This window comes from Mustela putorius, unplaced genomic scaffold, assembly GCF_011764305.1.
Source record: "Mustela putorius furo isolate JIRA1106 unplaced genomic scaffold, ASM1176430v1.1 tig00537293_pilon_pilon_pilon, whole genome shotgun sequence".
Lineage (NCBI taxonomy): Eukaryota > Metazoa > Chordata > Mammalia > Carnivora > Mustelidae > Mustela > Mustela putorius.
Genome location: NW_025422431.1, coordinates 2,326,128 through 2,462,627, shown reverse-complemented (window position 1 = coordinate 2,462,627; position 136,500 = coordinate 2,326,128). Strand labels below are relative to the sequence as shown.

The 136,500-nt window shown below is 47.3% G+C and overlaps 10 protein-coding genes across 21 annotated transcripts in view; 4 read left to right on the top strand and 6 right to left on the bottom strand.

The window, feature by feature from the left end:
• Positions 1-15,512, bottom strand: part of GTF3C2 (general transcription factor IIIC subunit 2) — a 23,978-nt gene extending 8,466 nt beyond the window's left edge. Inside the window, exons 1-7 of the mRNA XM_045073912.1 lie at positions 15,211-15,512; positions 5,508-5,778; positions 5,023-5,344; positions 4,157-4,442; positions 1,650-1,744; positions 1,172-1,249; positions 953-1,051 (exon numbers count right to left, since the gene is read on the bottom strand). Of these exons, the coding sequence (XP_044929847.1) occupies positions 953-1,051; positions 1,172-1,249; positions 1,650-1,744; positions 4,157-4,442; positions 5,023-5,344; positions 5,508-5,754 (1,127 nt within the window). The 5' untranslated portion in view covers positions 5,755-5,778; positions 15,211-15,512. The remainder of the gene's footprint in view (positions 1-952; positions 1,052-1,171; positions 1,250-1,649; positions 1,745-4,156; positions 4,443-5,022; positions 5,345-5,507; positions 5,779-15,210) is intronic.
• A 3,609-nt stretch (positions 15,513-19,121) lies between these two features.
• Positions 19,122-23,880, bottom strand: EIF2B4 (eukaryotic translation initiation factor 2B subunit delta). Of its 5 annotated transcripts, none has more exons than XM_004765425.3 (13): positions 23,764-23,880; positions 23,339-23,382; positions 22,878-23,013; positions 22,285-22,491; positions 21,927-22,009; positions 21,671-21,762; positions 21,319-21,433; positions 21,039-21,115; positions 20,766-20,868; positions 20,377-20,504; positions 20,073-20,250; positions 19,491-19,671; positions 19,122-19,369 (listed from the first exon to the last, which is right to left on the bottom strand). In XM_004765425.3, the coding sequence occupies exons 1-13, from the start codon at positions 23,792-23,794 to the stop codon at positions 19,170-19,172; spliced, it is 1,575 nt and encodes a 524-aa protein (XP_004765482.1). In that variant the 5' UTR covers positions 23,795-23,880; the 3' UTR covers positions 19,122-19,169. The 5 variants fall into 5 exon arrangements, with proteins under 5 accessions (XP_004765482.1, XP_004765483.1, XP_044929851.1 ...); XM_004765426.3 differs by having other exon boundaries at positions 22,285-22,488; XM_045073916.1 differs by lacking the exon at positions 23,764-23,880 and having other exon boundaries at positions 23,339-23,733.
• A 180-nt stretch (positions 23,881-24,060) lies between these two features.
• SNX17 (sorting nexin 17) lies at positions 24,061-30,407 on the top strand. The gene is made up of 15 exons (XM_004765420.3): positions 24,061-24,256; positions 24,725-24,799; positions 26,204-26,321; positions 26,846-26,910; positions 27,178-27,288; positions 27,401-27,491; positions 27,667-27,754; positions 27,991-28,060; positions 28,349-28,441; positions 28,534-28,737; positions 28,866-28,991; positions 29,154-29,231; positions 29,601-29,675; positions 29,768-29,809; positions 29,902-30,407. Exons 1-15 carry the CDS (start codon positions 24,194-24,196, stop codon positions 30,013-30,015), a joined length of 1,413 nt encoding a protein of 470 aa, XP_004765477.1. The 5' UTR covers positions 24,061-24,193; the 3' UTR covers positions 30,016-30,407.
• A 100-nt stretch (positions 30,408-30,507) lies between these two features.
• ZNF513 (zinc finger protein 513) lies at positions 30,508-34,003 on the bottom strand. 2 transcript variants are annotated; one of them, XM_004765418.3, is made up of 4 exons: positions 33,767-34,003; positions 33,355-33,516; positions 31,770-32,357; positions 30,508-31,678 (listed from the first exon to the last, which is right to left on the bottom strand). In XM_004765418.3, exons 1-4 carry the CDS (start codon positions 33,819-33,821, stop codon positions 30,852-30,854), a joined length of 1,632 nt encoding a protein of 543 aa, XP_004765475.1. In that variant the 5' UTR covers positions 33,822-34,003; the 3' UTR covers positions 30,508-30,851. The 2 variants fall into 2 exon arrangements, with proteins under 2 accessions (XP_004765475.1, XP_004765474.2); XM_004765417.3 differs by lacking the exon at positions 33,767-34,003 and adding an exon at positions 33,641-33,743.
• A 587-nt stretch (positions 34,004-34,590) lies between these two features.
• On the bottom strand, positions 34,591-54,952 carry PPM1G (protein phosphatase, Mg2+/Mn2+ dependent 1G). 2 transcript variants are annotated; one of them, XM_013062970.2, is made up of 10 exons: positions 54,607-54,952; positions 40,006-40,075; positions 39,423-39,508; positions 38,967-39,099; positions 37,867-38,282; positions 37,023-37,157; positions 36,448-36,682; positions 35,924-36,053; positions 35,517-35,655; positions 34,591-35,200 (listed from the first exon to the last, which is right to left on the bottom strand). In XM_013062970.2, exons 1-10 carry the CDS (start codon positions 54,724-54,726, stop codon positions 34,994-34,996), a joined length of 1,671 nt encoding a protein of 556 aa, XP_012918424.1. In that variant the 5' UTR covers positions 54,727-54,952; the 3' UTR covers positions 34,591-34,993. The 2 variants fall into 2 exon arrangements, with proteins under 2 accessions (XP_012918424.1, XP_004765484.1); XM_004765427.3 differs by having other exon boundaries at positions 35,517-35,619; positions 54,607-54,950.
• A 17,869-nt stretch (positions 54,953-72,821) lies between these two features.
• Positions 72,822-84,316, top strand: NRBP1 (nuclear receptor binding protein 1). 3 transcript variants are annotated; one of them, XM_045073913.1, is made up of 19 exons: positions 72,822-72,962; positions 76,181-76,410; positions 76,808-76,930; positions 77,380-77,481; positions 78,112-78,201; positions 78,354-78,394; positions 78,762-78,856; positions 79,344-79,367; positions 80,372-80,455; positions 80,640-80,698; positions 80,852-80,950; positions 82,159-82,291; positions 82,462-82,567; positions 82,709-82,759; positions 82,857-82,992; positions 83,162-83,215; positions 83,316-83,379; positions 83,635-83,690; positions 83,767-84,316. In XM_045073913.1, exons 2-19 carry the CDS (start codon positions 76,201-76,203, stop codon positions 83,869-83,871), a joined length of 1,632 nt encoding a protein of 543 aa, XP_044929848.1. In that variant the 5' UTR covers positions 72,822-72,962; positions 76,181-76,200; the 3' UTR covers positions 83,872-84,316. The 3 variants fall into 3 exon arrangements, with proteins under 3 accessions (XP_044929848.1, XP_044929850.1, XP_044929849.1); XM_045073914.1 differs by lacking the exon at positions 72,822-72,962 and adding an exon at positions 73,415-73,742; XM_045073915.1 differs by lacking the exon at positions 79,344-79,367.
• A 75-nt stretch (positions 84,317-84,391) lies between these two features.
• On the top strand, positions 84,392-86,079 carry KRTCAP3 (keratinocyte associated protein 3). Of its 2 annotated transcripts, none has more exons than XM_004765431.3 (7): positions 84,392-84,501; positions 84,646-84,830; positions 84,919-84,978; positions 85,179-85,385; positions 85,513-85,647; positions 85,758-85,870; positions 85,996-86,079. In XM_004765431.3, the coding sequence occupies exons 1-7, from the start codon at positions 84,474-84,476 to the stop codon at positions 86,000-86,002; spliced, it is 735 nt and encodes a 244-aa protein (XP_004765488.1). In that variant the 5' UTR covers positions 84,392-84,473; the 3' UTR covers positions 86,003-86,079. The 2 variants fall into 2 exon arrangements, with proteins under 2 accessions (XP_004765488.1, XP_004765487.1); XM_004765430.3 differs by having other exon boundaries at positions 85,975-86,079.
• A 74-nt stretch (positions 86,080-86,153) lies between these two features.
• On the bottom strand, positions 86,154-120,624 carry IFT172 (intraflagellar transport 172). Of its 3 annotated transcripts, XM_045073908.1 has the most exons (48): positions 120,538-120,624; positions 117,575-117,718; positions 117,242-117,354; positions 116,767-116,806; positions 116,404-116,469; positions 116,113-116,192; positions 115,813-115,900; positions 114,556-114,770; positions 113,534-113,657; positions 113,055-113,150; positions 111,550-111,711; positions 111,133-111,186; positions 110,809-110,912; positions 110,549-110,634; positions 106,265-106,377; positions 105,260-105,427; positions 102,083-102,219; positions 101,809-101,916; positions 100,373-100,457; positions 99,974-100,066; positions 99,162-99,239; positions 98,691-98,939; positions 98,432-98,510; positions 98,118-98,238; positions 97,798-97,942; positions 97,183-97,272; positions 96,499-96,596; positions 96,236-96,371; positions 96,036-96,152; positions 95,575-95,717; positions 94,612-94,705; positions 94,435-94,499; positions 94,071-94,251; positions 93,718-93,827; positions 93,475-93,604; positions 90,332-90,430; positions 90,055-90,164; positions 89,867-89,930; positions 89,647-89,733; positions 89,236-89,352; positions 88,550-88,660; positions 88,249-88,368; positions 87,678-87,773; positions 87,401-87,460; positions 87,216-87,314; positions 86,735-86,888; positions 86,515-86,606; positions 86,154-86,306 (listed from the first exon to the last, which is right to left on the bottom strand). In XM_045073908.1, the coding sequence occupies exons 1-48, from the start codon at positions 120,574-120,576 to the stop codon at positions 86,217-86,219; spliced, it is 5,250 nt and encodes a 1,749-aa protein (XP_044929843.1). In that variant the 5' UTR covers positions 120,577-120,624; the 3' UTR covers positions 86,154-86,216. The 3 variants fall into 3 exon arrangements, with proteins under 3 accessions (XP_044929843.1, XP_044929845.1, XP_044929844.1); XM_045073910.1 differs by lacking the exons at positions 114,556-114,770; positions 115,813-115,900; XM_045073909.1 differs by lacking the exons at positions 116,767-116,806; positions 117,242-117,354; positions 117,575-117,718; positions 120,538-120,624 and adding an exon at positions 116,600-116,712.
• Positions 120,625-122,491: 1,867 nt separating this feature from the next.
• FNDC4 (fibronectin type III domain containing 4) lies at positions 122,492-125,558 on the bottom strand. Its single transcript, XM_045073920.1, has 7 exons — positions 125,186-125,558; positions 124,853-124,996; positions 124,657-124,772; positions 124,227-124,431; positions 123,692-123,781; positions 123,277-123,401; positions 122,492-123,103 (listed from the first exon to the last, which is right to left on the bottom strand). The coding sequence occupies exons 1-7, from the start codon at positions 125,247-125,249 to the stop codon at positions 123,068-123,070; spliced, it is 780 nt and encodes a 259-aa protein (XP_044929855.1). The 5' UTR covers positions 125,250-125,558; the 3' UTR covers positions 122,492-123,067.
• Positions 125,559-126,448: 890 nt separating this feature from the next.
• On the top strand, positions 126,449-136,015 carry GCKR (glucokinase regulator). Its single transcript, XM_045073902.1, is given in 10 exon segments — positions 126,449-126,457; positions 127,551-127,706; positions 127,872-127,940; positions 128,513-128,581; positions 128,948-128,985; positions 128,987-129,019; positions 129,372-129,378; positions 129,622-129,681; positions 130,841-130,944; positions 135,877-136,015. Coding segments are annotated over 10 exon segments (684 nt in total).
• Positions 136,016-136,500: the final 485 nt, after the last annotated feature.

The window sequence follows — 136,500 nt, the reverse complement described above, 5'->3', positions numbered from 1 at the left end:
GGGGGGAGCCTGCTTCCTCCTCTCTCTCTGCCTGTCTCTCTGCCTACTTGTGATCTCTCTCTCTGTCAAATAAATAAATAAAATCTTAAAAAAAAAAAAAAAAGATCCATGATAGCGACAGGTCAGAGGGGAGGGCAGGAGGAGTGGTTAGAGCACAGAGGATTTTTAAGGCAGTAAAACTACTCTGTATGACACCATAATGACGGGGACAGGTCATTACAAATCTGTCCAAACCCACAGAAAGTACAACACCGACAGCAACCCCTAATGTAACCCATGGACTCCAAGTGGTGACGGGTCAGTGCAGGCTCATCAGCTGTAACACATGCGCCCTCTAGTGGGGGAGGCTGGTAAGGGAGGGGAGGCGGCTGTGCATGAAGAAGGGGGATGGGGGACAGGGGACATGGGCGATCTCTGCACCATCCTCTCAGTTTTGCTGTGAATCTAAAACTGCTCCGAAAAAATTAAGTCTTTAAAAAAAAGAAAAGGTAATGAGGACAGAATGGGAGCTCCAGCTGGCGCAGGTATGAACTGGCTTAGGAAAGGGCCAGAGTCTCAAGAAAGGTCTACAGGTGAGAACAGTGCTTGGCCACCATCTGTACTTTCCTTTTTTCCTTCCAAAGCCTGTCCAGTTCTAGTTCCCCTTCAAAGATAATGGGCTGTGCGTTCTGGCTTACCACAGCGTTCTCCCCAGGGCCGGTCTGTCTGGGTCTCTCTGCGTAGATGTGACCTGTAAACTGGCCCTCCATCCCCCTCGCTCCCCTCAGTCTGGCCAGCAGTGACGAGCACTGCAGATCAGGGCGGGCTGACCAGATCCAGCCAGATCCAACTCCTCCCTTGGAACCCCCTGGAATAGCATCAGGGGAAAAACAGGGCCAATCTGTCATCCCTCTCCATATTCCTTTTTCCTGCTTCTATCCCCTAGAATCACAGAGAGACACGCAATCTTCACCTGTTTATTCGGTAGAGTGTGCCGTCCTCTGGAAGTCCTTCACGCTGGACAGAAAACAGTGGAGACTTCTCCTCCTGGGGCAGGTAGGGAGCTGCCTCACTGGGGGCAGGGAGGGAACAGCGTGAGTTTGGAAGTTTCACCCACCCCAGGATTCCCTGCTACCCTCCTGTCTCCAGGGATGTCACCCCCTCCCAGCTTCAGAATGTCTCTTTAACTTACAGCTCAGATAATAAGTGCCACTTCCACGCCAGCGGAATCCATTCTGCAAACTCCCAGTATGAATGCTTCTGTTCTCGGCTGGAGGAACAGAAGCAGCATCAATGGAGGAGGAGAGAAATACTAGAGCAGCGCTGTCCAGTAAACCTTTCTACAATGATGGAAGTGATCCAACATCTGTGCTGACAGAGACACCAGCCACTAGCCGCAAGTAGCTACTGGGCACTTGAAAGGTGGCTAGTGCAACTGAGAAACTGGACCTTTAATTTTAATTATGTGTAGATCACATTTAAATAGCCGTGCACAGCTAGTGACTATTACATTGGACAGCACTGCTCTGGAGCTCTTTGCCTTTGGAGCAGTGCCTTTTAGTTACGAATGTCTTCAGTGTCCTGCCCTGTGAGTGCCTTCCCTCTTTCCCTTGGCCCCACTTCTAGACGCCTCCACCACCCTCTCATCCCCAGCCCCCGTCAAGTCTCACAGGTCCTTGGTGAGATGGAAGCACTTCCAAACAGGGGCCATGATGTGATTTGGTAAGCCATTGGGAGCCATTCCCCGGCAGTGTGGCTTCTGCTTCTGAGGAGCATATGGGAAAAAAGAATTTTATAGATTAGAGAAAGTCCCCAGAAGGCAGCTTTTCCCGCTTTTACTTTTCTTGGCACTGCTTCCTCTCTAGCCTGACTAAAAGACTGATGTCTCCGCCATTACAGTGACTTCTCCACCTTCTGCTCCCGCTCCTCCATCAAAACTGCAAAGCCTGTTACGTATTTTCTATTCACCCTCCTCGGTGTTTCCATGGCATGTGGTTCAGAGGACTCCCATTTGCTTCCTGAAACCCCTGCCCCATGGGATAGCGTCTCCTTAGTCTTCCTGCCTCCCCGATATTCCCCCACAGGCACTCCCCTCCTCCAACAGGTTTGTGTGATGAAGGTATTTCCCAGAGTCTGTCTTCTCGACCCTCTATACATATACTTTGGGGACTCTCATCCCATGCCCATGGCTTTGACTACCATCATTAGGCCTGACATCTTAGTAAATGTAAACTTTACCCAGTTCAGCTTTTCTACATTCTAGACTTTTACAGTGTGGTGCCAACCCATGTTATAGAGCCTAAGGCAAAAGGAAAATCAGTAAATACAGTTCCTGTCTTTATTTAAAACTTTGGTATTTTGTTCATCATAAATTTGTTGCATTACTTTTTAAAAGATTTTATTTCTATAAATATACTATAAAAATAAAGTGCATGAGGGGCACCTGGGTGACTCAGTGGGTTAAGCCTCATGCTCAAGTCATGATCCCGGGGTCCTGGGATCAAGCCCCGCATTGGGCTCTCTGCTCGGCAGGGAGCCTGCTTCCCCCCTCTCTCTGCCTGCCTCTCTGCCTAATTGTGATCCCTATCTGTTAAATAAATAAACACAATCTTAAAAAAATATAAAGTGCATGAGACAAAGAACACGAGCGGAGGGAGGGAAAAGGGAAACGGAGAAGCAGATTCCCCACTGAGTAGTAAGCCCAACAAGAGCTCCATCCTAGGACCCAGGATCATGACCCAAGTTCAATGCAGATGCTTAACTGACAGAGCCAACCAGGGGCCCTGCATTACTTTTATTTGTTAAAATGATTTAACAAATTATTTTGTAAAAATTTGTTGCATCAAAATATTTATCTTGATTTCTGAGAGGTTGGTTGCTCCCTTAAATGTTGTACTTGAAACAAGGAAGGCACTGGTCTCATGCACATGAGTGGCAACCAGACATCTCCAGTAGAACGGCTCAGGGCAGCACACACATGCACCTCCAACTCAGTGTGTCAGAAAATGAGCCCATCACCTCCCCTGCTCACCCTCACTCTTCCCCCGCTTCCACCATCCCTCTGTCCCAAAGTCCGGCACTTAAGAGCAACATCTAGACTAGAAACTCCTACTCCTTTCTTTTCAGAAACTGCCAAGTGCCGCTAATACTCTTAAATGTCTCTTGCACCTATCCCCCACCTTTGCTTGCTTTGCAGCCTGATCCAGGCGCTATTTCTACGTGGACAACCGAAGCTGTCTTCTGATGTCCGCTGCAGGCTGACCTACCGTCCTAACTGATCACGTTATTTTTCTACTTAAAAACTTCTGATGCTCAGAGTTTCTATGATAATGAAAACGTTTTGGAAATGGGTAACAGTGATGGCTGCACAACACCAGGAATGGGCTAATGCCACTCAGTTGTACTTTTTTTGGGGTGGGGGGAGCAGTGGGAGAGGGGAGAGAATCTCAAGCAGGCTCCGTGCCTAGCACAGAGCCTGACACGGGGCTCCATCTCACGACCCTGAGCCCAAATCAGGAGTTGGATGCTTAATGGACTGAGCCACCCAGATGCCCCAAAATAATTTACATGTTTAAGTGGCAAATTTTATGTTATGTATATTTTACCACAATTCAACAAACACACACCTGTGTTAGCTCCTGCAAGTCTTTGTCCTTCCATCGTCTCAAGTTCGATCCCCCCACTGCCTCCCCACTGCCCCCAGCCTTCTGCTGGTCCTGCAGGGCACTGCTATACCTTTGGGAACTTGCTAAGAGCTCTCAACAGCTCTGCCTGCTCTGATGCCCTGTCCCAGGAATTCCCGGGGAAACCAATCTCTCCTATTTGCCTTTTAAGACCTAGCCTAGCCCTGTTCACTGCTCTGTGAAGCCCCAGCAGTTCACTGCCTCCTTGACACACCAGAAGCCTCTGGTTCCCTCCCGGTTAAGCCCTCCTCCCACGGTGGACTCCACCAGGCAGGAGGCTGTCTTATTCACATGTGTCCCCTAGTGCTGTGCAGGTGCCCGTATCTGAAGGGGTGACATCATGCGCTTGCCCCCAAGCCCCTGCCTGCTCAACGTTTCCTCCTTTACTTATTCTGGCCATCAGTTACTAGGCCAAAGCTTTCCACTGGGGCACCCTGCAGACCTTCCTAACAATCCCCCTGTCTCCCCATTCACTTCTTGTTCATTCAGCTTACCCCTGACGTGGATCCTCGCGGGGTGCTTTGAGGCACCACAGGCTCAGGTTCAGAGGAGCTCTCGCTTGGGGCCTCGCTCTCCTCTCCATCTTCAGCCTCAACCTGGAGAACAAAGTCTTCGTCCCGCGCAGTGTCATCCTCTTGTTCTCCACCTTGACAGGCTGTCTGTTGCCGGTTTTTCTTCGGTTTGGCGGGGCTGCTCACCTTGGGGCTCTCAGGACAGGACACTGGAGCAGGCAGGGCCGTTGAGAGCTCTTCCGCCAATTCCTGAAGGTACAGAAGTGCCCTGCAGAACAGGGCGGGGTCAGAGCCATACTCACACTTAATTGAGAGCCCACTTTTCCAGACACTTGGCCGATTAGCTCAGTGGACCTGCCCAGTGACCCTGGGAAGCAGCTATTCGTTTCCCCTCCCCCCCTTTGATAAAGAACCAGAAATCTAGGGAAGTTAAGGGACTTGGCCAAGAGAGGACTCAGATCACGTATATGGAATCTGAATCCAGGTCTGGCAACTCCAAGTCCAAGGCACTTGCACTCTACCGCAGTCAGAGATCAGTGAGAGCCCAGAGAAGAATGGAAGGGCACAGAGACTGATAGATACTGGGCAGGGAAAATTACAACGAAGGCCTGGAGGAAACTGGAGAATGTGACAGGATACAAGGCAGGGAAAACCAACTCCTAGACAAACTCAGCAACAGATAAAAAATTGTTATGGTAAGAGCTAGAAGATGGCTCAAGTCCCCAGAACCCAGATGCTACCCCCACTTACCTGACAACTCGTCACAGCCTCTCAGCTCTCCAACACCTGCCCCCACCAACCCTTCACCCCGACCGCCCTCCACCCAAGCTGTGCCCCACAATCCTTACACTTGGGCAGCCCTTCGGCGGGGTCGTTCCCCAGGAGGGGTCTCAAAGTCCTCTGGGGGCCTCTTTGGAGGTGGAGACTCTGGCTGATCTAGGTCTTTGGACAACTTCAGCAGTAGCAGCTCTGCCTTGGACCTTCGACCTCGTTTCTTAGGCATGGGGGTGGATAGAGGGTTGGATTGATCTAAGAGACCAGGAACCAGAGGGGCTGATGGAGGATTAGGCTGTTGAGGCCTTTTGGGGCCTTTCCGTGTGCTACCACCTCTCTTCCGGCCAGGCTTTGAGGCCCTAGGCTTTGAGACCTTTGACATCTCTGAAGAAAGATCTGTAGAGAAGAATATGGGTCTGTGAGATGGGACCAGAGCTCAAACCTCTTTGGAATAGATTACACCATACCCAGGTTGGTAGGATCCTGTGAGCTCACCCTGCTCTCTTTCATCTTAAGCTAAGCACGGGGAGATAAGAAGAGGAGAGGACAAGGTACATACCTTGCTGTTCAAGTCTGGAGAGGCTTTCTTGCTCTGCAGGGAGCCTCCTCTCCCCAAGAGAGTCCTCAAATCCAGGCAAAGGCGCAGGCAAAGACATCTCTCTGGAAGCCTCAGCACTAGTTGTTTCGGAAGAGGCCTTGACATCAAGCTGATTTAGCACCTCTTGTCCAGGAGAGTCTACCACAGTCATGCTCCCCACGGGGCCGGCCTCCCCCAGGGCAACACAGCCGACCCCGCAGGTATCCATCAGCACCCCCTACAATGGCTGCCCCTGCAGAGACATACACATGAGTAGAAGGCAAAAGCTATTTGCACTGGCTCCGATTTTTCCTCCTTTCCTGTCTTTTCTCCTCCTGCCCCACCCACTGTCCACCCCCCCAGCCAGAAACCCAAGCTCCCTGATCACTCATTCATTTAACAATTACTAAGCATCTTCTATCCGTTCTAGGAACTGATCAATATGACAATAAGCAAGATAGACAAGGTCCCTGCCCTCATGGAACTTACACACTAATGGAGCTAGCACTGAACAGACAGTAAGGAAGCTACCATTTGGGGCGCCTTGGTGGCTCAGTGGGTCAAAGCCTCTGCCTTTGGCTCAGGTCATGATCTCAGGGTCCTGGGATTAAGCCCCACATCAGGCTCCCTGCTCGGCAGGGAGCCTGTTCCCCCCCGCCCCCCGCTGTCTACCTCTCTGCCTAACTTGTGATCTTTGTCAAATAAATAAATAAAATCTTAAAAAAAAAAAAGCTACCATTTATTTATTAAATGCTTACTATGTGCCAAGCACTGTATTTTTCAGCCAGTTTATTTATTTATTTTTAAAAGATTTAACTTATTTATTTGACAGAGGGAGAGACAGAGAGAGAGGGAACACAAGCAGGGGGAGTGGGAGAGGGAGAAGTGGGCTTTCTGCTGAGCAGGGAGCCCGATCCGATATGGGGCTCGATCCCAGGACCCTGGGATCATGACCTGAGCCGAAGGCAGACACTTAACCAACTGAGCCACCCAGATGCCCCTTTTTCACCCAGTTTAATTTAAAGCTCTGAAGTTTTTTCATAAGGATAATGCAGTGAATGAATAATTATTCAATTTCTTTCCCTAAAGCCCAATGAAATGAGTCACCTCCTTCCCCTTAAAAAATAAAAACAAAAGAGTGAAAAAAATCTTCCTAAACTCCCTAAACCTCCTAGGAACAGACTACAAAGAATAACTACCAAGGGGTGTCTGGCTGATGGGCACCGGGGAGGGTATGTGTTGAAGTGAGCTCTGTGTGTTGTGTAAGACTGATGAATCACGGACCTGTACCCCTGAAACAAATAATACATTACATGGTAATAATAAGTAAATAAGTAAAAGAATAGCTGCTGATAGATACATAAAATTTAGACCAAACTGAAGGAGGATGCCTAGAGCTAACATCCACCTTTGTGAATACTAGTCAAGAAATAGATTTATATAACAATAAGTAAAAGTTCTTCAGCACTCTGCCATTAATCTTTTACCTGAAGAGGGGCGGCAGATGGCTATGAGATAATTACGGAACATCCTACCACATTAAAAGATCTTTCCCACATTGAAGAATGGATTAAAAAACTGTTAAAAAGAGACAGACAGACAGAGAGAGATGACTCACATATGCACCAGAGCAGGGGAGGAACAGAAGGAGAGGCAGAGTCTCAAGCAGACTCCCGCTGATCGCAGAGCCTGATCCCAGGACCCTGAGCTCATGACCTCAGTCAAAACCATGAGTCAGTCGCTTAACTGACTGAGTCACCCAAGCGCCCCTCTTCATTTTTTCCCCCCAAACCCAGAAAATCACTTGTGCAATCATGGCAAAAGTAAACTGACAAGAGATAAACAAAACACTACACCCCAGACCAAAAAAGCTGAGCAACACAGAACTGCAAGGTTTTTAGCCAGAATAACCTGCCTATGACAGAGAAGGAGAAATAGCTCAAATCACAGAAAGGAAGCCCCATGGGTCTGTATATGCCTTAAAGGATGTTTAACAGAGGGGTGCCTGGGTGGCTCAGTGATTAAACGTCTGCCTTTGGCTCAGGTCATGATCCCAGGGTCCTGGGATTGAGCGCTGCATCAGGCTCCCTGCTCAGCAGGAAGCCTGTTTCTCCTTTTTCCACTCCCCCTGCTTGTGTTCCCTCTCTCGCTGTGTCTCTTCCTGTCAAATAAATAAATAAAATCTTTTTTTTTTTTAAGATTTTATTTATTTATTTGACAGAGAGAAATCACAAGTAGATGGAGAGGCAGGCAGAGAGAGAGAGAGAGGAAAGCAGGCTCCCTGCTGAGCAGAGAGCCCAATGCGGGACTCGATCCCAGGACCCTGAGATCACGACCTGAGCCGAAGGCAGCGGCTTAACCCACTGAGCCACCCAGGCGCCCCTAAATAAATAAAATCTTAAAAAAAAAATGTTTAATAGAACCAAAAGCAGTATACTACATTGATTCTAAAATGCCTAGCAGGCCACTGGAACCATAAGGAGTTGTTTTAAAGGCTACAGAGTAAGAAACTGAAAACAAAAGAAACACAAAAGAAAAAAATGTACAAGATGACTTAAGATATGACTATAACAATAACCAAAGATCGATTCATCCATTAAAAAAAAAAGAATAAAGATTTGGATTTAGATTGATTTAAAAGCCAAACTATATGCTTTGAAAGAGATATCTAAAACAAAGGAACTCAAAGAGCTGGAAGTCAAAAGATATAAAAATATAGGACAGGGGCGCCTGGGTGGCTCAGTGGGTTAAGCCACTGCCTTCAGCTCAGGTCATGATCTCAGAGTCCTGGGATTGAGTCCCGCATCGGGCTCTCTGCTCAGCAGAGAGCCTGCTTCCCTCTCTCTCTCTCTGCCTGCCTCTCCATCTACTTGTGATTTCTCTCTGTCAAATAAATAAATAAAATCTTTAAAAAAAAAATATATATATATATATAGGACAAATGTAGGCACAAAGAAAACAGGAGTTTTGTTGGTAATAGCAAAGTTGAATTCAAGGGAAAAAGTATTAAAAGGGACAAAAAGGGAATACTTTATAATAAATAAAACTTTAACTTGTATAAAAGAGAAGTGTCATGCACTGTTAGACATCAAATGACTATCAAAACAAAGCAAAATCTTCAGGAAATACAAGAACTACTTCTTTTAAGCCCTGACAGATCAAAAGATAAGGACAGAAGAAGACATGAATGAAATGGTTATCTGACCCCTCTACTGGTCAAGGTTCAGCTGCATGGAACAGAATCCTCTCTAGCCAGTTCAGCTGCAAGGGATTTACTGGAGGGTACTACATAGTTCACATCAGTGGTTCCTAAAGCGTGGTCTGGGCAGCATCAGCAGCGCTGTCCCAGACCTCCTGAATCAGAAATTCTGGGATAGGGCCAGCACTTTTATCTTCACAAAGCCCTGCAAACTCTTGTGATGCACATGCAAGCTTGAGAACCACCTGCACAGGATCATTGGTGGTGGTGGTGGGGGGGGGGCGTTGTACAGTTTAGGAACAAGTGCTTGTCAAAATGGGAAGTCGCCTGGCAGCTGCCAGTTCAAGAACCACAGGACCTCCCCAATGCCACGATGAGGAGGCGGCACCTGTGAATCAAGAAGCCCCTGCCACAGCTAATGGCTCCATGAACTGACTCTGCACTGATCAGAAAGTGACCTGACTCCACAGGGAAAACCCTTCTCTGGCTCCCAGGTCCAGAATCATACCCTTGCCACAATCTGAACCAGAAAAATGTATGGCCTCCTGGCCTGCCTCTCCCCTGTCTAAACTTGGGTCCAAATTTGAGTTCTTCAAGAACATATGTGATTGGTGAGACCTAAATCATATTTAAAATCTTGGATGGAAAAAAATTCCAGGAATTGAAATTTCTAGCTTTCCAGGCTCTCCAGTAGAGGCTTCTCCTTCTGTCACATCCCACTGACCCCACAGTAGAAAGCGGGATCAGTGTCTTGTCAGTTCCTCTCCAATGCCACCGGAAGACTAGCAGTCCTCGTTAGCCTCTAAAAACTGTTCCTTTGAAGCTCCCTAACATTCAGCTAAACCACTGCTACTCACTCGCCGTAATATATGGACCTTGTTGTCTCAAAAAAACCTTTAACCTCCTAAATCACAAAGCCATCCCACTATCTGATCGCAACCTTCCATTATTATAGCTAGACTGCTCAATTGCTATCAACGTATCTATTCTTCAACCATATCAAGCTGCCGTCATTGATCGCTCCAAGTTCCCATGTTGGCCACATCCTATCCAGCTTAGATTTCTTTATTTTAATCAGACTTTTGCCGATAGTACAAACTTCCTTTCTCGTCTTTTTGTTCCACAGGACTGGCAAAATTTAAGCTCTGGATGAACCAATCATCCTTATACTCTACGTATATATCTAAGCTGCCAGCAGGCTAGCAATCACACTTTCTCTCGTCAGCCCCCACATTACCTCTCCCCCAACATCTGATCCCCTGGTTCTCAGCAGTTGATTTTACCTCTGATTTCCGAAACAAAACCCAAAGCCATTATGTGGGACATACTTCGATGTCTGATCAAGTAGTCTAACACGACCTGCATCTGAATCACCTCATCTACTTTCTAAGCCAAACTTCCACTTGTGTTCTGACTCTATTCCCCCACTCCCTAAGGACACTGGAATTGGTTAGCCTTTTTTTTTTTTTTTTTTAAACTGGTTGTTTCCCAACTGCATTTAAATGTCTCTAATTCTCGGGCACCTGGGTGGCTCAGTTGGTTGAGCAACTTCGTTCGAACCAGGTCACGATCCTGGAGTCCCAGGATGGAGTCCCGCATCAGGCTCCCAGCTCCACAGGGAGTCTGTGCTTCTCCCTCTGACCTTCTCCCCTTTCATGCTCTCTCACTATCTCTCTCTCAAATAAATAAATGGAATTAAAATAAATAAATAAATAAATAAATGTCTCTAATTCTCATCTTAACATACATACAACAATCCTTTAACCCATACCCACCCCCCACACTCCACAGTCAAACTTTTAAAGAGTTGTCGGCCCTTAGTGTTTTAATTACCCTGCTTCATTTTGACTAGGATATTGCCCTCCAACTCATCACTGAGGCTAAAGTCATCAAGAACTGCCGGGTCAACTTATGCAATGGACACCTCTCAGTCTCATTTAACCTGATCTCTCAGCAACACAGACACTACTGACGGTAACTTTCTTGGAACATTCTCTTGAGAGGCAGTTCAAGTGCAGCAAAGTTTCAAATTTTTACAAATTTTCCTCAATCTTTTACAGCTGTCTCACTCACACCTATTCAGCAACCTCTTTCTTTCTTTGCAAATGTACCTCTTTTTTCTTTCTGAAGCATTTAACTTAGTTTGCTTTCTTTCTCGGAATTGTTTTTATAAAACTTTTAGTTGACACAAAATACCTGTAAATACATGTAAGATGTAAAGAATAACAATGAAGGACCAATTTATCTGCCATGTTTCAACCACTTTTTTTTTTTTTTAGGATTTTATTTATTTATTTGACAGAGAGAGAGAGACAGGGAGAGAGGGAACACAAGCAGGGGGAGTGTGAGAGAGAGGAGCAAGCTTCCCGCTGAGCAGGGAGCCTGATGCGGGGCTCCATCCCAAGAGTCTGGGATCATGACCTGAGCCAAAGGCAGACACCCAACGACTGAGCCACCCAGGTGCCCCTCAACTTAGTTTTAATAGCAGTAATTCTTTCATACTCAAATTTCTTTAAAATTCAAACATATATCACAATTATATAAATATGGTAACAAATTAACTGACATTAAAAAATGTTGAGAACCATCACAATGATTCTTGGCAAGCATTCAACTCAGTCAGTGGGAACAGAATGACCAGGTCTATAGGAAAAAAGCCTATATATAGGCTTCAAGGATACAGTGTGCCATGGGCATCGGTCCCTACACTCTACAGAGGAATGTCAGTTAACACAGAACTAGTTAAACAGGTTATCACTTGAGAATTTCTAGGTATGCCTAAAAGATTTTCCACATCAGTACACACAAACACACATCATTCTTCTGGAGAACACTATCCAGTGTTTCACAGAATTATAGTTGTACTCATTTTACCACACCCGCTTGCCAATCTTCAATTTTTACCAATCTAATGCATGAAAGAATTCTTCCCTATTGTATTTATTTGCATTGTCCTGATAATGATTGAAGTTAGCAACTTCTTTTTATCTGTTGGATACACAGATATCCAACGAGATATACACACACACACACACACATATGTGAATATATGTATAGATATCCATATATACATACACATATATACGCACATATATATACATATATGTATATGCTCCCCCCTGCTTATGCTTGCTCGCTCTAATGAATAAATCTTAAAAAAAATTAAAAAGCTACATTTAAGGTTCAAACTAGATTCAAACTAGATAAAGATTCAAACTAGATAAAGGAAGAAAATAAAATAGGATATATATATTTTTTAAGATTAAAAAAAATTTTTTTTTTATTTGACAGAGATCACAAGCAGGCAGAGAGGCAAGCAGAGAGAGAGGAGGAAGCAGGCTCCCTGCAGAGCAGAGAGCCCGATACAGGGCTCGATCCCAGGACCCTGAGATCATGACCTGAGCCGAAGGCAGAGGCTTTAACCCACTGAGCCACCCAGGTGCCCCAAAATAGGATATGTTTATATTAGCAGGGTAGGAAATGGCCTTTTTAGGACAATAATATGGATACACACACACACACACACACACACACGCACATATTTTAAAGATTTGAGAGAGAGTGCATGCACACACAAGCACGAGGGAGAGACGGAGAGAGAATCTCAAGCAGACTTCTCACCCAGTAAGGAGCCCCACACGGGTTTAATCTCACGACATTCAGATCACGAGCATTCAGATCAGTGCCCAACCGAGCACCTGAAATATCAAAAACAAATCAAATCTTTCATTATTTAACGCCTGACTGTGGGTTAAAGCCTCTGCCACCCCCTCAGGTCATGATCCTCTTGGAATCGATATCACCCGCACAAATGCTCCACAGAGGAGCCTGCTTTCCTTCCTCTCTCTCTGCCTGCCTCTCTGCCTACTTGTGATCTTTGTCTGTCAAATAAATTAAAAAAAAAAAAAAAAAATTTTAAAAAAAGATTTTATTTCTTTGTGTGAGAGAGAGCACAGCACGCGCATAGGTGTAAGCAGGAGGAGCAGCAGGCAGAGAAGCAGACTCCCAGCTGTGCCAGGAACCCAGTGTGGGACTAGATCCCAGGACCCTGGGATCATGACCTGAGCCAAAGGCAGATGTTTAACTGACTGAGCCACCCAGGGACCCACTTTTTTTTTTTTTTTTAATTTTATTTATTTCTTTGTCTCAGAGAGAGAGAGAGGACATCTATATTTTTTTTACAAATTGCCTATACATATAATTTGCCCATATCTCTACAGGATGAATCAATCTTTTATTGATCTGTGGAGTTGTTATTTATGTTGCAAATACTTTGTTTCTGCTTTTTAAAGAAGATTTATTATTGGGGGGGAGGGGCAGAGAAAGAGGGGGAGAGAGAGAATCGCAAGCTGACTCTTCGCTGAGCTTGGAGTCATACCTGGGGCTCCATCCATACCCTGAGACCATTACCTGAGCTGAAATCGAGAGTCAGGTGCTGAACTGACTGAGGCACCCAGGTGCCCCACTTTGTTTCTTCTTTTTAGAAAAAATAACTTTGTTTATAATGTTTCTTGTTAAACTTTAAGTTATATTTTTCTGAGTTAAATTTCTCAGTCTTTTCCTTTATGAGTTGTTTTGCGTCTTAAAAAGGCCATTTCCTACCCTGCCAATATACACATATCCTATTTTATTTTCTTCTAATACTTCCTCTAGTTTGAATCTTAAATGTAGCTTTTTTTTTTTTTTTTTAAGATTTATTCATTAGAGAGAGCGAAGCAAGCACAAGCAGGGGGAGCAGCAAGCAGAGGGAGAAACAGGCTCCCCACTGAACAGGGAGGCCAACATGGGACTTGATTCCAGGATTCTGGGATTATGACCTGAGCCAAAGGCAGACGCTAAACTGACTGAGCCACCCTGCCTTAAATGTAGCTCTTCAGTCCATGTGGAATTCTCTTATGATAAGAAACATGGGTATTTACTTATTTCATATCTATTTCACTTCAAAGTTTCATAAGAATCTTGCCTGATTCACTACTTAATCCAGAACCTGGTACATGGTAAGCGCAATAATTAAACTTTGTTGATTTAATGAATAACTCCTCAAGCTGCAAAAAATTCCTTTAAGGATTCACTCCTGTAGAAGACAGCAGCAGGGTACGGTAGTTAATTTCCATTTATGATTTCACAACACAAATTTTAAACACAAGTAAAGGAAGGGATATTTAATTGGTGCTACAGTTTATAGAAGTTTACATTTGCACCTCAACTTGTTTGGAATACTGCCTCAAGGGTGGCAGGATTTCCCCAGTCAAGGAAAATAACCAGTTAACACGGTTCCTGAAGTATGGAATTACTTTAAACACATTTGTCTAATACACTGTTTCCCAAAATGTTTCGATGGCGCAGCTGGTGGTATGCAAGACGATTTTAGAGATACAAAAATGTACGATTTTAACTGTGTTTATTTTAACTTGTATGAAAAACTAGCCCGTGGGGGCGTCTGGGTAGCCCAGCCTGTAAGCCTCCCACTCTTGATTTCTGTTCAGGTCGTGATCTCAGGGTCGTGAGACCGAGCTCTGGAATCCGGCTCCCCGCTGGGCTTGCTGCCAGCTTAAGATTCCCTTCTCCGGCGCCCCTCCCCCCCGACGCCCCTCCGCGCCCGCGCTCGCTCAAAAAAAAACCAAAAAACTCCACAATCCTTGAAACCCCACGGTTTCATATGTCTTGCTCAGACTGAGACTAAAGCACTTAAACTTGAAAAACAATTTAAAGAAAACTATTAAGAAAATATAGTGTATATTAGGTAAGACGGGATGGCAAAAAGTAACCAAGGAAGGGGAATGGCTGAAGTTTGTTTTAACAATATGCCGCTAGATCGAAGAGGCTTCGCCAAACACACTACATCTCTCTAACAAAGTGAGTTACCACGGGTGGGGCCGAAGTCGCCTCCTCCGCCTTCCCCAGCGGACAGCCTACTTGCCGCGGGATAAAAGCACCAGAAGGGAAACATAACTGGCCCTTGGCTGCGCCAATGGGGTTGGAGCGCGCCGGGCACAACCCCGGGGTTAGAAGAGCCTCATGGAGGAAGAGGCTGGGACACAGCAGGTGAGACTAATCCGCTACCACTCTAGGAGTGATCGCCTGTCCTTCTTCAGTCATGGGTGTGGGGACAGCCTCCACCACTAGCCTGCGCTGAGAGCGAGCCCCGAGTTCCCTGAGGCTCAGAACTACTATAGCTTCGCTGAGTCCGACGGATGCAATGTAAGCAGCGCCGCGGCCGGGACACAGGATGCCGTGCTACCGCACCGCGTCGGGGAAGAAGGCCAGAGCCGTGATTAGCAGGGCTGAGGGATGTCCGGTTGCAATACAAAAAAGGAGGTGGGGTGTGTGTGAGTTTCTGTAGCAGCGCCAGGGCTGGAGGTCGCGATGCTATGCAGAGAAGGAACAGCGGAGTCGGGAGTTGGTTCCCAATATCTTAGTGCTATGGGAAAAGGAGGAGGAGGAGTAATCGTGGGGCCCCCGCACACCCAGTTGCGGTACACTTACCCTCACCAAAGTCCTTCCGGAAGTCCAAGTTCGAAGATGGCGCCGCCTGTCTGGTCGCGGTTTTATGACGAAATCTGGTAGCTACTCTTTATTGATCCCCTCCCCCCACCCCCCGGCCTCCAAAGCACAAGGTAAACACGTGAGCTTGGTGGGGAGTTTATGCCCGAAGACGTTTTCTCAGACTATGTATTCCATAATGCAGTGCGGCGATAATCCCGCGCCCTTTCGGAGCGGGCGAGGCTCCCGGGCTTAAGCCGCGCGGGGGACGCTGCGTGGCCTTCTGGGAATTGCAGTGTCAAGAAAGGAAGATTGACGCCTGCGCGATGAGGGTCGTCGCGCCCCGCGGGTTCCCACGGGCCCTGTACGCGAGCCTCGAGCGTACTGCGCGCCCAGGCCTCGCCGCCGCTCCCGAGCGCTGAAGGCTGCCTAACGGTCAAGACTACCCGCCGTGTGGCAGGCAGGGCCAGGCTGGAGCGAGAGTAACTACCCCGGCGCCGTCCGAGCTGAGGGCACAGACTGAGAGAGGAAGCCTTGGCAGGCTGCTGGAGGATCCTCCGCCCCGGGCAGCCGCTCAGGAAGACAAGGGTGGGAGCTACAAAAACACAAAGCGTGCTAGGGAAAGGACACGGAAGGGAAACCAGTAGAAAAACCTTGGCGTGGGGACGCTACCCTGTAATGAGCCTCAGGCTTGGCCCTTGGCCTTGCTTGGGCATAGGCCCTTCCCCATTCCCTCCTTGGGAGATGGGACGCTGGTGAACAAAGAAAGAACGTAACAAATTTCTGCCCTTTCCGAGAGATTTAAAGCCATATAAACTTTACAGGTCTCAGCATATTAACTAGTAGAGTTCAGCATGTATAAATAGGGACAAGAAGGGGTGGAGTCAACCACTCTTTTGTTCCCAAAGAACTTCACCTATTAAATTCCCTTGGTCACACAAAACATTTGAGAAAAACGTGGGAGGAACTAGCCAAGCTTAAAAGCGGGAGTAAAAGGACTCCCACCCCAACTCTCTTAGTGGCCTAAAGGCAAAAGTAAGTGTGCTGTGACTTAGGACCAACTTTGTGAGAACTCAAAATTTGGTGCAGATAAGGCTGCAGTTCGCCTAATAGTACCATCTTAAATGCTTGTTGGATGGACAGCTCTCAGCTTCAAACACTTCTGTAATGAGGAAATATCTCCACTTCTGCCTCAGATTAGGCTATCTTTGACTTAACTGCAAAATCTTTTATAGTAATTATATTCATTTTTGGGATAAGATATCACATGGCTCAAAACTGAAACAGACGATAAAAAGTGAAGACTCCCTTCCACCTGTCTCCACATCCGCACAATCAGTTCCTTGTTACAGATCCAAGATATTTTATATATTTATACATATAAGCAAATTTTTTATATTTACCCTTTTAATTCAAACCCATACACACACTGTCCTGCATCTGGCTTCTTTTAACCGAGTGTACCTTGGAGGTGGTTCCATTTCGGTACATAAAAACCTTCCATTCTTTTTTATGACTGCTTAATAATGATATAAATGTAATACATAGTTGACCACAGGGCTAGAAGCCCCTACCCCTAGGCAGTGGGAAATCTGCATGTTAACTTTTTCTCCCCCCAAACTTAACTACTAAATAGCCTGTTGACTGCAAGTCTGTAAACTGTCAACACATGATTTGCATGTCAATATGTATTATATACTGTATTCTTACAATAATCTAGAGAAAGGAAAATGTTAAGAAAATCATAAATACATTAACAGTAGTGTAACAACAACAACAAAAAAAACATATGTAAGTGGACCCACACAGTTAAAACCCATGTTGTTCAACAGTCCACTATAATCTGAATTAGTCCCTTGTTCTTAATGGATATTTAGGTGGTTTCCAGTCCTTTGCAGTGATAAACAATGCTACTATAAATAACTTTGTTACCTCAAGCATGTGCAGCTATTTGGGTAGGTAGCATAAATTCCTAGAGGCAGAATTGCTGGACCAAGGTTTTGGTGCATTTGTAATTTTGATTGACAGGCTATCTTTCAAATGGTCTGTTTCCCTACTTCTAATCTCTACCAGTTACCTTTCTAACATATAGAGTTGATCCTGTGGATCCTCTGCTTAATTTTAATGATTGAGTAATATGCTCAATACATAAAAAAACCCATGAACTGATAATCCTTTTTTAAAAAAAAGAGAGAAAGACTACTAATCCACAACTACTTATTGTATGCCACAGGAAGTAAGTAGTGATCAATTCTTGGAAACTAGCAAATAAAAGGAAACATTTATCCTGTCTTTCCAGTATGAACTCTAATTCAGAATAAACAGAAGGAATTATTTTTAGAAGATTACCGGCTAGTAAATATGGAAAGAATCAGAGAATTAGGAGGAAAAATCATTTTGCATCCTCTAATGAAATAATTCAGGCAATAACCACCAGTGGTTATAAAACCACCACATGAAAACTTGGTGAGAAACTTCAAAACGTCAAACTTTAATTGGACCCACTCATCACTGAACATGGGACAAACTGCTATTATTTGCCTCCTGATGTGAGGCGATATGAAACGCAGCACCATTTACTAAGTATTCTTCCCAAAAAGTTGCCTGGAAACAGAGGGGTTAGAGGAATGAGTTAAATGATACCATATGGAAGCCAATAGTCAAATCCAGAGTGGGGAACATTTTATAAGATAACTTGGTATCCGGAACAAGTCAGTGTCCTGAGAACAGGAAAGGCTGAGGAGACTGCTTCTGATAAACTGAACACCTACTTACCAATTGTAATGGACAGATTTGTTTGGGTCCTGATTCAAACCAACTGCAAAAAAGCCAGTTTTTAAGACAAGGGAATTTGATTATGGATTCGACAATACCAAGAATTTAATAGGTGTAACAATAAAACGGTAAACTGCATTTTTTAGAGACACATACTGAGGTTTGTAGGAGTGAAATGATACAATATCTGGGATTTGCTCTAAACTAACTTCAGCAAGGGAAAAAAAAGGAAATAAAAAGCAAATGTGGCCAATCTTGATAATTATTACAGTTAGGATGGGAATTCTTAGCATAGTTCACTCTACTTCTGTTTGAAATTTTTCAATAAAAACACAGAAATGTACACACAAAACCGATGACTCTCCCATTTTTTTAGGCTAACCACAATAGTTAAGACTCACAATCTGTCCCCAGCCCAACCTACCTTTGCGTCTGTATCACTCACTCTCCACATAGGTCTCGGGTGTAGCCTCACCACACCATTCTGACACTGGATTGGCCACTCTGTTTTTGCATTCAAGCTAATCCCACTGCTGATCTGCCTTCTCATTCTTTTCCAACTGGGAAACTCCCGACCCTCATTGATCATATGCTCCTTGTGAAGTCTTCTCTGACCTTATTAGGTTTCCTGGCATCATCTGTGATTGCGTCCTAGGAACTGTTAATATAACTAGTGGAACCTCTCTCACATGCAGATACCGTCTGCTTCCACCAAGATCGGTGTTCCTCAATGGCAGATTGCATAAAAGTTAGGGGTACAGTCTCCCAATCCAGAAAGCATGAGACCAAAACCTGCTTTTGTTACTGTATTGCCCTGGACAAGTAACTCAGCCTCTCTGTGCCTCAGTTTTCTTATTTGCAAAATTTCCTTTGAGAGAGCTATCTTAACCTTCTTAAACAGATCAGAAAGGGATTATAGCAGTTTTGGACACCTAAGAAGTACTCAACACTCAAAAATACCTAAGAAGTACTCAAAACTGAAGATGAGATAATTTAACATATCAATATAAATATTAGATTAATGATCATAAAATACTAAAGATATCTCTTGGATTTGTCCCTATATTCCTCCACATATTTAGCTCAGTGTCTGTAACCTAAGCGATGGCGATACTAAAAGAGATACAAAGGCAGCAGAGTTGCTGAATGCACGGAGTATGTAATTTATTGACCCTGTGTTCCCCCACTCACTGGTCACTACTCTTGACTCGTAGAACAACAGGTACAGAACTGCAAGGAATCATTCCTAGCTCTGTGATCACCAGATCTACCAGTTCTGGGGGTGTCACATCATAGACTAGATTCAACAACCGTAGGGACAGGTGGTTCTGCCAGTTAGCCAGGGCCACATGTTTTCCTCGCTCGCACAGCAGATCATCAGGGTCACCTGCAACAGGAGATGTACCCATTTATGTCCTTTGAGAAAACAAGTTGTAATTTAACCTTTCCTCTCCCTCCAAAATCTCAGATCTTTGGAACCCTCTTTTCTGCCCTCTTGGGCTCCTTACCTAGCTCATTAGAGACAAAGGCATCAGTCTGCACACGCTCACAAAACTTGTATGTTTCACAGCAGACCAGCACTGGCACATTATGCGCTCGTGCCACCAGGGCCAGCTGCGCTGTCCCTACCCGTGACATCACGGACCCGTTGGCCAGGAGTGCATGAGCTCCCAACAGCACCTTAGAAACCTATTGTTTTGAACAGTGGAGAGGCAGAGAAAATGTGGCATGTGATTAATGCACAAAAAGGTTCCCCACTCCTCCCAGGATACCAATATTAAGACAATAACAGAATGTAATGATGGTTCTTCTTGGAAAACACCTGACCGTTGATTGACCCATTCCATCTCCCATAAGAAAATGAAACTCCAAAGTTACTTTTGCCCTGTTTTCTCTTGAGAGCTGCTAGTTTACTGTCCTTACAGTAACGACATTGCTAGACCATGCTGAAGCTGCTTTTCCTATTAAATACAAACAAAGCTATAAAATTCTAGTATATTTAAATAATCATAACCTTGGGAAGATGGGATTATGTCTACACCACTACATCCTTTACCTCCAACTTCAGAGTCCCTTTCCTCTGCTCTCACCTCTGGGAGCACATAGGAGGCTGCAGAAATCAGCAGGTAGGAGGCAGGGACCCCAGCACGGACGAGAAAACGTAGCGTGTGCCTTCCCTCCAGCCGGGGCCGGCTGTCCACCACTACCACCCGAAACCGCTGGTCCTCAGCCCAAGCCTCCTGAAGGATTCGGGATACCAGAGAGGAGCTGGAGTGAATGGAGAGGATGATTCAGGTACAGATGTCACAAACCGACAGCCAGCCAGCTCACTACTAAAAGGCAAAGGGGCAGTCCCTTCTTCCAATTTTCTCAGTCATAGGGTCTGGACCGTACCATCCATATACGAGGATCACATCTCCATTACTGATCTTCTTACAAGCAAAAGAGGAAATTGCCTTAGCTGCGAGCACAATCTTCTCTTGCACATACCGATCAATGGCTGCTCGAAGTTCTGACTTGGCCTAAATGGATTAAAATGCTTAGGGAACAAGAAACGGACACATTTCTTCCTCTGATTATTATGCCAGATGCCAGAGTATGTGCACAAGGATGGATTCAAAGGGGGCCTAGTGGGGGCCCAAGGGTGGCACAAGTCAGACACCCCAACCACTTCCTTCATTCTGGACCAGGGCAGAATGGCCTCACTGTCCCTTCTGGGAGTCCTGAAAGTTTCTCAGCTGTACCCTCAGGTGCATGCCTTGCTCATTCCACATAGTCATCACCTCTTCTTCCCGCTTGGAGCTGCTCACACCCGTGATCTCCTTGTTAAGGAACTTGATGGCGTTGTACATGCTTGCTGACAGAGGACGGCACTGAGCCAGGAAGCTACAAAGACAATACCTCACGTTTGTGCGACTCTACGACTTATGTTTGTAATTAAAAATGTTTTCTCTAAAGACAGAAAATAGAAAAATGAAACGAGATAAGAGCAAGAGAAAGGGTACAAGAAGAGAGCGCGGGGGAGGCGGGAGCGGACTCGAAGTGGTTGTCCTTACCTGAAATAGGGCTTTAGTTTATTCACTAGGTCCCTTGAGAGTTCTTCATTGGGAGGTGTTGTGTAATCCTGAATCACCTACAGGATACACACAGTGATCAACAAAATGTCCCCTAATGAAGGTCTCTGAAAGTGGGCGGTAGGTTATGTTTCACTGAGCAAAGTGCTCTGAGGGTAGAGTCATACCCTCTGTCCCCCAGAGATTACTTCAGGGGAGAGGATGCTGGGGTAGTGTTGGGGAAGGTGGGGTTGGGTCATAGAGGGAACAGGACGGGGCATACCTGCTGCAAGGCACGAAGCAGGGCAATACACCGGGCATTGGAGCCACTGACCAGACCCTGGGAGTACTGCAGGCCGAGTCGCACCATGGCTGGGTGGATCACAGAGGATGGGATGCTGATGGGATGGCGGTGTCACACACTTTGCAAGGGAGCTTGAGCACCTACTGCCCAGCTGCTCCTGATGAAAAGGAACTTCCTTCACTAGCACAGACACCCCCATATCCTCTGTAGAGTTTTGCCTTGTGTGCAGGCTTCTTCCCCCAGACCCCATCTCAAATTTCCAGGCACTTTCAATACTAAGTCACCAAAACTCCTAGAACTTAAAAGTTGTGACAGTTTCATGGGATCCTACCTCATATACTGAGTCAGAGAGTTTTGTCTGCTGTACTGGGGTAGATGGGAAAAAAGACTGACTTTGGATCCATAATCGTTTCGTGTAGGAACCTTGACAAAACAGGGGAACAGGAGCAGTGGAAAGCAAGTAAATAGTAAGGCTACTTTGCCCCAAATACCCATTCTTCTCCAGGGTCTCCCTTTGCCTCGATCACCTCCCCCAACATCCCATCTCCCTTGGGCAATTTCTGGCACACACCAAAACCACTTCCTACCTGTTGTTGCTCTGGTTTTTTAGCAAGCCTTCTCAGAAGTGTGAGGTCATCAACCTGAGTGTGTTCAGGCAGACGCTTCACTCCTAAAAGATAATGACCATGTTTTCAAGACACTGTAGGTAATAAAAAGAAATCTGCTTCTAAGGGAAAAGCGACATCAAGAAAAACTGAATAGGGAGAGGGGAAAAGCAGGGGAGAAAAGAGGAGAAGAAACGGAGACAGGATGAGGTTGAAGGGGGAATTTTAGCTCTTGGTCCCAAGGCAAAGAATGAGAAGGAAGAGCTGTTTACTATAGGGAAGGCTGAGGTAACACAAGAATTAAAATCAAAATAGAGGTCTCGAGATGAAGGGAAGGTACCTGAGGGGGTTTCTCCAGCTGTGCTGGGGCAGGCCCGAGGAGGTGGCCCTCCTTGTTCCCCTTTCCTTGCCTGTTTCAGGGCCCGCTCAGCCTCCTGCTTAGCTCGCCGTTCAGCACGAAGTTCAGCTTTACTTCGACCAGTTGGAACTTTCTCCCCAGCAGTAGCCAGCTGACTGCCTGGTCCTGGCAGTTCTTTGGTTGGGCCTACTAAAGACAGAAAAAATAGGTGCCCAAGCCCCAGGCAGGTAGTATCTACCTGTGCCCCAGCCAAAGCTTCTATGCTTATATAAACTTCCTCGAAGGATGCCTGGGTGGCTCAGTCCCTTAGGCCCCTGCCTTCAGCTCATGTCATGATCCCAGGGTCCTGGGATGGAGTCCTACATCTGCCTCCTTGGTCAGCAGGGAGCCTGCTTCTCCCTCTGCCTGCAGCTCTCCCTGCTTGTGCACGCCCTCTTTCTGGCAAAGAAATAAAATCCTAAATAAACTTCTTTGCTTTTCACTTGCTCAAACCAGCTCTGTTTGTCCTGTTTCCCCCTCTTCTCCCGCACACATCTACCAGTTCCACACCCACCCCTTTAAAAAAGCCCCCGCACCTTGACACTGGGCTGCAGGTACAGCAGAGCCAGTTTCTGGTTCCGCTCCCTTTTCCTCCTTCCGTTTCTTCTTCTGCTGTTTCTTTTCCTTCCGAAGCTGCAGCTTCTCTTCTTGGGTCATCTCCCTCCCCGCTGCCTGAGACACAGACATAGAATACTGCTCTTCCCCAACAATGCCAAAGACGATAAAACACTACTGGTGCCTTCCAAGGTTTCTATAAGGTAAAGCCCCTAATGCTCTCTAACTCTAACCAGCTAGCTATTACAAGCTTACATCCCATACAGATCGAAGGTTCTTCTTCAGGATCAGAGTCCTATACTGTTAGGGCTGAAAGAATTCTGTAAAACCTGGCTTTCCTGAGAAATAAAGTGAAACGAGGATGGAGGCTGGGGCGGAACGAAGCTGACACAGCCTTTTGCGTAGAACCTAACAGGCGTTTTGGGAGGGCACCCTCACTTACCCCAGGCCGAGTAGAAAGCTCCGCCTTCATCCCAGACCCCGAGTCTGCATCAGAAAACAGGTCACAAAGTGAGCCAGAGAGGCTCCGGGAGGGTTTGGAGCGGCTCGTACCCGGCGCGGCTGGCTGCTGGGTCGGCATGACCACAGCTCAGCCGCCAGGCGGGAGACAAGCCAGGGATCCGCGTGGGGACGCAGTGCGCGGCAGGATCAAAAGGAAGGCGGAGGAGGCAGCCGGGAGGGGCCTCCACCCTTCTCGCCCGAGCCAGCCGGTACGCGGCGCGAAGCTGCGCCCCAGGCAGTGCACCCCAGAGTGTGGAGAGGCGCCGGAACCGAACGACGGGACCCAGAGGGACTCAGGGCTCGGCCGCAGCCTCCTGGCGCCCGGCGGCTCGCTTACCTGTTAGCGCGCCCCCGCCCTTCACTCACCCTCACGAACAGCCACAGCCACGGCAGCCATCACCCTTGATCGTAGGCTCCGCCTGCCGCAGTCCTTGGGCCTACAGCGCCACCTGGGCAGACACCCGGGGCGCGCAGCCCTCGGCGGACTACAATCTCCGACGTGCACTGGGGCTCCGCCCCGAGCTACGGGAACCGAGGAGGGCCTTCTCAGCTTTGGCTCCCAGGCGTGGCAGTGGGCTCTTGCACTTTAGACTACAATTCCCAGCATGCCGGGGGAGCTGCGCCCAGAGCGGACGTCCCACCACCCTTCCCATCCCCGATCCCAGGCCCCCGCCTCCCCCCCCCCCCCCAAAATGGCGAGTGAGGCAGCGGAGACTCGCTGAGCGGCGGAGGCAAGCGTGTAAAGCCGCTGCGGCCCTGTCAGTCCGGAGCCCACCTGGGCCCTGCCGCAGGGAACATGCACTTTTCCATTCCTGAAACCGAGTCCCGCAGCGGGGACAGCGGCGGCTCCGCCTACGTGGTGAGGAGCGGCCGGAGCCGGGCCGGGCAGGGGCGGGGATAACGGGCCAGAGCCCTCTCCGAGCGGCCTCCGAGGCCTGGGCCGCCACCCTTGGGGCCTGGTCCCAGGCCGCCGACTCCCGACGGCCTTCTTGGGATCTTATATCCCGTCTCAGATTCGTCCAAAGGTCGCCCAAGCTCCTTCAGGTCCTTTGTTTCCCCGCGTCGTCTCCCTCTATCTGGGCCGCGGCCACTCTGGTGGGCGTCACTGGCCTCTTGGGAGGGAGACTGCGGCATGAGCTCCCGAGTTGACCCCCGGCTGGTCCTTATGCTCTAGGACCCACCCCTGGGGTAAACAGACTAATAAACCCTCGGACGATCTCGGTGTGTTACCTAGACGGAGCTGGTGCCAGACGACTTCTGGCCACGGTTTTCAATGGGGTTGTCCAGGCCGCGACCCTATAATGTTTGCCTGCTTTTGTGTCTTCAGGCCTATAACATTCACGTGAATGGAGTCCTGCATTGCCGGGTGCGCTACAGCCAGCTCCTGGGGCTGCACGAGCAGGTGGGACCAGTACCCCTGCCTTGAGGCAGCTTTCAAGCCCTTTCCTACACTTGGGCATCGTTATCTTCATTTTCCCCCTCTTGGCTCTCTCCTAGGCTGTGTAGTTTTCCTTTAATCACTGCTACTGGGAAGGGTCTGGTGCCTTATCTTACCGATTGACATTTCCGGGGAACTCCCTAAGAAGATTGCTGTCTTGCTGCTTTAACTGCTTCTCTTTATACTCACATCCGCCTTTCTGCTTTCCTGTCCACAGTCTTCCTTCACCCTTTGCCCGTGCATGAAAAAAGCGACCTCCTCCCTCTGCTGCCAGAGTACATTTCTTCTGCCATCTGAACTACAACTTGAAATTCTTTTTCCTTCTCATACAAATCATTCACGGATCCTTCTGTGTTCTTTAGCTCATTTCAGTGGGCCTAACTGTTCAGTTATCTTTATGTATCTCTGATGCAGTGTTTCTATGTTATCCTCAGCAGATTGCAAGCTCTATTCAACTCAGTAGTGTGTCCTGGTTCTACTGATAACTAGAGCAGTTACTTAATTTCTTTGGGCCTTAGTTTCTTTTCTTTTCTTTTTTCTTTTTTTTTTTTTTTAAGATTTTATTTATCTATCTGACAGAGAAATCACAAGTAGGCAAAGAGGCAGGCAGAGAGAGGGGGGAAGCCGACTCCCCGCCGAGCAGAGGACCCTAAGATCACTACCTGAGCCGAAGGCAGAGGCTTAACCCACTGAGCCACCCAGGCACCCTGGGCCTTAGTTTCTAAGACTGAAAAATGTATTTGTTGGTCTGCAAAGTCCCTTTAAGTCTTTTTTTTTTTTCTTTTAAGATTTTATTTGACAGATCACAAGTAGGCATAGAAGCAGGAAGAGAGAGAGGGGTAAGCAGGCTCCCTGCTGAGCACAGACCCAGATATGGGGCTCGATCCCACGACCCTGAGATCATGACCTGAGCTGAAGGCAGAGGCTTAACCCACTGAGCCACCCAGGCGCCCCTCCTTTTTAAGTCTTAACATATTTTGTAAATGTATTAGCTGTACTTAACTGGGAACATAAATTTTTCTTTTAAAGTTCTTCTGGTGAGGGTTCAATAAAGACGGTCTTGCTGAATAAAGAGTTCCCTAGGCCCTGGCCCTATACAAACCCTACCCACACTGTGAAGGGCCTGACTTGTACATAGTAAGATGGGAAAGAACTTAATATTTGGGACAGAAGAATGGCTCCACTGGGATGCTACCTCTGCCAGAGGAATGATTTCCTGGATTACCAGGGTAGATGGGGCCGGGGCAGGGGTGGAGAGATGGCGGCTGAGGGAAGGGAAGGGGAACCCAAAAGAACACACTGAGTGTGGATTGCCTCTTCTCATTTGCTGTGTTTTATGTGAATGGTTGTATCTCTTTCCCCAAATAGCTTCGGAAGGAGTATGGGGCCAATGTTCTTCCTGCATTTCCCCCAAAGAAGCTTTTCTCTCTGACACCTGCTGAGGTAGAACAGAGGAGAGAGCAGTTGGAGAAGTACATGCAAGCTGGTGAGTGGTTGAAAGGAACTTTAGGCTGTTTAGAGAGCTGTGGGAAGAGATTGAAAACTGCTGGTTCTGTAGACGGGCCTGAATTAATTTCTACAGCTGGGGAGCCTCTTGTTTGATCTATTCATTAGGAAAAGTAAATAACACACAAGGATGGTCTAGGTATCAGCAAAGCAATTTGGCCAATAGACTAATACAGTTCAGAAATACCAGTGTAACACTTCATAGTCTTAAAGCAGTTTAGATGGGTGGGGGAGAACTTAATTTGTATCTGACATGCTTTAGATTAACATCATTGTTATTTCCCCAGTGCTATAGACTGGACTCAACTAGATGGCAGCCAAGGGTGGGGCAGGTGAAGGATATTTGCAAACAGTGAGGTGAGGCGAGGCCAGCTGGGGGATGTAACAGGCCATCATCAGCCCAGGAATGGGGTATGGGGGGAACCTACCAAGAAAAGAACTGGGCGGGGGGGGAGTCAAGAGGGAGTCCTAAGTTACTGGAATTGTGTTCTCTTGTCCCCATAGTTCGACAAGACCCGCTGCTTGGGAGCAGTGAGACCTTCAACAGCTTCCTGCGTCGGGCACAACAGGTAAGGCTCTGGGTGGGAACGAGATTTAAGGGAAAGGACTTTCCTATAGGGCCATGGCATTTTTAAGGCAGTGGCTACAGAAGAGTCATCCTGGTACCTTTTTTTATGGGAGGGGGCTTCTGCTGTACCAGTGAAATCAAGGAAACCCAGCCTGTAATTAAGCAACTAAGAATAAAGACACTAGAAGGACCTAGAAATAGAGTTGGGAATGGACGCTGGGCAAGCATTAACAAGGCTTGTTATGTTCCTCATGTGTGTTCACTCCAGGAGACACAGCAGGTCCCCACCGAGGAGGTTTCCTTGGAAGTGCTACTCAGCAATGGGCAGAAAGTTCTGGTCAATGTGCTAACTTCGGATCAGACAGAAGATGTCCTAGAGGTGAGGCACTTGTATTGCACGGCCCCACCTCCTCTGCACCCCCAGGATCCCAGGTTTGGGGGTGATGAGAACGAGCCAGTATGATGAGCTGTACTTGCTTCCCTATCCCCAGGCTGTGGCTGCAAAGCTGGATCTTCCGGATGACTTGATCGGATACTTTAGTCTCTTTCTAGTTCGAGAGAAAGAGGACGGAACCTTTTCTTGTGAGTTTCTATGGACATGACTTCTTCCCTGTGCTTCTAGTAATGAATTTGCCCTGCTAATTCCTACCCAAATCTGACATTTCCTCAGGGCTTCTCTCTTGATTTTTCTCCCCTTGAGTCTTATATTTCCTTTTTTTCTTTCTTTTTTTTTTTTTTTTAACCTTTTAACCCATAGTCGTCCGGAAGTTGCAAGAGTTTGAGCTGCCTTATGTGTCTGTTACCAGTCTTCGGAGTCAAGAGTATAAGATTGTGCTAAGGAAGAGGTCAGGGCTGGGCTTGGAGGAGGGGGAGGGTGCTGCTGGTGATTACTGGGCCGTGTACTGAGACAGAGTAACCTGGACAAGGGGGTAGTGCTGGGTGATACTACCAGGCCTCTCAAGCTTCCTCCCACTATACCACCCTATTTGCCCGGTAGTTCTAGATTGCTATTTTCTATTCTACCTCTCTTGCCTTACCCCAGCTTAGCCCCGTTACCCCTTTCCACCCCTTGGCCTCACAGTTATTGGGACTCTGCCTATGACGACGATGTCATGGAGAACCGGGTTGGCCTGAACCTGCTTTATGCTCAGGTGAGCTTGAAGCTGCCTCAGAACCCTTCCCCTGAAACAGATACTGGTGTCCCACTCCGCTGAGGAAACTCTTCATGTCTTTACACCCAGTTCACGGGAAAGTTCCTAGAATACTATCAGGGCACCTGGCACTCTCCCTACTTTGTAAGCTGATCTAGTCAAGGACTTACTGCAAAGAGCTTACTCAAGCATGGCGCTAAGGGTCAGGCTGGACAGAGGTAACTGGACACTTCTCCTTGGACCTCTGATTGGAAGCCCCAAACCCCCCACCCGTTGTCTCCACTGTAGACGGTATCAGACATCGAGCGTGGGTGGATTCTGGTCACCAAGGAGCAGCACCGGCAGCTCAAATCTCTGCAAGAGAAGGTCTCCAAGAAGGAGGTGAGCCTGCTTTCCTTTCTCCTTCCAAGGGTTGTTTTCTGACTCACCCTACTTCCCCTCCTGACACGTCCCGCGTGGTGACTGGGTTTCAGTTCCTGCGGCTGGCGCAGACACTGCGGCACTATGGCTACTTGCGCTTTGATGCCTGTGTGGCTGACTTCCCAGAGAAGGACTGTCCCGTGGTGGTGAGCGCAGGCAACAGTGAACTCAGCCTCCAGCTCCGCCTGCCTGGCCAGCAACTCCGCGAAGGTTCCTTCCGGGTCACCCGCATGCGGTGCTGGCGCGTCACCTCCTCTGTGAGTTGGGGTAGGCCTTTGGGATGGTGGTCTGGCAAGCCTTGAGCTTCAGGAATGGGCTGCAGTTGATTAAAGAGGGAGACAGATGGGCCGGAACAATCTCAGCCTAACTCTATTCTCTCTCCCAGGTGCCACTGCCCAGTGGAGGCACAAGCAGCCCAGGCCGGGGCCGGGGTGAGGTGCGCCTGGAACTGGCTTTTGAATACCTCATGAGCAAGGACCGGCTACAGTGGGTCACCATCACCAGCCCCCAGGTGTGAGCCCACCCTCAGGCCTCCTCTGGAGCCCATTGCACCGTCTCTTAGATACCCAAGTCTAGGGCTTCCAGGACTCCATGTGAGTGGGAGCCCTTGTCTTAGGGGTGTTGGGCTCAGGATGACCACTCTAGTCAGGCTGAGCTCTCTTCTTGCCCTCAGGCCATCATGATGAGTATCTGCTTACAGTCCATGGTAGATGAATTGATGGTGAAGAAATCTGGTGGCAGCATCAGGAAGGTAAGCAACAGGTGTGGACCAAACAGCTGAGTTTTTATGCTCTCCCTGCCTCTTGTCCTGGGTGTGAGGCTTCTCCCAAGAGGGAGAAGTGATGGAAAATCCAAAAGGATCCTACTTTTTTTTTTTTTTTTTAAGATTTTATTTATTTGACAGAGAGAGATCACAAGTAGGCAGAGAGGCAGGCAGAGAGAGAGAGAGGAGGAAGCAGGTTCCCTGCTGAGCAGAGAGCCTGATGCAGGACTCGATCCCAGGACCCTGAGGATCCCAGGACCCTGAGATCATGACCTGAGCCGAAGGCAGCGGCTTAACCCACTGAGCCACCCAGGCGCCCCCAAAAGGATCCTACTCTTATCAGCACTTCATCCCTAGATGCTGCGCAGACGAGTGGGGGGCACCCTGAGACGCTCAGACAGCCAGCAAGCAGTGAAGTCCCCACCCCTGCTTGTAAGTATCACTTTCTGGTCAGTACCCCACCCGCCAGCCTTGTCTTATTTCCCCTGCTGAGGTCTCTGACACCTCCGCCTCCTCTTCCTCAGGAGTCACCTGATGCCAGCCGGGAGTCCATGGTCAAACTCTCAGTGAGTTTCCCATGTGGGTTGGTGAGGTTGGTGCTGGTAGGGGATCTCAGGGAGGCTCAAGCCCTCTGACCCCAACCCTGCCTTTGTTACAGAGCAAGCTGAGTGCCGTGAGCTTGCGAGGGATTGGCAGTCCCAGCACAGATGCCAGTGCCAGTGATGTCCACGGCAATTTTGCCTTCGAGGGCATTGGAGATGAGGATCTGTGATCTCCAGTGCTCAGATGTCTGCCCTCTACCCCGGAGGAATGTTCAGAAACTTGCCCTGTGCCTGTATCCCCCAAGCCAGGGGGGTCTTTTCCTTCCTTCCTTCCCCTTTCTTCTCTTGGCCAGGGGCTTCCTAACCCACCTTCCCGTCCACCCCCTGGGCTGGCTGCACAAAGGAGTGTTCTCTCTTTTCAGAGCTGGCCCTCAATGCCAAATTAGCATTTAGTATTTTGCACAAAGTCCAAGGGACCATGGCTACCTGCCTTGGGGAGGAACTGCAGCTTCCCCTGGGGCTGCTTCTGGCTTCTCGGGGCCATGGGCCAAGGGGATGGGCAGAGGTCTATGTACGGTCTGGCCCAACTCCCCGTCATTAAACTCAGCCTGACTGCTGCCTACCTCTGGTTCCCTTTCACTGCCCCTGCCCCCCCCATCACAGCACAGACTGCTGCACTAAGGGTAAGGTGCTTGCCACTGCCAATTCAGCATAGACATGGCTTTGTTAGTGTTTCCTTTATTATAAAGCACTGAAATAAGTTAAATAAACAGGTGGGAGGCTGGGCAATCCCCCAGCCAGTTCCTCTCCTGCCCCTGGGAGCAGTGGAGGTGAACACAGGGCCCTTCTCACTGAGCTCATGAAGTGCATCAGTCAAGGCAAGGCCCCCTGGTTCATATGGGCCCCTCGCCCATGGGGTCTGAGCTGGTCCATATAGTGCCTAGGTTAGTCTGTGGAGCCCCTGGCCAGCGGGGGAGGAAGTAGGAGGTGGCTTCTGGTCCATCTGTATAAAACGTACAGGAGAGGCAGGGCTAATCCATAGGGCCCTGAGGGAGAAGGACCTAGTTCAGGGCGAGTCCGTATGGAGAGCCCGGCTACCAGCGGCACTCAAAGCTGTCGGACCCCGAGAGCTCAACACAGAGGAGGGGCTGTGAGCTGGGGCCCAGCCCTCAGAGGCAGAGAGGCCAGGCCCTCCTGCCCCACCATGGCCATGCACCTTCTGGTGGCGTTTGTAGTTGTCCCAGTGGCCTGTGGTATAGGCGCAGGTGGCACAGCGGAAGGGCTTCTCGCCTGTGTGCCGCAGCATGTGGCGCTTGAGGTTCATGCTCTGATTGCAGCTGTAGTTGCAAAGGCTACACCGAAAAGGTTTGTCCCCAGAGTGGATGCGACCATGACGCTTGAGGTTGGCCAGGTTGCCACAGGCATAGGGGCAGAGGGGGCACTTGTAGGGCTTCTCCCCTGTGTGGACGCGCTGGTGCCGTTTCAGGTTATCCAGATGAGCAGAGGCATAGGGACAGCGGGCACAGCGAAAGGGCTTCTCGCCACTGTGCGTCTTCATATGCCGGGCCAGGTGGTTGGGATAATGAGTGGCAAAGGGGCAGAGGCTACAGGCAAAGCCTTTGTCACTGGGGCCTTGGGGCCCCCCACTGGCACCCCCTCCAGCCTCTCCTCGCATGCAGCGCCCACACATGGCAGCTCCCAGCCGACTACCCTCGCCCTCCTCCAGCTCCTGTCCACAGTTCCGGCAGGTCCAAGGGAACAGCAGCTCTGGCAGTGGTTCTGAGCCAGTCCCACAGAGGCCCTCCCCTTCACCCCGCAGCTGCCCACAGTCCGGCAGGAAACTGGCACCACCTGGTGGCACATGGAGGCTCAAATCTGGAAGCAGCAGAGCATCTGTGGGGACAATGAGACCTGAGCTATGAATTCAAGTATCCCTAAGGCCACCCACCCATGTCCCAGGTTCTTTTGGTTTCTGGCTTTTTACCTTCAGGTCGCCGGGGCACTGCCCCCTCCTGCTCTGTGGGACTGGGAGGCCGGGTGGGACGTGGAGCACAGCAGCGGAAGCCACAGGTCGGGCAGGGAGGAGTGGGGGGCCCCGCGTGGGTACGCTGATGCCGCCTCAGGTTGCCCAGGCTGCTGCAGGCAAAGGGGCAGTGGGGACAGCGGTAGGGCTTCTCGCCAGTGTGGGTGCGGGTATGTCGCGTCAGGTTGACGAGCTGGGCTGAGGCGTAGGGGCAGCGGCCACAGCGGAACGGCTTCTCCCCGCTGTGTGTCTGCATGTGCCGCTTCAGGTGGCTCGAGTAGTGGGACACGAAGGCGCAGAGGCGGCATGAGTACAGTAGCCGTGGGGGCAGCGGGGGCCCCCCACCCGGCCCTCCTGCCCCACAACACGGCCCCTCACCTGTCGGCCCCCCACACAGCTGGCAGGCTGGGCCTGGCCTCTCACCCCTGGCCTCCCCTGGACCCCTGGCTGGTTCCTCAACTTCACTCTCAGCACTTAGTGGCCGGCCGCCCCCAGACTCGTCATCACTCAGCCCGTAGGGAAGCCCAGGCCTGGCCCCCAGAGAGTCTCCTGGCAAGACAGACATGAGAAGAGACATCAGTGTGGGGTAGGACCAGGCTCCAAATTCGCTTTCTCAGTGGTGTCTCCCCACCCCTCGCCCTTGCTTGGCCCCACCCTTCACTTCAGTGATCCTGAAAATTCAATATGAATTACCTGCTTCTGAGCCTGTACTAACCTAGTGATGACAGCTGTACCTAATTCCACTGCACAGAAAAAGATCAAAGGCTCACAGTGGACCACAGGTTAAAATGAATCAATACTTAATTAGCTGGTTTTTGAGATAAGAAATTAAAGAGAAAATACACAAGGCAGAGGCCTGAGACCTTATTCTAAGCTCTGTATTAGGAAGGTCTTTTTTAGTATAGAGCTGATTATATAATAAAAACTATGTCAAGAGTGAGGCAAAATCTAGAGAGAAGTGGAAACAAAGTAATGTGCCTAAAAGATTTTCTTTTACATGGATTCCCCCAATGATTTTCAAAAACATCCTTTGTATAGGTGGCATAAGTGGGTAGATGGTGCACCAAATTAGGATGGGGTGATGTTAAGATTGACAGGGAAAAGGAATGTTCAAGAACACTTGGGGGTAGGGACCAAAACCTCAATAGAAAAGGGTTTATGCTGCAGGTGAAAGGCAGATTAGGCACAACTTAATTTCAACAAGAAGTTGTTTCCCTGACCCTCTTAAGCTTCATATAAAGAACGTGCTAGGCAGAAGAACAAGGTTATTTAAAAAGGACATTAACTTTTAGCCAGTTGTTCCATGTGATTCATGCACTGTCCTATTCATACCACCTTTGGACCAGGCCGCAGAACTTCACCTCAACAAAGTGATGGAGCTCACTGGACCATTAGGCAAGTGAAAAAAATCTAGCTCAATTCTGAAATCATCCCTAGGTTGTGGCACTGTTTCATGTTTTGCTTACTGGCACTAAATCCTAACCCGCCTCTTGAAGGGCTGAAGTTCCAGCGGCCACTAATCCTTAACCAAGTCCCTCAAACCCACCTTCAGAGTCTCTCTCGAAGCCCATGAGCTGGTCGCTGTTGCCGTCACCTTCCTCCTCTTCCTCTTCCTCTTCCTCCTCAAACTCCAGATCCTGGCCTAGTAGCAAATCACTCTCCAATACGAGGGCCCCGGGTCCTTCGTCGAGGGAGTCTTCGGTATCCACTGAAGAAGGGAGGGGGCTTGTAGATTCTCCCTCAGGAACCGAGCCCATCATCCGCACCCCGGGAGCTAGCCCTCGAAACCCGTACTTCCCGAACTCGCAAACCCTCTCGGGTTCCCTTAGTACCTCGGTAGGAAGCTAGGAGTCCAGATCGCCCACCCCATCCCTCAGGAGTCCCCCTCCACCCCGACCTGCACCCACTCCACTGACCCCACCCCCGCTCCTCCCCCCTCGCGGCCCCTGACCCCTGACCTTTGACCCCCTCGCATTTCACGGGCTGCGGGTGGCTCTGCTTCCTTCGGGGCATCGTGACCGGCTCCAGCCCGACGCGCCTCCGGCCTGCGGCCGCCCGGCCCCGCCCCTCCCAATCCGGCCTGCCCGCCCGCCCTTCTTCTCAGGGCCCGCGGGCCGCCTCCATGCAGCGGCGCGGGCCCCGGGCAGCCCCCGGCCCTGGCCCCGGCGCCCAGCTCAGGCCGCTCCCGCCGCCGCCGCCGCGTCCATTCATGGAGCCCCCTACCCCCCCCCTACGGAGACCAGCTGGTACCTCCGTCCTCGCTTCCGCTTCCGCTGCCGCAGAGCCACACGGGACGCGTAGTCCGTGGAAAGCATTAGCGGCAAAAACGTCCACAGCATGACCAGGAAGTGATTGTGACGTAAGGAAGCGAGCGAGCCAATCAGAGATGAGATAGAAACCAGCCGGATGAGGAAAGTAGAAGCCATGGCCCTGCTTTCAGTCTTAGTAGCCGCCCAGCAGGTCCTTATCCTTACCTGAAGGAACTAGTAAACTATTCCTGATTCCAGAGGAGGTTGAGGATGAGCCGTGAGGCTAGGCCAGCCTGCCCAGCAGCTCAGGGAACTGCAATACCTGGGTCCCTTCTGTCCCACACAGGTCTGGCGAGCGAGGCAGGCTCGCGCACACATGCGCGCTCACAGACACACAGACGCACGCACACACAGGCACACAAGTGCGCTGAGGGGCTTGGTAGATACCACCAAAGAGGTCGAATGTGGGGCCAGAGAGTTCTGGGTGGGCCGGGCAGGAGAGCATTATTGAAAAAAGGACACCACTGGCACAATTGGGTTTTGGCCTTTAGTCTGAAAAAGTGTTGATTGAAAGTGTACAACAGAGAGCGGGTGCAAGCGGCTGGGGGCCATGGAGCCGCCAATAAAAAAGAATGTCCTTAAATAAAGTTCACAGAGTAAAAACCAGAACCGCCAGTCTTCCCTCCAACACAACAGAGCACAGGCACAGAACCGGTGATGAGCCCCAAGGAGCAAGGAGGAGGCTGGGGAAGACAGCAGAGGCTCCCAGGCTGCTGTGTGGAGGGAGAGCCCTCTTTGGAATGGGCTGAGTAAAGCCACCCAGCTCCCCTGCACACCTCATAACCACTGCTAAGGCTAAAGGAAAAAAGACAAAACTCAGTCTCAGGTCCAGAGGGCTCAAAAAACAGTCTAGGTGGGCAGGGGTCTGGACAACCATTAGTCCCGCTTGGCCTTCTTCTTATTGTCACTGTTGCCATTTTCTTCAGCCCCCTCAGAAGAGAGCACCTCCTCCAGTTTCCGCTTGCCACTCTCTGGCTGAAGCTCTGCTGTGTTTCGGGGCTTGAAGCAAATAATGATGCAGGTCATGTTGTCACACCCTGTACCGTCTCCAGAAGTGTCTGGTGCCAGGCACTGATCCAGCAGCTACAAAAGGGACAATGGAGATAGCTCAGCTTCAGGATTTGAACACCTTCCTAGGAACCTAAACTCCCAGAAGAGGGCTGACTCTGCTGAGACGGTGGCAGGAGGAGGAGAAGAGGCAACAGACGTCACAAAACAGGCCACCTGCTAGTGCATAAGGCATGAGGATAAGTCAGGGAAATGAAGGAAAATGGAACTTTCTAGACCAGCATCTGTCAGTAGTTAGTGATAACTTCCCAGCTCTGGTCTTAGCTCAGGTCACAAGACAAACCTTGGCTATGCAAACCAGATGCCCTTTCTCCTCTGCCCAGGCACTCACCTCTTCCACTATGGAGGACAATAACCGAAGCTCCCCATTTTCATCACGCTGGCTGATTTTTGATTGAATAAAGTCTATAACTTCCTGGCTGCTCATCACATTCCTGGGGTCAAAAACAATATATTCTTCTTTAGTCCCACTAAGGCAAAAGAAAGGAAATGTAGACCGAGGTGATAGCCCCCAGGACCAATGTAAATACCTACGGAGGACAGTCTTTTGCTCTGCCTTAGTCTTGGGGGTTCTGACACCAAGATGTCTGCCTGCCTAGGCTCTAATGCTAGGGCTGTTTGAGAAAAGTGCTGAATGTAGCTGTTAGAGGGATAAAAAAGCCAAACCAGCTCAGAGCCCTACAAGAAAAGTAATGCTGCATAAATAAGGGAATTTTAGGTCATTCTACTGGTACTCACCATATGCCATCACAGGCAATGACCATGAATTCGTGGTCGTCAGTGAGAGTCAAGACCTTGATGTCAGGAAGGGCTGATATCATCTGTTCCTCAGGTGGCAAGTTCTTATTTCTCTTGTAGAAGTGGTCTCCTGAGGTAAAGGAATGGTTGGTTGATGAGCAGTTTAAGCACTCCCCAAAGACTTGTGCTCAAGGCTGGTCAAGGATTACCATTCATTTCCCTTCTTTACAAAGTTCCATAATCTAAGTAAATGGAAAACTGAGTTCCAGTTTTTCTAGTTTCAGCCCTATCTTCAGTTTGCTATATCTTAGGTAGGTCACTAACCTGTTTTTTTTTTTTTTTTAATCATCCAAATATGACAGCTACCATATCTATCTCATGGAGACATTTTACAGACAAAGGTCATAGATACCAAAGGGCTTAGAAAAAGGTACAAGGGCCTATTAAGATTAAAGTTTGCTACCAGGGAGTCTGGAAAGAGAATAAGACCCCCAAAGTCTTCCCCACATTTTCCTGGCCCTTACCAATGGCTCTGGAGAGGTTGAGGCCCCCGTTGACTCGCCCATCCATGGTGACCTTGCCACCAGCATTCTTGATGCGTGCTAGCTCCACTTCATCCTCCGGTTTGTGGTCATAGGACATGTCCAAAGCTTTGCCAGCCTCGGACACCACACAACGAGAGTCTCCTGCATTGGCTACAATCAACTGCTTCCCTCGTATCAGAGCCACCACCGCTGTGGTACCGCTGTCAGAGCCAGGCTTAAGAGGAAGAAAGGGAGCATCAGGGGAGCTTCTGGACACAAACTCCTCATTGGTGCGCCCCTGATCATTTGCTTATGCTCTCTCCTCTCACTGGGACCACCAAGAGAGCACTAACAAACAGGAGAGGGATGGATTTAGTCTTTCCAAAGACTAGAGCATGCTTTCTACTCTGAGCTAACTGTTCCCTAAAGACCTAGTTCCCCTTATAGCATAAATGCCCCCATACCAGGGCTTCAGTACTAAGGCAGCAAGGAGATTCCCTGTCCTGAAATCACTATCAGGGAATCACATCTGCCTCTTGGCTTTTACAGACTTGGTGCTCCCCTTCCCTACACACCTCCTCCTTGCCTTCCATGCCTGGCACCATCATCTCCTCTTCTTCCTCGTCTTCTTCAGCCTCCTCAGTGTCATCCTCATCTTCCTCATTCTCTGCCTCTTCGCTGCTGTAGCCATCCTCTTCCTCACTGCATTCCTGCCAGAGGGATGATCCCAGGCTGCTGAGACTGAGATGACCCCCTGCCCCCCTCCCCCCAACTCATACTCAGAACCAAGAGGCTCTGATTGAACAAAGATTCTGAAAGCACTGAAAGATACAACTGTATGATCATGACAGAAAAATTTAGGGGAGGGGAGAGAGCTAGATGGGTAGAACTAATATCCTGAGCTGCGTTCAATACTCATGAGTAGGAAGTCCTAGGAAAGGCCAGGGCTCTCAGCCAGAAGCACTTTCCAGGCAACGCAGCCAGAAAATAAGTGGCCCAGAGAAGGAAATACCCAAATACCCAAAGTTAACCACCACCACCTTCTTGTTCTCTCTCTGAGACAGACTCTGAAAGGCTAGAACTAGATCTATTTGTTATAGTACCAACAAAGGAAGAGGTCTGAAGGCTGACAGTTCCTATGTTGGTGGAAATAATGAATTTAAGAAAACCTTGGAATGTAGTAGGTCTTGGAGGCTGATCTAAAAATAGAAGGTGGGGTATCTGGCTGGCTTAGTTGAGACAGCATGCAACTCTTGATCTTGGGAGTTGTGAGTTCAAGCCCCAAGTTGGATGTAGAAATTACTTAAAAAATTAAAAGTTAAAAAAAAACAGAGAAGGAAAAGAGCCAACAGATATGCATGGTAACCAAATAGGCCCTCTCTGCAGATTCAGCATCTGTGTGCTCCCACAGGCCCTTACCTCACTGTCTTCCTCTTCCTCCTCTGCCTCATCTGACTCATCCTCACTGTCCTCAAAGAACTTGGACTTAGCAACTCGAGGCAGCTTGTCAGAGGCTGAAGAGCAGGAAGGCCCAGCCTCACCAGTGGGAGTGCCAGGCTCGCCACCTTGTCCTGCCTCAGTCCCACGTTCTGAGTTGGAGGAAAGGCCGGTGTGAGCCTTGGCTGTGGGGCCATTCTCCTCTGAAGAAGTTTCCCTAGATGGGTCCTCAGGTCCTGCCTCCCCGTTGAGGCCCTGGGACCCTGGCTCCTCGCCTGTCCCAGCTCCAGGTCTGCTGTGGGGAGCACCCTTGTGACAGTTCTGCCCGTAGCGTGTCAGTAGCTCTTCAATAGTCATGGTGGCCTCTTCATGCAGCAGCGCAGCCTCCTCATTGTCCACTGCAGAGAAGAGGCTGAATCAGCACGCCCACCCCAGACTCCTCATGGATCAGTCCCCCTTCCCACTTCCACAACCCTTGCAGGCTGAGTTTCAACTTCCCCACCACTGCCCACTCAAGGATCCTATCAAGTTTCCTATCAAGTCTCAGAACACCCCCTTGCTTCCTTCTCAAGTACTATCTGCCTGCACAGACTTCCTTTGGTCGTTGTCTCTCACCCTATTCTTAGTCAAAGGAATACTAGTTACTGTAGTACTAGTTACGGTATTCTCATTTTTGATTGATAAGTTGGAAACCTCATTATGGCTGAGGACCCAAGAAGCCCACAACGCTAGCTTTAGGCCTACAGCCCAGGCTTAGTGACTGGCGCTGAGGCTAATGATAGTTCCAAGTCTTAAAAAAAGGGTCACATAAACATTAACAGGAACCAGAGAGACCCCGTCACAATGGCAAAAGATAATGTACATAAAAATCCTTACAATTATGGACACTAGGTCAAAGGTTAATTCTTCTCCTTCCATAACCTCATGGAGTATAGAACATAGAACATAGGGTTCTTTAATGTGAGGACTCGCCAAGTCCCTAAGAAGTCATCCTCTCTTATAATTGACACATAAATAATACATATTAAAGAAGAGTTCTTTAAAATGTTGATTTCCTCTCAAACAAGGGATGCCAAACTCACCATCATCTTCATCAGCTACTTTTTCTTTTTCATCCTCATCCTCAGTGGGTCGCCCTGCAATCTGTGCCAGCTCCTTAATGACTTCCTCAGTGGTCAGTTTGGCATCAATAGCCAAGAAGGCATCTTCTAATGCCTGTATATAAGTCAAATAGTATGAGGTAAGTGTAGAAAAAAGTACAGTGGGTACAACATGAATTGCCTATATACAGCCTGGGTACAAAGATGGCATGCCAATTACAGCGTGATCTACCATACAAGGAGACACTGACATATCAATAAAAAACAGTTCAGAGACCTGAGAATAATGAAGCAGCTCTAAAAAGGCCCAGTGGGAATAGAATTCTTTAAGAAATGCAATAAGCAGCAGCTTACTGACAGTAAGAAAGGAAAAGCCAAGGACTGGAAAACAAGGGCAAGCCTACAGAAGTAGAGAAGGAGCACTACGAAAAGACAGACCTTTTGTAGCTTGCCTTCTTTGTAGGCCTTCTGATCTTTGATGATCTCAGGAAGGTATTTGGCACAGTACAAGGCAACTTCCTCCCCTAGAAGAAAGGTAAGGTCACCCAGAGCACTGCTTCTCACATACAAAGTCATATAGTATTTACATGCCATACTGGAGTGAACCCCAAGGGTTGAGGAAATGACTATCTCATACAACTGAAACCTATCTGAAAGATAACTGTTTAGGAAGTTCTGAGCCAGAAAATGGATGTCACCATCAACTCTTCAGGACTATGGTAATATACCTTTTGTCTTTTCTCATATATATACTTAGTTCTCAGTGGGAAAAAAAAATAAATAAATTCTAATACAGGAAGAGGCTTTCTGGGTTAAAACAAGGCCTGGTCAGATTATAAACTAATACAATATCCTGTTATGAAAACAGAATGGCAGAATAGAGAAAAACAGCACTGGGAAGGAAATGGTATCTGAGGACCAGAACCTTGGAAGGGAAAAGAACTACTGAGAACCTGTTCTTGCCCCCAAAAGTCTGGAACTGGTGTTCAAGAATGTCACCAATATGATCTGCAAAAGTTACCTCCATGTCCATCATAGACAGAAAACATGGCTGTCTCACTGTCCAACTCAGGAATACAGTTGTGCGCATCCTAGGAAAAAGAGAGCATAATTAGCATTTCTCAAGGTCAAAGGATGTTCTTCCTTGTGCACCTCAAGTCGTAAGGATCGCCTTCACGCCTTAATCTCACTAACCCTTCCCTAGCTGACCTACATGGCCTAGAAATAAGAAAGGAAAATGGGATGATAAAATAAGAAAAGAAGTACAGGGAAAGGAGAAAGGAAAAGGGCCAAGGGAGGGAAGGAGGGGAGGAAAGGAAGCAGAGAGGGTAGAAGGGAGAGAGATGAATCAGGTCACTACCTCTGCAGTCTAGCAGCCTCGGCCTAGGAGATCTCAGTCCAGATGGCAGAATGTTTGGCTGTTGGAACTCTAGACCTGACCTTTTGGATTTGTGGCAACTATGGGAAGAACCAGAATAAAGGATCTTTAAAGTCACTTCGAGACCCAGTCTATGAAACAGAGAACTTCAAGGAAGAAAATGTTAGGGAAGATAGCAAAAAGAGACCTGAGGGCATTACCAACCTGACAAGTTGCTAGGAGAAACCTAAAATGCCTAAGTGAAAGCACTAAAATTTGTAGAACTATATACACATACACTTATACCACCACTTCCCCAAAGCAACATCTAAACAAATCATTCTCTTCTCTCAAAGCTTAACTCAGTAAGTTATCTTCAGGATAGGCAGAGGATATATTTACAAAAGAATCCTCCCAACAAATAATGTTATTAAGCTACATTGTGTTTAGTACTCGTTAACTGGAATTTACAATGCCTCATGTAATTAGCCTTCCCACCTCCTACCCCCAGCTGGAAATAAGATATCATTCATCGCTGATGGCATTAGCACACCTGAAGAGAAGTCTGCAAAGGTCCTGCTGCAGCAACATCATGGTTGGAAGGCTGGGCTTGATCAAATTCTTCTAATAAAAAAAACTCCGTCACCCCAGGCAAACCTCCAGGCTAGGCCCTAAGATGTTGAACCTAGGCGAGAATGTGCTGTAGCTTACTCTGCCCCATCTTGGAACACAACCCCACCTCCCTTTCAGGTACTTTCTACAAACAAAAAAAAAATATAATCAGCTATTTACTCTGATTGATGATCATTGTGTAAGTTAATGGTTCTCCTTCCTCTTTGAGGCATTTAAACTTTCCTAGCTGTATCAATACTTAGGAAATCAGGGGCGCCTGGGTGGCTCAGTGGGTTAAGCTGCTGCCTTCGGCTCAGGTCATGATCTCAGGGTCCTGGGATCGAGCCCCGCATCGGGCTCTCTGCTCAGCAGGGAGCCTGTTTCCCTCTCTCTCTCTCTCTGCCTGCCTCTCTGTCTACTTGTGATCTGTCTGTCAAATGGATAAATAAAATCTTTAAAAAAAAAAAAAAAATACTTAGGAAATCAGCGCAATGGTTCTTCTGTTGTCCCTGCAGTAGGACTAAGCTTTCATTACACAAATCTAGAAAATAAAGGCTATTTTAAGGTAGTAAATGAGAGAATGCAAAATAACTATTTTGTATTTCCCACTGATTGATTCTAGGAGAAAGTGTCGCAGAATCTAATGGGCTGCCACAGAGGGCCCTCAATGGCCTATCTAATAAAGTTCTGAGCAATCGCCTCTGAGCCCCATCCCCAGGACATGGAGAGCACCGTAGACCAAAAAGGTCTTCTCCCTCTTCCAATCACTCCACCACCAGCCACACTGGCCTTCCTTCGCGCTGAGCCAGAGTTACTGGACCTACCTCTCCTCTCAGCACCTTTTGGCCTGCCTTTATGACCATCTATTGCCTCAGCATCCTCTAACAGTGGTTCTCAGACTTTATGTGCCTAAGAATTCATTTGTTATTCCTTCACCAAATATTTGAGTACCCATTATGTTCCAGGATCACTTCTGAGTGTTTGGGATATATCAGTGAATAAAATGAAGACCTGCACTTCATAAAGAAAGTTACATTCTGGGACGCCTGGGTGGCTCAGCGGCTCAGGTCATGATCCCAGTGTCCTGGGATCGAGTCCCACATCAGGCTCCTTGCTCTGCAGGGAGCCTGCTTCTCCCTCTGACTCTGCCTTCCACTCTGTCTGCCTATGCTCGCTCTCGTGCTCGCTCTCACTCTCTCTCTCTCTGACAAATAAATAAATAATCTTTAAAAAAAAAAAAAAAGAAAGAAAGTTACATTTCACGAGGAATATATACAATAAACATAACAAATAGTTAAATCCTATCGCATGATGCTGTAACTCCTATAGAAACATGATAGTGCTATGGAATAAAGGAAAGGCAGAACAGAGGACTGAGTTGGGATTACAGAAAAGGGGCAGGGGAACTGAATTGGCATGGGACACAGTGTGGTACACGCTTGCTAAAGCCATTAGCAACTGTACCTCAGCAGTCACTACCTAAGTCGTGATCAGCAAAATAGTGTGTCATATTATTTTTTTTTTAAAGATTTTATTTATTTATTTGACAGAGAGAAATCACAAGTAGATGGAGAGGCAGGCAGAGAGAGAGGGAAGCAGGCTCTCCGCTGAGCAGAGAGCCCGATGCGGGACTCGATCCCAGGACTCTGAGATCATGACCTGAGCCGAAGGCAGCGGCTTAACCCACTGAGCCACCCAGGCGCCCCTAGTGTGTCATATTAATGTTGACTTTAATTCTGTCGATTTTGTAGTGTGGTTTGTTGGCATGGAATTTATGCCCAGTTCTATGTTTGTACTCATTTAAGTAAAATTAAATTAAAATTGTTTTAGTGAATTCTGGAGTTCCACAAGTATTGCTTTCATTTAAAAAAAAAAAAAATCCATGGAAGAGCTCCAAGATATTTTGTTAAATAAGGAAAGCAAAGTGCAGAAGGAAAGCAAAGTACAGAATAACATATTTAGTAAGCTGCTTTTGTGTAAGAAGAGGGAGCACAGGAATAGATATTTGTCTTTACATACTGCAATACTACATGGATACACAGAAAACTAAAGAAAAACCATGATGGGAACCAGAGGGTGCAGACAGATAGGAGCGAGATGAGCCATAGGAATGTTCAGTTTCCTCAAAAGTAAATTAAATATATTTTTTAAAGATTTTATTTATTTATTTGACAGACAGAGATCACAAGTAGGCAGAGAGGCAGGCAGAGAGAAAGGGGAAGCAGGATCCCTGCCGAGCAGAGAACCCGATGCGGGACTCAATCCCAGGATCCTGGGATCATGACCTGAGCTGAAGGCAGAGGCTCAACCCACTTAGCCACCCAGGTGCCCAGAAAGTAAATTAAATATTTTTAAAAGACTCAATGTATCACCAGAATTTGAGAAACTGGTCCAACTAATTCCACTTTTTGTAGGGGAGGGAAAAGCAGTCTACTTGTCCACTCCTTCCTAATGGAACAGGACAATCATTCTCTGTCTTGCAGTACCACTCCAAATCAGAACTGTACTGTCTCGTTTGAACCCACACCTCTATTCAAATCATCTTTTTTGACTTCCTCATCTGTTTCTCACAAAAGCATGTGATGTGAAGCAGATCTAGCTTCATATGAACTTTTGAAAAAACAGAAAAGTGATTAAAAACAAGGAAATATCTTTTGTGCAAATTAGAATAATGAAGATTAATAATAACCAAGGGTAATAAGAGTGAAGTAAAAACACATCCTCATATCCTGACCAACAAGAATATAAATTAGTATAGCCTGCCTGGAACACAATTTGGTAATATATCAAAATTTCAAATGCACATGCCCTTTGATTTAGTAACTGGACTTCCAAAAGTTTATTTTATGGAAGAGTAATAAGAAAAGGGTACAAGGATACATATAAGAATGGTCACTATAGGGGCGCCTGGGTGGCTCAGTGGGTTAAAGCCTCTGCCTTCAGCTTAGGTCATGATCCCAGGGTCCTAGGATTGAGCCCCACATCGGGCTAACTGCTCTGCAGGGAGCCTGCTTCCTCCTCTCTCTCTGCCTGCCTCTCTGCCTACTTGTGATCTCTATCAAATAAATAAATAAAATCTTAAAAAAAAAATGATCACCATAGTGGTGCCTGGGTGGCTCAGTCAGTTAGGTGTCTACCTTCAGCTCAGGTCATGACTGGAATCAAGCCCAACATTGGGCTCCCTGCTCAGTAGGAAGCCTGCTTTCTCCCTCTCCCACTCCCCCTGCTTGTGTTCCCTCTCTCGCTGTCTCTCCCTCTCTCTGTTTCAAATAAATAAATAAAATCTTAAAAAAAAAAAGATCACTATAGCATTATTTATACTAAAGAACAATTATGAACACCCTAATTTCCATGAAAAAATTAAATTACAAGGGATACATCCCTCCAACAGAACGCAACTATTAAAAATGAGCATGTAGGGGATGCCTGGGTGGCTCAGTTGGTTAAACAAGTCTGCCTTCAGCTCAGGTCATGATCTCAGGGTCTTGGGATCAAGGCTCCCTGCTCTATGGGGAATTTCTCTCTCTCCCTCTGTCACTCCACCTGCTCATGCTCCCCTCACCCGTCCTGCCTCTCTCAAATAAATAAAATCTTTAAAAAAATAAAAAATATTTTTAAAAATGAAATGAATGTGTTCATTTGGAAATAGGTTCACAATATATTAAGTGATAAAAGGAGAAAAAAATAAAAGCACCTATATATATTTCCTAGAAGTCTGGGTAGAGAAGTCTGGGTCGAGAATAAGAATGGCGTAATAATTTTTTTCTATTTTTTTTTACTTTATAACTTTTTGTACAATATGCCATATTGTTCTGGTTTGAATGATAATGATGACAAAATGAACCTATGAACTGCCCTCAAGTGGCCATGCTATGATATACTGCAGGATTTCTGGCCAGCTACCTCTTGGTGTGCCTCCATTTTCTCTCCTATAATATGGAACAGGAATAGCTACCATATTTACCCTTATCACCACAGAAGTATTGTGATGCAATAGTTGCAAAATACGTAAAACTCCTTGTAAGTGGGAATTCAGCAAATGTATATTCTGTTCTGGTAACAGATTCTACCTCACATTTTTCTTCCCTATTCTTATTCTCAAAGAGGAATGCCTACTATAAAGATTCATCTTCTATCTTGAGGTCTCAGTTCTTAGAACTACTTCACACTACCTTTTCTTTCACTTCTGGTAAGGCCCTCATCTATTTTCTGATTTGGAACTGTTCTACCCTCTCTAAGCACTTTAGTTTCCCCCTTTGCATCTCTGTTCAGAGCCTACCTACCTTTACCCTTGCTTTTCTTTCTCTCTTGACCTTTCTGAGCCAGAGCCAAGTATTTCAACACTGTCTCTTAGCAATCTAGAAAAACTCATCCAACCTCGTATAACCCGACCAACTGCTTTCTTTGCCCCTGAATCAGAGCCACTAAGTACTGCTAGTTATAAAATGTCATGAACTCATGTTGATTGTGCACCCTAATCCCATTCAGCATTTTTCTCACGTGTTCTGCATTGGTGCTTAAATATATTCACCAGTCAGTCACAAACCTTTCCCACATTGTTCAAGTTCTCAATGCTCTTCTTTCACTCTTAGCAGATGAGCTAACCTCTTACTTTACTTAGATCAAGGTCATATTTCAAGAACTACCTCATCGTCTCTATTCTACCTCAAAATTTCTCTACCGGTTTACCCAACCTCTCCTTCATTTTTGCCTCCAAAGCATTGTTGCTCCTCTTTTCTTCTTTTTATTCAACAAAACCTGTATTAAACCATTTATTGGAAACTGGTTAAAATCATCTCTTTTTTTTTTTTAGATTTATTTTCCTCTTAAACTTCTAATCTCAAAATCTTTTCCTTCGAGATTTTACTTCACAGAGCAGGCAATAACTGTGATAGCAACCCAAATAGCCATTTGGCAGGCTTCATTTTTTCCCAAATACTGTACATAATTAAATAGTGAAAACCATGTCAGCTTTCTTGAAAGTTCTCTTGGGCTCTGTGAAGTTCCAGTCGCCTGTTTCTACAGGATGTCCCTTCATTTCAAACTTAACATATGTAAATAGAAACTCAGCAGTCTTCAAAAAAAATCAGAACTTCCCCTGTAGGTCTTATTTCTAATCTTGGAATCTTAACTTTCCCAGGCAACACTTAGTATCAGTTTACCTTTACTTTCTGGGTCTCTTCTACCATCCAATCACCAAGTCCTACTAACTTTTCCCTTATAACTTTGTTCCTGGATTACTTTACTCTTACTAGCATTTTATCTCCTTCCTGTTTCTACTCTCTGCCCCTGTAATCCAGCCTACATACATTCAGATGCCAGATTATCCTTCCCAATATAACACTTTATTGCTAAAAACTTCCATGAATTCTACTGGATATAAGATTAATTCCACACAGGGGCACCTGGGTGGCTCAGTGGGTTAAAGCCTCTGCCTTCGGCTCGGGTCATGGTCCCAGGGTCCTGGGATCAAGCCCCATATCGGGCTCTTTCCTCAGCGGGGAGCCTGCTTCCTCCTTTCTCTGCCTGCCTCTTTGCCTCCCTGTGATCTCTGTCTGTCAAATCAATAAATGAAATCTAAAAAAAAAAAAAATTAATTCCACACAACTTACAGGCAATTTAAAGCACTCAATCATCATTCCTACCCATCTCTATAAACTAATCTCTTAATTTTCATACCATTCCCCAAAAGAAACTACTCCACTCAACACTGACCACGTCACCCCAGCAGAGTAGAAAGCAGGCCTCACGAGTCCTTCCTCATATCCCTCCCTCCGATATCCTTCTCATTCTCATTCTTCTCCTTCCTCTTTCCTCCTCTCCTTTTGTCCCCATTTATACTCTCTCCTTAAGGTCCAGTTAGTCTCACCATCTCCAAGAATTCTTTCTCAGTGTGCCTGGGTGGCTCAGTGGGTTAAAGCCTCTGCCATCGGTTCAAGTCATGATCTCAGCGTCCTGGGATGGAGCCCCGCATCAGGCTCTCTCAGCAGGGAGTCTGCTTCCCCTTCTCTCTGCCTGCCTGCCTACTTGTGATCTCTGTCAAATAAATAAATAAATCTTTAAAAAAAAAAAAAGGAGTTTTTCTCGATCACACCAAAACTCTATGATCATTCCTCTCTCCAAACTCTTTTAATATTTACTGTCTCTACCAATAATATGGTTACTCAGCATATACTGTCTTGTATTGCTATCCAGCATTCCATGAGGGAAAGAGTCTTAGGTCCAAAACTCTATCGTAAACCAGAAAAAACTTCTTTACAGCTTTGGGGCCTAAAACTATGTTCTGCAATATAGTAGGACTCCATGTTTGTTTATGATGGTGAGTTTCCAGCTGCCTCAGGACAAATACCTTACAGATGCCTCCTCTCTCATTTCCTATCCTAAACCTAGACATGTATCGTAACACACTAACAGCTGATAGTCTGAAGGACATGACTCAGAACACATAGGTCACCTGAGTCAGGGACCTTAGGCCTTGCCTTACTTAAAATCACGTATCATACAGAACCTTCAGATCTTCTAGGCAACCAATGGATCTATTTTAATAAAATCCTGGTTATCCTGCCTGATGTCAATCTCCTAAGATTATAAATACATTCACAAATGTTCCTGTGTTACTGGATGATCAACCATTTATATTTATATACATAAACTTATCTAAATCTTTATAAACCAAGACAAAAAGTTTGAAGGTGGTTGGGAAGGAACTATATTTTTTATTTTAAAAAGTCATGTATTACTATCTTTTAAAATTACATGCATGTATTACCTCAATGCTATAGAATATTTTGTGTCTCCCAATATTCATATGTTGAAATGTAATCCCCAACATGACATATTTGGAGGTGGGTGTTTGGGAAGTAATTAGGTTATGAGTGAGATTGTGCCCTTATAAAAGCGACTTCAAATAGCTCCCTTGTCTTGAAAATAGAACTAGAAGGCAGACATCTATGAACCAGAAAGTGGGCCCTCAGCAGACACCTCAGTCTCGGACTTAGGAGCAGGGTCTTGAAGATATATTTTTATACCCGTGTTCACAGCAACTTTATCCACAATACACAAAAGGAAGAAACAACCTAAGAGTCCATCAACAGATGAATGGGTAAATAAAATGTGGTATAGTCATACAATGGATACTATTCAGCCTTAAAAAGGAAGGAAATTCTGACACATGCTATAACATGGATGAACCTTGAGAATACTATGCTAAGTGAAAGAAGCCAGTCACTAAATGACAAATGTGTCTTTCTAGGAGTTACCTTGCGGTAGTCAAATTCATAGAAATAGGAAATAGAATGGTTGCCAGGGGGTAGGGGCAGAGGGCAGGCAGAATGGAGAGCTGTTTAACTGGTATAGGGTTTCAATTCTGCAAGATGAAAATATTTCTGGCAATTGGTCGCCCAACAGTATGAATGCACCGAACTGTAGATTTCAAAATGGTGAAGATGGAAGATTTTATGTTATGTGTATTTTACCACAACTTAACATAAAATAAAACATACACACACATACAACCTCCCATAAAGAAAAGACCTGTCTCAGATGGCTTCAATGGTAAGTTTTACCAAGCATTTTAAAGAGAATAATACCAATTCTTCACAAACTCTTCCAATGTATAGAAGAGGAAGCAACACTTCCCAAATGATTCTGAGGCCAATATTATCCTGATACTTAAACCAAAGACATCACAAGAAAACTACAGACTTAGTATTGTTAAAGATAGCAACACTCAACTAGATCTACAGATTCAGCACAATCCCTATCAAAATTCCAAGTGCCTTTTGCACAGAAATTGACAAGCTGATCCTAAATTCATATGGAAATGCAAGGGACCCAGAAAAGGAGAAATAAGAAAAAGAACAAAGCTGGAAAACTCACACTTCCTAATTTCAAAACTTACCACAAAGCTAATGGTAACCAAGACAGTGTGGTACTAGCAGAGCCGTAAGTACACAGATCAATGGGAATGGAAGGAGTCCAGAAATAAACCCTCATTATTTATAGTCAAATGATCTTAACAATGATGCCAAGATAATTTGTGAGTGGGAATAGGCTTTTTAACAAATGGTTTTGGGACAAGTAGATATCCACATGTGAAAGTATGAAATTGGAGCTCTTTCTTACACCATTCACAAAAATTAACCCACAATGGCTATGAGAGCTAAAACTATAAAACTCTTAATAGAGAAACTGGACTTCAACAAAATTCAAAATCTTTGTGCTTCAAAGGACAAGAAAGCAAAAAGGTACCCCACAGAATAGGTGAAAATATTTGTAAATCATATCTGATAAAGGACTTTTATCCAAAATATATAAAAAACCCTTACATCTCAATAAAAAGACAAAAAAGGGGGGGGGGAGACAACCCAATACAAACAGACAAAAGATCCAAACAGACATTTCTTCAAAGATCTGTAAGTGGCAATTAACTCAAGAAAAGATGGTGAAACATAAGGCACCAAGGAAATACAATCAAAACCACAGTGAGGGAATGCCTGGGTGGCTCAGTTGGTTAGCTGCTGCCGTCAGCTCGGGTCATCATCCCTCATGATCCCAGAGTCCTAGAGTCCTGGGATCGAGTCCCACATCAGGCTCCCTGCTGAGCAAGGAGCCTGCTTCTCTCTGCCTTTGCCAGCCACTCTGCCTGCTTGTGCTTTCTCTCTCTCTCTCTGACAAATAAATAAAAAATTTAAATTAAAAAAAAAAAAAAACCACAGTGAGCTACCATTTCACACCCACTAAAATGGCTATAATAAAAAGGGGAGGCTGTAGAGAAACTGACACCCTCATATATTGCTGGTAAGAATCAAAATGGTAAGACCACTTTGAAAAACAGTTAGGTAGCTCCTCAAAATGTTAAACATGGAGTTACTATATGACCCAGCAATTCCACTCCTACAACATATTCAAGAGAAATAAAAACTTATTTCCACATAAAAATTTATAAATGGACGTTCTTAGCATCATTATTCATCATGGCCAAAATGTGGAAATCTAAATATCCATTAACTGATGAATGGATAAACAAAATAGCCATAAAATGGAATACTATGGGCGCCTGGGTGGCTCAGTGGGTTAAAGCCTCTCTGCCTTCGGCTCGGGTTGTGGTCTCAGGGTCCTGAGATCCAGCCCCACATCGGGCTCTCTGCTTGGCGGGGAGCCTGCTTCCCCCACCCTCTCTGTCTGCCTCTCTGACTACTTGTGATTTCTGTCTGTCAAATAAATAAATAAAATCTAAAAAAAAAAAAAAAAAATGGAATACTATTCAGCCATCTAAAAGAATTCATGGTGACTCTTAGAACTACTGTTTAGATGGGAGCCTGGGTGGCTCAGTTAGTTAAGCCCTGCCTTCAGCATATGTTATGATTTCGGGGTCCTGGGATCGAAACCAACGTGGCGGGGGGGTCCCTGTCATGCTCTCTCTCAAACAAATAAAATCTTAAAAAAAAAAAAAAAAAGAAAAATATTGTTTAGTAAAAGAAGGCAGACATAAAAGGTGACATTTTTATAAAATGTTAAAGATAGGCAAATCCATACAGATATAATATAAATTGGTGGTTGCAAGGGGTTAGAGGAGGGGAGGTACAGAGTGACTGGTAATGGTTATAGGTTTTTTTCTTCAGTGATAAAACAGTTCTAAAACTATAGTGGTGATGGCTGTACAACTCTGAGTATTTTAGCCACTGAAATGTATGCTTTAAATGGATATGGTATATGAACTATATCTCAAAATTGTTTAGTAAGAAATCTGTATATACATTTTTAGGTACTATATGTGATTAAAAGTTGATAGACTCCATCTCTGGACAGGATCTAAAGGGAAACAGAAAACAACTCCTCTGAACTCAGTACTCAGTTTAAAGCATGTCATTATATATTAGCGATGCCTTAAGATAAGTTCTAAAGATTTATGCTTTCAGACAGCATAATTTTAAAACAGCTTACAGGCGCGCCTGGGTGGCTCAGTGGGTTAAACCTCTCCCTTAGGCTCAGGTCATGATCTCAGGGTCCTGGGATCGAGCCCCACATCAGGCTCTCTGCACAGCAGGGAGCCTGCTTCCCCTCTTTCTCTCTGCCCACTTCTCTGCCTACTTGTGATCTCTCTCTCTTTAAAAATAAATAAATAATTTTAAAAAACCGCTTACTATGGCAAGAACTACTGATCAGATCTGTGAAACTTCTATACTCAAATTCAAAGTACAGTTCCTTACCTTACCTCTCAAAGTACAATTCCAAGATGATATAACCCAATAGAGGGTCAGGATGGAGAAGCAGTAGCAACATCTGCTATAGGATTGGGCAATAGAAATAATTTATGTAAAATATTCTTGAAATCTTACAGAATAAGTTCTGATTTTAACTTCCATTTGTGTAAGAACTTATAAAGGAATAGTAAAATAGAAAACAATTTCTCCATATTCATGGATATACATCTCATATCATTTCATACTATTTCTGAATTGTGAATAGGTACTGCATGCTAATCAAATGAAAAGAATGCGCTTTTATAGAAGTTGCTTAACTGCATCCTGGACAAAGGAATTCTGATCTGGTTCAGTAAGTAAAAAGTGCTTTAAGACATAGAGATGAGGCATTAATCTGAGGATCGGACAAAAAATGTTCTTCAGCCTTCAGATACCCTCTTTTAAGGGGAACCCCACACAATGCTTGTAGTATATCCCATTTTATATTCTGCTCCATTAACATAATGACTAAAACTGTCCTGTAGGTCTCTTAAGAATGTTCTGCCTAACATTATCTTCATTCAATTCTAGATGACCCTTTATGACCATTAATAAGCCAGCTTCTTATGGCAGTAAACAGCTAGCCTACTCAAAATTATACTCTTGGTACTGATACTGCCTTTTAAAGAAGGCAAATATAATTCACAGAATTAAAAAAACAAAAAGAAACTAACTCCCCAAAGAAAGCAGTTTTATCACTTCCAGAGAAACTCATAACCCAAAACTAAAAGTATCCATGTCCCTTTAAGACTACATCAACTAAAACTATTTTCAGATTGGACTTCTCATTAGCCACCAAAAACTCTGAGCCTTTCCATATATATTTCTCAGGCACGCTTCCACAACCTACCTGTTAACCCACAAAATACACACCTCAACCAGCTTGAGGGTCCCTCCAAACCATGGAGAAGGAAGAAGGGAAGGGAACATCAACTGTAGTATTTTGTTTACCCCTCCTCAAAACACCCTGGTTCCACAGCAAGAGGGGCTGGAGAGGCAGAAAGTATAAAATGCCAGCTATTGATAGTTGCCATCCTTGCCTCAAGAGAAGGGGTAAAATAGTACTAAGGCTGAATCTATGCAACAATTAGGATTTTAGCAACCTCTGTAATGTCTTTTGACACAAACTTACCTCAAAGGAATCATTAGGACCAAGCAAATAAGGTCAACAGACTTAATAAATAGGTGGGATTGAGTCCTAAGGATTAAGAGGAACAGGTGTGTATACTTTCTTAAAAGGTAAGATTCACTCAAGAGCCTACAAGTCATAGTTATGGTCTTGCCATAGCAAGGAGAGTATGTTATAGTTTGTAGAGAAAGGAAACAAAGCCAGAAGGAAAAGTACTGATGCAGCAGAAAAGGATCCCAGGCAGGACTTCAAGAGGATTTGATTAAAGATAACCATTCAAACAAAGGTAAATTGAGAAAGAGCATAACAGGAAGATTTTAAAACCCAAACTGGTTACCTCTCAGGAGGAAGATGAGGATCTAAGAAATATTCTAACAAGATTTCTACAAACCAAACAGCTGCTGATGGGGGGGGGGGTCATTTTCTAATTACCAAAGGAGAAACCAAAAATAAAGGGAAATACCCCGCAGAGAAGCAAACAGAACAGAATCACCAGGCAAACAACTTGGAAAACTAAATATCCAAACAACTCACTAAAGAAAACTAGAAAGAAAAGTACCAAAAAACAAAACAAAATAAAACAAACAAAAACCCTAGAAAAACCACAGCAGAGAAGAAACTAGAAAATAAGGAATGAGAAACCTGAAGGATAAGCCTTACTGTGAGATGAGTCACCTCAAATCTTACAATACTAACAGAAAATGCCATAGAAATGAAATCTCCAAACTAGCAACTAACCCAAAGCCCAGCCCATTATTAAGGTTTTTCTTTTGAAGCTCAATCCAGATATTTCCAACACTCAATTACATTTACCAAACACCCAGTAAGCTCAATACTGAGCACCCCACTGAAATATGAATGCTATACTTCAGGTTGACACACTATGATAACAGTGTTCAGCAACTGTCTCTCGAACAACTTCATCCCACAGATTCTTTCCACCAAGGCTCAAGTGTCCTAACCTTTCTGGGCCTCCATTTCCCCGCTATAAAATGAGGGAGCCAAACTAGATGAGATGAGCTATAGGATTCCCCTCATTCTTGAAATGCTATACCTAATGACAGAACAGTTTAAAGTCATCATGGGTATAAAATTTGAATCTAAGAACAAACTATTTAAGTTTATACTGTCATTCCAGAGCCAACCACAGGGAGGAGTCAGGGATTTGAAGAAATTCCCCAGGGAGACAGTAGTATTAGGCTGTTACCTGAAGCCCACCTAGTAAGAAGATCAACCCTTAATCCCAGAAATAATTAAGAGCATTTCCCTGGCCCTTCTTCTTAGATCTCACAACACTCTTCACAAAGACATGTCTTACACACGTCTTTCTCCCTTTTTTCCCTGCATGGTTTCCCCTATTCTCCCTTGTACTTTCACATCCATTTTGCCCAATTCTACTTCTTTCTATCCAGAAATTTTCCCTTTTTCTTTTATCCAGAAGAAGTTTTTTAAAAAAGAAAAAAAAAATCAGTTCTTTGTAAGTTATGATGGAATGAGTGCAAATCAAGGAAACTATAAACCCCAACAAGCACAGGCAAATGACAATTGCGAATTAAGTCTTTGAAAAATTCCGAGGAAAAAATACCAAGCATATTAAAAAAAGGAGTGATAACGGCAGATCGACACTACTGAAGTTTTCCAAAGGTCGTAAAAGGCCCTGATGAGAATACAAACGACTGACAATTCCCGGAGGGCAGGTCAAGCCTCTGAAATTAACATTCGGTGTCCAGAGCCAAGCAACTAGGTGTTTAAGAATTTGAAACAGACTGCTCGCCCAGGATTCTTTCACTGTCAAACTCCTCGTCCAAAGAGGCCTCTCACAGCACACATTTAAGGAAGAAAAAGAAAAAAAAAAAAGTAGTCATGCCCGTCTATTCTCCTCATCCTCGCAAAAGTAAATGGATAAACAGTCCCTCGTTTCATCTTCACTCCCACACTACACCTCACACCGTTTATGAGCCTGGAGGGCTGGGCTGGCAGGAGAGGATGGCGCGAAGGCACTGGGAGAGGGCGGTCAGTGGGCGGAAGGTGCCTCTCCCCACATGGCCGAGCTCTCGCCGCCAAACCGGCCACCGACACACGGTTCCCAAGCACCGGTAGTTCCCTCTCGGGCCCGGGCCCACTCTCGCTGCCGCCGGTCAAACTGCCGCCGCAGCTGCAGCTGCAGGCTTCTGATACGGACCCTTCCCGGGGGATGACCCCATCCCCCCCCACCCCGCTCCCTTTCACCGTCAGGTTCCCGCCCTGCAGCGGCCCGCCTCTGGGCCTCTCCCGCCTCACCTCCATGGAGACGCGCCAGCCCTGCATGGCGGAGAAGCCGTAGGGCAGCGGCAGGCGCGAGGCGCCGACCCCGTCCCCGGAGCACTTCACTGTGTTGGGCTGGGAGAGGTAGGCACCCATGGCGGCGGCTGGCCGGCGGCCTCAGGGGCAGGCGACCGGGGCGCGACCCGTGCCGGAGCCGGAGCCCCGGGGGCGCGCGCGTGGCAGGAGCGGGCCCGGCTGCACGGCCGACACAAGGTGCCGGTGAAAGGCGCGAGGCCAGCGAGGAGGCGGTAACGGGACGGGAGCAGAGAGGGAGCGGAAGCGGAAACGGCGCCGCTCCAGACCCCGCCCGGCCGGCGCGGCGGCGCGGCGCTGCGGGTAGTCATTTCCTTAGCAACTCGCCCCGCCCGCGGGGACAACGGCCCGCCCAACCGCCGCTCCCGCGAGACTGGCGCGGTCACGCCCACCAACGGCAGCGGCTATCCTCCCGCGGCCCGGCGAGGGGCTTGCCATCCGTAGCTGTCCACCAGCAGTCCCTCGCTACTCCGCCCTGCCTTCGCCCCCGTACTCCGGCCTCTTGCGTGTTTGTCGTAGCTCTTTTGTGTGGCACCCAGCCCTCCCGATCCATCCTCCCGGGCATCCGTCCCCTCTCCCCACCGCGCGTTCAGGCTCCGCAAACCCGCCCAATTCGGCTCTATTCAAGTTAACCTAGTATTTGTTCCGAGCGCATGAAATGCCTGGCCTGGCCTTAGGAGAGTCTTTTTCTGACTAAAGGAAATGAAAACTTCAATCTGTAACATCATTCGAGTTAATACAATACAGAAATATTTGGCACAGTCTCTGTTGGGTGAGAAGAAATCAAAGGAGAGGAGGACTAGCTGTTGCTGGACGTTCTCTGGATGCCCCAGAAGTGCTTTATGCCTCGGAGAAGAGAATAATGTTACAAGGTTGCAGGGGTGAGAAAAGAATGTCAACTGAATTTAGCAGGATTTTGGAGGAAGCTGGCTGGCCTCGTTGGAAAGCGATTTTATTTTATGTTTTAAAGATTTATTTATTTATTTATTTGACATCACAAGTAGACTGAGCAGAGAGCCTGATGCGGACTCGATCGCAGGACCCCGAGATCATGACCTGACCTGAAGGCAGCGGCTTAACCCACTGAGCCACCCAGGCACCCCGGAAATCGATTTTAAGTAGTAATATTCGGTAGATAGGGTAGAGAAGGTCATAATCGCCAAGATGCGTGACTTGGACTTCACCGTTATTCTGGCGTAGCTTTTTGGGACTGTTGGTCTAGTCTTTGTGTGCAGTGTAGATTGGAGGAACAAAGTGGAGACTAACTGGTTAAAAGGCTCTTAATCGAAGCATGAGATGGGAAGGGGGCTGGAACTGAGGTTTGGTGGCAGTGGGAATAGAGATAAACAAATGGGACAATAAGAAAGGAACAGGATTTAGTAACAGATTGGATTCAGGGAATGAAAGAAAAAGGAGAAATCCTCCAAACTATGAGCAGATTGACTCTCTTAAAATTCAGAACTAATTATACTTCCTCCTGCTATACGGGATAGTCCAAATTCCTTAACATAGTTTACCAGACCCTTCATGCTTGAACTAATTCTAACATATCTCTCCCACTTACCATTTTCACTACAAATCAGTGTATTCAGCAGTACATCCTTAGATTCCTCCAAAACTATGTTTCTTCTAGGCCTTTGCCTATCAAACACACCTCCATACCCACCCACCTTTGTCATCCTCCAAGAAGTCCTCTCTAATATCCATAATCTAGTTTGGGTAGGTTCCCCATTTGTTAGTCTTTCCTAAAGCCTTTACAAAAGCAGAAACTCTATCAAACTTACTGTATACCCCAGCATCCCTAGCACAATCTTTGTATGTGCTCAATATCTCCCTTGAATTAATAATACCAAGGTTTTGACCCTGAATGACAAAAATTTGTGGAGCCATTAACAGAAAATTGTGTGGCGTGGGTTGGTGTATATTTGCTAGTTTGGGGAGAAAATGGTGGGTTCCATTCAAGGTGACAATTAGATATCTAAACACTGAAACCACTGAAGTTAGACTGAGGGTAGAAGATGTCAGGCCTATAGGTCCTAATGAACATAAATGAGATCTCTGGACAGGGCAGGGTAACAGGCATGAAACGACTCAGCCTCTTTTCCCCTCCCTAACTATGGAATGTGACATTGTGAAAAAACACACATGTTTTGGCATATATTAATCTATGTGGTCTTTCACAAGTTATTATTCTCTCTCAGGCTCAGTTCCTCATGGAAAATAGACATACAATATTTACTTTTTCCAATTGCTTTAAGGATAAGAGGAACTAATACAAAGTGCTGAGTTTGCATAAATGCTGAATTCAACAACATACTATCATTTAAGTATCCACATACACATGATAAATATGGGATACACGTGACATTAAATTATTTGGAATTATTTTTACAAAAAATAGAGGATCTGAAACAAAATGAATAACAGACAAGGAAAAAAATACAACTCAGGAAAAAGCAAGGTTGGAATGCCTCGGTAGCTCAGTTAGATTAAGCATCTGTCCGGCTTCTTGCTCAGCAGGGAGTCTGCTTCTCCCTCTGACGCTCCCGCTGTGTGAGCTCTCTCAAGTGTGCTCTCTCTGTTAAATAAATAAAACCTAAAAAAAAAAAAAAAAAAAAAAAAAACCAATGTTCTGAGAAGGTGGCAATGTCTCAGAGAGGGAAGGTGGAGATTTTAAGGGGGCTCAGAGAAAGACATGGGAAAAGAGACAAAGATTATTAAGATTATCCTTTCCTGGGGCGCCTGGGTGGCTCAGTGGGTTAAGCCGCTGCCTTCGGCTCAGGTCATGATCCCAGGGTCCTGGAATAGAGCCCCGCATCTGGCTCTCTGCTCGGCGGGGAGCCTGCTTCCCCCCCCTCTCTCTGCCTGCCTCTCTGCCTACTGTGATCTCTCTCTGTCAAATAAATAAAATAAAATAAGCATTAAAAAAAAAAAAGATTATCCTTTCCTTATCCATCCCCATTCTCCCCAAAATCACTAAAATATGCTTCCAAGGACACACAGATTTCATGCTTTGATAGCGAGCAAAAAAAAAAAATTTTTTTTTAAAATAAACCCAAAACATTATATTAGTAGATTGATTTTCCTGAGTCTTTAAGCTATGAGCTTCAAAAATGTGACTAATCAAACATAGTCACAGAAGAAGTTCCTAAACATGTACTTTAGGGACTGGCCCAATGATAGAAAGGTCTCTAAAATATATAGCAAGCTGGGATACCTGGGTGGCTCAGTCGGGTTAAGTGGTTAAGTGTCTGACTGTTGACTTTGGCTCAGGACATGATCTCAGGGTCGTGAGATCTAGCCTAGAGTGGGGTCCTTTGTTCACCTGGGAGTTTGTTTGAAATTCTCTCTTTCCCTTAGCCCCTCTCCCCTGCTCATGCAGGCTTGCCCACCCCCAGAAATCTCTAAATAAATAAAATCTTTAAGATATATACCAAGTTTATTCAAAAAACAAGAGATAAATGATTGGTTAGTTGTACATAAAAAATAACTAAGCATTTGGCAATTCTTACACATACAAATCTAAAGCCCAGTATCACCTTTGCTTTAGTTAAAGAAATCAAGAGATTGCTTGTATTTTCTTAGCTCCCAAACTGGTCAAGCACTGAAGATAAACAAATACTAGCCATTTAAAAAAAAATTTTTTTTATTTGGCAGAGAGAGAGAGAAGGAGAACACAAGCAAAGGGAGTGGCGGGCAGAGGGAGGAGAAGCAGGCTCCCTGCAGGAAGTCCAGCACCGGGCTCCATCCCAGGACCTTGGGATCATTACCTGAGCCAAAGGCAGACACTTAATCAACTGAGCCACCTAGGTGCTCCCAAATACTAGTCATTTTTAAAACAGTTTTGTTTCTCTAAACTTCTCATGAGCCTCTTTCAAGTTACCTCTCATGAGAGAAAGGAGAAAAGAGGAGAAGGTAGTTCAAGGCAGTGTTTTCCAAACATGAGAAATTGTGAACCACTGAGACATACTTCTGCAGATCCCAAAGGATTCAAGGGACACCCGTCCCCACCCCATTCCCCCTGCCAAGGCCAGGCAACATTGCCTTGAAATTAAAAGTTTAACTTCAGAGTCTAATGTGACACCAGTTCAATTCAAGATCACTCAAAATATAAAGTGTTGGGCGCCTGGGTGGCTCAGTGGGTTAAGCCGCGGCCTTTGGCTCAGGTCATGATCTCAGGGTCCTGGGATCGAGTCCTGTGTCAGGCTCTCTGCTCAGCGGGGAGCCTGCTTCCCCCTCTCTCTCTGCCTGCCTCTCTGTCTCCTTGTGATCTCTGTCTGTCAAATAAACAAAATCTTAAAAAAAAAAAAAATATATATATATATATATATATATAAAGTGTTAATCCAGATGATCCAAAATCAGCTAACATATTATAAAACTTAAAGTGCAAAGTTTTAAAGTGCTCATAGAAAATTCACAGTGGCAAAAAAAAAAGAAAGAAAGAAAGAAAGAAAGAGAAAATTCACAGTGGCTTGGAAATACAAGACCCCCCCAGAGATTGGCCAACCACAGACTGAGAAATTCAACCTGCACATGGAAGACGTTAAGTGGGGAGAGAATGAGAGGAGAGTGAGAAGTTGGGAAGCAGTCCTCCCAGTCTTCCAGGCCCTCCCCCGGGGGTTTTCCTAAGAGCTCCTAACTCTGTTTTTGACTCTTTATGTACTTCCTTCACATTCTGTTTCTGATGATATTATACTATTCATAAGATATTGAATTTGGAAGCTCAGCAGTTGTGTGTGCATGTGTGTGTGCGTGTGTGTGTGTGTGTGTTTGTGAGATTTTTTTATTTTTAAACAGTCTCTATACCCAACATGAGGCTCGAAAACCCGGGATCAGGAGTTGTGAGCTGTATCAACTAAGCCAGCTAGGCACCCCAGAAGCTCAGTAGTTTTTGACGCTATATTCTTTCCTGTGTGTGATTAAAGGTAAAAGACTAATCCAGGGAAGGGGAAAAAAGTGTGGGACAGGATTTAGAGCTAGGAAAGAAGAAATGCAGATATTTTGAAGTTATTAGGGAAAAAAGGGGGTAAGAGTCCATTTCTGAGGTTCTGGGCCAATCCATACTACTCTTTGTACTCCCTAAATTTTAAAAGGTGCCCAATAAATGCAATTTTGTTTAAATGTCAAAGAAGTGTTGTTTTTTTTTTTAAAGATTTTATTTATTTGACAGACAGAAATCGCAAGTAGGCGGCGGCGGGGGGGGGGGGGAAGCAGGCTCCCCGCCAAGCAGAGAGCCTGATTTGGGGCTCCATCCCAGGATCCCGGGATCATGATCTAAGCCAAAGGCAGAGGCTTTAACCCACTGAGCCACCCAGGCGCCCCAGAAGTGTTCTATTTTAAAGTTGCAGTCTTCTAAAAAAATAAAAAAATAAAAAATAAATAAAGTTGCAGTCTTCTGAGAAACCTGGCTGTCTGGGTTGAGTGACTGACTCTTGGTTTTGGCTCAGGTGATGATCTCAGGGTGTGGATCCAAACCCCTGGTTGGCTCCTTGCTCAGCGGGGAGTTGGCTTGAGGATTATTTCCCTATGCCCCTGCCCCTGCTCTCTGTCTAAAATAAATAAATCTTTGAAAAAAAATTGAAGTTGCAGTCTTCTATTTCTAGAAGGCCAGATCTAAATTCATCTTGCAGCCATCCACCTTTACTCCTGGAAATCACCAGAATGGGCCCTCTACACATATTAAAGGAAAACCCCCCTTTATCCTAAAGAAAATCTTGAAATAAAATGACATTAATCAAAATTCAGATTTCAAACTGAGATACCGGAGGTGTTTTGTTTTTGTTTTTAAGATTTTATGTATTTCAGAGAGAGAGGGAGACAGAGAGAGCAAGTGGGCATGAAGGGGAGAGCCAGAGGGAGAAACAGACTCCCCTGTTCAGCAGGGAGCCCGCCAAGGGCTTGATCCCAGAGCCCTGGGATCATGACCTGAACCAAAGGCAGCCGCTTAACTGACTGGGCAACCCAGATGCCCCTGGAGGGAGGTAATTAATTAATGTATTAGTAACATAAAATATTTTGCAGGACTGTGCCCTTGAAGAGAAAAAGAGACTGTTTCCCCGCCTAAATAAGAATAAAGACTGGAATGTCTCTTAAGAAAATCCTTACTTGTTCTTAGGAGACGTATGTATGTTTTTATTCAAGTGTTTGCTCACGGGTGATCACAAAAACGGAGCCCCCACCGAGGAGTGTGTGAATCTTTTTTTTTTTTTTTTTTAAGATTTTATTTATTTATTTGACAGAGAGAGATCACAGTAGACAGAGAGGCAGGCAGAGAGAGAGAGAGAGAGAGGGAAGCAGGCTCCCCGCTGAGCAGAGAGCCCCATGCGGGACTCGATCCCAGGACCCTGAGATCATGACCTGAGCCGAAGGCAGCGGCTTAACCCACTGAGCCACCCAGGTGCCCCAGGAGTGTGTGAATCTTAACCTGTGCACCTTGTATAAGAGAACAGACTGGCCTGGACAACTGGCAGATCACAAAATGGCGTTTTGTACAGCTAAATTACCCAAAGTCTGGAAGGTGTCCGTGACTCCTGGGACTGTGTTAATAAAACAGCAGGCCAACGTGGAGGTGAGTCCCCCCGCTAAAGAAAAGGATAGTTCCGCAATCAAATATTCTAGAGTGGGAATAGGCAGGCCTTGAGTTAGAAAAGAAAGATTCTCTCTTGACTTATGCCTAATGCGGGCATTAGGATTCCAAGAAGTGGCCCAGCCTAGAGCTCCTCCAGGGAGAAGGAGGCCTACTGAGCCGGCTCCGCCTCATCAGGGATCAGAAGAACAGCCACTTCAAGTGGAAGCTGTGGGGTCCTCTTTGTTTTTAATGTCCGTGCCTCTGCGTCTTGTTAAATAGTTAAAGCTTTGGGGAATAAAGTAGAGATCTAGGTCCAGTGGGTGGGACCAAAGGAAGTGATAGCAAAGTTCAAGACGGGCAGTGTCTGGCACCAAGGACAGCTAGCAAAAGCAACAGTAATTTCCAGGGAGGATCTGTGGCATACTTACCCATTCCTTAGGGATTCCTCAAAATCCTTTAGTAAGAGAACTCCTTTGCTATATTGACTGTTGAGGATTGAGGACACACAAGTTGAGTCTGACAGATTGGCCCCTGAAAACCAGGGGCCAATACTTTTCTAAGTAGAAAAATCCTGCGGCTTCTTTTCGTCATCATGAGGACAAATATTCTTAGCCGAGGCTCACATTCAAAGAAGTGAATGACTGGGGTGCCTGGGTGGCTCAGTCATTCAAGCTGTGATCCCAGAGTCCTGGTATCAAAGCCTGCGTCTGGCTCCCTACAGGGAGCCTGCTTCTCCCTCCCCCTCTGCCTGCTACTCTCCCACCTTGTACTCTCTCTCTTTCTCTCTGTCAAATAAAATAAATTTTAAAAATAAATAAATAAAAGTCTTACAGGGGCACCTGGGTGGCTCAGTGGGTTAAGCCTGTGCCTTCGGCTCGGGTCATGACCTCAAGGTCCTGGGATGGAGCCCACATAGGGCTCTCCGCTTGGCAGGGAGCCTGCTTCCTCCTCTCTGCCTGCCTGCCTCTCTGCCTACTTGTGATCTCTGTCAAATAAATACATAAAACATATTTTTTTAAAAGTCTTACAGAAAGAAAAAATAATGAATAACCTGATATCTTGTAACCGCTTGGCTCTGCAGTTCGTTAGGGACAAACAGCTGTAACAGGAACCCTGTCAGCGGGAATCCTGCCATCCGCCAAAATGGCCTCCTTTCCACTGTTTTGTCTACTCCTTGCAGAGGGTTCTTTTGTCAACCTTGATAGTTTCCTCATGTGTATGTTTAGCTCAGTTCACACACAAAATCTGGAGAGGATCCTTCTAAGAAGCACCACAGTTATTTCTCTGGGTAACTCCATCCTTTCTGGCTCTCTGGAAATGTTAGCCATTTTGGTCTCCTTGAACTCTCAACTCTGTCTTCTCGATGCAATGATATTGTCAGGCTCTGTTTGGGTTTCCTCTCCCCACAAAGTGGCCTGAAAACTCTAGGCAGTAAGCTGGGCTTCTCACAGGATTTACCTCATTTTTTCCCTTCTCTCAGGGACCACTCTCCCGTGTGTACTGCCTGCTACATCCAATATCTGAAAACTGTTGCTTATGTATTCTAACCCGTGTTCTATGTGGCAAAGGCAGGAGGGTCCTGTTACACCATCATGGCCAGAAGTGGACGTTTTTCCCAAGCAGTTTTATTAATTCTTGTTTATATATAGGTCTTTCAGTGAGATTGGGTGGGTGTGGTTTTTTTAATCCCTTCGTTGTTTCTGGCATTACAAAATGTATTTTGCCTTCACTCTTTAATGACAATTTGGTTGGAAATAAAATTCTAGGATTACAGGGAAGTGTTTTATCAGTCTTACTGTCATTCCATAGGCAAAATTGGTTTCTTTCTCATGTCGCTGGAAGCTTTTACAATTTGCTCTTTATCCTTGATATTTTGTAAATATCCATATGATATGCCTCAGCACATGTTTATTTTACTAGTTCTAAGAGTTTGTTTTTAAAATCTGAAGTCTAATGTCTTTTATCAACACTTTAAAAATCTTAATGTTTTCAGAATTCTCATTATACATGTTAGGGCTTTCAATACAGGCTCACTGCTCAACTTTGTGTGTGTGTGTGTGTGTGTGTGTGTGTGTTTCTCTGCATGGCATTCTGAGTGAATTAACTTATTCTGTCTTTTTTTTTTTTTTAAAGATTTTATTTATTTATTTGACAGGCAGAGATCACAAGTAGGCAGAGAGGCAGGCAGAGAGAGAGGAGGAAGCAGGCTCCCTGCTGAGCAGAGAGCCCGATGTGGGACTCAATCCCAGGACCCTGGGATCATGACCTGAGCCAAAGGCAGAGGCTTTAACCCACTGAGCCACCCAGGTGCCCCATTCTGTCTTCAATTATATCTGGGTTAGAGCTCTTACTTTTTATTTTCACTATTTTATAACTCTTAGTTCCAAAAAACAAAGAGTTTGCTTTTGGAGAAGGCTTTGTCACCCTTTGTTCTAAGCTTGAGCCAATAATAAACAAATGTCCTTATCAGATTCTCTCTCTTGTTTTCTCATTTACTTAAGAATGTTCTCCCTGGAGAGTTTTTTCTTCTTTCCAAGATGTAAGAAACACTGTAAAAACAAAGGTTAAATTTCAGTGTGAAAAGCCAGAGGTGAAGTAAGGGAGAAAAAAAATAACACCTACATTGGAAATCTTCAATTCCTACTGCTAAAAAGTGAGGCATATATCACAAAAGTTGGTTTGGACAGTCATAGGCTTTATGGTGTAATGCCTGTCTTCTGAGTCTGGAGAGTCAGAGAAAAGGAGAGTTCAGTCTTTTCTGGACTGTTCTTCCCTCCTTTAACTGTCAGTTTAACTCCTATTCATTCTTTAAAAGCCAGGCCAGAAAGAAAACTGTCTTGTTCTCTGGGAAACCTTATGTATTAGTTTCCTATGTCTGCTGTAACAGATTACCACAAACTTGGTGACTTAAAACACCACAAATTAATTTTCTTACAGCTCTGGAGACCAAACGTCTGAAATCAATTTCACTGATTTGAAGTTATCAGCGATACCTTCTGAGGATTCTAGGGAAGAATCCATTTCCTTGCCTTTTCTAGCTTCAGGAGGCTGCTTGCAGCCTTTAAAATATATATATATATATATATATATATATATATATATATATATATGTGTGTGTGTGTGTGTGTGTGTGTGTGTGTACACACACAGTACACATACACATATATATTTATCTATTAGAAAGAGAGAGTACACAAGCGGGGAGGGGGCAGAGCCAGAGAGAGAGAGACTCCTCAAGCAGACTCCCCTCTGAGTGTTGATCCTAGGACCCCAAGATCGTGACCCCAGCTGACTGAGCCACCCAGGCACCCCAAGTGTTGTAACTTTTTTGTTTATGCAGATATCTTCTCAAGTAAATAGGAGCTCTTTGAAGACAGGAACTTTGTCTTACTCATTTGTTACCCTAATGCTTAGTGTGGTGCCTGGCACATAGTCACCACTAAATAAATATTTGATTCTATTGAATTTTGCTCTCTGATTCAAGCCTGGAAGTACAACTGTAGCTGTAAAATAATGGAGTCTTAGACTGCCCATGCTAAAGGGATCTCCAATGGCCTTTCCTTATAGTCTGAGTCTGTGTTTTCTCTGGACACAATTTTATACTTAGGGAAGTTGTCTTTATTACTATAGCCAAGGTAAAAACAAACAGAAAAGGTTTATGTTAGGGCTTTGGCCCAGAAAAGGCTGTGGGATAACCTGGTAATTATTTTAAACTCCCAATATTCCTGGGACATAAGACAGATAGTACCTTTATGCCAGTAAAACAGAGCAAAATTAATTATAGATGAATTTGACTTAAGTATAATTGAATACAATTGTGGAAATCAAATAATTTCAGGTGAATTATTAATTTAAATGGTGTGTCTGGTTTTTTTTTATTTCTCCAGTGCCTCTATTTATTTATCCATTATGTTTAACTTAGAAGTTGATTCAATTTCTTATGACATGACATGGAGGTATAGAGTTAAATGTTCTTATTTAATTAAACAGTGAAGCTCAGAGGCCTAAGTTATGAGGCAATGACCCAAGGAATCATTCCTAGACAGGGATAAGATATGCTAGTTTGATAGTTTATAACCCTCAGCCTAATAACAGACCAGGCTACTTGCATCAGAATCGCCTGGGAAGATTATTACACATAAAGATACCCAAGTCTCTCCCTGCCCTCCCCCTACCAGATTTGGATCCAGTAATCCCAGGAAGGTCCTGGAAATGTGTATGTTTTAAAGTACCTCAGGTAATTCACATTTATCAAGAAGTCTAGGCTTCTCTTAATATGAGGTCCTAAAGGAATGCCAAGCTTGAGGCGAAGGAGCATTTTTATTCTTTTATATAAAAGAATAAAAGTATTTTATTGATTTTATTCCGTTTGAAAGAGGCTCTTTTGGAATAAGGGGTCCATATCATGTGCCTACAGGAATGATCAGATTGGAGGCAAGACTAGTAAGTCTCACACTGAAGAAGAAAAGCTTAGAACAGAAATCTAACAGATTCTCCAATTGCCTTGATCTATGGAAACCAAAATCTTGAAAGAGTCTGGACAGTTTTATTGAGGTATGACTTTCATACTATAAGATTCACTCACCGAAAATTCCAAGATTTTTAGTAAATCTGTAGAGTTGTGCAGCCAGCATTTCAAAAGGCAAGCTGTAGTCCACCCAGAAGATGAGGTCCGCAGGTCACTTGACAAGTTTAGAATCAGACAAATAGATATGGATAGTCTCAAAGCATTGCCTTTCTTTATTCTTTTTTTATATTTATATTTATTTTTTATTTTTAGAGAGCACACATGAGAGGTGGGGAAAGGCAGAGGGAGAGGAGAGAGAGAACCTCTGCCCAGTGCAGAGCCCCATGCAGGACTAGATCCCACGACCCTGAGATCATGACCTGAGTCAAAATCAAGAGTCAGATGCTCAGTTGACTGAGCCACCCAGGAACCAGTGCCTTTTTTTATTCTATTATTATTTAATAAATTGTCTCATTGTTAAATATTATGTGTTTTTTTTTTTTTTTTAAGAAAAAGTGTGTGCTACCTATGTAGGTCACAAAATTCAAAAGGTATAAATGGGTTTCCCTCCCACCCTGTCACCCAGTCATCTGGTTTCTATTCCCAATAATTTGATTCTTGAGGTGGATTACTGACCTTCAGTGGGAATATTTAAGTATATTAAGTTGTAAGTGACAGTGAAGTACCCAGTCTGTCTTGGAGTTTGGCAAGAAAGAGTGCTAGAGATAAATATAAATATTATTCAGGTGATACACTCAATGGATATATTTTCTAAAGCATGGTATAGAGAGAACAAAAAATTTAACTCTGACCACAATAACAAGCACCTTAATAGTTAGAAGGGAAGGATAGAAAACAATAAGAGAAAAATTAGGGTAAGTTGAAAGAGAAATGAAATAAATCAGTGCTAGGAAAAGCAGGAGAGCTGTTCAGTGATCCCCAATGCTAAAGAGGTCAGGCATAATGAAGACTGAGAAAGGATTTTGGGAGTGGAAGATATAATAAACAGAAAAACAGCTTTAGCAGAGAAAGAGGGTGGGATTCACATTGGGAGAGATTAGGAAGACAATGGGATTTTTCTAATAATCAAAGAGCTCTTACAAGCCAATAAAAAGATAACCAACCCAGTTTCTTTTTTTTTTTTTTTAAGATTTTATTTATTTATTTGACAGAGAAAAATCACAAGTAGATGGAGAGGCAGTCAGAGAGAGAGAGAGAGAGGGAAGCAGGCTCCCTGCCGAGCAGAGAGCCCGATTCGGGACTCGATCCCAGGACCTGAGATCATGACCTGAGCCGAAGGCAGCGGCTTAACCGACTGAGCCACCCAGGCGCCCCACCAACCCAGTTTCAAAAAAAAAAAAAAAAAAAACATAAAGAGCATGAGCAGGCAAAAAATGGAGGAGGAAATACAATTGGGCAATAAACATATGAAAACAATGGTGCTGGGACAACTGGACATCTACATACCAAAAAAAAAAAAAAAGAATTTAGACAGCACGTACACACCCCACAAAAATTAGCCCAATATGGAGCATAGACCTAAATAGGAAATGCAGACCTCTACTACTCCTAGAAGATAATATAACAGAAAACCTAGATGACCTTGAGTAGGCTGATGCCTTTTTAAATAAAACACCAGTGACACAGTCCGTGAAAGAAATAATTGATAAGCTGGACTTCAGTAAAATTAAAAACTCTGCTCTAAAAACAATGTCAAGAGAATTAGAAGACAAGACACAAACTGGGAGAAAATATTTGCAAAAGACACATGATAAAAGACTGTTATCCAAAATATACAAAAAACACTTAAAACTCAAAGAAGAAAAAACAATCCTATTAAAAAATGGGCCGGGCGCCTGGGTGGCTCAGTGGGTTAAGCCGCTGCCTTCGGCTCGGGTCATGATCTCAGGGTCCTGGGATCGAGTCCCGCATCGGGCTCTCTGCTCAGCAGGGAGCCTGCTTCCTCCTCTCTCTCTCTCTGCCTGCCTCTCTGCCTACTCGTGATCTGTCTGTCAAATAAATAAATAAAATCTTTAAAAAAAAAAAAAAAAAAAAAAAAAAAAAAAAAAAAAAAAAAATGGGCCACAAACCATAACAAATACCTCACCAAAAAACATACACAGGTGGCAAATAAACACATAAAAAGGTGCTCCACACCATTTGTCATCATGGAAATGAAAACTTAAAAAAATGAGATACAGGGGCACCTGGGAGGTTCAGTCAGTTAAGTATCTGCCTTCAGCTCAGGTCATGATCCCAGGGTCATGGGATTGAGCCCCACTTTTTAAAAAAGTGAGATATTGGGGCACCTGGGTGGCTCAGTGGGTTAAGCTTCTGCCTTTGGCTGAGGTCATGATCTCAGGGTCCTGGGATCGAGCCCCACATCAGGCTCTCTGCTCGGCAAGGAGCCTGCTTCCCCCTCTCTCTCTGCCTGCCTTTCTGCCTACTCATGATCTCTCTCTCTGTCAAATAAATAAATAAAATCTTTTTTAAAAAGTGAGATATCATAACACATCTATGAGAATGGCCAAAATCCAGAACACTAACACCAAATACTGGTGAGGATGTGGAGCAACATGAACTCTTATTCATTGCTGGTGGGAATGCAAAATGGTATAACCCACTTTGAAGACAGCCAGCTAGTTGGTTTTTTTTTTAAGACTTTATTATACATAATATATGTAGATATTTATAAGAATATATATATACACACACATATATATATTTAAGATTTTATTTTCTATATGTGTATATATACAATGGAATATTACTCAGCAGTCAAAAAAAAAAAAAAGAAATCTTGCCATGGTTGAAACGAGAAGGTATTATGCTAAGCAAAGAAAGACAATTACAGGATTTCACTCATATGTAGGATTTAAGAAAACAGAGGAGGGGCACCTGGGTGGCTCAGTGGGTTAAGCCGATGCCTTCGGCTCAGGTCATGATCTTAGGGTCCTGGGATCGAGCCCCACATCAGGCTTTCTGCTCAGCGGGGAGCCTACTTCCTCCTCTCTCTCTGCCTGCCTTTCTGCCTGCTTTTCATCTCTCTCTGTCAAGTAAATAAATAAAATCTTAAAAAAAAAACAGAGGAGCATAGGGGAAGAGAGGGAAAAATAAGATGAAATTAGAAAGGCAGAAAAACCGTAAGAAATTCTTAATCATAGGAAACAAACTGAGGGCTGCTGGGGGGGAAGGGGGATGGGTTAACTAAGGTGAGGTGATAGGCACTAAGGGGGGCATAGATGTGATGAGCACTGGGTGTTATATACAACTGATGAATCATCGAACTGTACCTCTGAAACTAATAATACACTCTATATTAATTAATTGAGTTTAAAAATAAACTTCATAAATTACCTATTAAAAAAAGAAATCTCACTTCTTGGTATTTACCCAAAGGAGTTGAAAACTTACATTCACACAAAAACCTGCACACAGATAACTATGAGCTTTACTCATAATTGCCAAAAGTTAGAAGCAACCAAGATGTCCTTTAGTATGTGAATGGATAAAGTGTGGTACATCTAGATCATCGCATATTATTCAGTCCTAATAAGAAATGAACTATCAAGGGGTGCCTGGGTGGCTCAGTGGGTTAAAGCCTCTGCCTTTGACTTGGGTCCTGATCCCAGGGTCCTAGGATCGAGCCCCGCATCAGGCTCTCTGCTCAGCGGGGAGCCTGCTTCCTCCTCTCTCTGCCTGCCTCTCTGCCTGCTTGTGATCTCTGTCTGTCAAATAAATAAAATTTAAAAAAAAAAAAAGAGCTATCAAGCCATGAAAACACACAAAGGATCTTTAAATGCATATCATTAAGCAAAAGAAGCCAATTTAAAAAGTAGGATTCCAACTACATGATGTTCTGGAAAAGGCAAAACTATAGAGATATTAGTATTAGTGGTTGCTGGGGATGGGAAGGGAGAGCACAGAGGATTTTTAGGGGAGTAAAAATGCTTTGTATGATAAATGATGGATATATGTCATCATATGTTTGTCCAAACCTATAGAATATACAATACCAAGAGTATTACCTCATAGTAAACTATGGATTTCGGGTGATTATGATAGGTTAATGTAGGTTCATCCCCAGTAAAATGTATACCATTCGGGTGAGTGATATTGGTAATGGGAGAGAAGCTATGTATATGGGCTACAGTAAATATATAGGAAATCTCTGAATCATCTCAATTTTGATGTAAACCTAAAACTACCCTTTTTCAAAAAATATATTTTATTTCTTTGAAAGAGCGCACAAGTGCAAGCAGTGGGGGGGGGCAGGACAGAGGGAGAGGGAAAGAAACTCTCAAGCACATACTGTCCTCAGCAAGGAGCCTGACACTGGGCTCAAACCCAGGACCCTGAGATGGTGACCTGAGCCAAATTCAAGAGTTGGATGCTTAACTGACTGAGCCACCCAAGGGCCACTAAACCCTAGCATATTCTTTTTTAAATTTTTTTTTAAAGATTTTATTTATTTGATAGACAGAAATCACAAGTAGGCAGAGAGGAAAGGGGAAGCAGTCTCCCTGCTGAGCAGAGAGCCTGATGCAGGGCTTGATCGCAGAACCTTGAGATCATGACCTGACCCAAAGGCAGAGGCTTAACCCACTGAGCCACCCAGGCACCCCTAAACCCTAGCATATTCTTGATATTATTTGATATCTTTTTGAAGAGTAACGTGGCAATATCTATTCAAGTTAAAATGTTCTTAGCTCTTGACTTAGCAATTCCATTTTTAAGGATATATAAAAAAATTTTCACAAACAAGCAAAGATGTGTGCAACAAGACTTTATTATAGCTTTATTTATAATGAATAATATAAATAAATAATAATAAATGTTGGACATAACCCTGATGCCCCCTGTTACTAATTAAATGTTGGACAGTGGAATACTCTACAGTGGTTAAAAATTAAAGTAATGCTATATGAGCTGCCATGGAAAAAAGCAACAGAGTAAACTGAAAAAGATTATGTAGTATCAGCTTGCTTTCATTTTAAATTATACACACATATATTAATGTATGCAGGGGTAAAAAAAGGGGGACACATGCATCAAAGTCTTAATTATTTTGGTGAAGTAGGGTTACAAGAGATTTTCACATTCTTTTTTTTTTTTTTTTAAGATTTTATTTATTTATTTGACAGAGAGAGATCACAAGCAGGCAGAGAGAGAGGAGGAAGCAGGCTCCCCGCTTAGCAGAGAGCCCGATACGGGGCTCGATCCCAGGACCCTGGGATCATGACCTGAGCGGCTTAACCCACTGAGCCACCCAGGTGCCCCGAGATTTTCACATTCTATAGCAACTGTTAATTCACAATATTCCATTGGATTCTTGGGAGGATTAAATGAGTTAATATGTCATAAGGCAATTAAAACAGTGGACCACCGCACATAGAAGCTATTCAATATTGTTACACTATGTTAAATATTTTTGAAATACTTGATTTTTAAACATTTTTAAAGCAGAGAAAAAATAATGAGGTGACAAAAATGCAGTTTTTGAGATTTTTAAACGTGAAAAGTTAAAATAAAAGTTAAGAGTGAAAAGTTAAAAGTAAAAATGAGAGCTGCAGGATGCCAATGGGTACTCGACGCATATTTGAAAGGAGCTAGTTGAAAAGGTTGATTAATAAGGACCAGAGAGAAGAGAATGAGATATAATAATATGTACTGATATTTAATGAATGTTTATAGTGGACCAGGGGCTCCAATTGCTTTGGAGCCCACAAGGAAAAAAAGTTAACCTGGAGAGGAGGAGGAATAACCTTCCTCTGAAGATTAGAACAAAGTTATTTAACCTCAACTCTTCTGAAATTATATGCTAACTTTGGTGGACAGATGCATTTTTTTTAAATATCCAAAACGAGATGTGCAACTTCCAGCAGCTTTCTATAAGAGTGTGTGATTGCTCTCTCTCTCTCTCTCTCTATTTTTTTTTTAAGATTTATTTATTTGACAGACAGAGATCAAAAGTAGGCAGAGAGGCAGGCAGAGAGAGGGGAATGGAAGCAGACTCCCTGCTGGGCAGAGTCCCATGTGGGGCTCGATCCCAGGACCCTGGGATCATGACCTGAGCAGAGGCTTTAACCCCACTGAGCCACCCAGGCGCCCCAAGTGCTCTCTTTTAAAGGTAAAAGAATCAAAGGGCGAAAGATTGCAAAAATAACTATTTTGAGGTGAAGAGTTGAGAAAATAGAGGGCTTCTGCCAGATACGGTATCCTTCTTTATATTAGTTAAGAAGGATTAGAGAGTCCCTTTAAGGGCAGTAAAATTTAGTGATTATGACATTCCCAGGTTGTGATAGTTGTTTCATCTTCCTCCCTCCACAACGTATGTCTAATGGCACAGCGAATTTATACCGCTCAGGCTCAGGGATTAGTTTTCGCAGATCAATGGGCTCATCCAGGATCTTTTCTTTCCACTTACTCGAAGTCAATCCAAATTTCTTCCCAAACATCTTTTCAAGGAAGCCTTTGACAAATCTTACTGTTTGAATGCTAGATCTGGCTCCTATCAACTTTTGGTGAATAGCTTAATGTCTCTGATTCATTTTTTTGCATTTGTCAACTAGCACTGAATGACAATTTCGGTTTCTTATGAGGGTCAAACGAGTTATCTGTGAAAACCTCCTGCAAAGTTTTGGCAAATATCCGTGCTATGCAACTTAGCATATATTCAGGACAATTTTTAAGCTTTCTGAAGAATTGGTGTCCTGCGCAGTCTCGCCCCCCTAAATAATTAAAGTGGGTGGGTGCTCCTCCCGGATTGAGGTTGCGTCTTTCGCTCCTTTTGTCTTTTAGTCGGACCAGAACTGTCATGGCGCCTTCAAGAAGAGAGGGAAGGCCTTCCTTTCGCCCAGCAGAATCATCGGGGGCACCTAGACTGGACGGAGGGGTGGACAGAGCGATCAGCCCCAGTTGATAACGAACACACCGTAGCCTCGGAGAGGTCTCGGCCGGACAGGCTCAAGGGGAGGAGACCGGGTTGAAGACTAAGCAGGCAAGCTACCGTCTTCCCGGGGCACCGCCCATCTTGACCGCCTTATCCAATGGAAACCCAACGGCCCAGCGGCACCGCCCATCTGTTGGTCCGGACGCCGCGAGGGCGGGGCCCGCAGTTCGGTTGCGCTGCGGAGCGCAGCTGTGAGGGAGTCTCTCTGGTCCGCGGCCCCGAACCCGAGCTGGAGCTGAAGCGCAGACTGCGGGGAGCGGAGTCGGGAGGTGAGCACCGACAGAACTGGAAGGGAGGAAGGGGCTCGGCGAAGGGAAGGAAGGGTCGGTCTCCGCGGCCCGGGGCGTTGGGACACTGGCAGGCGGGTGTCTGGTGGCGGCTCTGCTCGCTCGGCGGCCCAGGCCCGGCCCGCCGGAGCCAAGGGGCGGCCGCGACCCCACGGTCTCTGCCGGGCCCGCCCGGCCTGCCCTGAGTGGCGGCGACCCGGAATTCTGCCGGCGCGGAGCGCGAGGCCCTGGCGTTCGTGTCGAACTGGGGCTGACGAGAGGCGGGGCCGGCGGCGGGGGCGGTGGTGGCGGGCCCCGCGGCCTGCGGAAGCGCAGCGTCGGGGCCGCGCCTGCTGGCGGAGGCCGGCGCGCTGACTGCGCGGGGGCGTGGCCTGCGCCCCTGACGGCGCCGCGGGGCCGGCCTTTGATGAGGTGGCGGCCGCTGGCTCCCGGGCCTGCGGGCGCTCCCTTGCAGACAGCGGGCAGGACGACCTGTTGGAGCGCGAAGCCGTCCCCTGCGCTTGCTTGACGTCTGAGCGGACGGTCCTGTGGGTCCCGGAGGCCCTTTGGTCTGCTCGGGGTGAGAGTGGCTCAGAGGCCCGTGGCCTGTGAGCTGTTGCTGAGGAGTCGACATGCAGAGGGGCTGCAGTCCAATAAATAAAAGTCTCCGAGAAAAACTTTGCGCGACGATCTACCTACACTGCTCAGAAGTGAACACAGTATTCTCGGGGTTGCTGGAGGCGGCGAGGAGAGTCCCTTGTAGGGGCGTAAATGACCTTTTCCGTATGTGATCTCTTACACCTCTGAACGACCCTGAGATGAAAACCCCAGCGTTACAAAGATTTTTTCAGCAGGAGGGAAGTGCTGGGGGATCTTGGGCAGTGCCTTCATTTTGCCTGCTGGGGAAAGATTGGGGAGGGAGAAGACCAGCACATTCCAAGGACATGTCTGTGGCTGGTAAAGGTTTGGCTTCTTTTGTGGTGTTCTGTGGATTAATTGTCTGTGCCCTGAGTTCAGAGGTTTCTTTAGAGCCCATTGGTAACTGGCTTCCTGTATTAGAGCGTCACTGGTATTTCCTATTGTAATCTAGTTGGAAACTTTACTTAGCTGTTCAGATTCAAGATACAGTCTATAAATCTAGCTGCTCTAGGAAATAATCCGTATGAACTTTCTTACCATTTTCTTATTTTTCAAGGGAAGGAAAAGGAAAATGATTTCTAAATCGTTTTCGGGTAGATTACTAAGACATACAGATAGTAGCTTTCTTGGCTGGTTGAATACACTCTGATGGGCAGGGCCTAGAAAATGACAGGGAAAAAATATCTTGCTGGATTTTCTCTGTAGTGCGTTGTGGTTCTCTGGTATTTACTAGAATGTCTTCTATTAAGAATCTCCTGATTTGGGTTATACATAGTGTAGGCTGGGGGTGGAGATTGGGTATCCAAGAGTTCTAAAATGAAGGCTTTTCAAGATTGGTTTAGATCAGAGGCTTCTGTATTCTGAGCGGATTTAGAGGAGGAAGTCTACTTTCCCAGAATGCCACTTTCATACTGGAGCACTCCTTTGAGCCCAGCACACACAGGTTTCAACTCCTTCACAGCCTTTGTTCTTAGAGATTTGGAATAACATTCAGCAGTTGTCCTGTGCCTGTCTGGACAAGCTAATGACATTTATCTTCAGAGAATTGTTTTTCTTCCAAGTAGCTGTGTGCCTTGAAAAAAATATACTATATAGTACTTTTTCTGGTAACTGCTATATCTGTAGTTACTCTTTTACTTTTATAATATTTTTAGGGTTTTTTTTTTTTAAGATTTTATCCATTTATTTGTTAAAAGTACAGTGTGTGTGTGGGCACGCCTGGGCGGCAAAGGGGCAGAGGGAGAAGCAGACTCCTTGCTGAGCAGGGAGCCAGATGCAGGGTTTGATCCCAGGACCCCAGGATCATGGCCTGAGCCAAGACAGATGCTTAATCAACTGAGCTACCCAGGTGCCCCTTGAGTTACTTGTTCTTGAGGAAATATCTCTGTCATATCTGTTATCTCAGAGGGTGGAGCTTTGAGCCATGGGAATGAAATGGAAGCTGAAAGCCCTAGATCCATTTAAATTTGTGGCTCCATGAATGTGGGCACCTCATTTATTATATTCACTATTGTGTCTCAAGTACCTAGCCCAGTGCTTGGCCTACAGTAAGTGCTTAATAAACATTTGTTGAATGAGTGAATGAAAAAAAAATGTTGCTAACCAATACCCCTTTGCACACTCACATCACAGGGAAGGTGAGGTCATCAGGGGTGAAGTCACTAACCACTGCTAGTCACCTGGGCCAGGGGTAGCCTCAGCCTGGACTAGCAAACTTGATCTGCGTATAGGAGGGATGGATAGCAAATGCCAGAATTCTAGTGGAAAAATTAGCAGAGGGTTTCAGCTGGGTAAATTCGCTGAGAGTGTTACAGGTCCAGCCTTAGGGCTGAATCAGTGAAACCTTTTGGGGTCTGGAGTCATCTGTTCTGAACAAGGCCTACAGAGCTTAGTTCTTGAGCACAGTGGAAATAGAGACAGGTGAGGATTCAAAGGGAAGGCTGTTGGGTGAGTATTGCTGAGAAGGAGTGGTGTCTGTCCCTGATTTGGCTGTTCATTTGGACCTTACTAATGGGGGTTTTATTGTCATAAATCTTAGATTTGCCACTCCTGGTGGGTCGTCTTCAACCAAGATAAGTTTCCTTCTCTAGACTAAGAGAGTAGTTAATGTTTCAGTGTTCAGACAGGATTAATTTGATTTTGGATTTTTTTTTTTTTAAGATTCTATTTATTTATTTGACAGACAGAGATCACAAGTAGGCAGAGAGGCAGGCAGAGAGAGAGGAAGGGAAGCAGGCTCCCCGCTGAGCAGAGAGCCTGATGCGGGCTCGATCCCAGGACCCTGGGATCATGACCTGAGCTGAAGGCAGAGGCTTTAACCCACTGAGCCACCCAGGCACCCCTGATTTTGGATTTAAAGGGAGGTGTATGTTTTGTTTTCTTTTGAAACCCAGAGGAGATTATTAAGATTAGGCGTGAAGCCCAATATGGAGCTTGAATTCACGACCCTGAGATCAAGACCTGAGCCAAGATCAAGAGTTGGATGTTTAACTGACTGAGCCACCTGGATGCCTCAGAGTTAAATCTTTGTAGATCTGTCCTGACCCTTTCTTCTTTCTCCATCCTTGCCCCAACCAATGCAGGCCTGAGTGTTCGTTCCAGCATGTCGGAGGGGGAGTCCCAGACAGTAGTAAGTAGCGGCTCAGACCCAAAGGTAGAATCCTCATCCTCAGCTCCTGGCCTCACATCGGTGTCACCTCCTGTGACTTCCACGACCTCAGCCGCTTCCCCAGAGGAAGAAGAAGAAAGCGAAGATGAGTCTGAGATCTTGGAAGAGTCACCATGTGGGCGGTGGCAGAAGAGGCGAGAAGAGGTAAGGTGATGGTAGTGTCACTCTTGGGGGAGTGGATTCTTTTTTTTTAAAAGATTTTATTATTTATTTGACAGACAGAGATCACAAGTAGGCAGAGAGGCAGGCAGAGAGAGAGAGAGGAGGAAGCAGGCTCCCTGCTGAGCAGAGAGCCCGATGCGGGACTCGATCCCAGGACCCTGAGATCATGACCTGAGCCGAAGGCAGTGGCTTAACCCACTGAGCCACCCAGGCACCCGGGGGAGTGGATTCTAAGCACGAAGTGGAAGAGGAAAGAATGAAAGGGGCAGACCAGAGTTTAACAGATCAGTGCCTAGGAGAGGATGATCATGTGGAATATTAAAATGGAGGGCTTACAAGGTTACTTTAGTAATTCCTTTCCATTTGAATTTCTTCTCAGGTGAATCAGCGGAACGTACCAGGTATTGATAGTGCATACCTGGCCATGGATACAGAGGAGGGTGTAGAGGTTGTGTGGAATGAGGTCCAGTTCTCTGAACGCAAGAACTACAAGCTGCAGGAGGTAGGTGGTGGTGAAAGGATGTGGCTTGTGTGGAGTTAGAATGCAGGTGTTAGGAAACAAGACGAAACCAGAGAGGGAGGCAAGCCATTAGAGACTCCTAATCTTATGAAACAAACTGAGGGTTGCTGGAGGGGAGGTGGGTGGGAGATGGGGTGGCTGGGTGATGGACACTGGGGAGGGTATGTGTTGTGGTGAGTGCTAGGTGTTCTGTCAGACTGATGAATCATAGACCTGTACCCCTAAATAATACATTTATGTTAATTAACTGAATTTAAATTAAAAAAAGAATGCAGGTGTTAAAGAGGAATTGGCGTTGAGAAGCCGATTAGGAGGAGAGTATGTTGGGGTTAGATCATTTCTGGGGAGGGATAAGGAATGGCTTTTCAGAATTGTAGTGGTTTCTGAACCCTGTTAATCCCACTCTCTTCCACTCTTTCCTTTTTTCTCAGGAAAAAGTCCGTGCTGTGTTTGATAATCTGATTCAGTTGGAACATCTCAACATTGTTAAGTTTCACAAGTATTGGGCTGACATTAAAGAGAACAAGGCCAGGGTAAGAACTTTTTCTTGAGCTTACCGCAAAAAGACCAGCTACATGTATTGTTCTTTTTACATTCAGAGGTGAAAATAAGGTAGTTTTGGAACAAAACTGGAATCAGCTGTTCTGGAGATGAGAGCAGGGCTTTGCCTATGTCCTGTGCCTTTTGTCTGGTGATGGGTGGGGCAGAAATGAGCAAACTTTTGTTTCCTTCCCACAGCTCTTCTCTTTTTCCCTTCCTTCTTTCTTTTCTTTTCTTTCTTTTTTTTTTTTTTTTTGAGATTTTATTTTTTTGTCAGAACACACAAGCAGGGGGAGTGGTAGCCAGAGGGAGAAGCGGGCTCCCCGCTGAGCAAGGAGCCAGATGTGGGACTTGATCCCAGGATCCTGGAATCATGACCTTAGCCAGAGGCAGACACTTCACAGACTAAGCCACCCAGGCTTCCTTACTTCCATAGCTCTTATAGTTGAGTAGTTTTTTTTCATCCTGTTAAATCTGAGGATGTGGTGCTAACAACAAAAGGAGGGAAACTTAAAACAACCACCACCACCGGCTTCCAGGTCTAATATGTATCTGGTGTACATGTCATCAGGTAGGGGATCATTTCTACTTTACGACCTTATTTGAGTGCTTTACCTCTCCAGGTCATTTTTATCACAGAATACATGTCATCTGGGAGTCTTAAGCAGTTTCTGAAGAAGACCAAAAAGAACCACAAGACTATGAATGAAAAGGTATGGAGGGAGAACAGACAAAGCTTTAGGCTGGTATGGGGGTTTTAAAAAGATTATAGTAATCATGAAGCTAATCAGGAAGGGATGGAGGGAAACTAGTTGGAGGGTTAAGAGAGGGGATTACTGCTGACCCTTTGATCAAACTGTTCCAGGCTTGGAAGCGCTGGTGCACGCAAATCCTCTCTGCCCTTAGGTAAGTAGGATCTGGTTAGTGTTTTTCCCCTATTTCCTGATTTAGTTCCTCCAAACAGATTTTAGGGCACTACTCTGCTGGTTTTTTCTGGCTCTGCCCACTTTTTTTGAGTCCTGTACTGTCAAGATTAGGCCCCTATGGTCTTGTAAAGGGTCCATTCTAATGCCCTAACCACGATACTGTCTCCCGCCTCTTTCTCCTAGTGCTTATCCAGCTCTTTAACTCACCAGACATAATGGAGATTCAGAGTGTGGGGATTATCTTTGTGGTGACCAGCAGGAGACCAGGCCCTTGCTCCTCTTAACCCTTGGGTTCCCCTTGCCCTTAATTTCCCAGTGGCCCCTCTAACAGCCCAGTGCCCCCACAGCTACCTGCACTCCTGTGACCCCCCCATCATCCATGGGAACCTGACCTGTGACACCATCTTCATCCAGCACAACGGACTCATCAAGATTGGCTCTGGTGAGGGGAGGGAGAGGTTCTGGGCAGGGGAGCCTCGGGAATTTGGGAACCACGGGGGTAAGATGCAAGGAGTGGGGAGAGTAGAGCAAAATTCTGAGGTGTTGGGCTGGTGGTAAGAGATAGGACTTTGCTAGGGTAATTCATAGGGAGAGGCCAGTCAATTAGGGGGTAGGGACTAATCTTACACCTTTTTTGGAGGGAAGCGGGTTAATCCAGACACCTTGATAGGAGGTTGGGAAAGGGCAAAGAGATGGGTCTAAGGTCTGATTTGAGCCCCTGGGGCCAGACCCTACCAAAGGAGGTTCCAGGCTGTGCCTGCTGTGAGTGCTTTCATTTGCTGTGTATCTGTGTGCTGTGTATAACATTTCTGTGTGCCGTGTCTGTGTGTGGTTTGTGTGTCCATTTGTCTGGGGCTTGGCTGCTCCATCGCTCACAACTTTTCTCTGTTTTCCTCCCTCCCGCTTACGGGCTGCTCTGTTCCCAACAGTCTTTCATAGGATTTTTGCTAATGGTGAGAGCTCCCTGTTGCCCCATGTGGGGCTCTGTTCGTGCCCCCTCTGCTCCCCTTTGCGGCTGCCCAGTGCATGCAGTCGTGGGAGCAAGCCCTGTGCCCCTGCCTCCCTGCCTAGTTATGCCTGCTTGGCTTCTCCCTACCAGCCCTCCACCTGCTTGCCCTTCCATAACTTGCTTGTTTCCTGTGGTTTCTGCCTGGCTGGCCATTTATGTCCTGGATTCTTATTTCCCTTCATCATCAGGATGATTCCCTAAATCATACTGTGTTCCCAGACTCTCTGTGACTTGTAGTCATTGTTTACGATTTGAGTGAGTCCAAATTGGGCCCGGCCCTGGTTCCTTGTTCAGGCCTATGGCTGCGATGTTGAACAACAGGGAGTAGAGCAGGAGTCTACAATTTTGGTGGATTAAATGTGAGACTGATTCCAGGGTATTGGTTCAACTTTGAGCTGTTTTTGAGTTTCAGTCAGTAAAGGTGGGTAAGAAGGAGGCTGTCTAGTTGGTTGTAGTATTGTTATTTCTTCTTACCTTTTTTTTTTTTAATCATCCAAGTTTCTGGGATCTTTAAGTGTCCCAGATTAGGAAGGGCTGCCTATGCTTTTATGCTATTTGAGGGTGGCTGAAAGAACTAGACCACACATTTTCATGTGACCGGGATTATATATTCCTGAACTTGGGGGAAGGTGAGCAGATCACAAGCAAAAGTTTTTCCTTAGCCTCCATTGCTTCTTGGCCAGCCCAAGGCCCCTATATGCCTATTAGTTTAGTGTGGAGTGTTTGTTGCTACTGACCTAGGGACCTTAAATGAGAAGCGGTAGACCCCAGAAAGTGGAAGTAGGTGGTGTTCATGTTTAGTCTGTGGTTCAAGATGGGAAAAGGACAGGTTTGTGCCTCGAGGGTTAGAGTCTTCAGGAGAGAATTTGGCTTCTGGGGACCTCTCTCTGGAGTGAGACTGTGCTTTGTTGGTGGTGGTCAGATTGTGGGTATCTCCCCTACTCCCAGTGGCTCCTGACACTATCAACAATCATGTGAAGACTTGTCGGGAAGAGCAGAAGAATCTACACTTCTTTGCACCAGAGTATGGAGGTGAGGCACCACTTTCTCTCCCCTCTCCCTGTTCCCCAGGTTTCTACCTTATAACCTGAGGCCCAGAGGTAATAGAACTGAAACTTGTAGTTCTCTGCTGGCTTACAAAAAGTTTTTAAAAGGCATTTCTGCCACCCCTTGCTTCCATCCTCTGATTAAACAAAGGCTTCTCTGTTTTCCCTAGAAGTCACTAATGTGACAACAGCAGTGGACATCTACTCCTTTGGCATGTGTGCACTGGAGGTGAGGAAACCACAGGCAGTGGTGATGGAAAGGGGTCAAGTTAGAAGATGGAAGGGGAAATGGAGGGAGGACAAGTAAGGTCTTGAGAGGGTGATTCTGGAGCACTGAAGTTCTGAAGTTTCTACTGGGCTTTTCTATTCCCCCTCCCTGCAGATGGCAGTGCTGGAGATTCAGGGCAATGGAGAGTCCTCATATGTGCCACAGGAAGCTATCAGCAGTGCCATTCAGCTTCTAGAAGACCCATTACAGAGAGTAAGAACCTTCTGGATCCCTTCTCAACAGACTTTGAAATGTCTTTAGGTTTTTCTTCCTTTTTACTTAACTGGGAATATACTCTCTTCTAAGAGCAAGAAAACAGAAAGTAGCAAGGATAAGCAAAAGTAGTGGCTATTTGAATATTTCCCTAGGTGGTACTTACCTTGTTTTTTGTATATACACACACTGGTTAAGGGCTTAAGATGGGTAGTATTGGGGATAAAGGTTGTGTATTGATTTAGTTGTGTCTGCCTGGAGGTAAACTAGTGGTTACTTCAGGCAATTGGTATATGCTCTCAGACAGCCATCTTGATATTTTTAAGCAAATTGATCAGTTTGAATTAAATTTGTCACGTGGGCTTCTATATTTATATAGTTTTAGGTAGGGAAAGTGCTCTGAAATAATGAGCTAAGATTTAAAGGGTATAAGGTTATGAATCAGTAGATCGACTATAGTAAGAGGCTGGAGAGGAAGGTCCAAACAAGGATAGTTTGTGACTCATTAGATGGTGTGACAGGGAGACTAGGGGGAAGTCCTGAGGCTAGTGTGGAGTAAATTTCTAATTCAGCTTTAGGTTGGGGTATTCAAGTGACAGATTAGGTATATGACCTTCTTGGCTTTTAAGTTTATAAGGAGGAAAAGAAAAGCAGGTTAATTATTTGGGATGATCTATGGGAGGTGGGAAATGAGGTTGTGTGTGTATGTAGAGGAAGCTTGGGGAAAATCAGTGAACTTAAATAAATGATTGTAAGAGAAAAAGGAAATTGTGGTAGTTGGCTTGGAAAAGAAAAAGATGGTGAATACTATTGACCACAACAGATAGATTTGGGAACAGAGAAGGTAATTTTGATGAGAGACGGAGAGGAAGGGAGGCAGTGAGTGGTCTGTTAAAGCATAGAAGTAGAAAATCAGAAAAAAAAATCTGGAAGTTTGAATAGTAAAAAAAAAAAGAGAGAGAGAAAGCTGGTGGTTGGAGAGTAGAAAAACAAGTAAAACCATAAAAACTCTGAACAATACCTTTCATGTTAATACCTTAGAATCTTCAAAGCCGTTTCAGGAGGAGTAACAGTTATTCCCTCAACCAGTGCTGACTGTCTAGTATGTACGAAGCCTGTGCTAAGTGTAATGAATGACGAAGTATCGTGATGAACACAGTGGCCTGGTTGCCAGCTGCCTACTCTACTTCCTCTTTTCCCTTTTCTAGGAGTTCATTCAAAAGTGCCTGCATTCTGAGCCTGCTCGCAGACCAACAGCCAGAGAACTTCTGTTCCACCCAGCACTGTTTGAAGTGCCCTCGCTCAAACTCCTTGCTGCCCACTGCATTGTGGGACACCAACGTGAGTCCCTTTGGCCCTGCTAAGAATTTTCTTCCTGTCGGAGCATTAACAAGTATCGCTAGCAATGCCCTCTTTCCTTTTCCACTTCCAAAGGAATTCTTTACTCCCCCCAGCACCCCTGGGTCTTCCCTGATATTAATCTATCCTTTCCATTTCATCATGTCCTCCAGACATGATCCCAGAGAATGCTCTGGAGGAGATCACCAAAAACATGGATACCAGTGCTGTACTGGCTGAAATCCCTGCGGGACCAGGAAGAGAACCAGTTCAGACTTTGTGAGTAACCAACTCTCCGAGAGGGACAGATTTGTCACTCTCACTGAGGGTTCTGTCAACTGTTAATTCTTTGGGAATTGTCGAACCTGCTGTTTTGCTTATTTCCTTCCTTTCACGTGTTTTCTCTCTTTTCTCCTGCAGGTACTCTCAGTCACCAGCTCTGGAATTGGATAAATTCCTTGAAGATGTCAGGTGAGAGAAGGGTGAGAGGAAAGGCTTGCTTTAGGAAGCAGGGTGGGTGTCTTGAGGCATTCACAGAACCCATGTGACCTGTTTGATCTCACTCTAGGAATGGGATCTACCCCTTGACAGCCTTTGGGCTACCTCGGCCCCAGCAGCCACAGCAGGAGGAGGTGACATCACCTGTCGTGCCCCCGTCTGTCAAGACTCCAACACCTGAACCAGCTGAGGTGGAGACCCGCAAGGTGGGCTCTGTGGATATGGAGGTCTCTATGGTCATGGTGGAAGGGAGAAGAGGACACATCAAGTGAGGCTTTGTCCTATAGGAAAAAGAGTGTGTTTCTGGTTTCTAGCAAGCTTGTCCTGTGGGCTGGTGATACTACTGTGCTGACCCTATGCGTGTCCTCTCCGTAGGTGGTGCTGATGCAGTGCAACATCGAGTCAGTGGAGGAGGGTGTCAAACACCATGTAAGGCTGGGGGCCAGGGCTGCAGAGGGCTGGGTGGCCAGGAGAAAGGGGGGGAGAGTGGGAAAGAGGAGCCTCATCTTTTGACTGTCCTCTTCTCCAGCTGACGCTTCTTCTGAAGCTGGAGGACAAACTCAACCGGCACCTGAGCTGTGATCTAATGCCAAGTGAGTCTCTCCTTTCCCTCAGAGGATGAGAGTCTCTTAAGTCTTATCTGTGAGGGACATTCTTAGGGGCGGGGAGGAAGGTTACAAGGCAGCAATACATTCTGAGGCACACAGAACAGATATCTTAGCTCCTAAAACCGGAGGGTGGACGCGACAGTTCTGCTTGTGTCGTTCTTTCCCAGCCAGGCTGACCCGACTAGGGCTGGGCGCCCACTGCTCCCACATTGTGCTCACCCTCTCCCTTTGCTCTGTCAGATGAGAACATCCCCGAGTTGGCAGCGGAGCTGGTGCAGCTGGGCTTCATTAGCGAGGTGAGCTTTCCGCCTCCGGCTGCCCTGGCAACTCCATTCTCCTCTTGCCCTGTCTCACCCAGCTCTTCTCCCCCAGGCTGACCAGAGCCGACTGACTTCTCTGCTAGAGGAGACCCTGAACAAGTTCAATTTTGCCAGGAACAGCACCCTCAACTCAGCCGCTGTCACCGTCTCCTCTTAGAGCTCCCTCGGGCCAGGCCCCTAATCAGAGCTGTGGCCGTCACTAGATGGCAGCAGCCTTCCTGCCCCCTCCCCCCAGTCAGTATTACCCTGTGAAGCCCCTTCTCTCCTTTATTATTCAGGAGGGCTTTGGGGCTCCCTGGTTCTGAGTATCACCCTCCCCCTTCCCCTTCTCTGCCTCCCCTCTGCACTTTGTTTACTTGTTTTGCACAGACGTGGGCCTGGGCCTTCTCAGCAGCCGCCTTCTAGTTGGGGGCTAGTAGCTGATCTGGCGGCTCCCGCCCAGCCTGTGTGGAAAGGAGGCCCACGGGCACTGGGGGAGCTGAATTCTACAATCCCGCTGGGGCGGACGGGGCGGGAGAGAAGGGTGGTGCTGCAGTGGTGGCCCTGGGGGGCCATTCGATTCGCCTCAGTTGCTGCTGTAATAAAAGTCTACTTTTTGCTAAGAGCGTGGTGTGTGTGTGCGTGCGCGCGCGCGCGCATTCCCCGGCAGGGGGCGGGGGGTGCTCGGGGTGGGGCCTTCAGGTGGCGAGGGGGCGGGGCGGGCGAGGGCGGGGCCGGAGCCAGGTAGAGCTGCCCTGCGGCGGGGCGCGGACGGCCGCGATGAGGTGCTGCCGCCTCTACGAATTCGGTAATTTCCGGCCCCGGGCTCGGGCCCCTGCGTCCGCCGTCCGCCGGTGACCTGCCCCACGGACCCTGGTTTGGGGGCGCTCCACGAGGCGCCCTCCGGTTCCTTTCCCAGCTCAGGCCTGCCCCTCCCCCCCGTGCTTTGCAGACGCGGCCCGCGGTCCCCGGAGGCTTATGCGCGTGGGCCTCGCGCTGATCCTGGTGGGCCACGTGAACCTGCTCCTGGGGGCCGTGCTGCACGGCACAGTCCTGCGACACGTGGCCAATCCCCGCGGCGCCGTCACCCCGGAGTACACCACGGCCAATGTCATCTCCGTGGGCTCAGGGCTGCTGGTGAGCGCGGGGCGGGGCGGGTCCACGGGCGTGGGGGAGGGGAGGCGGAGCGTAGAGCAGCGCGGGCTTCAGGCTTTGTGTCTTCCAGAGTGTTTCCGTGGGACTTGTGGCCCTCTTGGCATCCAGGAACCTTCTGCGCCCACCACTGGTGAGAGGGGATTTCTGGAGCTTTAATGGTGAGAGGGGATTTCTGGAGCTTTAATGGGGCCTGGAATCAGGGAAATGACGACCTGATGGCTTCGTCTTTAAGTGGGAGGAGGAACCTCAGAGACAGCAAGGTGTCTTATCAGTGGGAGTGTCAGGCAGGCTTGCGAGCAGCTGCTCACTCTGATCTTCTGCCCTTGCCAGCACTGGGCCCTCCTGGCAGTAGCTCTAGGGAACCTGCTCTTGTCTGCGGCCTGCTCCCTGGGCCTCCTCCTTGCTGTGTCACTCACTGTGGCCAACGGTGGGCGTCGTCTCATTGCTGATTGCCATCCAGGACTGCTGGATCCTTTGCTACCGGTGGACCAGGGGCCTGGACGGTCTGACTGCCCATTTGACCCCACAAGAATCTATGTGAGTGCATGCTCTTCTTGGCCTTTTTGCAGTCTACAGGGCCTTAGCCCTGCCCTTTAAACCACCCCTACCTGCCACTTCTGTCCTGCTCCCTCTCAGTCCCCCACCTTCCCTCGTCACCTTTTAGGATACAGCCTTGGCTCTCTGGATCCCTTCTTTGCTCATGTCTGCAGCAGAGGCGGCCCTATCTGGTTACTGCTGTGTGGCTGCCCTCACCCTACGTGGGGTTGGGCCCTGCAGGAAGGAAGGGCTTCAGGAGCAGGTAAGGAAGACAAACAGGAAGGGCTCATTCAACAGGGACTGGCTGTGTTTAAAGGTGCTGAACTGTAGTATAATTCAAGGCAGGAGTACTAACTCCATCCTCCCCTACAGCTAGAGGCACTGACAGAGCTTGAACTTCCCAAGTGTCAAAGACAGGAAAATGAGCAGCTACTGGATCAAAATCAAGAAATGCAGGCATCACAGAAAAGCTGGGCTGAGGACAGGTAATCCATGAGAATTGGGGCCTAGGGAAGGGGGGAGGCAGGGAACCACTCTTAGAACTGGGTCAAGTCCTTTGCTGTGCTGCCTGCCCTCTGCTCTGACTCAGGTTCTCCCTTCTATGGAGCAGGTGCTGATCCGGAGGCTCAGTTCATAATGGTGACATAAACCCCAAGATGATGTAAACAGTTGTAATAAAAGTACTAAAACTTGATGATGATTACCTTTGAGGGGGGAAGGACACGAAGCTGACGTTGGGGATGACTCTGATCAAAGAACACAGTGATCTCCATTACCTACAAGACTTTAATGAGGGAGAGAATCCAATAACTCTTCCCTGAGGCCTACTGGTTACTGAAAGGAAAAACTGGTGCTGGGTAGCCCTCCACACCACTGACTAATGAATTTCAGCACATCCTGGCACACTGGACTGTGGGAAGTCTGTAGACGAACAGTAGAACAAGAGAGGAACTCATTAGTGCTAAGGAAAAGCGCTCCTTCTCTAAAGAAAATCAACCCCATCTCAGTAAGGAGAGCAGAGTCCAGGGCCTGCTCCTGCCTTCCTGACATTCCCACCCACCCTTCTAGCGGTTTCTCACTTTTCAGTGCTGCTCTCCCCACCCGCACCCTCCAAATCTCCCTCTCTAACCTTGATAGCCATAAGAAACTTATTCCAATTGTCCTTGTTAGCTGCCTTCCCTGGCCGCTTAAACTCAATTTTGTTCCTCAGAATGGGGTATCCTTTGGGAGAAGAAAAAAACAAATTGGCATTTGAGAGGGAAAACCAAGAGCAATTTCAGAGTAAATACTCTCTTGAGCCTGCTCCTTTCCGCCCACCATGGAACGTGGACAGGTGTAGGACTGTGTACCTGTAATGAGGCAGGGTAGTGCCCGAACGCCAGTGCTCGCTGCCACCAAGGAAGCTTCGTACACACCACGTTCATCCCGAGGCAGAACCTGCTCCAGCCTCTGGTCCATTGAGACTGTGAGTACCCAGTCTCGAACCTCTTCCCTCTGAGCCTCCTGGAAAGGACAAAGAAGCAGCATCTTCACGCAGGACAGGGCAAGTGGAAGGTGGGGAGTTGGGAGTCTTACTAAACTGTCATCCTGTGCACCATCTTTTCCCCATATGTGATCCTCCTTGGATGGGGTTCCTTGTCACCACCTTTTCTTTTTTCTCTGCTTCTACTTTCACTGAAGGAATAGTGAGGGTTGAGGCCCTTCCACAGACGTTGCCAGCTGATGCCCATTACAAAGGTTAGGAGGACCAACATAAAGGGATAAAGTGTCCTCCCTTCAAAACACCCTCATGCTGGTGAGGACTTCCCCAGTCTCGTCTCATGCTCTTACCGGTACGTGCTGCTTGGCTGGGAGTGGCACCTCAAAGGGAATGTCTGTATCCTGAAAGTCAGAGTGGTCAAGGGCATCCAGCGTTCCTTCTTCAATTGCCTGCGGCAGAGTGGGCAGCCATGAGATAGACACATTTCCATGACAGGTGAAACCTCCTGCCCTCTGGGCACAGCTTCTTTACTCACATCGGTCAGATCCAAAAAGCGGTTGAGGAAGATGAATGCCATGTTCTCCCAGCCAACTGCCTGCAACAGAGAAAAGTTGCAAGTGGGAGTGAGCAGCTGGGCTTGGATGCTGCTCTTCCAGGGAGGAGGAGGAATCCAGGAAGACACAAGAACACGGTATCCTCCATAACATCAGCCCCACACTCTGCTTTGCTCTGCCTGAATAGACCAGGCATTCTACCTTCCAACTTTTGATTTCCCTGTCTCCTCTGCCACACCCTTCCTCGACCCAGCTCACCTTGGCCGCAATGCCTGCTTCATAGAAGGCCTTATCTGCAGGTAGGAGCTGGGTGTGGCGTAAGAGTGAAACAGAAAGCCTGGCAGCCACAGTTTCCTACAGATTAAAATCAAAGCATTATGATCCTGGCACATAGCGACTGAGCTACCAGCCCAGTAACCTTATGGCTAAGGCAGCCACAGAACCAGAAAACCAGTAATACATACTAAATTACTCTCAAGCAGTTCTGGATCTTTTTCTTTTTCTATTTCTGTTATTCAAGTACGCATAGCAAATTTACAATACGTGATCACAAGCCAAAAGGATGTGTATATCTTAAGAGATCAATGCAGAAATTGTGGGATTTGGATGTTTAAGTATAATGAGGATGGAACTATGTGGTCAGAGTCCTAAGAAAGCCGTGGAGGAGTCCAGGAAGAAAGCCACCTCAGTGAGAGGTAGATTTGTCTAAATGGAAGAGAAGCTACGAGAGAAGTGGACCAAGCTTGAGAATCCAGAACTTGAATTTATTCAACTTCATGCATTGGAAGATGCTTCTCTTAAGACTGAGTGCCCCTCCCCGCCATCTCACCAGCTGTTTGACACTCTGGGCGGCCGAGCGAGTGGCATAGTAATGCGCAATCAGCAGCATCGTCTCGAACTCCTCATGGGCTAGAGAGTTTGCCTCACTAGACTTCACCAGGTTTTCACACTAGAGCAGGAGGAAAGCGCAGCCTGGGTCAGGGGTTGGAGGAGGGCCAGAGAGCTCATGGCCATGGACATGGACAAAAGTGCAGCCCATCTGAAGGTAAATATTTATGTGCCTCAAAGAAGAGACGAGGACAAAGAAGTAGGGTAGCCTTGTCACTCTGTCACAGAGCCGACTTCCTCACCAAGTTAAAGAGCACGTCCCGAAGATCAGCCCAGTTGTGATAGGCCTCAGCACTGTTGGTCCCAGGGGAGCTCACCATGTCCGAGAAGATCCTTTTGTAGATGTTGAAGTTCTAGGGGTGGTGGCGAAAGGAGAGCTGAGTGAGAAGAGGTAACTAGAAGAGAAAGTGCAAAGGGGGCCAAAGAGGAAACGGGCTGCCAGTGTGCATGTGGAGGAGCTAGGGGACACTGATGGAGAAAGTGTTGATCCTTTTTTGGAAGACAAAAGTAAGAAAATAACTTTCTTACAACTGGTGGTCTGCGTGTGGACAGTCCCAATGTTAATGGGCTGATATTCCAGGGAGATGGGGTGCTCAGAGAGGAGAGCAGCGATTGGTCTCTGAGGGAGGTTAGTAAGGCCCTAGAGGTGTGTGCACCTCTAGGGCCTTACTAAGATTCATCTTACTAAGATTCATCTCTGAAAGGCCATTCCCTGTATTAGCTAAGAGCATGGGGAGGTTGCTGAATGTTTCCTCAAATGGTAAGCCTTGAGAGGCTGTACATTTCAGAAGAGGCTGGTGTGGGTCTCTGGGCAGGATGCTCTCTAAAAGAATCCTTTGAGAAGACAGTTCCTGAGGGGATGGGTGGGTTTTGAGGAGACGTAAGAATTTCCTTGGGGAGACCATCACTCCAAGGAGCAGGCTGGTACCTGTGGGTTCGCAGGGGCTCCATGCTGCACGTACAGGGCCAGTGCCTGGCTATAGCCACCCTCTCGGATCAGGTGAGTCGCATACAAAGCCACATATTTGTGCAGAATCTTGTAGTTCTGTCCCAGAGATGGAGGAAAAGCATGAAGGAGGTTGGCCATCAATAAGACCAGGCAGTGAGCGTGGGGTGGTAACCTGAGGCCATGGATTTGTTTTGGAGGCAAAGGCCTATGCAAGTCAGGCCCAGCTAGGCCTCTGACTCCAGTTTCAAAAGGGTGGAAGACTGACTCTCTGATGCTGGTTAGGGATCTCTGGGGTTGGGCTTTGGAGGAAGTAAGAGATACAGCTCTGGGGCAAGGAGAGCCAAGGGGTAATGTCTGGAAGAGCTAGGGAGGGGAGGAGGAGAGCAGTACCTGCTTGGTAGCCGTTTCAATGCACTTGTCCCACTGGCCCTGCTCCACATACAGGTCCAGAGCAGCCACCACATCCACACCCACCAGCTGTGGAGCAGTGGAAAAAAGACAGAGTTAAGAGGACAGAGAGGGCATGAGCAGGGAGAGGAGGAAGAAAGTCCCTTGAGCCCTCATACGTTCCGCCTCTTGATGCCTCTTGATAACTCTCTGCAAGTCTCACCGAGTCCACTTTGCCCTTGTTCTTGAGGAACTCCTTGTAATGCTGGTCCACGTAGTCTTCATACCTGTGAAGATGTGCAGGGATCTAGTGCCACACAGTCCCAGCACGCACACCCTTCCCATGAGAACTTCCTCCTCCTCTTTACAAAACAAAGAGAATTTGCTGGAGAGAAGGGGTCAGCAGCTTACCGGGGATCTAACTCCTTGGCCACACGCTTAGCCTTGTTCCACTCCTCGCCCTCAATGAAGGCATCGATCGCTTCCTTGACTAGGTCCAGGTTCAGATAGAGCTCTGCAGCCTGCACGGTAGGAAATAAGAGCCTGGAGACCATCTCCCCTGTTTCCACAGAACTAACTGCAGGTCACACCTGCCAGGAGGCCGACCTCACATGCCTTTCATGTAGATGGCACCATTCCACCCCTCTCTGGGGAATCTTTTTCTTTTCAGTCCCAGCACGCTACTTACCGCACTGTGCTTTCCAGTTCCAATCAGCTGGGGTCCCACAATCCGAACTACTTCCAGACTGCGTTGGGGAGGCAGAAATTTGATGGCGAGTTCAGCTGCCTGAGAGGTGGAAGAGAAGATGACAATGGGTAGGAGAGACAAAATACCACTGCGTGTCCTCAGCCTGGTCTTTTTCCCTTCACTTGCCAACCTTCTCTCCTGCACCTTCTACTCTCCTGGGCAAGACCTGCCTCATGGTCCCTCATAGCCTTGAAATGACCACCAGTGGACCCATCTGTCAGACACACTCTGCTGTCTGAGGTCACTGCATTTGATCCTGCCCCTCCCAGACAAACTGGCTTCTCAAGTTCTTTGTCACAAACAGAATCTTGGCAGTGTGGTACAGAGAAAGAAGACTTTCTGCAACTATTTGTGTTGGGCTTTTCTGTGCCTCAATTTCTCTGTAAGTGACGGCTGGTCTGATTTGCACCATCCAGAACAGAAGCCACTAGTCACGCACAGCAAGTCCCAACTGACATGCGCTGTCCGGTTAAATATACACGTATATAAATATACACGGTTTTCACAGTTTTAGTAGGAAAGAAGGAATGCAAAGTATCTCAGTAAGTTGAGAAATTAGTAGTATCAGTAATACAATCAATCAATAAGGGGCACTTGGGTGGCTAGATCAGTTAACTGTCTTCCTCCGGCTCAGGTCATGTCAGCGGGGAGTCTGCTTCTCCCACCTCCTCTGTGCTTCCCCTCCCCATTGTGAGTGCATGCACACACGCTGTCTCTCTCACTCAAATAAAAATCTTTTAAAAAAATCGACAAAGTATTGATTACATGTTAAAATGAGTTTAGCTATATTTGATTTGGTAAATATTCTTATTTTCTTATGTTTCTTTTTACTTACTTGAATGCAGCTATACTAGGAAATTTTAAACTTACCTGTATGACTTCACTTTGTGACTTGTATTCTATTTCTATTGGACAGTGCTGCTCTAGATGACCTTGGAGACCCCTTCCAGCCCTAAAACTCAGTAATTCTACAAACCTGAGCAATCTATAAGTTTACTCTTTCCACTGTGATCCTGACATCCTCATTGGATTTTATTTTATTTTATTTTTTTTTTTTTTTTTTTTTTTTTTTTAAGATTTTATTTATTAATTTGACAGAGAGAGATCACAGTAGGAGAGAGGAAGGGAAGAGATCACAGAGAGAGGAAGGGAAGCAGGGCCCCCGCCGAGCAGAGAGCCCGATGTGGGACTCGATCCCAGGACCCTGAGATCACGACCTGAGCCGAAGGCAGCGGATTAACCCACTGAGCCACCCAGGCGCCCCTCTCATTGGATTTTAATTTCCACATACATGGCCCATTTTAGCTATAGTCTGCCTAAATCTTCCTAGTCTCTCCCCCACCTATATTTTTTTTTTTTTAAGAGTTTATTTATTTGTTTGACAGAGAGAGACAGCGAGATAGGGAACACAGGCAGGGGGAATGGGAGAGGGATAAGCAGGCTTCTGCTGAGCAGGGAACCAGAGGTTTGGGGCTTGATCCCAAGACCCTGGGATCACGACCTGAGCTGAAGGCAGAGGCTTAATAACTAAGCCATCCAGGCACCTATTCTTGCCTTAGTTTCTTTACCTGCCAAATCCCAAAGCTTAAAGCACCCCATCTGGGAAGTTGACTAATCTATAGAAGGTATAGTCCTGTACAGATGCCAAAAAACAATGCTCCAGAGTAAAACACAGCAGGTGCTTCAAACACACTTGCTGATTAAATTTGCATAACCATCAGTCCTTTCTATACCGCCCCCACCCAACTACTAAGGGCTCTTGAGTTCCAAGGCCTCTGAAACCCAGAGGGGAATTCTGCAGTGGCATCACTGCTCCAACATTTTATTTAGAGAGCTGATCAATCTCATCCCCCTCAAACTCCTAATACCATATTTCTCTGAATCAAAGATGCATCATTTACTTATTTTTTGTTTTAGACAGCATGAGTGGGGAGGGGCAGAGGGAGAAGAAGAGTGAATCTAAGGCAGATTCCGCACCCAGTGCAGAGCCCAATGCAGAACTCGATCTCACAATCCTAGATCATGTGCTGAGCTGAAAATTAAGAGTCAGATGCTTTACCCACCAAGTCACCCAGGTACCCCAGATACATCATTTAAAACTTCAAATGCAGGGGCACCTGGGTGGCTCACTGGGTTAACCCTCTGCCTTTGGCTTGGGTCATGATCTCAGGGTCCCGAGATGGAGCCCCACATCAGGCTCTCTACTCAGCAGGGAGCCTGCTTCCCCTTCTCTCTCTGCCTGCTTCTCTGCCTACTTGTGATCTCTCTCTGTGTCAAATAAATAAACAAAATCTTTTTTTTTTTTTTTTTTTTTTTAAAGATTTTATTTATTTATTTGACAGAGATAGATCACAAGTAGGCGGAGAAGCAGGCAGAGAGAGAGAGAGGAGGAAGCAGGCTCCCTGCTGAGCAGAGAGCCCGATGCGGGACTCGATCCCAGGACACTGAGATCATGACCTGAGCCGAAGGCAGCGGCTTAATCCACTGAGCCACCCAGGCGCCCTAAATAAACAAAATCTTTAAAAAAAAACATAAAACTTTACATGCAACCCAATTTCTAAGATAATAAAATGTGATTATATTTATGTTTAGGAATTGATGAAACCTACTGACTTGGCTTAACCGGCTAGATTCTTCTCTTTAGGAGCTTCTATGTAGAGGAGGAGACTCTGCTTTCTTCCTGGCTTCCTTCTGGCCCCAGCTCCGGCCTCTGGATTTGCCCTTCCAGCTCTGGTCCCAGGTCTGCCCCCTCCCTCACAAAGCCTCCCTCCCTCTCAGTCGAGACCTCACCCGCCTCTGAACTCCACTTCAAATCACATCCTTTATCTTCACCGAGGTACTCAGTTAGCTGAGCCACAGTGGTGTCCAACTTCCCCCAATTTCAGGCTGTTAGGCATTCTGCCTCAGATCCCCTTTTATAGTTTTCATAGTTCTGGCTCTAGCATCTAGCAAGCACTCAGCAGGTACCTGCCGCCTGAGCGAAAATGAGAGGCCCAGGAGGAAAAAGCAATGTCTGAGGAGGAATGCTGGCTGTGAGGGCAGTCAGGGAAGTAGGCGGCCAGGAAGGGTGGAGCCCGCCTCACCTTCATCCAGCACTTTTCCACCAGGCTGCTGCTGCCTGAGTCCCGCACCTTGAGGTAGCAGTCGACGGCACGGCTATACTCTCCAGCCTGCTCCCACTGGCGAGCTTGGTCCACGAGCCCCTCCATGCCCCTGAGATGAGAGTACACGTGTCCAGGACAGGCTGGGCAGCGTGGCCTATCCCGTGCACACCTTGTGACCCAACCTCCAGCCCTGCCGACACTTGCTGCCTCCTGGCCTCATACCTGGCCCCTTTCTTGGTAGCCTCCCGCTCATACTCTTCCTGCAGAGCCTCCAGCTGGCCCGGCACATAGTCCTTGCAGATCCGCAGGGCATCGCTCCATAATCCAGCCTCCTGCTCAGATTTCCAGGTATCAGGAAGGCAGAGGCCGGAGTGACACCTTCCCACTGCCACACAGGTGCTCTATACTATGGGCCACGGATCCCTAGGTCCTTGCACCTCTCTTCTCCTCCTTGTCTCCTTCCCCCTCTCCAGTGCTAACTCTCTGGATCCTTCTCAGTAGTATTGGTTAGTGTAGTGCTCTGTGGGTTCTTACACTCTCTCCCCCTCCTCAAGGCCCTGAATCCGGTGCCCTACCTTATAATAATTGAGGGCCAGGCCCGGTCTCTGGGCCCGAAGCAGCAGCCCTTCTGCTTTCTGAAAGTCCTTCTCTTCCAAGGCCCCCCGGGCCTGCCCCACAAGCACCTCGGCGACACTGTCAGGATCATGGGCCTCGGCCACACGCTGAGCTGCCTCCCAGTCCTGGTTATGGACGAACCTGCTCCCAAAAGAGGACACAGGGGAGGCTCAGCACAGCACTGAGGCCTCAGTAGTGGGAGACAAGCAGCCATATCAGAGGGGGTAGAAGATTTATTGGTACTAGGTTCAGGTGAAGGTGGCCATGCCAGGTCCTGGGGCTGCGGTTGGGAGGACGGGTGTAAGGAATTGACGGGTAACTCACATGAGGACTGCTTCCTTGGGCTTACCAGCCCTGATGAATTCAGCTTCGGCCTCTTCAAATTTACCCTGTAGGGACAGAAGGGCAGCCGCACACGATCAGAAGCAGATTGCCATCATGGCAGCCGGGAGACAGGAGAAGATCAAGGTCAAAAGCAAGGGAGAAGGAGCACATCCATACCTCATCCTCCAGGTACATAGCATATCGGAGATGAATTTCAGGGGTTTTGTGCTTGAGGGCCAGCCGGGAGAGTTCAAAAGCAAATTCAAATGAGCTGAAATGGAAGGTGTAGGTAAGGTCTGCCTACTCAGTACTTTCATTTTATAAGAGGCGGAGCAGGGCAAGAGAAAACAAATAGGGTAGAGACGGGGCCAGGGGAGGGAAAGGACAGACTGAGAAGACAACCCATGTGAAGTGACACAGAAGCACACAGACACGTAAAGGAGGACGGGGTCAGGGGACACTTGGAAAAGCCTGTGCTTCCTGCAACCAGTGGGCATAAAGGAATGGGATGGGCACGAGGCAGGGGACCGCAGTGAGCCTCCCAGCACTACTCTGCCCCGGGAGCGAGGGCTCCGGGTTCTCCACCACTTCCTCCTGAGCCACATCTAAAGCAGAAAAACTGTCTCTCTAAAACATTGACTACCCTCAGCCATCTGACTCCATGCAGGATTATTACTGGTCTTTGTAACATCTGCTTAAGAAAAGCTCTTTTTGCATTTAACAGAAGCCCACTTCTGTTACTCAGAAGTCAATTACTGGCTTAGTGCACCTTTGCTTTAAAAGCTCTTCTCTCTGGGGCACCTGCCTGGCTCAGCCTGTAGAATGAGGGACCCTTGATCTCAGGTTGAGTTCAAGCCCCACACTGGCTATAGTAATTACTTAAAAAGGTCTTTTTGAAAAAGAAGGAGAAAAGCTGATCACTTTCCATCTTCTTAGAACAGCTAAACACTGTTCTGAGCCCCCGGGGAACAGGGGCAGAGCTACTGATTCATTCCTTGCCTCTCCATCACGTTCTTCCAAGGATTTCTTCACTCCTGCCTCCATTTTCAGAAACACTTCTCGGCTATACAGCCGTTTTTCTTGTCTATGTAGAGGCTCTGTCTCGAAAGGGGCCAGTGGAGAGAAGCCGTGGGGCCTCACCAGTTGTCAGCGGCGTGGTCCACGGCAGCTTCCAGGAGTCCGAGCTTAGTGAGCAGTCTTACTGCCGACTCTCCTCCCAGGCTCTTTGCCCACAGATAGGCCACGTGCTTGTGGGCATTAGCTCCTCCGTGAGCCTTGGCCACCTGTGAAGCAAAGCCATGTGGCAATCCTCCCACGCAGGGCCACAGGGCTGCTCCCTTCCCCCTCTCTGACCGGACTGCAGCTTTGACAAAGGTCAGGTCTTTCTACTAGAACAGGGATACGGCTCAGTTTTGGGGTCTGTTAGCCTGCTCAGGTCCAAGGATGGACTTCAGGTAGTCCACAGACCCCTCCTACCGCATGTGAAATTTTGCCTGTCGGTATGGGTGTTTTCCAAAGAGACCCACGACCAGTTCAGAATGTGTCACTTGAGAGTGGGGAAGAGGGACGGGCGTGTCCCCAGAGTGACCTGGACTCCTTACCCGGTAGGCCTCCTCCCAAAGCCCATTGGACCGGTACATGTTCACTGTTGCCTTCCACTCCTGAGCCTCGAGGTAGTGATACTCGGCCTCCTGCAGTCGGCCTTCAGCCTCCAGCTCCTGGCGAAAGGAGGGTCAGGATGGGGCGAGGGGGACGTGGGGCCTGTTCGGGGAAGAGATGGCGAGACCGGAGAAGGGCTCACCTTGCCCAGGTGTAGGTGTGTGTCACTGAGGAGATCTGGGTGGTGCTTCCCTACCAGGCGGATCATATCATCATATAGCTTGTGCTTTTTGAACATGGTGATGGCAAGATCAGGCTCTTCCACTGTCACGTAGAGCCTGGGGAGGGGAGAGACACCTGGGGCCTCCTTGACCCAGATTCCCGCATCACTGCCCTCTAGGCAGATGGCGCGCATCCTCAGACGCACCCCTCTCCCTGCATGCCTCCTCTGGGGCTGCGGCTTACCTTTCCGCCTCCCGGTACTTGCCCTGTTTCTCCATCTCCTGAGCCTGGGTGATGTACAGCACTGACACGTCTTCCGGCCTCATGCACTTCATCGCCAGCTGTGCAGACACACAGAGCCCCAGTAGCCTCGGGCGCGCTTCCGAGGGAAGCGGGGGGCTGCAGAGTGGCCAGGAAAACGCGACTCGGGGGTGACCTGTATTCCCAGCAACTCTGAACCTTCCCAACAACCACAGGGGTTTGTGTACGGATGCTTTCCTGGTCAGTCCAGGGAATTCCAAGACCATAAGGAGCAGAGTCAGGACTATATTCTGCTCAGGCAGAAAGGCCAGAGATGCCCTGTGCTGGGGCACGTGTTCCCACTCCCGTGCTCCCGCCGTGCCCACCGGGTTCTGGGCGCAGGCAGGGAACGAAGTTGCCGCTGTGACTACAGCTTGGGGAGGGGCATTTGGGGCTCCCCAGCTCCCAAACCCTTCTGCTCGCTTCGGAATTACGGGTTTGGAGCAAAGGCCTCTTCATCCTTGCCTTTCCCTGCGGCTAGGTATCCAAGCGCTCCAGACTTTTCTATTTTGGTGCTCTTTCTCAGCTTTCAAGGAGGCCGGTGAAGAGGGGACATCAGAGCCCAAGGAAAGTGGGGATGGCCCCAGAGAGGTGGAGCCCTTGGACGAACCGCACCCCGCTCTCTACCTTGTGGGCTTGCTCCCAGCGGCCGGCCCGAGTGTACATGTCTATTGCATCTTTTGTTCGGTCTCCCTTAACGTACAGCTCCTCCGCAATCTGTGCTCGAGACAGCAGATACAAAAGGCCGGGAGCAAGAGCGTTAGAGCAAGAGCGTTAGAGCGGCCTGCAGGGGGCAGAGCAAACCTGGCGGGGAGGGGACGGGTCCTTAGTCCACAACACAGAAGAAAAGAGGGCTATGGTGTCTCACACCCTCCACTGTTTTGAAAACAAAAACAAAAACAAAAACAAAACAGCCAAAACCAGAATGGGGAAAATACAACAGGCAGTTTAAAAGGACCTAAAAGGACCTCATACTTCTGCAACACAGGGCAATTCCACATAGGAACTTCCATGGAGTTCCATAGGAAGAGAGCTGGAGACTCACTTTTTAGGTCTGGGAGAGGGCTCTATGTTATGTTGGAATGAAATAAGGGAAGTAAACTGCTTTTCTTCTCGCTCAGGGTGGCTGGTGCTGCTGGACCCAGAAAGAAGGATTTGGTGAGGGGCCCCCACTTCCGGTTCTGGGTTCTCTTCTCATTCGGTACTGCGTTGCCTCCAGCTCCAGCAAGGGACTTTCCTCACCTCATACTCCTGCAGAGACGCATAGTGTTGGGCCACGCGGGGATAGTATTTGGACGCAGTGTTCCGGTCCTGTAGATCTAATATATAAATGGCCTTCTTCCACTGGCGGGCGCCCAGGGCAGCTTCAATTGCCTTAATGGAGCACCTGGCAGAGTTGGGAAAGGCATCCGTGCGTATGAGGCAAGAGGAAGACAGGTAGAGGTAGGGAGACACCTCAAGCCTACTCCAACCTACATGGTGCCATCTCTCTCGGAGCCTCGGTGCCCTTACTTGCCCCATCACTTTGGACCTCACACCCAGTCGCCTTTGCACCCCTCTACCTGGCTTCAATGTAGTGATTAATGGCTGCATCGAGCTGCTTCTGCTGCACCAAATGATCCCCCCAGGCCTCTTCCAGTCTCATCACCTCCACTGGGAATGCCAACCGAGCCAGCTCCACCGCTGCCAGGGACAGAGAGGGCACTCAGCTAAGCCTTCCAGGGATGGGACTCCGGGAAATGGGGTGTGGAAAATAGGCGACAAGTGGAGGGATGGAGAACTGAGCCGATCCACCAGAACAGGTGCACAAAATTGGTGCAGGGGCATTATTCGGGCAAGACTCTAACAGGGAAGGCTGGGTTGTCCGGGGCAGTACCTTTCATGAATGCGCTGCCTTTACAGTAGCACTCCAGGGCCCGCTCTGGGTTTCGAATCTTCTCAAAGAGATCACCTGCCTGTTGACACATACCACGTGACTACAACAATTACCCTACTACACTAAGAATCAAGTATCAGCCCCCAAAGGTGGAGACTCAGCCACCAGTTCTGGGGGGTTATGCACTCCAGGACTCCCCTAGGGAAGAGGGAGCGCTGAGTCCTGGAGAGGAGGGACAGGAACGGGAAGCCAGCCATACCCTTTCATACAGCTCCCCCTTGATTAGGGCTGCAGTGATGTTTTCTACCAGCTCGGTGTTAGCTAGCAGTTCCTCCCGGGCCAGCACCAGTCGGGCAGCTTTGGCAGGGAGCCCGGCTTTGAGGTAGAGGCTGATGGCTGCTAGTCCATCCCCCTGGCTCTCCTGTAGCTCACCAGCTCGCTCCTCTTGCTGTGTGTCCATCAGCCACTGGTAGTAACTGCGGCGCAGCTTCTCCAGGGCTGGGTGCCCCTGGACATGCAAGAGAGGCAAGACAAGTCACATCCCTCCTTCCTGTACTGCTTCCCAAGCTTCTCCAATCCCACTGTAAGAACGGAAAGCCTCCCGGTCACCAACGTGCCAACTCCCAGCCCGACCCTGTTCCAGCTCCTATAGCCTCCTTGGTAAGAAGAGGCTTCGGATATTGGTGGAACTGAGCTGCGAGCACCATGGAGAGGACAGAACTGCTAGTACCTTGGCCTGAGCCACAGCGATACACTCATCCCAACGGTGCAGTTCCTGGTACATGTCCATAGCCTCCTCAACGGCATTCTAAGGGAACCCGGGGAGAGGAGAGGGGGACACCAAGAAGTGAGAGGAGCATTATGGATCGGCAGGCTGTCCTCAGCCCGGGTATGATGCCAGCCCACGGGGACTGAAAGCCTCACCCTTGACCTATGCACAAGCAGTGTCGGATTTATCAAGAAAGCAGAAGGAGGGGCGCCTCGGTGGCTCAGTGGGTTAAGCCGCTGCCTTCGGCTCAGGTCATGATCTCAGGGTCCTGGGATTGAGTCCCGCATCGGGCTCTCTGCTTGGCAGGGAGCCTGCTTCCTCCTCTCTCTCTCTGCCTGCCTCTCTGCCTACTTGTAATCTCTCTCTGTCAAATAAATAAATAAATATTAAAAAAAAAAAAAAGAAAGCAGAAGGAGGTTAAGCCCCAGGGCACCTCATTTGCATAGGCCCCTTCCAAGGCCTTATTTCTTAAGGAGGGCTCCTCAAATTTTATCCATTTCGGGCCCCACAAACCCTGGATTTGCCTGTGTGCACAAGCACGGCCAGGGCAGGCTCTGGGGTAGGGGGAGGCGGCAGATGGGGAGGCAGCAGACAGCTTATAAAGACATAACTGTAAGGACTAAGGCAGAGCAGAGCCAGAAGGAAGGAGTGACATTTTAGCTGCATCGACCTTTCTAGAAGCTCTCCCCCAGAGCTCTCTCCTCCCCTCAGGCTGCCTCACTCCCCCTCCCGCCCAGCTCCCCTCTTGAATCTGGTCCCTCTGCTCCCATCACCTGCTCCAAGAAGATCATCTCAGCCAGCTTGTAGTTCTTCTCCAGCATGGCTAGGCGTGCTCGGACCTGGTAAAAGTCCGTTCCTTCTCCACCCTGTGGGGCAGGAAGAAGGCTCTGGTTATCCTGTCAGCACTGCAGGAGCCATTCAGACTATGTGAGCTTATTAGACAGGAAGGCGACAGAGACGAGGAAGCTAAAAGACCAGAAAGCTGAAAACCTTCATGGGGCTTAAAGGATGAGGTCTGGCAAGCCATTCCAGAGCGGTCTGACTCGAAGGTGGGGGTGGCCTGGACAGAACAGAGCGCGCGAGCCATGGCTGGAAAGCCAGGGGTGGTGGGGCTGGGCGTGAAGAGAAATCTCAGCTTGAGAGACTGAATAATTCAGGAGGATAATACTTGCATATTCCCGAGACACTTGGTCTGCAATCTCATTGGTCTCATGCAGGAATCGAGCTTTTGCTACATGGCCCAAAGCAGAAAAGCACCTACAGGGCGGAAGCAATCATAGTAACAGCAGCATCACTGCAGGATCAGCGCGGACGCGCCGGCCCAGCAGCCGAACACTGAGCCTCGGTGAAGTGCCGCGCGGTTTCTGCCCCTAGAGACACAAGGGGATACTCGGATGAGGGCCTCGCTCTCAGGGAACTTACTTTCTGGGGGACACAAGTAGTTAGTATGCAAATAAAGATATTCCAGAGAAAGAAGAGTGAAATGGAATAGCTTGACAGTACATATAAACTGTAACGGAGGGGGCTGGTTCAGCTGGAACTCAGAGAAGGCCTATCTGAGGAGATGACATTTGTGCCAAGACCTAAGTACAAGAAAAAGTCAGTCACGCAAGATGGGGAAAAATTATTCCAGGCAGAGGGAACAGCGCATGTAAGGTGCCATGGCAGGAATGAGTCTGAAATACTCAAAGGGCCCAAGGGGTGCCAGTGTGGCTGGAGACTAACGGGCACATGGGTACCTAGAAGATGAAGGGGGCAGAGGCCAAATAGTGTAAGGAGTTAGGACATGCCATGGGCTGTGGATCTTATATTAAGTAGAACAGTAAGCTACTGGAAGGTTCTGAGCAAAAAAAGGACACAATCTGATTTATGGTGTAACACATGATTTCAGCTATTGTGGGATGAATGGATGGTAGGTGTGTAAGAACAGGATCCGTGAGACTAAGAGGCTTTTGTGACACTGCAGGTAGAGGTGTGGTCTGTTCTGGGCTGGACAGTAAGAGCTTCAGGATGTGTTCTGAAGACACTGGGTCAGGGCCCTAAGACGAGCTGGTCGTCTAGCTGTAGGGCCATGGGAAAGGAAGCATCCAAGAGGACTCCTGGCAAAACAGCAGCAGCTGACATTTACTGAGCACTGAGAATTCTCCTACTTTCTTCACTGCCCCTATGATTCTTCTTTACCACCCCAGCAGGTAAATGCTATCATTCCTCCCATTTACAGAGAGGAAATTGAGAAACCAAGGTTTAGCAAGGCTCACTTAACCCATGGTTATACAAGCTGTTAAATGGAGCCAGATAACTCGAAAGAGTCTAAAATCCCAAGACTGTCCTACTAACTACACCCCATGCCGCATTCGGAAATACACGTCAACACCTGGACTGGAGGGCATGGGTGTGAAAACTCTGAAGGGGGACCTACATAGGGGAAGCAAAAGCAAAAAAAAATCTTATAAACTGGGATGGAAGAATGTTTGGAATAACTACCTGGAAGGTATTACTGGTTGTAAGGGCAGGGGACTGGTGCCTCAGCACTGGGAGGAGCGTCTCACACACACACACCCCCCACCCACCAAAAATGGCCTCTGGCCTCACTTCTGGTCTGCCTCACCTCTCCGCGATGTGGAGCTGCCTTGCCTCGAGTGCCAGTTTGCTCAAGGTTTTCCACATTGCCTCTGTTTCTGGGGTCATTTCCAGAGTCTCCAAGAAGGCTGTGGCCCTGAAGAGAGAAGGAAGGAAAGCAACAGTGCAGGTGCAGCAGGGCGCAGAGGAGTACTGGCGATGGGCAGGGGTGGCGGGGCCAGTTGTCTGGCCCATCCCAGCTCCTCCAGCCTCAGAACCAGCCTCTCCCACCACCTCCCGGGGCTGTCAGCCCAGCCCCTCACCGGGTGTAGTTGCCGTCATCAATGGCTGTTCCAAACTCGATCAGGCCCTCATCCAGCGTGTAGGCAACAGTCGTCACACCTTCGGTCACCATCACCTCGGTCTTCCCACCGCCCCGCTCCAGACCTACCACATCACCCTGTAAAATTTCAGTCCCCCCACCCCACCCGAATTCCAGGTTAGTGTCTCCACCGACTCCACTGCAGAACGGACAGGCCTTACCGCCCCCCCTAACGCGTACAAGCTGAGGGAATCCCAGTGGCCCTTGTTTGCCCGGCGTTTCGTTTCCTTCAAGCAGGTAAGAAGCCCTTATCTACACGGACGCCCTCAGCTTCCGGGACACTCAGAGCTGTGCCCGCACTAATGCCTGCAGGTAAAATGACAAAGTGGGCAACCACTTCTGCTTCCGGCTTGAGTCCTGTTAAAATACAACTTTAACCTGGGCCGTACTTTTGCATACCTTCGTTGCTTAGGTCACCTGAAGAAATCGCTAGGCTTGCTTCCTAGTCTCCCGCAGGGAGGAAAGGAAAGGAAAAGCAGGAGGGAGGGAAGAAGAGGTGGTAAGGAGGGAAGGGAGGGAAGAAAAGGAAGGAAGGGAAGAAGAGAAAGAAAAGGAGAAAAACAGAAAAGGGAAGGAAAACATAAAAAGGAAAAGGCCGGTAAGCTAAAACCCGAGCAGGAAAAAACAGGGAAGCAAGCGGAAAGGGTACAGTTGCCCTGATGCAAACACAGCAGCGGGTGAATAAAGCAGGGGTCCTCCAGCAGGATGAGGGGGCGATTCTGAGAATGTGTTAGTCATGAAATCTGGGATCCTCTCTTCAGGAAAGGGAACAAAAGCCATTAGTCTGCCCGATTCCTGCAAAAGCAAACACTGATCATCTCTAGATGAAAACATGCCCATGTTAGGCCCTCGAGATTCTAAAAATTATATCCAATGTAATGTGAGCCCCCCAATAAAAAAAGGGTCCCCAAAATAGAAGTTAACCACCATAAAGGAGTAAACAATAACAAGAACTACAGCACTTGTGGCCCTCCAAGGATTTCTAATATTAAAAATAACAATTATGGAAGAAACCAGTTATGGAATATGAAAGAACTGTAAAATGTTTAAAGACCTAAGAGATGGAATGAAACATTAAGCAAGGGACAAGAGACTCTAAAAAATGGCCACATTGTGTTCACTTCAGCAGCAAATATACTAGAAAAAATGACCAGGCAGACTAGAGAAAGAACCAAATAAAACTGTATGAAAAATTCAATATTTGAAGTAAGAAAACTCAGTGGGTGATTTCAATAGCAGATGAGACGATGGTGAAAGCGAACCCCTGACTTGCAAGATGTTTCTTTTTTTTTAAAATAATTTTTAAAAAATTATATTTATTTATTTATTTGACAGAGAGAGAGGGAAACAGGCAAGGGGATGGGAGAGTGGAAGAGGCAGAAACAGGCTTCCTGCTGAGCAGGGAACCCCATGCAGGGGCTCGATCCCAGGACCCCGGGATCATGACCTGAGCCAAAGGCAGACACTTAAGGGCCAAGCCACCCAGGCACACCTTGCAAGATGTTTCTTAAGGAATTATCCAGAATGTAGCACGGAGCGAGAAGGAGGAAGGAAGAGTAAGAGGTTATAGAGGCACAAAGACAGGACAAGAAACGGAACACATACCAAATTAGAGTTCTGAGGGTGAGAAAGAGATTTCGAGAGAAGCAGCAACATTTAAAGAGCTCACGGCTGAGGAACAAGGTGTCCTCACAGATGGAACACACACACACACACTCACACACACACACACACAAACGCGTGCGCGTGCGCATACACAATGAGCATAGTTAAGCAGAAGGACATTTATATGCAGACATAATGTACCGAAGCTTCAAAATGCTGAAAAAAGAAAAAGACTCTAAAACCAACACGACAGGGACGCCTGGGTGGCTCAGAAGGGTAAGACTCTGCCTTAGGTTCAGGTCACAATCCTGGAGGGAGTTATGGGATTAAGCCCCCCACCAATCCCTCCCTGCTCAGGGGGAGTCTGCTTCTTCTTCTGCCCCTCCCCTTGCTCTCTCAAATAAATAAATAAAATCTTTTTTTAAAAAGCAACAGGACAACACAAGGAGCTGTGAATAAACTTCTCAGAACTAAGGGGGTCAGTCAATGGGAAGACAGTATTTGCAAAAGACTAAGAAAAACTGTCAATTGTTCTTTCAAGAACACGCCAAATAAAAACATTTTCAGATAATTCCATTTCAGTAATTTTGAGAAACTGAGGATTTATCTTTAAACACTTTCTCTCAAGGAGGTAACTCCAGAGCGAAGATCAGCAATGCAAAAAGAAAGAGTGAGCAGAGAAACTGGCACCATGACGGTAAATGTAACCAAATTCTGGCTGTGTAAAAGAATAACATTTCACTTTGGGGATAAAAAAATACTGGGCAATAATGGCAAGGGGGAGTTAATCAAAGTTCAGCTCCTTGTATCATTTGCCAGGGGTCAGATGCTAAATAAGAAACTATTCAATTTAAGGGTATGGTAAACTTCCAAGGGGAACCACTATAGGAATCAAATGTATGACCTCCAAGGCAAAACTGTGGAAAAATTTGTTTAAGAAAGGACAGAACGACCCCCAAGCACCAAACTTAATTAGTCTAAAATGAGGAAAGAAAGGAGGGAAAGAAGAGATATAGAAAAAAGACAAAAAGAACTATCACATGCTCGCTCTGTACCCACACCAGTCAACCTAGCCTAGCACAGGGGCCTCTCGTTTTCCCTCCCAGATTCTGGAAGGTCACTGGAATGTACGTGATGCTGGCGGGACAGCAGAGTGACTGATCTTCGGTCTGATAAAAAAAAATGGCTCTGAACAGAACAGCTTACAACAGAGAATCCTCACCCAGAACTGACAGAACTGCCCCCACTATGGGGGCTCTTCTAGCCTAAGAGAACTCATTATGACCTGGTGAATTCCCAGGGCCACTATAATAGAGAGGACAGGATACAATGTCAGGAATCTGATTAAGGACGGTTCTGGGGCCTCGCGCACTGTGGGTAAGCTTTACTTGCTGACTCTATCACAGAGATGATGCGTGGTGGGCCAGAGAAAACCAAATAAACTTTGGAGCTTCCTCAGGGCCCTAACTGAGTGGTGGGACACTATGTCTGAGGTCCCCTGGCACCGACGTACCCTAATAGAGGATGTGGTGACCCTCTCGGGTGCCTCAATGTTGTACCACACACACAGGCTGTTTCGGTTCTGAGCCACCAGCACGTCACTTCCTGGGACCCACTGCACGTAGGAGCAAAAATTGAGGATCATCGTCTTAGAGCAGCTTTCAATATCGTATAGATGCAACTGTGGAAGGAAGAGGTGGACAGCGCAATCAGAGGGGGCTATGGGGTGGCTTCTGATATCAACCATTTCTCTAATGAAATGTGGCGAGCTGACCCACCAGTCAGGCAGATGCTGAATTTCAAAGCTTACTAGCCTGCGATGCTCAACGTTTATGTTGACTTGGTACATCCTGACTCTGGCCCTAAGAGATGACCAAGTGAGCCCAGAGCTACACCCAGAAATTTAAGTTAGGTGAAGGTCAGACTTTCGTTCTTAGAGTTTAACTCTGGGCCAGAGTTGCCAGACTGGATCACAAAAGTAAGGCCACCACGCATATTAAATGGTCTGGAAATCAGCGATGTGGCTTTCACATCACAATGAACATGAAATGAAAAATCACCAGTCTCTTTGCCCTCGAGGTGGAGCTCTCTGGTGATACTATATTGAGATCAGAGTCAATAAGGAGTTCGGGGGAGACTGTCGAGCCAGCCGTAACGCTGTGGGGTACGTGTAGCTGACGAATGCTGCAACAGGTGTGGGTAAAGTTCAGCCAGGCAAGCGGGGGTGAGGCAGTCTCACGAGGGCACAGATTTGTGAACAGTAACAGAGAAACCAGCTCCCAAATTTCCCTCTCAGCTTTGGTGCCATCACAATACCATCTTCTTAAGGTATGGGCTACAGTAACAGATGGGCTGTGATAACAGACACAACGTTGATTCTTCTGTGCCTTTTGCTATGTTAATGGCATAGTGCACCAAGAAATTATGCCCATCCTGCCCCCCCGCAATCTCTGGCAGCAGGTAGTACCACATCCTCTAGGGACTACTCAATGGCTAAGGCCTTAGTAACCCTTCTTACACGAAGTTTCCGGTCCCTGAAGAGAAGCTTGTGCCCCGTTTCATTAAGTTCCAGCCAATCCACACGGCTTTCGTGGCTGATGGTGCCAATGTTGTAGCCACCAGTCAGATCCACTACAAAGTAAAAGAGACAGGGTTAAGAAGACAGATTCCACAGAATCATATACAGGACACAAGGCAGCCTGCAAAAGTCTTGCCTTTGATGATTATGTTAGGCTTTAAGAATGCACAAGTATAGGGTATGAGGAATATGACATAATTTTGCTAAGATGCTTATAATACTAGATTTCTACTAAAATTGTAGAGATTTTTAACTCTGTAGCTAACTCAAAAGGTCCAGATCCATCAAGAAATGAGATTCCTCTCTGGGATCTTGGAGTTGTCTCATAGCAGATCAGAACACATCAGAGCAACGGGCATCTGTTACTCAAGAAATCCTCTGGAAGGCAGCACTGAGCACTTTAAGGAAGAGCCCCAGTTCCAGCACAACCATGAAGAGAAAGCTGATGGATGAAATGACCTCCATGAACATATTTGCTGCAAGGAGTTCCCTGCATTTTGAGTGTCACTGATGTTAAGAACCCCGAGGGGCAAAGAGTGGAGAAGGCACACAGACAAAACAGAAGGAACCTCTGATTAAAGTCAGGCTGAGAGTGCTGAGGATCAGTCTTTTAGTTTGGTGTGAATTTTGCAGACAATGTAAGATAGGATCACACTTAAGGACTGGCTAGGATGCTTTCAGGGAGTCCCCTGAACATGGCGCATACACAGCTCTTGTTTGTATATGTTACCGATGTGCAACGTCCCGCCAGTGATCCTGTGCCAAATTAAAAATGAAATTTCCTGGGCGCTCAAGGCTCAGGTCATGATCTCAGCCAGCTGAGTGTCGGGCTCTCTGCTCAGCACACAGCTGGGAAGACCAAATAAATAAAATAAAAAAAAAAAAAAAAAAAAAAAAAAAAATGAAATTTCCTTTAATTAAAAGCCACCTTGATAAAGCCATGTTTCAATGTCTCAATTTATAAGTAGAATCACAGAATACTAGAGCTGTGGGACCCTATCTCTGTGAACATCCTGAAATTATATACAAAATTATATGTTTATGTATATTTTTCTGGGAAAGGATCTGTGATTTTTTTTTTTTATTTGAGAGAGAGACAGTGAGAGAGAGCATGAGCGAGGAGAAGGTCAGAGAGAGAAGCAGACTCCCCGTGGAGCTGGGAGCCCTATGCGGAACTCGATCCCGGGACTCCAGGATCATGACCTGAGCCGAAGGCAGTCGTCCAACCAACTGAGCCACCCAGGCGTCCCAGGATCTGTGATTTTTTTAAAAAGATTTATTTATTTGAGAGGGAGAGAGAGAGAGAGACAGAGCATGAGAGGGGGGAGGGTCAGAGGGAGAAGGAGACTCCCTGCCGGGCAGGAAGCCCAAAGCTGGACTCAAGGATCACAACCGGAGCTGAAGGCAGTCGCCTAACCAACGGAGCCACCCAGGCGTCCCAGGATCTATGATTTTAATTAGATCCTCAAAGGGGTCACTAATGAAAAAAGGTTAAGAGAAGAACTCTGTTCTTCTCTGTTTTTTATACTTTTGAAGACGAGCCCTGTGTAGTGGGATGACTTGTCCAAAGTCTCACAGCTCATTACTGCCCCTGGAACATGGGCCGCCACACTACACCATTTCCATTACAACTCAACAGTTGGATGTGAAACATAAAGCTCATGAACTGTAAAAGTATCTTAAGAACAGACCCATATGTATTTGGAAACTTGATTTATAAGAGGTGACATTACGAATCAGTGAGTACAGAACGGATTTCCAATAAACGGTTTAACATGGAAAAAGTAAAATATGAGCCACACCTACATTATGCACAAAAATTAATTCCAGGTGACAAGCAAAATCTAAAAATATTAAAACATAGGAGGGAGTAGGAAACTTTTTCTTTTTTTAAAGTTTTATTTATTTATTTATTCATTTAACTCTACACCCAGCTTGGGGCTCAAACTCACGATCCTGAGATCAAGAGTCACATGCTCCTCTGGCTCATTCAGTCAGGTGCCCCAGGGAAACTTCTTAAACGAGACCTCAAAAATCACAAACTAGGGGCACCTGGGTTAAAGACTCTGCCTTCGGCTCAGGTCATGATCTCAGGGTCCTGGAATCGAGCCCAGCATCAGGCTCTCTGCTTGGCAGGGAGCCTGCTTTCCCCTCTTTCTCTGCTTGCCACTCTGCCTACTTGGATCTCTCTCTCTCTCTGTCAAATAAATAAATAAAATCTTAAAAAAAAAATCACAAACTATTTCTTAAAAAGTGACTAAATGAACTACATTAAAATTAGAAATGTCCAGGGGCACCTGGGTGGCTCAGTAGGTTAAGCCTCTGCCTTCCGCTCAGATCATGATCTCAGGGTCCTGGGATCGAGTCCCGCATCGGGCTCTCTGCTCATCAGGGAGCCTGCTTCCTCCTCTCTCTCTCTCTGCCTGCCTCTCTGCCTACTTGTGATCTCTCTCTGTCAAATAAATAAATAAAATCTTAAAAAAAAAATTAGAAATGTCTGAACTCTAAAAGAGGCCGAGACAAAATATCTGCAACACAAATGACCATCCAAGGCTAGATGTGCATATACACAGAACTCCTTCAAGTCAAGAGGGAAAATACAGCCTGATTTTAAAAATAGGCGAGGGATAAGAACTGGCAAAATGCAGAAGAACAAATCCAACACCAATAAACAAATGAACAACAACAAAAATGAATACGATGAAGTATTATTTCACATAAGTCAGATTGAGCCAAAATTATGAAGTCGGGCAATTTCAAGTATTGGAGAGGATGCAGAACACTGGGACTTCTAACTGCTGGTGGGAATGTAAATTGGTACAATCTCTTTGGAGAGCAATTTGGAAGATTTAGCGAAATTACAGATGTACCTCTTCTATGATTCAGCAGTTCCAATCTAGGTGTAAACCTGAGAGAACCAAAACACTGGAAACGGTGAAAAACCAACAACTTCCATGTCCCTCAGTAAGAGGAGAATAAAAGATCTGAAGTAAATATAATGAAAGATCAGGACATTATAGAACTATGGATGGTGGGGGGGGGCTGGGTGGCTCAGTGGGTTAAAGCCTCTGCCTTCGGCTCAGGTCATGATCTCAAGGTCCTGGAATCGAGCCCCACATCAGGCTCTCTGCTCAGTGGGGAGTCTGCTTCCTCCTCTCTCTGCCTGCCTTTCTGCCTACTTGTGATCTTCGTCTGTCAAATAAATGAATAAAATCTTAAAAAAAAAAAAAGAACTAGGTATGGTACACAAGTAATAATAGTATTATTATTAATAGCTAACATTTATTAGGTGTTTATTATGGGCCAGACATTAGTCTAAGTGCTTTTCATATAAGGCAGGTACAATTTTTATCCCCATTTTGTGGATGAGGAAATTGAGATACAGAAAGGTTAAGAAACTGACCTAAGATCGCACAGGTATAATTGCAGAAGTGGGGACGTTTGACTCTAGACCCTTGTTCTTAACGACACTATATGGATATGCTATTCTCTATACATCATAGGGAATACTGTGCTGCTCTAAATACATTTTTCTATGCTTGAAACATTTCATGACAGAGTTAATTTTTTCAAGAGATTTTATTTATTTGTCAGAGAGAGTGAGTGCACAAGCAGGGAGAGCAGAAAGCAGAGGGACAAGCAGGCTCCCTGCTGAGCAAGAAGCCTAATGTGGGACTTGATCCCAGGACTCTGGAATCATGACCTGAGCCGAAGGCAGGCTCTTAACTGACTGAGCCACCCAGGTGTCCCCAGAGTTAATTATTAATACATAAAATAAGGTGTATTTATTTATGTGAGCACTTGTGAAATTCAAATAAATGTTGTCCTCACTGGCTACCAATGTCAAACTCTACAGAAAATAAGTTCCCTTTTGGTTCGAACAGTCCATTATCCTATGTCCTAAGTCTAAACAGGAAAATTCATAAATTTACTAATGGTTCCGCTCTACATACAGTTCACAATTCCTAGCCCTAAGATACATGCCTAAAGAGCATGAATAATTACAGGGACAAGCTGATATGCGCAACAGTGTATCTGTATCTCTACAGCTAGACGCAGATTCACACACGTGGATTAGAACACTTCCCACATCCTCTGTGAGAGCAGGGCCATACATTTACCTGGTGCCTCTCAGATTCCTGCATTCTCCACTCTACATACCCCTGTGATATGGAAGCATCTATAAACCTCTGTTTTGTTATCAGAATTATGAGAGAGTCTTACCGATAGCAATAGTCTTAATATCAACAAGATAAGCCAATTTCTTATTGTCTTCCATCCCTCGTTGACGCCGCTCATTAATACGGACACTGAAACACGAAGGGTGAGGTAAGGCAGAATGGACTTGGGTCATCGGGATGTTGAGCAAGGGCCCAAAGTACCATAGGGGACGAAGTTTTTAGATTAATCTTGAGGATACAGGAGTTAGAGGTTAGAAGGGACTTCTCTGGGTTTCAAAAATTTAGAGAACCTTGTGGGGTTACCTGATGAGGTGGGGGTTCATGAATTCAGTACGCACAGAACCCAAGGTATCATTACTCCCATATTCCACCAGGGTTAGCTCTCCAGCATTGAAGATCATGCACACCTGGGGATGAAGGGACTGTCACGTGGTGGGAAGTTTGCATGAGGAAGTCTGCACGGTCAACAGTAGTAGAGGGAGATGTCTCGTCAGTGCAAAGTGACTCCCTTTTATTCTGTTCTTTATTCTGTTCCTCTGCCTATCTCGCCCTCCTTTCTTTCTCTGCTCTCTCTTAGCTAGGAGGTTGAATGAGATGGTGATGGTCAGTCAATCAAGCTCTACTCACATTTTCATTTTCAAAGAAATACTTCTCATTGCCACCAGATCCCTGCCAAGCCACCTGTAAAAGAGGGAGAGGACATAAGAACAATGTGGGTAAGTATCCAAGACAACGCTGAGAGAAGGACAGGGTAGGGGGCAGAGAGAAGGAGTGTAGGAAGGCCCTGATGTTCCACAAGTGGGGTGCTGTGTCACATTCTGCCCTAGGCTTCTAGGCTTCTGAGAGATGCTGTAAAAACAGTCCAACAGTGGGAATTCCCATTCTAGGATTCTAAATCTCCAGGGTCTCACTCCCAGGTCCCAGGTCCCCAACGCCAGCATCTTAGAGCTTTTCCTTAGAGATCTTCCCCCTTAGGGACCCGGGTTCCCTGGAAGTAGCAGCTCACGATGCTCCATTCCCCGCCCCTTCACCTGGGGTTCCTACCTCACTAAGGCGATTAGTGTTCAGGTCCCCCAGCAGCAACGTGTCTGACGTGTGGGCCACCAGGTAACGTTCCTTTCCGAGGATTTTCACCTCTTCCACCTCGTAGCCATAGTGTGACTTGAGTACCACCCGGGTCCCCGATGACAGGTTCTTCACAATCACCTTGGTAAGGTACAATTCTGAGCACCCTGAGGCTTCCCTCAACCCCAAAGAGGGGTGAACCTGCCGTGCCCACCTCCACAGTGTTAAACAAAGCTAGTCTCTTGTTTCCTCACCTAACCTAGGCTATTGATGGTAAAAATGACACCTCCCATTCACACAGTGCTTTACGATATACAAAATGTTTTCAGAGATTATCTCCTTCAATGCTAATACATAATACATACAGGGTAAAACTAATCACTCTCCTTACCTTCCTGTACCTCTTGTGAAAATCTCTGTGATTACTTTAATCGTGGTATATACTGATCATACTGTCATTTCATATAGCTCTTTGCTAAAATGATCCTGATTAAGGAACAACAGAATACAGACAATTATCTTTGTATTCTCTGTCCTAACAGTGCTCATGTATAGAGAATGGACAGAAAATGAAAGAACAGGGGTGCCTGGCTGGCTCAGTCAGAGGAGCATGCGACTCTTGATCTCAGTTGTGGGTTTGAGCCCCAAGTGGGGTATAGAGTTATTTAAAAATAAAATCTTAAAAAAAGGGGGGGGGCGCCTGGGTAGCTCAGCTGATTAAGCATCTGCCTTTGGTTCAGGTCATGATCTTGGGGTCTTGGGATCAGGCCCCATATTCAGCCCCATGGCCGAGTGCTCCCTCTCCCTCTAGCCTTCCCCTGCTCCTGTGCGGACACTCTGTCAAGTAAGTGAACAAAATTTTAAAAAAAGAGAAAAAGAATGAAGGAAACAATGAATAATAAATGGAAGGAAAAGAGAACAGAGGGAGAGAAAACAGAAAAGTGGGCTCAGGAACTAAGAAATTACCTTGCAATGTCATACACGATGGATTCAGAGGCCCTAAAGCAATGTTATGCACCTGCGTAATCCTAAACTCCCCAGTTAACAACATATAGGTAATAAAGCCTTTTCTGTTGTGTTTCATTTTAGAGAGGGATAGAATCATGGGTGGGGCAGAGGGAGAGGGAAAGAGAGAATCTTCAACAGACTCCATGCCCAGAGTGGAGCCCCTCGTGGTGCTTGATCTCACAAGCCTGAGATCATGACGTGAGCTGAAATCAAGAGTCCGACACTGAAGACTGAGCTATCCAGGCGCCCCAGGTAGTAAAGTTTTAAATCAGGAAGGTGGAAGTGGCGATCTCTGTACCCCTTCAATTTGGTGTTTAAATCTTTTCTTACAATAAGCTGGAAGGGCTACAGAGTAAAGTTGTCAAAGAGTCACCTGATACACTCTGTTCTCCAGAGCAGCTCTACCAGGGGTTAAATTTGGCACTGTGGCAGTGTCCGGAAGGAGATTTTGGTGCAGTAGGCTATCAGCTACTTACCTGGCTAGGTCCCACATATGTCAACTCAAACTTATTCTTGTAAACACTTCTCCGGAGGCAGCAGTCAAACTGTTCCACTCCACCACAGAGTGTGCCCTAGAAGGGAAAGCGACAACATAAAAGGTAACAGGCATCAGAAGGATATCTGGAGACACCCTTGAAACCCAAGTTCTAGAATCTAGGAAAGAGTTGGCAGTAAAAGGGCTGGCAGTTTTGGGAAGTACCAGATGGAAAGAGGTGGCACTCACAGGACGCCAGGATAGTGATGGGAGGAAAGGGAGAAATCAGCCCCGCCTACAGAATTCTTTGTCTCTTTTGGCTTCCCATAAAGTGTGAATTTCTCTTTCCTGCCGTTAATGTCATATTTTTAGGTTGAAGTCCAAAGGGAAGAAGAGAGTCTCTAGTTTCAGGCGAAGGCCGGATTTTTCCTAGTTTGAAGAAAGTCACCCAGGCGGAAAAGGATTACTTGTAAAACGCACCGCACAGAGTCGAGAGCCATCCCGTTTCCAGGCCAAGGCAGTGACGGTATATAAGTTGGCAATCTCCTTGGGCTTTGCCTCTTCCCAGATGCTTCTTCGAGGGCTCCAGTTGAGTACCCGAAGTCTGAAATTAAGGAGGTGGATTTCAGAAGAGATGGAGACTGAGCAAAAGGGTGGAAATGGGTGCGTAACAGAAGGCAATGAGTCTCGCTGTATTAGAGAAGAGAGGAAGTGAGAGAGAACACACATGCTAGGGAATCTCATAGGAGAGGACACAAAGGTTCAAAGGAAGGAAGGTGGGAAAATCAAGCCAAAAGTAAAATGGGGTGAGAGCGATAGGAGTGGGGAAAACAAAAGGAGATCATGGCTGGTGAGAAAAATGAGCTGTTAGCAAGGGAGAAAGAAGGAAAAAGAAACAGAAAACAGAAGGAAGAGACCCAGATGACATCGAAGGGGATAAAAGGACAGGACTAATAAAGCTGATGTGAGGGGACCGGGGCCCTTTATTAATTTTATTTATTTAATTCACCCTTCCATCATCCATCCCTTCCTTCCTTCCTTCCTTCCCCAAACACTTAAGCATACATTATGTACTGGATGCTAATTTAGCCACTGGAGATTTAAAAAAAAAAAACCCCAAAAACGAATAGGCCCTCTTCTCATGGGCATTTCAGTTTAGCCAGTTAACTATAAACACCAAAGTGTAATATCATGCGACAAACACTGAGCCAGTGGTCTGAAAAGAGGCAACGGTAATACAAAGAGAGTGGAGATGAATTCCACTGTGGAGTCCCAGGCAGAGGCACAGAGACACAAAATCCTGGTGTATTGTGGAACTGCCAGAGTCCCAACAGATGGTGGGAGCAGGAAAAGGGAAGTGAGTGAATTAAATAAAACCTGAGGATCTCTTTCAACCTACACTTGCTTTCCAACCATTCTCCCACTCTGGTTGAAAATAAGTGGGCTAGAGCAAGGTGTACACAGGGAAAGTAGGCAGAAGATGCATATGGAAAGGGACCCACCTGTCATAACTTCCCAACACAACAGACTGGCCCCCAGGGCTTGCAGCAGCGGTGGTGAACTCCCGCTCCTGAGGGTCACGGCTGTAATCAAAAGTTTGTAGCACGTGGCCTTCCTTTCCATAGGCTACAATTCTGCGATCACAGCCTGCAGCCACGATGCTGTTGGTTGCCCAAGCCAAGGCATAGGGCGGGCATGGGTGGTTAACCAACTTCCCCTAAGACAGAAGTAAAGGGTTCCAGTCGCTCTGACTCTGAGAGCCTCAGCCAGAGATTATTCCTTTCTAGGAAAAATTTATACCCTGTATAAATCTTCCTCCCAATATTTTCCCACCCCAACACATCCTAATCTGGAGATCTTCACAAACTGTCTTTAGGTTTTATACTCTTACACACATATGTATGGCATACAGACACACGTCTGACATTGTCCGCAAGAGGAAACCTCAAAAGGCTTGTATGTTGAGTTCTTTAGTAAACACCTATAAGGCCCCCAAAGGGACATATCCTACACATTAACTAACACTAGGTAGGTCCACATGGAGCATACAACTCTTTCTTTACAGAAGAAATAAATTTAATTATTACATGAGTAATTCTTTTTTTAAATCTCTTTTGGCTTCCAATAAAGTACAAATTTCTCTTTCCTGCCTTTAATGTCATATTTTTAGGTTGGAGTCAAAAGGGAAGAAGAGTCTCTAGTTTCAGGGGAGAGTGCTATAGGCTAAGGCTGGATTTCTCCTAGTTTGGAGAAAGTCACCCAGGCAGAAAGGAGTTACTTTTTTTTTTTAAGTTTTAGTTATGTAAGTCATTTCTAACCTAATGTGGTGCTCAAACTCACAACCCTGAGATCAAGAGTCACATGATCCACCAACTGAGCCAGCCAGGCCCCCTCTACAAGGAGTTCTTAAGTTATTCAAACAATAGAGAATTACATCAAGTAAAACATAAACATTCCTTTTATCCCCCGCCCTTTCCCTTTTCTCTCTTGAGAATGACTTTTTTTTCTATGAATTTATACATATAAATACACTTTTTACTTAGGTAAAAATAATTTTCATTCTCCCTTACTCTCAGAATCCTTTCCCCTTGATTCCTCCTTGCCCACAAATATTAAGCTGTGGCCTCCTGAATGAAAATTCTCTCTGTGGCTGCATCTAAATGTGCCCCCGCCAACCACCTGCAATCTTAATGTTCAACCTCCCCTAGGAGGGATCTTGGGTTTCTTTACCCCCATCTCACAGCATCCTTTAGTCATACCTGTGACTCTCCAGAGCCTTCATCATCGAAGAAATACCTAACAATGGTGCCATCTGCATGACCAGAGAGAATTCCTTTCCCAGAGGAACTAAAAAAGTGAGTGAATTAAAAGGAAGAGGAAGAGGAAGAAAGAGATTACTCTGTCTCACCAAGAAATCACACTTCTATGTCAAACATTACCCTACCTGGGCTCCCTGCTACCAGTCCACCCCATCTTCCATATTATAGTCTCCCAGGCCCGACATCCCCATCGCTTCTTCCTACGTCTCCAAGCTTGGGATACTGCTCTTCCTTACTCACTTTGTTGTCAGTGATACCACGTAAGAATCTGTCCCATAGATGGTAGATGATTTATTAGTTTTAGTGTTTGCTAAGCGAACCTGAAAATGGGAAAATGGATACAAGTCTGGTTAGGTTCCTTTCAATCCCACCCAGATCCTAAGGAAAGAAAAAGAAATAACAAAAAACTGGTCCTTCCGTTCTCTCCCCCAATATATAACTTGACCCTAAGGGAGACATTTAACTGTATTTCTCTCTCCAGAACCGTTATCCCCACCCACAGCCTCTCCTGTGTTTCTCTTCCCCCTTTACCTTCCCTTCAGCCAGTCCAAAAACAATGATGTGCTCTGCTGGCCACTGCAGACAGGTGACAGCACTCTGCAAGGAGGAAATCATGAAAAGGATAACCCTGTCCATGTCGCCCAGCGCACTTATAACAAACTGAACCCCCGCCACATGCCACCGCCCCAGTCTCCTACAGCGGGGAAGAGGACACAGCCGGGCTCACGGGGGAAAGCAAGGAGGAGGGGCAGCCACGCAGCACCATCCTCCATCCTCTCAGCTGGAAAGGTCAGATGGACACGTGAAAAATGCAACTTCCGGTTACATTTACAGGTAGCCATATTGATATAGGTTTGCTCATCCAAATCTCCCCGAGACAGGTCTGAACTTTACCGTCTGGATGAATTTGTTACAGATGACTTTCTTGTCACCCCTGCCAAATAAAAGGAGGGAAAACACATTAAAAACATTTTCATAAAGAAAGTGCCACACGTGATGCTGGGGGAAGGGAAGAAAGACCTGATACGTTCCCTGCTCCCCCTAATGTTGCCTACCCTGCCATAAGAGCCTTGAAAGGAGGCATAAAATGGAGCCCGAGCAGTTTTAGAACAGGAACAAAGATGCTGTGTCACCAAGGGCTCCCATCACAGGTCCTCATGCTGACCTTAGGCTGATTCCCCCAGGGATGGGATCTCACAACACGAGGCAGGCACAGATAGGGAAGCAGCAACAGACTCGGAACAGCCTTTGCTCTCCACGTCCCAGCCTGGACCATCACCTTCTCTTCTCCCCTTTCCCCAGTGAGACATTTCTTCCTGCCTTCCCCTTCTTTTCCAGGTCACCCCCACCTCCCAGTCTCTATCCTCACCAGTCTTCACCAATCTTGTACACATAGATGATGTTGTCGGTCTGTCCTATGGCAATTTTAGTGGAATCAGGAGAAAAAGCCATGCCCTTCACCATATAGCTCTTCCTGCCATACTAAGAGTTAAAAAAGGAAAAGAAAAAAAGTCATGAGTACACATGGTAGAGAAAAGAGAAGAAAAGGTGTTTGTGTGACTGCATTGAGCGTCAGGGATTTATCCTGAGAAAAGACGGGGCAGGCCATTTCCTAGGCAGACGGCTGGGGAAGTTAGTTAGGAAGTTTTCTAGATTCCTAAGACCCCATGAACAGGTTAAGGACACACAGTACTCTCTTCACCTTCATGTCAGCTGGTTTGGTGGAGAATTTATCTCTCCGCTCCCCATGTTCATCGTAGAGCAACACCACTCGGTCCACTGTGCAGACGGCAAACTTGGCATTGTTCTGGGACCAAGCCATGCAGGTCACCTTTGCAGCTCCATCCTGCAGAGGCAGGGGGGCAAAAATAAGCCCAGCTGTTCGTCTAGAGTGACAAAAGCATTTCTAGTTCCTTTAGCTCTACTGTGACTTTGGTCAATTCTCCACATCATAGTCCTTAAAACAAAAGATGCATCCTGATCTCCAAGGCTATAGAACCCTGGCCCAGGAGAACAAGGTGCTTTAGAAACCCATAATGCAAATACACTTCGAGGTGACACGCAGAATCAACTCTACCAATGCACCCCTGCGATGGCCTTGCTCCTTCATAGCTCAACTGAAATAAAATTTTTTTTTAAAGATTTTATTTATTTACTTGAGAGAGAGACAGTGAGAGAGAGCATGAATGAGGAGAAGGTCAGAGAGAGAAGCAGACTCCCCATGGAGCTGGGAGTCCGATGCGGGACTCGATCCCGGGACTCCAGGATCATGACCTGAGTGGAAGGCAGTCGTCCAACCAACTGAGCCACCCAGGCGTCCCACAACTGAAATAAATTTAATTGGTCTGATAAGTTTTTTTTTTTTTAATAGGTTCTGGTCTTCAGCCATTCATTCAATATATACATATTTTTTTCATTTAATATTCTTATTTAAAGGTTTTATTTATTTATTTGACACAGAGACAGCAAGAGAGGGAACACAAGCAGGGGGAGCGAGAGAGGGAGAAGTAGGCTTCCCAGTAAGCAGGGTGCCCAATGTGGGGTTCAATCCCACGACCCTGGATCATGTCCCAGCTGAAGACACTTCATGAGTTAGCCACCCAGGCACTCCTCATTCAGTATTTTTTGAATACCTTACTGAGAAAGGCATGTAGCCCGGGGCTGAGAGGAAGAAAAAGAGCAAAATACGGTCCCTGCCCCCAGGCTAATAACATGGTGCAAAAAAGGAAAAATCCCATTAAAGAGGCATGTACAAAGCACGATGATAGTTTGGGGAAGCCTGAAATCCTTGTATGTTTAAATGACCAACGTTAAGGTTTGAAGAATTGGATGCAGTTAAATGGGGGAAGTTATCTGAAGTAGAAGGAATGATACGAGCAAAGGCAAATCTCATTAAGAGACAGTAATTTAATTTAGCTGAAACGATCTTGCAAATAGAACAGAGGCGGCAAGGCAGGAAAAACAGTGAGGCCAGCGCAAAAAGACTTTGAAATCTGGCCAAGGAGTTTGGGCTCATTTGGTAGGAAAAAGACAGTGGAGATTCTGGAATGGGGAGTAAGACACTCAGAGTTGAGATTTAGGATGAAAATGCCACATGTAGTTTTTTTTTTTTTTTTAATCCCCCCCCCCCCAAACTATACACTGCTCAGAAGTCCAGTTTTGAAGTGATCATCTCAATTGTGGATTATTCCCTTCCACATCTGTCTACCACCTGGTCCTCAAAGGTTCTGCACTAAGGACCTCCTTCCTTGAAATAAAACATTTAGCTTCTGCTCCAATTGTGTGATTAATTACTTGGGTTCCAGAGCTCTGGTTTGAAACTTTGTTACTTATCACTCCTAAACCACCTACCTCCAAAGTCCCAGGTTTAAAAGGCCTTTTTTTCCCCCCCCCCCATCAAAATCCTCAGAGTCAGAAAACAGCCTCACCACCACCTTTACCCCCCCATCCACCGCTTGATTAAATTAGGTTTGAAGGGCTGAGGGTTCCTCGTTTCCTAGCTCATCATCTTCCTTCATCATTTTGCCAATCCTGGGCCTTTGCCCTACCCTGCATCATGACATCTTATTTTGAAAGACTGAAGGGGATTTTCACTTCCAATTACTCCATTAGGGTAAAGGAATTTTTAAATTACAATTTCGGGGGCAGTTTCCTGAGCAATGAGCACTTCTCTCTTTTGTTCTAATTTCCCTCTATTCTCCTAATACCACATTCGCTGTGAAGCCTTCCTCATTCCTCACAGCACTGCCTGAGGATTCAATGGGGACCGGGAGTAGAATAATAAAAACTAACCCTTAACAAGATCTTTCCATAGACTAGGCAGTTTGATAAATGCTCAATATGCATTGTCCTTTTACTTCATAACGCTGAGACAGAGATGATTATGCATATTTTACAGATGGGGAACCTGATTTCAGAAAAGTTAAGTAATTTGCTCAAGTTTACATACACAGTTCGTAAGGGGGTGGAACCAAGATTTATATCCCCGTATGTCTGACTCCACAAACCACAATCCTAACTCCTTAAATTATGCTGTCTTGCTACATAGGAAACATTCGCTTATGGCAGATACTATCATTAGCTTTGTCTGAGCCTATCCTTTGAATTTTGGATGTTCTCTCTCGTCTATCAGATTCTACAGGGCTTTTTAGTCCGCGAAGGCTTTTGCGAACTTTTCCCCCAAACCCCTCAGGTTGCTATCATTGTTACTCCCATTTTCCAAATGAAGCCGCTGGGTGGGCGCTCAGAGACTGTGTGCCGAGGGCTTCAGGTCAGCGGGATTGGACCATTTATTGAAAGTGCAGCTGGCACTAGCACTTGAGTGCTGGTTTCCTAGCTCCAAAACCCAGCCTCTCTTCAGCATGGTTCTTCTCCCGGTGCCCAGCCTTTTCCGAATCTGAGATCTGCATCATCAGAACGAACGGGAGGTCTTCCGCACTCTGTCTTTGGGGCTTTTACCTAAAGCGCTCGTTTATCCGGGCGCAGACTTAGGTTCGCTGTTTCCATGTGCGCCCAGCACCGTGCCTCGTACACAACTGATGTCAAACGAAACGGAACAAAAGCTACCGCATACAGTAGGCGCTCACCATCGTGAGATTTCAGTTCCCCCACTTCTCTGGGAACGTTAAGGCTGGCGGGGGAGGGAAGAGGCACGCAACTCCTCACCTGAGGGCTCAGCAGGGTCCTCAGGTGCTTCAACTGCATGACGAACACCTGTCTCTCGGATGCCACCAGTCAGCTCCCCTCGTTACCTGGACAACCCGCCACGCAATGGCAGCAACTGGTGCTGACGCAGACGCGACTACAGCGCGACACACTTCGCAAGGTCACCACGTAGCTTCGACAGTGAAGCAAACAGAACGTGCGCAGGCGCAGTGAGGTCTAGGGCGGGACCCCTACAGGACTCGAGTCCTCTCTTCAACCAATCCTGTCGTCGCTTGCAAACTCAAGCTCAAGCCACGCCCACAAGCCCTCCGCAAACTCTGGGTCCTAAGTAATCGCGGTCTTACTCCCGCCGGGATTGTGAGTAAAGTGTGGCTGAACACTTCTTTTAATCCTTACAACCCTGGAGGAAGGCAAGGCGGTTGCTTTCATACGTTTTGCAGCAGCCCGGATTGAACCCAAATAGGCTCTATGATGTGCACAGTATATCACAAGGCTAATAATGATAGCTAACCGAATACTCAGGATGCGTCTGCCAGGTACTGTGCAAAAGGTTGTAGATGCATTATCTCACTTAATCTCAAAGACATTTTTTGAAGGGGATGGCATTATTAGTTCCATTTTACATGCCAGGAGACTCGGGATTAGAGGGGTCACTTAACAAACTAAAAGTAAAGGATGTAACTCGGATTCAACCCAGAGCTGATGCATTTAAACAGCCTTTATATTCTGAACTTCTAGCCCCCTATATCTATGCCATGCTTCTATACCCCGTGCCACTTCCATCCCAAGAGATGAGGTGTCCAGAGTCCGCGATGTGAATGTTTCCAGCCCCAGAACTGGGTAGCAGTGGACCGAAGATCTGCTGCCCAGATCTGGATGCTTTTGTGGTTCAAGGCAGAGGGCAAATGAGAACTTGGCTTATCTGATAGAGTAAAGTTAAGTCTTGTGATACCTGGGGTTGGAGCTTGATTAAGTAGAAAGGATAATGACTTCTTGATCTGTTTGGATTGGGGTCCCTTTCAGAATTACTGGTCTAAATTCTTGGAACATGCCAGAGAGACTGAGATGCAGAAAAGGAGCGTTCCTACTCCTCTGGAAAGATCCAAAGTTGAGAAGACCTGTAATTCTCCAGAGAGTATAGCATATGAAGTCCAGATACTGGGTTCTGCAGCTTTTCCCCCACAGTGGTATTTCTCTCACTGGCACCATCCCCCCCACCCTTGGAATTTAGGAAACAGTAGAGGAAACCCTCTATTTTCACAGGAAGGAAGTAGCCCCAGAGCCCAAAGTAGAAGTCTTTTGACAGGGGAGTTCCAACCCCTCAGTTTTATTTCCATAATCCTCCTCTGGATATAGTGGCAGAGAGTGAATATAAACTCATTTACACTTTACAGTTATTATTGACTTTGACCGAATCAGCGAGACAGAGGCAGAGAGAAACAAAAGGAAAAGTGAGTGTGGGGAAGACTAGGAGTACAGGAGTGCACAGGATAGGAGCACGTGGCACTGAAGGATCAATTAGTGGAGCTGCTCTTTCATTTGTCCAAAAAAACCGTTCAGTCCTTTTCTGGAAATTAACTCGAGGTTGATGGAGGAGTCAGAGGAATCAATGGTGAAAAGCTTGGGTGTCAATGTGGGCAGTGAACTTAAAAAGGTTACCGGCCCCTCTCACATGGTATAACCTTTGTTTCCACGGATGCAGGAGAATTTATATCCCCACCCCCATTCTTTTCCTTCTCCCCCCACTTCTCACTGAACAAAACAAAAGGAACTAGGGCTCTAGTTTTCTACACCCATTTCTGTCCTCTCCCCCCCCATTCCAGGCTATAGAATCAAAACAAACACCTTAAAAGAATGAGAGTGCTCCTGTCAAGTTTGTAGTGGTGTGAGAGGCCCTTGTGGTCAGTGGGGAAGTGTCTTCAGTATACTGTACAGGATTCCATACAGTCATCTCTAGTTTGTCCAAGAACATTTATTGGAAAAATGTCCAAGGGATGAGGTCACCAGCAGCTGGGGGGGCTACCAGGTGAGACAGGGAGCCCCTGAGACTCCGTGGAAGACAGTGGGGTAGTGCGGTGCAGCATCTGCCCCCAGATCCAGACAATTCCTTTGAGTTGCTGGGGGAGGGAGGAGTACCCAAAGAAACTCCCCCTCTGAGACCCAGAGGCAAGATGTGGGGGCACCTGGGGATGCTGAGAGTCCTGATGCAGGTGCAATGGGGGCCCATCTGGGACCTAGTGGGATACAGTTGAACAAGTGTCTCTCCCCCGGACCTGGGGAATGGGAGGACATATCCCATCTGATAGCCATTCCCCAGGTCCAGGAGCACAGACCCTAAGAGACCTACCTTCTGGCCCTGCTGACAGTGGAAAGAGGATGGGCACCAGGCCTGAGATTGTGGGAGTGTCATTACCCTCTAGGAGATTACGGGATCCTTCAGTCTTGGGCAGATCACCAACTGAGGCTCTCCCTGACCCTGTCCCCATCCCCAGGGTGTTAGTGCATCTGTTTTTGAGTTCGGTTTCTTCACTCATACATCCATGGTGTTGATGGATAGTGACTTTTTCTGTTAAAAAAAAAAAAATGTCTTGAGTCTCATGTCAGGAAGGTAAGAGTCTCCTCCATCCCAAATATCCATTTCCCCTCTCTTCCTGCCCCTCTCTGGCCTTCTCCCTTTCCCTGACTGCTTCTAGAAGCAAAATCACCCTTCCCTCCCTCACCGGCCTCACATCACATCACCTGTCTCGTCCCCACCGGCCTTCCCTGAGGACTCTGTTCTGGCCCCTTCCCCTTCTCCTTGGGGTTGTTGTTGGAGTGGTTGTCCTTGATGATATCATACTGACGGCAGAAGAGCCCAATGACAGCTGAAACACAACAATACAATCTGCACCTTGATCTTGATCTCCCCACTCACAGCCTTGAAGGACAGTGAGATACCCACATGATTTCTAGAAGAAAACCTTTGAATTTCTGGTGCTCATATGTGAGCACCACCCACTTAGCCTTCCTCTCCTCAAACTTCTGCTCACCCCCAACTAAGCATCTCCCCGCTGCATTTCCCTCCCTGCCTTTTCTCCTGAGCCTTCACCACCTCCCACCTTCACTGAGCCCCCACTCCCCCAATCCTTGGTCCCCCGTGCAGCTGCGCACTCACCGGCCCACATGAGCAACACCACCACAATGATAACCACATCCCCTGTCTGCAATGGTCGCTCTCCCTCCAGACCCTCCACTGTGTTGTCGCCTGAGAAGAAAGAGTAGACTCCAGGTTATGGGGAGTGGCCACAGAGCTCTTCTATGCAGACCCGTAAGGATGGAGAGTCTGGTGCCAGGATTGCCCCTGAGAGCCCCTCTCTAGGAAGCTGTTGGTGGACAGGTAGGTAGAGACCAAAAAAGCAGGACCGTTGCGGGCCAGTATTCCTGCAAACTGCAGCAGCTGGGAACAGAGGGTGGGGAAAAGGAAGCTTGAAAGCCCTTCTCCCAAACGATTCATTATCAGCCTGTTTATACCTAGTCCCCTGCCAACCTTTTTCCTCGTTTCTTGGCAGTATGATGAATTAAGTCATCCTTTTATTCATCTAAGCTAGACTGTGGCTTGTTTGGGGGGAAGTAAATTAAGAGGCTGAAGGGCAGGTAAAAAGCCAGAGAATCGAAAGCTTTCAGGAGTGGAGGATAGCTGAGCCTCTCACCTGGGCTTGAGCTGTTGGAGGGTAGCTGGTCAGAACCCTTGAGAGTTCGGAAGTGCACCCGAGGCCCCGGGGGGCTCTCTCCCCAAAGGATGATGCTCCGGACCTGCATGGTGTAGTCCCTATCTTCAGCCAGTACCCAGAGGGCACAGGCCCTGGTGGTGGTGTTCACCTTCTGGATCACATACTGCCCAGGGCCATTCTGTCGCTGCGGGGAGATGATGGGACAGGAGGGTGGTCTCACACCAGTCCCAGGACTCAAACATCCAAGCACTTCCACGGAGTAGGATGACAAGGGCAGCTTGAGCCAGGGGACACCAGCTCCCAGATTCCCCCACCACGGGGAGGGGAGCTTTGGTCCCCGATGGGGGTAACAGAAGGAAGGCTCAGAGTTCCAAAAACACAGGCCAGGGAGCAGAAGGGTGATTCATACTTGCTGGGAAATGGAGTAGCCAATGACGATGTTGCCTTCTGGGACGTCCCAGGACACAGTGGCCGAGTTGGCTCTGAGGTGAGTGACTGTCACATTCACAGGAGACCGAGGTCGGTCTGCTGGCTGCCAGAGTGAATAGGTTAACAGGTCCCAGGTACGGACTAGCTCTGCTCGACCCCACTACCCCTTTACTCACCTGCTCGCACAAAGCCCAGGTCACAACTGACCAGCAGGAGGACCGTAGGGCTTAAATATGGGGAGAGGGGCATCAGCGAAGCCATGGTCCCCACCGAGTCCGCTGTGAGGCACTGGGGCATCCGCTTGACATCCGGCGGGGCTCCTGGAGGTGGCAGGAGTTGTTGGGGGGGGGGGGTGTCCAGAACTGCCCAGAACGCACGCGTGGCAGCAGCTCTCCCCGGCTCCCCACCGCCCACAGCAGCCCCGGATCCCCCCGTTCTCCCCACTCCTTCCCCGCCCCCGCATCACCCCGGACGTCCCCAGTGCGCCGCTCTGCCGGGCCCACACCCACCTCCGCCGGTTCTCGCGGTCGGGTCAGGCCTCGGGGGCTGCTCGGTGCCCAGAGGGCGGCCCATCGCCCGGCTCCGTGGCGCTGCCCCTACCCCATCCCGACGCGGGCCCGGCGCGGCGGGCAGCGCGGGACCGAGCTGCGGGCGGAGGGCAGGTGGAGGCGCAGCGGGAGCGGGCCGCGGGGCTGCGGGGGACCCCAGAGCTCGGACGGGCCACCTAGTCTGTCCCTGAGCGGGGGGCGGTGCCGGCGCGGCCTGGCCGCTGGCCGGAGTCCAGGTGCGGGAGGCAGTGCGGCTGCTCCGCCGGCCCCTGCAGCGGGATGTGACCGTCCCGGCCTTCTAGCCGCCGCCTTCTGCAGAGCTGGCCCCGCTCGCTCCGCCGCAGCCGAACCGGGACGTGCCGGCCCGCCCCGCCCCGCCGGGGTTCTCGCCGCCGTCATCCCCCTCCCCCCCCCTCCCCCGACCCCGTTCTCCCGGGGCTCCTCCCACGACCCTCCCATTGGCGGCCTCCCGGGTCCCCTTGCCTCAGATCCCGGCTCTGTCCGAGGCTCTGTCCGTAGGGAGAGGCGCAGGTGCGAGGGTCTCCGGCTCCCGGGAGGGCCCCTCCCTGCCCGGGTGGAATTAGCCAAGTTGGGAGGAGGAATCCCACTTCCCCTGCTGGAGGGGACAGAGTGGCGAGATAATTGATCTAAAATCTCCACTTGTAGACTGCGTCAGCTTTTAAATCTCTTCCCCATTCATAATCTGATATTGGTTCTCGTTGCTCTCATTCATTCTTTAATTTATTAAACAAATATTGTTCCCGTGTCTGGGCACGGGAAGAGCTGGAGTCCAGCGGTTAAGACAGCAGGCTGGGTTTATAGCGGCGGAAGTCTAAAGAGTAGCAACCTATTATGGGTTTTTTAGCTCTTCTTCCTGCCTGGTGTGCAGAAATTGGTCGTCTAAGTGTCAGGTTTCCTAAAATCAGAGCGTCCAGAACCTCATAGGGCTGTTGGCAGAATCCAGTGAGATAATGTTGGGGAATGTCTTTATAAATCTTATGACACTGTGTGAGCGAGGGATTATCATTATTTGCACCAGCGTTTTAGTTACTTCATTCGTTTAACAAACATAAATCCTTAAACTATTTCATGAGATCTGGAGTAACAACCTGGTGTGAGTCCCCTTTCTGTCAACTGTGTGATCTTCAGCAACGACCTAACTTCTCTGAGCCTCTGCTTTACCATCTGCAAAACGAGGGTGTCAGTGTGGTCTCCTTAGTGGGAATGCACCCAGTGAGATACTGCATGTGAGAAGTGCATTGTTCAGTGTAAATAACTGTTGGCTCATGTTGTATTTAGGGCAGATACTTTGGTTTCTAATTCTCATTACAACATTTCTATTTCCGTGGCACTTTTTTCCTGTAATATTCAGTTCAGCGTGTATCCCCCTGGGGCCTCCAAAGCTTCTGTTACCTTCCTTCTGAGATGAAAGAGTGAAATGGAGCAAGAGGGGCCCGGAGTACTGTGTGTTCTGGACATGTGATCAAGCCACGGCTCAGGTCCTCTGCCTCTGCTGTCCCTGAGGACCCTGATCTCTGGCCTCCTGTTGCATCCTGGTCCCAGAAGAATCCTCTGCTCAGGGATTCTCATTGTCCTGGGACTGGGTATTACCCTGCACTTCTGAGCTCCAGGCCCTCCTGGAAGAGGTCATTGTGTCCAAAGGTTAAGAGTAATGAACCTCAGGTTTCCCCCTTCATGGGGCAAAGCAGAGGCTGGGTAGTGTGCATGCATGCAAAGAGGGACCCCTGGAGCTTCCCTGGGGTGCCCAGAGGGCTGGGGGCCAACTGATCAGGAAAGGGTGTGGGGAGAGATACTCAGAGGGGGCAGTGCTCGGAGAGGCCAGGGTACCTGAGTTAATCATCACTGTGGCTCAGATAAGGCCCCGCCAGCTAGAAGCAGAGTTAGCGTGACAGAATGGTTTGTGTGGCTGAAGAGGCAGGCACGAGAGGGTGTCCACAGCGTTCGACCATGCTGGGCACAAAACAGTTCAACACGTGATTGAGACCCCAGAGCCTGGCAAGTGGGAGGTGAGACCTCCCCCGCCTTTCTCCATGTTGGTCTTTTCCACTGATTCCTAGAATCATTTCTCTTCTGGACTTCCCTCCACCCTGGGTTTCTGTTTTCCCTCTCCTCCTTCCCATCTTCCTTCCTGACCTTCCCCTATTAGGCCCAGAGTACCAAGTTCAGGCTAAATCCTTGGATGGTGTGTGTGTGTGTGTGTGTGTGTCCCCAAACCTTGTGTCTGCTGCCGCTCCCACCTCCAGCTCCAGAGGCATGAGTGAGGCCTGGGCTTCCTGTCTGCATCCTTGTACCCCCTTCCCTGTAGAGGTCTGGGTATGAGGCAGCCCTGCCAATCACAGAGGAGTCAAACCCACTGACCCAGGACCTCGACAAAGCAGATGCCGAGCAAACTGTTCCATTGCTGGGACAATGTGATGCTGAGATCTTCCAGGAGGAGGGGCAAGTCATGCCCACATACCAGGTAACCCAAACCCATCCCCTGGACACTAAAAATAAAGATGCCAGCTCCATGCCAATGGTCCTTCGTGTTTGAGACCTGAGAGCCCCTCCACCACCATTCATTCCTCCCCCTCCCCCAAATCCACTGTCCATTTCTTGGCTTCTGTTTCCCACCTGCTCCCTACAGAGACTGTATAGTGAATCAGTTCTGACCACCATGGTCCAAGTGGCTGGCAAAGTGCAGGAAGTGCTGAAGGTACAGTCTCTCTGTCTCCTCCCCTCCTAACTTCTCTCCCTCCCCCCTTTCTCTTTTCTTGGCTTCCACTTCTCATTTTACTCCATCTCCATTCTCCTTTCTCCCAATCTTCCCTCTGGCCTCTTTATTGTCATCTTATCAATCAACAGTAATTATAATAACTATTATCTACATCACACTCTGTAATTGACATTGTGCTTTCACACTCATTACCTTTGCAAAAACCTGTGAAATGAGTGTGATTGTCTCCATTTTTTTTTTTTTCAGATAGGAAAACAAAGGATAATCACAGTAGCTTGCCCAAATATATCCAGCTAATAATTGCTGGGTAGCGCTGCTTTTTATTGAGTGATGGTGGATGACAAACTGCTCTTGGTCCTTTCTGGAATGAGTAAGGTTTGAGTACGTAGCTCAGCCAGAGATGGGAGTCAGACTGAAGTTTTGTTCTCAAATCCAGGCATCTTTCTGTTCCCTTTTGTGGTTAAGGAGGGTTAAGGAGTCTCCCCAGGAGTTCTTCTGCTGCTGACAAAGAAGGAATGTGCTTCCCCCAACCTGGAATTTTTCTTTCTCAGGAACCTGAGGGGGAGCTGGTGGTGCTGAGTGGAGGGGGCAACTCTGGCAGGGTGGCATTTCTCATGTCGGTGAGTACCCTGATCCCCAATTTTCCTTCCTCTGCCTTCTCGGGGTAACCCTCAGGACCACAAAGCTCATCATAGCTAAGCTCCTAGGTGGCCCTCTTGAGGCCTGGCTCCCTCTCTTTTCAAAGTTAGACCTCACCGCGGAACCCCGTATCTTCGGAACCCACCTGGGCCCCACTCCGTCTATTGAGCGTGTCTCTACATCCCATGCACCCCAAGCTGTCATCTGCAAGTAGCTTTCGAAGTGCCAGATTCCAAGCAGGACTGGCGTAAGTGCTGGCCTGAGGGAGTCCTTATACTAGTTGTCAAGATCCAAGGTTACCACTCCCTTCACTTTCATCACGAACTCGTGTCCTTCCCCGCTGACAGGTCTCCTTCAACCAGCTGATGAAAGGTCTAGGACAGAAATCTCTACACCTACCTCATTGCAAGCAGTGACAGGTAAGCCACATTGGCCTGTGTATATTTTCTTTGGCCTGGATAGTGTTTTCTAGAAATAGAATTTTCAGGCTTTCAGGTGGAGCTTGTGCCCAGTTTACTTTGTTTCCCATCATTTTTATTGCCTTATCCTCGGCCCACTTCACATACTCATGTCACCTGACTGGCCCTTGTTGGAATTGGAGTGTCCAGCCCTAGAAAGTGTCTACTGTGGTGTTCAGCAAATAGTAGGTGTTTCAGTCAATGATATCTTTCCCATCATTCCCTTCTCTTAAAGCATTCCCTTTTCTTCCCTAGTATACCATGATCTTCTGCTTTCCAACCAGTGCCACTGACTTTGAGTCTGTCCTCTTAGGTCTGTGGTAGCATCTAGGGAGGGGACAGAAGATAGTGCCCTGCACGGGATTGAATAACTGAAGAAGGTCTGTGTTTTCCCCTGATAGTCAACCAGGCATCTCTGTCTGTTCCTTCTCACGAAGACACTAGAGTCCCCATCCAGCCAAAGCCCGTTCTCTTCCCCAGTCCTGACCCTGACATCTCCATGCAATAGGTTTGTATCCTAGAATCCTCCTGGTGGCACTGTCTCACCCACCCTCCCCTCCTAGGTGGTCGCTGGGAAGAAGAGGGTGATTGTCATTGGCATTTCAGTGGGACTCTCTGTGAATGTGAAGACAGCCTGGGGGGATCCATTCTACAGGGAGGAAGGGGGTGGGGCAGAACAGCATGGAAAATAGATTGCGGAAGTGGGTACTAGAAAACAGAAAGGGTTCGCACAAGGAATTTTGATTTTACTCTCACTAATTGAGACCCAGCTGCATGAATGTGGAATGACAGGGAAAGCATCCGATTCCAGAATACCTGTGTATCAGTCCATTCAACAAGCAAGGTAGATGGACTAGTCCCAGGGTCAGCAAACCACAGTGGCCAATCATGCTGCTGCCTGTTTATGTAAATAAAGTTTTATTGAGACAAAGCCATTTGTGTTTACATAAGATCTATGGCCACTTCATGCTACAACGATAGGGTTGAGTATTGCACAGAGTTCATAGAGGCCCCAAAGCCTAAAATATTTACTCTCTTGCTCTTTACAGAAGAAGCTGACCCCTGGACCAGCCCTTTGCTACTTAAGCATGGTCCTTGCTTAGCAACATCATTATCTCTTAGGACTTGCTAGTAATGTAGAATCTCGCCCCCCACCAAGACCTACTGAGTCTGAATCTGCATTTTAGCAAGATTCCAAGCACTGGATTTGGTGACCCCAATTTTCTCTCATCACTGCAGTGTACTGATTCTAACAATTCACTAAGAGAAACAGGTCGAGCAATGCTAGATGCGGAAGGAGACACACAAGGAGGGCAGGACACCGACCTTAAGGAGCATACAATTTAGTCCAGTAGTTTTGAAACTTTACCATGCAGAGGATTTCCTTGGGGGAACGTGTTAAAAATACAGGCCTGGGAGGGCGCCTGGGTGGCTTAGTGGGTTAAGCCGCTGCCTTCGGCTCGGGTCATGATCTCAGGGTCCTGGGATCGAGTCCCGCATCGGACTCTCTGCTCAGCAGGGAGCCTGCTTCCTCCTCTCTCTCTCTCTCTGCCTGCCTCTCTGCCTGCTTGTGATCTCTCTCTGTCAAATAAATAAATAAAATCTTAAAAAAAAAAAAAATACAGGCCTGGGGCTGTCCCCTTCCAAGGCAGATCTAGTAGATTTTACCTGGGTCTGGGACTGTGCATTTCTAACAAGGACTCAGGGGAATCTGATGCTCCTGGGCCTCAGGAAACACTAGAGTAACCCCTGTGCTCTCATCATACCCTTTTTCTCCCCCAGCCATCAGGCCCCCCCCTTGTGGTAGACCAGATGGACTCTGGCATGGACAGCCCAGCCACCTTCTTACCAGTCCTGGTTGGTTTCAGCCCCGTGAACATGGCCAGGTGAGCCCACTGTAATGAAAGGCAGTGACGGGCCAGGCCCCTTGGGGAGGCTGAGAGGAAACCTGTCAAAATCTTCAGTTCAGCCACAAAGAGGAGGGCATGGTGGCTATGGTCATATTCACCGCATCTCAGAACATTCAAGTAAATACGGACTGTCTCTGAGCTTATGAGATTTTTGCTCTCCGTGGGTTTTTGTTTTGGCTTTCTTTCTTTATTTTTTTGGTCTATTGGTTCATGTAGTCTCTTGTTTCGGGAAGGACTGAAGGCAGCTTACAGAGGCCACATCAAATACCAGAAAGCAGACATTCAAAACAGGAATGAAGAGACAGGGAAAACAAGGCCCAGGAGATAGAATAGGGTCGGGACGATGCGGACCCCAAAGAGAAGCATCTGTTCAAAGGAGCCGTGGGTGCTGAGTGGCCTCTGATTCCCCTTTGCCCAGCTCCCTTATTGTAGCAACCATTCTCCTTTGTCATCCTAGGCTCCCCTTGGGTCCGGCTCTGGCTACTCAAACCCCCACCCTGTCTCCCTTTCCTGAGGACTCTGTGCCACCCAATCGCCTCCGCCTTATTGTCTATGTAGATGGCCGCTTTGATCCCAGAGGTCATCGTGTGAAGCCGATAGTGCTCAGGTGTGGTTCCTTGGATGTTCAGCCTCAGGAGTGTTAAAGCAAGAAGAAAGTAGATTCGTAGGCCCTTGTGCGAGAGCTCGGATGTTGTCGCTTTGGGGTGAGGCCCTGAAATATCTTTTTTTTTTTTTTTTTAAAGATTTTATTTATTTATTTGTAAGAGAGAGAGAGAGTGAGAGCAAGCACAGGCAGACAGAGTAGAAGGCAGAGTCAGAGGGAGAAGCAGGCTCCCTGCAGAGCAAGGAACCCGATGTGGCACTCGATCCCAGGACGCTGGGATCATGACCTGAGCCGAAGGCAGCTGCTTAACCAACTGAGCCACCCAGGCGTCCCAAATACCTTATTTTTTGAGACCACCCCTGGAGATGCTGGTGCCCAGCCAGGTGCGGGGAGCTCTGCTGACTTCACCATTGGCGTGGGCCTCTTGATGAAGCTGAAGGCTTCCTGTCACTGGAATGTTCCAGGGAAGGCTTGTTGATTCCTCAAGAGCGGTTCTGCACATGCAGTGGTGGTCCTGGGGGGCGGGGCGGCCGGGTGCTTTCTGAGGTCCTTTTCTCAACTCCCAGATTCCAGGCTTGTAGCGTAATTCATGTGAAGATATAAATGAGTCTGAGATACTTTTAACCCTGCTCCTTTTAATGGAGGACTCTCCTTCACCAAAAATGTATCTGCTGCAGTGGATGCTAATTTCAGGCCCTGTGACTAAGTGAAATGAGGGATTCAAACAATGTGGGCGTGGAGCTCTTCCAGTTGTTCCTTAAATCAGCGGCTCCCAAACTTGGCCGAACTTCAGAGTCGTCTGGGAAGCATGTTAAAAATACAGATTTTTGGGCTCCACTCCAGAACTCCTGAAACTGACTCTCAGGGTGGGCGTGGTATCCAGAAATGGGTAATTTAAAAAAATAAAAAACAAACAGACAAACACCAACCCAAACTCCCCAGGTGATGTTGGTGACTAGCAAGTTTGGGGATCTCCGTGTTAAACTGCACAATGAACCCTGGCTCGGGGCTCTGCCTAGGTCTCTAGGGACTTTCCGAAGTAGTTTGAGGACAAATGACAGGAAACACTTTTACAAAATGGGCGTGCAATATGTGAAATTTGCTTGCCCTCGAGGAAATACAAATGAAAAAATACAAAAGTGGTTAAAGTAGGGGTAGATATTTTGCAGGGATGGGATGATGAGGGGAGGCTCGGGAGGCCTTATACAGAGGTAACTGTCTGAGCTCCTGCCACAGTGGGTCATTGGCCGGGTATCCCCTAGCAGGGTTGACCAGTAGAGGTCAACTACAGAAGATCCCCATTCTTTGAGAGTCCATGGTTGCACCTAAGCAGGTAACAAGCCTGATGTTCTCTCGTCCCCTTAGCACATTGTTTTGTTCGTGGTTAATTTATTCGAGAAATGTTTGCCAACTGTTGGATGCTACGCGTCATGCCTTGTAGCTGTGCTCTTTCGGCAGGAGCGGTTGTCCCTCCCTCAGGTAGTGAGGGGTTCACTCTTTGGGGAGATGGCCAGAATATATTTCCAGGAATGGGAAGGGCTTCTGATGGACCTTAAGACTGAAAATAAAGTGGCAGTTTTGACATTCTGATGATAGGCACTCCTCCAGGGGCCTACAGAGAGTTGTGGGTATTGTGGTCATGGCCACAGGACATGGGCAAGGACCAGGACATGAGAAAGTTCTGATATCACGCTGGAGCTTTAAATTTGAGTGTTGGCTTTGCTCTGGGATTAAATTGCTGAATATTTTACTAACACTTTTCCTTGTGGTTCAGAGACACGGTGCCTCTATGAGCTCCAAAGCACATGTCTAGGAGAATGTTGATGTTAGATCCCAATCCCAATGTGGTCTTTGATTCCGACTCTCATCTGAGGCCCTTCCTTTAGATTCTCACCATCTCCCCACGTCTTTCTCTCTGTGGGCCCCAGAAATGACCCATAGAAGACTGGAGTTCCGCATTCCGACAAATAGCGGAGCGCATGCAGAAGCTGCCGGGAAACAGGAAGCTTTCGGGCTCAGTCCTGCTGTTGAGGTAGGATCCTCCCCACCCTCACCTAGGGAATGCTTGCCGCCTCCTGGATTCCTCCGATCTTGTTATGTCTTGTCTGAATTCCTGGCGTAGTGTGTCAACTAAAATGTCGTAAAGCAAATCCTGTTTTCCCATTTCCTCCTTCACCTTAAGATGTTGTATTTCCGTCCTGACCCTGTCTGCTGAATCCGTCATCATTAAACAGCTAACCCATCTAGGGCAGGTTTCCCCTTTGAAGAACCTCTTTTGCATCTGTGAGTAGAGAGGATTGAATGGAAGGGTGAATTGCTTTCTGTTTCTCTTACATTTTCGTTTCAAAGGTGGGCTTTAAAACAATGGGATGCAGTTTCATTCTTTTGCCTTCCTAATCCTCTCCAAAAACTGGGTGGACCTTCCAAGCCTCTGTGCTCCTCTTTCTCTCGGAGTGTGGTCTACCCTCACTTTGACTGGACAAGGCCCTGAGCCGAGTGCCTGCCCCTGGGCCTCTCTGCCAGGGATGGACCCATGTGTGACATTTTCCTTGCTCTTCCTTCTGTGAGAGTGGAAGGCAGCCTCCCCGTATGAGGTCTGTATCTTTCAGCTCTCAGGCGCTCATCTCTCCTCCCATCTGCAGTTGTTTACTTTTAATCTCCTTTCTCAGTCACCAATTTGATCATTCTCTTTGCAATAATCTCTTTATGCTTGGTGTGTCATGTTACATCCCTGTCCATTACAATGGCTGCTTCATTGGTCCTTCCAAAGGACCTGAAATGTGATGTTTGCATTGACGAACTATTAAAAAAGTGGAGGGTTGGGTTGGAAGAAACTTCTTGAAGAAAACAAAACAAAACAAAATCCTCTCCAAAAAACACTCATTTCCTGCTAACGGGACACTCAGTCACTGTGGCCTCCTCCTTAGAGTCCTGAATGTGCCATGGAAATGACCAGAGGTGGCCCTTACCCTCTTTCTGCTTGTCTCAGTGAAGCCCACAACCCAGCCCTCCTCATAGCGCACTGGACACCCCCAGACCTGCTGAATGCAGGCCCAGTGGCCTCTAACCAGAGCGCATGCCCAGGAATCACTAAGTCGAATCCGCCAGGGGCCTCCAGCCAGAGCGCATGCCCAGCAGCCACTAATTCGTGAACAACAGGATCCTCCTTCCTCTCCCAACCTCTCCCCGGTGTCATCATCACCTCCTTAGCCTGAGGGCCTCAGTGGCTCCTCCTGGATGAAAGGGGGAAGCACCACCAAGATCCTGCTGAAAGCCTTGCTACTGGCCGCCCATAAGACTGTGGACCGAGGAATCCCAGCCTCTCAGAGGCAGGAGAGCACAGTCAGAGTCAGGCAGGGAGAGGGTGGGTATGGGCTGGGGAATGGCAAGGGCAGACGCAGAGACAGACGGGTTAATGGCAGCAAGACGGAGGCCCAGTACCACCACCCCCACCGCACCCTGGGCCGTGGGAAAAGAGCTGGCCTGGGTTTCTTAGCACACAAAGTCTCACTTGTTTCCTGGGGACCCTGGGCTCCTCAGGTCCCACTGATCCCTGAGCCCACCTGGGACACTTAATCCCTGAGCCCACCTGGGACACCGAAAGCTCACCTCGTTTCAGAGTCTTTGGCTTGGGGAGGGCCCAGGTCGTGCAGGAAGAACTCCTTCTGCGGGGGCCTGTGTCTCTGGCCTGGCTCCCAGAATCCCCGCTGACCTCCTCGTCCGCTCCGAGCCCGTCCTCCTCGCCCCGCTCTCTTCATGTCCTTCGGCCTCGGTTGGGTCTTGTGTTCTGCTCACGGAAGTCCTTTCTGTCCTCTGCCCTGCGTTCTGACAGGACTCCCCGCACCTCCGCTAGGGACCAGCAGAACTTAGTTTTCAGGGAATTGTGCCTTCCCCTGGGCAGGGCTGGGTACCCATGCTGTCTAGAGGGGGCCCTGGGCCCGCCCCTGGAGCTGGTGGCCTTTCTCCCAGGTGCCTTCTGGAAATCCTGCGGACATTAGAGCGGGCTCATCAGGTGACCTAGAGTCAAAGCCGGAAGATCACTGCCCTGACGATGCAAGCCAGCATCAGGTGTTTGGAAACGTGTTAGGAGTGGGGAGGTTGCGTGGATGGGGGACTGTCCTGAGAACAGCGGAGACCCTGAGGACTCCTTAACGCGGTGAGGGGAGCAGGTCTGCGTGGTGGAGAGCGCGGTAACCTTTCTGTTGGTTTGCACCTGTGCTTGGCCGTGTGCATCTTGCTCTGATCCCTGATCTTTTCTCACTGCTGTATCTCCTCTCGTGTCCTGACATCTGGCCTGTGCTCAGCCTGGAGAAAAAAGGCCGTGTGTACCTGGTTGGCTGGCAGACCCTGGGCATCATGGCCATCATGGATGGAGTGGAGTGTATCCACAGCTTTGGTGCCGGTTGGACCCCAGTTCCAGACTTTCTTCCTGGCTCCTCCTGAATGCAAACCGATTTCCTACCCCCATCCGCAGCCCATGGGGGTTCCTCATTTGATGTCTAGACTGTCCTGTTTGAATAGGCATTTCAGTCAAATGCTCCTTGCTGTGAACCCCTACTCAGGCCTTGGTTCCTCAACTCCCAGCCCCGCTTAGCTGTGGCCTCCCATGTGTGTGACACCTCACCCGCCACCCCTCTGGGCACTTTCCTTTAAGACCCATGAACGTTCCCCCAAGCCTAGAATCAATCTTTCCTATAAAGCCCATCACTCCTTTCTCCCTGTCCTTAAACGTTCCAGACTACCGAGATGTCTGCGACTTTCTCACTGGTGATCACAGTGATATGTTTAACCAGAGGACTGAGTTCCTCCACCAGGTGGGGAGATGATGGGACATGGGGCAGGTTGTGAAGATGACAGGTGTACAGGGAGTGGGAGGTGAGGGGCGCTGGGGACAGGTGGGGGAGGAGAGTAGGCAGACAGTCCAGGGA

Excerpts from the sequence above, each read along its gene's own strand:
- PPM1G (XM_013062970.2), bottom strand. The coding sequence starts at position 54,726 with ATGGGTGCCTACCTCTCCCAGCCCAACACAGTGAAGTGCTCCGGGGAC. Across the intron at positions 40,076-54,606 it reads GCTGGCGCGTCTCCATGGAG|GATGCGCACAACTGTATTCC; the intron begins GTGAGGCGGGAG and ends TCTTTTTCCTAG. Across the intron at positions 37,158-37,866 it reads AGGAAGAGGAAGACAGTGAG|GAATGCAGTGAGGAAGAGGA; the intron begins GTAAGGGCCTGT and ends TCCCTCTGGCAG.
- NRBP1 (XM_045073914.1), top strand. The coding sequence starts at position 73,592 with ATGCAGAGGGGCTGCAGTCCAATAAATAAAAGTCTCCGAGAAAAACTT. Across the intron at positions 79,368-80,371 it reads TCATAGGATTTTTGCTAATG|TGGCTCCTGACACTATCAAC; the intron begins GTGAGAGCTCCC and ends CCCTACTCCCAG. Across the intron at positions 83,691-83,766 it reads AGCTGGGCTTCATTAGCGAG|GCTGACCAGAGCCGACTGAC; the intron begins GTGAGCTTTCCG and ends CTTCTCCCCCAG.
- ZNF513 (XM_004765418.3), bottom strand. The coding sequence starts at position 33,821 with ATGCCCCGAAGGAAGCAGAGCCACCCGCAGCCCGTGAAATGCGAGGGG. Across the intron at positions 33,517-33,766 it reads GAAATGCGAGGGGGTCAAAG|TGGATACCGAAGACTCCCTC; the intron begins GTCAGGGGTCAG and ends TCCCTTCTTCAG. Across the intron at positions 32,358-33,354 it reads CTTCGAGAGAGACTCTGAAG|GAGACTCTCTGGGGGCCAGG; the intron begins GTGGGTTTGAGG and ends CTGTCTTGCCAG.
- EIF2B4 (XM_045073916.1), bottom strand. The coding sequence starts at position 23,476 with ATGCCGACCCAGCAGCCAGCCGCGCCGGGTACGAGCCGCTCCAAACCC. Across the intron at positions 21,763-21,926 it reads AAAAACCAGAGCAACAACAG|GTTCCTACACGAAACGATTA; the intron begins GTAGGAAGTGGT and ends TGTTTTGTCAAG. Across the intron at positions 21,116-21,318 it reads TGCTTCGTGCCTTGCAGCAG|GTGATTCAGGATTACACAAC; the intron begins GTATGCCCCGTC and ends TGTATCCTGTAG.
- SNX17 (XM_004765420.3), top strand. The coding sequence starts at position 24,194 with ATGCACTTTTCCATTCCTGAAACCGAGTCCCGCAGCGGGGACAGCGGC. Across the intron at positions 26,911-27,177 it reads TCCTGCGTCGGGCACAACAG|GAGACACAGCAGGTCCCCAC; the intron begins GTAAGGCTCTGG and ends TGTTCACTCCAG. Across the intron at positions 29,810-29,901 it reads AGTCCATGGTCAAACTCTCA|AGCAAGCTGAGTGCCGTGAG; the intron begins GTGAGTTTCCCA and ends CCTTTGTTACAG.
- FNDC4 (XM_045073920.1), bottom strand. The coding sequence starts at position 125,249 with ATGGGCCGCCCTCTGGGCACCGAGCAGCCCCCGAGGCCTGACCCGACC. Across the intron at positions 124,997-125,185 it reads GACCGCGAGAACCGGCGGAG|GAGCCCCGCCGGATGTCAAG; the intron begins GTGGGTGTGGGC and ends TGCCACCTCCAG. Across the intron at positions 123,402-123,691 it reads GGTGTTGCTCATGTGGGCCG|CTGTCATTGGGCTCTTCTGC; the intron begins GTGAGTGCGCAG and ends GTTGTGTTTCAG.
- IFT172 (XM_045073908.1), bottom strand. The coding sequence starts at position 120,576 with ATGCAGTTGAAGCACCTGAGGACCCTGCTGAGCCCTCAG. Across the intron at positions 116,807-117,241 it reads TACAAGATTGGTGAAGACTG|GGGTGACAAGAAAGTCATCT; the intron begins GTGAGGATAGAG and ends TTTATTTGGCAG. Across the intron at positions 111,712-113,054 it reads CATATGTGGGACCTAGCCAG|GTGATTGTGAAGAACCTGTC; the intron begins GTAAGTAGCTGA and ends TACCTTACCAAG.
- KRTCAP3 (XM_004765430.3), top strand. The coding sequence starts at position 84,474 with ATGAGGTGCTGCCGCCTCTACGAATTCG. Across the intron at positions 84,979-85,178 it reads ACCTTCTGCGCCCACCACTG|CACTGGGCCCTCCTGGCAGT; the intron begins GTGAGAGGGGAT and ends TGCCCTTGCCAG. Across the intron at positions 85,386-85,512 it reads TTGACCCCACAAGAATCTAT|GATACAGCCTTGGCTCTCTG; the intron begins GTGAGTGCATGC and ends GTCACCTTTTAG.